This window comes from Salarias fasciatus, chromosome 7 (assembly GCF_902148845.1).
Source record: "Salarias fasciatus chromosome 7, fSalaFa1.1, whole genome shotgun sequence".
Taxonomy (NCBI): domain Eukaryota; kingdom Metazoa; phylum Chordata; class Actinopteri; order Blenniiformes; family Blenniidae; genus Salarias; species Salarias fasciatus.
The window spans coordinates 28,895,968-28,999,446 of NC_043751.1; the positions used below are offsets into that span (position 1 = coordinate 28,895,968).

At 43.9% G+C, this 103,479-nt stretch overlaps 4 protein-coding genes across 5 annotated transcripts; 2 read left to right on the plus strand and 2 right to left on the minus strand.

The window, feature by feature from the left end:
* Positions 1 to 6,067: 6,067 nt before the first annotated feature.
* Positions 6,068 to 56,495, minus strand: LOC115391771 (PQ-loop repeat-containing protein 1). Of its 2 annotated transcripts, none has more exons than XM_030096116.1 (5): positions 56,215 to 56,495; positions 52,418 to 52,672; positions 51,843 to 51,976; positions 25,376 to 25,592; positions 6,068 to 10,027 (listed from the first exon to the last, which is right to left on the minus strand). In XM_030096116.1, exons 2-5 carry the CDS (start codon positions 52,624 to 52,626, stop codon positions 9,853 to 9,855), a joined length of 735 nt encoding a protein of 244 aa, XP_029951976.1. In that variant the 5' UTR covers positions 52,627 to 52,672; positions 56,215 to 56,495; the 3' UTR covers positions 6,068 to 9,852. The 2 variants fall into 2 exon arrangements, with proteins under 2 accessions (XP_029951976.1, XP_029951978.1); XM_030096118.1 differs by lacking the exon at positions 56,215 to 56,495 and adding an exon at positions 55,777 to 55,856.
* A 53-nt stretch (positions 56,496 to 56,548) lies between these two features.
* hsbp1b (heat shock factor binding protein 1b) lies at positions 56,549 to 60,455 on the plus strand. Its single transcript, XM_030096119.1, has 4 exons — positions 56,549 to 56,770; positions 58,375 to 58,441; positions 59,022 to 59,148; positions 59,264 to 60,455. The coding sequence occupies exons 1-3, from the start codon at positions 56,726 to 56,728 to the stop codon at positions 59,141 to 59,143; spliced, it is 234 nt and encodes a 77-aa protein (XP_029951979.1). The 5' UTR covers positions 56,549 to 56,725; the 3' UTR covers positions 59,144 to 59,148; positions 59,264 to 60,455.
* Positions 60,164 to 86,075, minus strand: LOC115392358 (DNA topoisomerase I, mitochondrial). The gene is made up of 17 exons (XM_030096951.1): positions 85,966 to 86,075; positions 81,071 to 81,187; positions 80,901 to 80,985; positions 80,639 to 80,766; positions 80,345 to 80,460; positions 78,020 to 78,141; positions 75,661 to 75,783; positions 75,349 to 75,536; positions 74,683 to 74,827; positions 70,293 to 70,436; positions 69,623 to 69,808; positions 66,350 to 66,418; positions 63,277 to 63,391; positions 62,531 to 62,658; positions 62,307 to 62,407; positions 61,726 to 61,875; positions 60,164 to 60,282 (listed from the first exon to the last, which is right to left on the minus strand). The coding sequence occupies exons 1-17, from the start codon at positions 86,073 to 86,075 to the stop codon at positions 60,180 to 60,182; spliced, it is 2,130 nt and encodes a 709-aa protein (XP_029952811.1). The 3' UTR covers positions 60,164 to 60,179.
* Positions 86,076 to 90,760: 4,685 nt separating this feature from the next.
* LOC115392540 (malonyl-CoA decarboxylase, mitochondrial-like) lies at positions 90,761 to 102,571 on the plus strand. Its single transcript, XM_030097220.1, has 5 exons — positions 90,761 to 91,388; positions 95,960 to 96,072; positions 96,190 to 96,346; positions 96,846 to 96,998; positions 101,477 to 102,571. The coding sequence occupies exons 1-5, from the start codon at positions 90,843 to 90,845 to the stop codon at positions 102,020 to 102,022; spliced, it is 1,515 nt and encodes a 504-aa protein (XP_029953080.1). The 5' UTR covers positions 90,761 to 90,842; the 3' UTR covers positions 102,023 to 102,571.
* Positions 102,572 to 103,479: the final 908 nt, after the last annotated feature.

Sequence of the window (103,479 nt, forward strand, 5' to 3'; positions counted from 1 at the left end):
AACTATTTTCAAGTTGCATTTTCAGTGCCTCTAAGCAACGTTGCTGTGTCAACAGACACCCAAAATTCAACGGCAACTTTGTGTTTTCACTAGAAATCGTTGTGTAAACTTGACTTGGGCTTGGTTCAGGGTGTGAGCTGGCTGCTATCAGATCATGCCACAGGGAGTAATCAAACGTGTTTCAGTGGTTATTTCTCAGTGACTCACTGATAAATTGTGTGCAGCATTTACCCAATATTTCACATAGCTGTGGCTCAGAATAACATCAACAAAAAGCAGATTAGTAAACATGTCCAGCTGAAGATCTGGGTTAGTTTTTTGCAGGTTTTCTAAAAAGTGGTGCCACCTATAAGATGCAAAGACAGCAGGGTTTTCCTGCCAAGGTGTGAGAATGATTCTCCCATCATGCTTTTCAGTGCCTGATTCCATAAAATATAAGATTCATTTCTAATGCCTGATGAATGTACAAGTTTTCTACATTAAGTCAGTTCAGGGCTAGACATAAAATAAAGTATCACAGGGAAGAATTCATGTTATGCAGCATTGTTTTAAAGGCTGAATTGAGGCTCTCCCGGTCAGGTTTTGCTGTTGTTTTAAATTTTAAAACACATCTTTTTATTCAAACATATATTCCATAGCGTTCCTTAAACTTCATGCTTTGTCCTCTCCCGTCCCTTTTCTCCTGTGCAGTCTGACCTCTGAAAAAGCCCCTCATCCATCTTGAAGTTTGATCCTGCCCCGTTGTGCCAGGCTTGTCATTTCATGCCTGGGGGGACGACTGTCCTGGGCCGCGGGACCACGAGGCTGCTCTAAACCCGGAGCCATCTGGCTCTGCTACATTTCCCAAACGCATTCAGTGTGACTTGCATTTTGTCCTTTCCTCCAGTGCCTTTCATTCTGCACTAGTCCTCCATTTCTAGATATTTCTCTACCGTCATATGTGATCATTGCTTGTTTCTCACTTTGTTCTCTTACTTTGTCATAGGATGATTTATGCAAAACTTTAACTACAGATGATTTATGTCAAAATCAAAGTCTGGTCAAGACGACGTGGTTGTAGAAGCTTGTGATAGAGACCAGAACATGTTCTGAAACCGGTTGCTTTATATGTTTATTTCCACTCTGAAAATCGGCATTTTTTAATGGGTTCCAATGAAACACCAACATCATCGCCCCCTGCTGGAATTTCCCCGGAATTACAAGGTTCCTCCTTCCTGTGAGGCAACAGGAATATGAGAAAATCCACACATGCACAGGGAGAACATGCAATCTTAACATAGAAAAAACCAAAGATCACACTGTGGTATTCCAGCTACGAGACAAAAACCTGAACATCCACCACGACTCCCTGAACCAGGATGTCTCCCTCTTTGTTCGCCTCTCCGGCTCTCCTCAGAGCCTTTTTCTCTCTGAGCTGTCATCCACTTTTTCTGAAAGAATATATGTCAGAGGTCAATCTCTGAAGTGGTTTGTTCAAGAAATGCTCACTAAAATGCTTTTTATTGGTCTTGGCGACATGATAAAAGGCCAATTTTCCTCCTATCTTCCAGCTGAGGAGCTTTTCTGCTCACCTGGGTTCATTAGCAGACGACCATCTGCCTGCTTTTGGCCCCATTCCGAGGAGAAAAAATGAGTTTGAACTCTTTCATCAGCAATTGTTGTGGCTTTAATGAGGAAGACTACCAGAGAAACTGCGGCACATGAAAAGAAAAGGCAGGAGAAAAGCAGCTGGTTTGGATGCTGCTGGTTACAAACAGCACTGTTAAACAAATTAAAGAAGCTTTGACTTCAGGAACAAGTCTTTCACTGAAGGAGTTCAAAGCAGTTTGGAAGCAAATGGTAAATTTCATGAACTCGTTGGCCACTGTCGAGCAGGCAGCTAAGTGTTTTCATCAGCAGCTGAAGCAGTTTCATTATCAAACAATTCATCAGGAGAGTTTAGAGCTGCACAATAAGATATTAACAGACTGCTGGAGTCAAGAAGCTCAAACTGAACTGCTAATGAAATACAATACTCAACATTTACAGGCTTTTTATGCACACGTATATCTGAAACACATTATAAATTATGTTTTTAATAAAGATTTGGCTTCAAAGGATGACATGCAACACACGAGTTCCTGTAAATGGCAAGAGAAGCTGATCAAAAAACACAAAAAGAGGGGTGTTTGGTGTTTATTGATTTGCTTTACTGATATGTCTGAGTTAAGATCATATCTATAAACTGACCCTGCGTTTCACTCGAGAAGCACACTAAGAGGTGGTTTCTAAATTATAGCATCACAGCATTTTCAGTGAAAACACTCCATTTCCAGATTAGACTGACATTTTTAAATAGCCATGTGCCTCACATTTCTTATGCAACAGATTTTTAACATCCATATTTTTCTAACCAGCAAATAACTTTCATGTATTTAACTGCAGTAAACAGCAGGCTGTGCAGACGATTGTTTAGTTTTTTTAATTCTTTTTACCAACGTCCACATTTCAAAGCACGTCATGTGCGCTTTGTCATCTTGTGAGTGAAGATTTTATTTATTTATTTTTTTGCCTCCAGATTCAGATGCATATGTCATGGAGCACATACCAGTAAATAAATGGCACAGTATGGCCGACCTTGATCCTAGAAAATAGGTAAAGTCAGTAACATTAAATATTTGATGGGGAGTCCATGAACCACTCTTCTGTTCTGTCTCCCAACGTGAGATACAGCACCGTTACATCTTGTTTCTATATACGCTCATTAAAATTCAGAATTCCTGGTGTTCATGCGGTGGAACAATGTTTTCACACTAAAAAAAAAGTGATTTCAAGACGAGTAGTAAATATTGTACGTTTTATTCTACACTTATGTGTCATGTATTTTGTCAGTTTAAATGACTTTCACTGCAACATATTTCCAAACTGCGTGAAAATGTCTGATTATTTTTAGTTGGATTTTGTTGTTTACATCGACCTCCGTGCGTTTAGTCACAGTGGTGAGATGTGAACAAGCGCTGCCGTCGATTTGTTGTGTGTGTTCTTATTCTATGGATTGAGAGAAACCCGGAGAGTTCAAGAAGAGTCCTCTGAAATCAGAAAACACGTTTCAGGATGCAAAAATGACTGAAATCAAGATCAAGTGGCAACTGAAGAATAGCCTCCTAAATACAGAAAATAACAGTGAAATTTCTGTTCATGAGGAGTTTAACACAGCGGTTACAGTCTGATTCTACAGTCTGGTTCTTTCAATCCACTGAGAATTGGGAGGAAATGTCATAAATCCTATTTTTGTCTCCCTCGCTTTTAAAGATTTCAGTGAGTCAGCCGCTAATAGAGCACTACACCGTGTCCCAACCACTGAAATCCCAACGGGGGAGGCTCTGATTTGGCCCAGACGTTTAATAGTCAGTCACCTTGAGTTATTTCGATGGGGATTTACAGCATTTAAGCTTTACAAGCGGCGGTGAGTGATTGCCTCTCCTACCTCAGACAAGCTGCTGTGGAGTTTATTCCTGCTTGTGCCAAAACCACCAGACTCCACTGAGGGCCAAAAAAAACCCAGAGTTGTCCATGTCCTTTTGTTTCAGACTGAATTCCACCTCGACAGCCGGAAAGGGCACAAATGACACTGAACCAGGTTACTGCTGTAGGAAGATCATGAACTAAATGCATGACGAGTGGGCTTCCCTCAGATGATCTCTCATTAAAATGAAACAAATGCGATCATAACCTGTACAGAGATCATAACCTCCAGCTGGAAAATTCTAATCAGGCCTCCAATGTGTGAGCCACATTTAAACATATTCTTCACAGCTTTCTGGAGAAGTCGTGCTAATGAGACTGAACATATGGACCTGTGCAGGGTGTACCTTTCTCAGCTGGGATCTGAATGGGATGAATAGGAAGGATGTGATTTGCAGGCAGACGAGGTGATTTTCCCTCCATCCCGTTTGAATAGAAATATATTTCTTTATCACCAAAGTCATGATTATCATCTTAGCATAAAACACCTGGAAGCACGTTCAGTGAACTCCACCAGCGACACACACCCATACAAAGTAGATGTTTTTTGGTTGAGCATCAGACATCTCAGTGTTTTTTTCTCATGGAAACATTTCAGCTGCTGTTTCAGAGCGTCGGTACAGCAGACAGTGGCCACATGTGGCAGCCAAATTGCATAATTTCTTCAGTGTCACACATTATATAAACTGAAAAATACTATGATAGAGGCATGATGCACATACAAATACAAAAAAGTATTAAGTATAATATTAATAGTTATTCATAGTAATAATTATTTTATCTTTTAAAAATGCCTGTCTTACATAAAGTACATTTATTTGACTTACACATTCAACAGTTTGTTTGAATTTTCATTTTCAATGAAATTATTGCTTTTTAAATCAAATTTTCTCAAAAAATACAAGGCAGGAAAACGAACCATACTTCTTGATCTCTGTCAAGAAGTGAAGGAGACATTTTATCAAACACTCACATACCCGTGCTGTACTAACGCACCGAGATGTTTCATGAAAATACCTGAAGTTTGCAACATCAGATGGGAAAGAAAAGTGCACACTCCTGTTTTTCGCTGCATAACGACGCCGCTATCATTAATAAATGGAGTCCGGGGCAGAGTGGCACATCACACAGGCAGGGTGCGCAGGTGGACTTATTTTAGCTCGGCTCATTTATCATTAAAACAAGCCACTGTATAGCCAGGCATGTTGGACCACCTGCTGATGGATGAGTAGACACAAGTCAGGAGAGCCGGCGATGGCCGGCGGCCAGGACTCTCCATTAGGCAGAAGATATACTGGGAAATGTTTTAAATGCATCATAAGAGGGCGCCTATTTTTCATTTGCTGGGTGTATAAGTGATGCCAATCAAGCAGACTGTATAATAGAAAGAGCAGAGGCAGGTTTCGACTCCAGCTGCAGTCTATTTTCTCCATATTATGGTGGTGAGGCGCTGGAGTCCATCCAAGATGAGAACATGTACGGTGCAGGCCAGACAGGTCACCGGTCCATCAGATACTCCAAATTCACCTCATGTACAGCTTTTTTTTTTTTTTTTTTTTTACAGTGTGAGAAACCTTTAAGAAACCCACATGTGGACAGAAAGGCATTCAAACTCAGATTACGGAGTGTGTGCTTTACATCTGGACACAACCTCTTGTTGAGCTCAAAAAAGAAGAAAGAATGAAATATTAACAGAGCTGGAAGTGAAAAACAATAAAACATCAGTAATTTTGCAAACGAGACAGAATCAGTTAAATGGAAAAGGTGAATCCAGTTCCAGTAATGAAGGCATTTCTTCGTGGTTCATAAACTCCCAGTGAATCTGCTCCACTGCAACCAAAACACTGGAGTTACTGAAGCACAGCGAGCCGTTAAGAGATGGGATGCAGGAGGCGAGTGAGGAGAGGAGTCCAGTGAAGGAGCCGACAGGTCTGTCCTCGTCCGACTCATTCATAAACCATCGAGAGGCTCCCATTATCTGCTGGCTCCAGTTTAAATATTTTACCATGCAGACCGCAGTGCTGCCTCTCAGTGGCCGTACCTGCCGGAGCCGTGTGTGTCGGAGTGTGTGATGTTGCATTAGCAAGAGGGGATTAAAGCCTTCGAGCCATTCAGGTCTTAATTAACCCCCACTCATCACTCTCCCCTCGCCGTGGCCGGCAACAGAACAAGTCTCGATCTCGTCCTCCATCTTCTTCATGATTCATTTGTTGCCTTTTTATTTTTTCAGATGTAGCCGTTTCTGGTTTCCCCGTGTCGCTGCACTCTGCATAAAAGCAGCAGTGGGATTTTGGGATTTTCTCCATGGACTGGATTTATATGGAGGAATATAAAAGCACATATTTATCCATGTGCAGTTCAGGTCTGGCCCCCCTGGGTGGGCTGGTAGTCAGGTAAAAGGGTTCACATGAGGTATTCGGGCGGGAAGTAAGACCGTCCGTCTGGGGCCTGAGCGCCACACCGACTTTCTGTTTTGCTTTTTCGGCGCTAAAGTCAAACTCTTAACATGCTGGAGGACAACTCATCCATTTTACAGTGTGAATAACAACACGGTGCAACAGACTGCAATATAAATACTTTATATTTGAGATAACAACATGATGAAATATTTCACAGTGGCCATCAGACAGTAAAACGTATGTGGACAGTGAGATAATTCTCAGACAGTTAGTCTCTATGGTTTGCTACGCTTGTTTACATTTGCTTTTTTTTTTTTTTTTTTTTTACAAAACACCTGAAGAGAAGGAACATAAAACATCGACTGTAGTTCTCACATGCACTTTTTGGCTTCTGTTATCGCTGCAACTCTTTATTAAAAATGTACGTCAAAACAAGTGAAATACACAACCTGCGTTGCATCAGGGAGGAAGACGGAGGAGCCACCTTATCGGCGCCGCAGCAGCGAGGCGGCCAATGCGCTCGCCACGATGCGAATTTGAGAGATTATCACACTCGGGCCGTGCTGGCGTTAATCTGTTCCGCCGCCCTTGAGAAGCAGAGGCTACAGGGCGCCCAGCTGCTAAACTAAAGCCAGCGGAGGTGACGCTGCCAGGCTCAGCGGAGGGAAAACCATATACAGATACACATCTGGTGATAAGACCGAGTAATACAAAAATAATGCCACTGCGAAACAACCCGGGTATGCAGAGATGGCACAGATAAGACGCATCCAGCTCGCAATATGGCTCAGGGATGAAAAGATTTGAAGAATACACACATAAACCGGAGAGCAACACAGAAAAAAAAAACACATTAGCAATCATTAGCATTTTGACCTATCTTGTGGCTTCTGCATGCAGAGACTGTCTGAACGGCGAAGCTCCAAGCAAACCACCGCAGAGTGGACTGAACGCTGCGCTCACAGAGAAGGAAGGACAGGTAAGGAGTAACAGATGGACACAATCTGGCCGGTTGAAAAGGTGGCTGGAGGACTTAATAAGCACGTAGCTTTATTACTTAATTAAATCCTGCAGAGGGGAGTGAAAGGAAAGGTGCACTGACTGCTGATCAGCTGCTGCTGCTGCAGTGGTTTTGGAAGACGCAGCTAAGGAGACATAGGAGAAGGAACCGCAGCACACCTTCAGGCGACACAATTAAATTAGTGTTTCAATTATAAGGAAAGCCTTCATATAAAAAATGCATGAACATTTCTTTTTTTTTTTTTTGCACTTTTGGGAGGCTGGACAGGCTGAATCAAGTTTCGGTGTTTCCATAATGGCGGTGATTTCCCTTGCAGACCGATTAGACGGAGGCGGCGTCCATCAGCACTCTGGATGAGTGAGCTGAAACACGGCAGGCAGGGAAACGCAGCGGCAGGCGCGCTAATGAGACGTAAAGGACTTAATGCTGCCCACAACTTAGCCGCCACCGCAGGGAGAGCAGTGTGAGCAGAAAACATTCGTGCACTTCACGTGAACCATGCGCCGGCAAATGGAGCGCCACTGGCAGTGTTTTCTTACCGTTTCAATATTGCATTAGTTTCAACATTTCGTCACTCGGTATATTTTTTGTGCATGCGTACACACGTTTGTTTGTAGACGTGCCTGAAAGCAAATGTTTTTCACAGCTTTCTGTTGTTTTGAGTGTTCAGGGCATGGATTGGTCTCAACATTTAATTTCAATGCTCAGTATTTATGAAGGTGACAGTGTGTGTGTGTGTGTGTGTGTGTGTGTGTGTATGTGCATTTGCACAGACGGTTTTAAAGCAGCACTACACATCATACTGGCAGCTTGTTGTTATTGCAATGAAATCATGATTGACAGTAAATTATGTTTTAATACTTTTCAGTATTTTAAATGTTAAAATTCACAAATATTCAGTGACTTAATTCATAAACAGTAATGATCTCAGTTGATTTTTAATGCCAAAAATAAACATTCAAGTGTTCACCTGATATTGAGCAGCTGTTCTTTAACGCAAATATGGAGGACTTTAAGGTACATTTCACGCTCTCTGGACGTGTGATCATAGTGGGATATGCATTTACCTGCTATCATTTACGTGCTCGTGTCATCTTTATGAGGTGTGTGGTCGTATTTTTACAGGTTGTTCATGTAAATATTGCACCTTATGTGCACAAAGCGAGGTGATGCCTGTTCGCCTGGAGCAGTGCTCCTCCACATCTGGCTCTACTGTGGTTTGATTTACACATCAACGAAATCTGAACCAGCTGAAACCAGGACGGGGCAACAGTCAGAAATTTGTCGGCGTAACAAACGAATCAGAGCTGAATCTTATCAGTGAGTGCGAGCGTTTAGATGGCGATGCTGCCAAAATAATCACAGAAGTGCATTGAGCTCAGCACACTAAAAAGTTGTGAGCATTCTTCTCTATAATACACAAAACTAATCTATTCTCCAGCCATAGTCTTTCTTTTCATGATTTATACATTCAGATCCACAGACAGAACTATCTTTTTCTAAGTCGTTCATATGAGATTTCAGTTTTGCGAGGGATGATTCTCATGTTCTTGAAGCTAATCTCTTTGAGGTTTCACTTACTGAACTGAATGAATGACATCTGCAGTGAAATTGTTCACAGTATTTACTGGAATTCATCCATTTTTCTACCTGAAGAGCGTTTATGAATGCATTAAGCTGCCCGAAAAACTCATATCACTACATAATATAAGCTGGTATTCCAAGTCACTGTAACTGTTTTAGGCTAAATGCAATCAGCTCTAAGTCTGGACTCCAGGTTGTAACAAGTGAATAAATTCACTTCCAGACACTGCTGGCAGGTTCATCCTGAGTATTTTCTTTTCTTTGTGTTTGAAGAACAGGGGAACATATACCACAAAGCCAGGAGGCAATAAATAAAGGTACAAACGTATAAATGTTTTCATTAATACTGTCACGTTAAGATCATGTCAAGCTGACCTGGAGTTTGACGCGATTTTTTTAGGGTCTATAAAAACATTTTGGTTGCAGTGAAACACACCGCAGCATTCTAAAGATTCTGGTTTCCTATGTGAGAGAAATGCTTTGGTTGTCAATCAAACCAGAAAGCAACATGAACTCATCGTATGCAGACGGATGGCCTGTGTGTTTAACACCTCGAGTGTGTGTGTGTGTGTGTGTGTGTGTGTGTGTGTTGTGGTTTTGGCTTGGTGCGGTTTGCCAACAGCAAAAATCAATATCAGATCCAGAAACATTAACACGGACGCCAACACACCCATAGGCGCGCGCGCACACACACACACACACACACACACACACACACACACACACACACACACACACACACACACACACACACACACACACACACACACACACACACACACACACACACACACACACACACACACACACACACACACACACACACACACACACTCTCTACACACCATGAGAGCAGTCCAGTGAAGTGAGGAGTGCCAAACGGGGAAGTCATCACTCAGGCAGTGGATTCCAGCGCAGGGCCGCCGGGGCAGGACGGACGCGTACAGTTACCATTACAGCGGCAGAGGCGTGCTGTTAGCGAGCTGCCAGCGTGAGTGATGCTTCCCCCTCACGGCTTCCATGTTCACCGCACATCAGGAAGCCACATAATGAGGGAAATAAATAACACTAATAAAATATATAATAAAAAGCTTTGGAAAAAGCTGCCTTACCAGACTTACAGCATGTTGCCTTTAAAGCTTGATAGAAAATGTTGGTGAATTTGTTCAAGGCTGAGTTTGTTTCCTATTGGCACTTGGATGTAAACTTTTTCTTCTTTTTTTGACATTACTTGGAGTCAAGGCTGATCACTGAATGACATTCTAATGCAGACTTTGGTTTTCACTGAACATCTACCCGGGTTCTACTTGAGGGCTCCTGGACTTTCCTGCTTCTCAGCCGCCCTCAGCCCAGCTTGACTCGCGTGTCTTGGCTGTAAAGCAGCACCTGGAGCAGGATGGCCACGTCGATCAGGATCTGGACGGAACCGCAAGCCCAGAACTGAGCCGGGCTTTCGTTTATCACAAAGTAGGTGGTCTTGAAGACGTCGCCGGCCGTCCACAGCAGCACCATCTTCACACTGAAGACATACAGACACAAAGAGACACAGAGGCATTGAGATAACGTCGAAGTAAAACATCAAAGTTATGTAAGCATATTAACAGGCTGAAGCCATTTTTCTTTTTGCCTAAAAGTAAATTCAAAACAGGCAAATAGGGCCAGCTCGCCTGTCTGAATGCAAATGTACACGCCGTCTCATTTGTCTGATTTGTATTGATGAGTTTGCCAGGGTTCTGAATGAGATGTCAGTTTATTGGGATGGGTTACTCTCAGATGAAAAAGCTGAAAAGCATCCATTCATCTACCATCCATCCATCCATTAATGGGATATGTTGAGCCTGAATATAAAGTTCTATGTGCTAAATTCTAACGTCAGAAGCACTGCGGGGCACAGAAAGCACCTTGGGCTTCAGCAGCATTTTAAATCCGATATAGTTGTTGAAGTTTTAAGTTAAAAAGCTCCAAATACATAGAATAATTAAAAAAAAATGTACAAAATGTCTGGACACAAGACTCATCTTCATTTATAAATCTGATATGGAAATAGTTGATTTCTATCGTGCCAAATACAACACAGTCATTTAAAGGCACTTTTAAAGATAAAAAAATGACAATTTCACCTGAGCAAGCAGGAGAGAATGAAAATGAAAAACTCCCTTTTAAGAGGAGAACCAGAACCAGACTCTTTCAGCTGCTCTGGCTGGATTTAGAGTAAAGAAAGAAGGAACAGACAGAGTGTGTTACTGGGCTTCAAACCCTTTCAGCCCAGCAGAACACTTGGTTCTCTGCTTACTGGAGGCTCCCCGGTTTTCTAAAAGCAGAATGGGAGGCAGAGCTTTCAGCTCTCAACAATGTTTTCCTCCCCATTACAGGGTGATAATGTCAAGATTCCAGACTAAAAGGTTAGAGATGACGTCCTCGCAGTCACCCTACAGCAGGCGCTTTGAGGACAGACTGAGGAGAACACAAGTCGTCCACAACGCAGCGCTCTCCTCCACTCTTCATGATCTCTTCTCATACGGCATTGGCTTCTTTTTCCCGTCACCACACCACCGTTCTCTTCCTGCCCATCCTGCCATTCAGTCTCGACTCATTTACCACCCCGTTTCCTGAACTCGTACTCTTCCCACGTTGCCCTCCCTCCTCCCTGCTTTGTTCTCGCTCTGTGGACGGCAGAGTCCCACAGGCATGAATGTAATATGAGTTTCTTCTTTATATTAGAGCTGCCTGGGCTCGGGGACACCGCAGGACCATCCGTCATCAGAGGAACACACTGTAAGGGTGAGGCAGGGGTGAAGGGGGAAAGGAAAAGGAGAAAGACGGAGAGCCTGCAGAGGACAGCATTTATCTAGCATGCAGGGAGAGCGACAGGGCTGAGACATCACAGCCACCGTGGAGGAGGAGAGGGGCCTCTGTGGAGGAGGACGAGGGGGATGAGTGTGTGTTGGGGCAGAGGCAGCTTAATGACTGTAGGGACAGTCCCGCGCCATCCTTCAGCCGTCCTTGCAGTCCCACCAAACCCTCCCCCGGGCAGCCTTCAGGCCCTGATGAGGAACCCAAACATCAGTGGCAAAAACACTCCCGTCCCTCCACGGAGATGGAGGAGAAATGAGGACTACATTATTTAAAATGTCCTGAAATGTACCAAACGCATAAAGCATAGAAACATTATTTTCTACAGAGAAATGGAGCAACTGCAAAGTGTGATGAACTAAAGTCTTGTTCTTGAATAGATGGTATATGACTGGCAACAAAGAGAAAAACCATGTGTCAGCTGAATTAATCCGCAGAGTTGAGTTATCCTATAAAACTGGCCAAACAGCCTGAAAACACACTGCTTTTCCTCTAACGTCTTCTTAAGAAGGACCTCCCACTGTTCAGGCAGCAGGGCGGTTTTAAAGCGACGCGGTGGAAGAGTGAAAAGTTTAACTCTCAGCAGGACTTTAGCACGACTCCAATAAGCACGAAGGCTTCAATCAGTCGGCATCAAAAGAAGGAACGCAGGAGTGAAACCCAAACCACAAAGATATGAGGTGGAAAGACACACAAACACACACAACACATATAACGAACTGAAGGATACACACAAGGTACAATTAATCAACCATTTTTTTTAACTAAAGTAGAAAAAAAGTAGAGTTTCTCTGTTGTGGTGCAGAGTATACGAGATGAAAATGTCTACATGTTTACAAAAGCAAACAATTACAATGGAAAATGACTCTCCAGGTAAACTCTTTGCTTTTAACACAGTTTGGCTTCAGTTTAGTCAAGTTTGTTTTGATGAAAGTTTTTTTTTTTTTTTTTTTTTTTAATATAAAGCACATCACAAAAAGTGAAAATGTATTCAGCGCTTCTGATGTAGCAGCGAGAAGCAGAACCGGCTCTTTATGCATCAGGCTCTTTCCGTTCACTATGTATAGAAATGCCTGAGTCAGCTCCCAAACCAATCATCTGCATCCGAATGTCTGCAAACTGCTGAGAATATAGGACAGCTCTCGCGAAGAGGCAGACGTCTGCACTGGCAGTGGGATTGGCTGCCACAGAGAATATTATGTTCGCTCTCCACGGACAGTTTGTGTAGGATTAGAACCAATCTAAAGCACAAATCTTCAGTCGAATACACTGAGAAACACCGTCAAAATGATCCTATGTTTAAAAACATCTAACATCTCTAAAACGTTTGTCAGTGGATACAGGATCTGCTATCGTTACTCAGTGTTGCTTGAAATCGATGCAGCATTTCGATCTGAGGCAAAACACAGGTCCAAAAGATATCAGAGAAAAATCGAGCCAACAGCACAAAGGACAAAACACGGCTCCCCTGCTTCCTCCCACCTCCAATTTATCCCCCTCAGGCTCTGCTAATATTAATACCATTTCCATTCCTCCCAACGGAGGGTCAGGCCCCGCTGGTTTCCAGCGCGTCTCGTTTTCACCGAAGTGCTCGCTCCCACCAACCGGTTAAACTTTCGGGGTAAACACTCCAGGATTTGACTGAACTGCTCTAAAAATAAGTATGCTAAAGAATTTTGGAGTCGTCATGCTCGTGTTTCTCTCCCTCCTCGTGTCTCTAAGCTGCCAGCGCTCTGGAGGGAAAAATACTCTTTTTTTGTTCCACTGAAGTTTTTCTCTTCACAGAAGATGAGTTGAACTTCAGATTCCGCGTTTCATCTTCCCTCGCCTTTTCTTTTCTCCGTTGTCCCGCTCAACTGTCATCTTAACTTTTGGTTCCTCTGTCACTGCCTTTATTCTGCTCCTCTCTTCCACATAAAAGAGAGTTTTATATTATCATTTATTAAGACTTTTATCATTCTTGCAGCCGGGAACACTGATAAGCCACATATGAAAAACTGTATTTTGCAGTGACAGAAATCTTCATAAAACAGCATGTGTTCAGGTTTTTTTAAGAGGAAATATTGGAAATAACTAAAATTACAACAATTAAAACTAATAATAACTTTATCCTGCAACAGTAGAAGCGTTTCCACCTTCTACATGGAGCGTTTGCAACAGGTTTCATGTAAAGGAACACCCGAAACACTACGAAGGTTTCACATTTTGATTTTTTAAGCGTCATTAGTTGTTGCAGCTGCAGAGACTCACTATAACTTCTAACTATTTTCAGAAGATTTTGTTTCCATGTATTGTTTAGAGAAGGGTTTTAATCTGTTTGATGATCAGTCAACTCTGTAGTTACATTTTCAAGACATGTAGATAAATGGTGAATACTGCTGATAAACAATATAAAGTGGTGTGTGTTGTGCACGATGGAAGGAAAAGGTGATAGCTGACTTTGCTATAGGTGCACGACCACAATAATTCACGACCACGACAACTTCAATATTCATGGAAAATCCTCCTTGTCAAACGAAAACTGTGGAACTGCGATGATTGTAAATTCGCCACCAATTTAAGCTGAACATTCAGTTGCAGTTACCTTGTGTGCATATTTTACACCAAATACTTAAAAATGACTTTTATTTAAAATGCAAAAAAGATATTATGGTTATCAGTGAGTCAAATCTCACCGGTGATGTATTTATATTGATCGAAGCGCATCCAGATTCGACCTGCCATCTGTACTCTGGATGTGCTGCAGTGTGACAACAACACTTCACAGACCTCCACTGCCTCTTCAGCCCAGCAGCACCACCAGTTGTCATTATTCCTCTTCTAGAGGTATATGAAATCCGTTTTAGTTTTTCCCAAATTCCGTTTTTTCCGTTTTAATATTTCTGAATTTGGTATTTTGTTTTTTATGCTCATTTTTACCATAAAAAAAGGTGTCTGGTAAGTGGAAATGAATAAATGTCCACAATTTAAGAGGATATAACAGTCCATTTAATGTTTAAGGTCCTGCAACAAAGAAATACTTTTCAATTAGTCGCATGCGTCTTTGCGAGTCCAGTCCACGGTACGTTGACAGTATTTACAAAAAAGCTTTTCCCCTGAGGCATAAAAGTCCGTGTACTGTTCTGCTCTGTATTTAGCGCTTAGCGTGGAGTTTCATAACTTTTTCGAATGTGTGAGAGGGGAGGGAGCAACTCGCTTGGACATCGTGTTGTTGCGTCGCGTCTCGTCGCGGCTGGAATGCGAGTTCACATTTGTTTTCAATTGTATTTTGACGCAAAATCGCGGAAAGCATTTGGCGGTGTGAACGCAGCTTTAGCATGTTAGCAGCGCTGTGGAAGCGACGTACACGTTGCAGCAGCTCGGGCGGTCCCCCCGGCATGTTTGCTTTGCACTATAAGGTTCCATTTTCTCCAGAAAACTGAATTTCAGACCAGATTAGGACGAATTCCGCAATATTCCGCGTTTTATTCCAATTCCGTTTTTATTGGTCATTTCTGCGATTCCGTCCGCGATTCCGTTAACACGGATTTCATATGGCTCTACTCTTCTTTACTTTAAAAAACTGTGGATTAGATGCTGAATGATCATCAAGAATGACAGTATAACAGCAGGACCGTTGACTTGACTTCACGTGCATAAATAGAACACAAATGAACCATACGCTCGGTTTACACTTGCACGATTCTGTGGCACGCATTGCCGCGAATCGAGTCGCAAACCACTCGTAACGTGGCGTGACGTGGCGTGAAGTGTGCGTAAACCCGTCGTGACTGCGTGCCATGACGGGACGAGGATTTTGAAATGTTCAAAATTTTGGTCACGACAAAATATCGCGAACGGGCCGTGAACTATGCGCCAACTGTCCGTGAACTCCTCGTGAACGAGTCGGGACAATGAGGGAGGATGTGTGCCAGTCGTGGCCACCGGCGAGTAGCTACCCGGAAAAGGGCCCCATGTGGGGGGGTTTTCGACACACTGTCGTTGCAGCATCAAGTGTAGCGCCTTTAATTTGTCATTGAAATTGACTGATGTCAGCCGTCCGTCGGGGCCCCCTTCAGCTCGGGGCCCTCGGCAGCGCCTTCTCTGCTGCTCTTCAACACAGAGCAGCTGCAGGTACAGGCAAATTCTCTTCTCCGCAGTGATGGTGTCTCTGGCATTCGGCATGTTGTCTGTTCCACAGCAAATCCAAAAATGACCCGGGGTTGGGGAAGCCCCCTTTTTACTCGTATATGACGTGTGCAATTGCGCGCGCAACCACGTCGTGCCAATGCGGGAAGCTCGTAAACTATGCGCAAAGCATGCGTGAATGCGTCGTGCCAGTTCGCGACACTGACGGGCGCATTCGTGAACTGTCTGTGAACTGGTCGTGAAATGTCCGTGAACTGGTCGTGAACAGTGCGGGAGCCTGCCGGTTCGTGACTCCACATTGGCACGCCTTGCCACGACAACATCGTGGCAAAAAGTCGTGCAAGTGTAAACCTAGCATTGAATGCATAGTTTTTATGAATGCCTCAACTATTAAAATATTCATTTTTTTCATTACCATTATGTTTTTTGGGTATAAATTTATGATGCCAAATTCTTTTAAAAGACCAAAATCTGATTAGATGGAAAAAAATCAAGTACAGTTTAATTTCAGGTTCATCTGGAAAACATGTAATTGGAACAGAATTTGATACTAGGTCCCAAAAAGCCACACAGGAAGCTGATCTGCACCAGAGAATTATTGCTTTTTTACCATCTGATCTCAAACTTGTACGTATGATGTGAAGGTTCAATTATTGCTAATTAGACTGACACCAATGGAACTGGTATTTATTTTATCTTAACTCACCTGCAATAATGGGCAGATCTTGTTAGATAATTTAAGCGGATGTTCGCCATTGTGGCACAAAAAAAGATTAATTACAGCTGGGATTCTGTGTCAGTGCCCCTCATATTAAACCTAATGAGCTCGGCTTTACATCTGTGGTAGATTTATCCTGTGGAACCATTTAAAAGGAACATGCACACAAACTTCACAGTTTAATTGAACGAATACTACAGACAGAGATGAAGAAAACAAATAAAATAAAGGTTCAAACACTGCTTGTGGAAATGTTTTTAAAACAAATTCTGCATCTTCAACCGTTAAATCAACATTCTTCAAATGACTTATTTTCAAATTGTGCCTGTTTGTCCTTGGAACTATAAAACTTTGGTTATGTTTTGTTTTTACTGGGCTGGATCACTGGTGCTCAGTAATCTCCACTCCCTTCATTATCCTGCCCTCATCCTCCCGAGTTCAGAACTCCCCCCTTTGGCTCCGTTCTCCACTCAGGAGACAACAAACACCATTAACAAGGTTGAGTCATTAACGGTGTAATTAAGGACGATGGGTCATCCGCACACAGGAAGAGCAGCGGCGGCACGGTGGCCACACACCCCGTTCCAGGCTGGAATGTTCCCACATTCTACTGCCCGGAAGACCCAGGTTCATCTTCCAGAAATATTAACGATAACTGTCGAGCTTGGAGCTGAACAGCTGAAGAAAGACGAACTGGAGAAACAAGTGAGCTCAGTCCTGACTGAGGCAGAAACTGTACACACACACACACACACACACACAGAGCTGTAGCTGGGTTGGTCTCAGCCTGAGCACATCTCCCATTGATTACTCCTGACCTGACACCTTCATCTGAGCAGAGAGGCGAGGGCTGAGAGCCAGGGCGATACTTGGAGTGGGCGCTCCGGGAGACGTGAGGACGGCGGCGAAAAGGTAAACGATGAGAGCTGGATGACGGCGTCGACTGGGCGGCCGGGTGATGAATCTATAGTGGGCTGAGAAATGAAGCCAACCTGATAGCTGCAGAGTGACAGGACAGGCAGAGCGATAGGGAGAGTGGTGGGGGGTGGGGGGGTGGAGGGGGGTCTGATTGCACTGTGTAATGGCTGTGCAGTGTGTGAGCCTGGCAGTAATTGTGCTGTGTATTGAACGAGGGCTGTCAGGCCAGCTATTAGTTCTTCTAAGCGGCAGGACTGGACAAGTGGAACACCACTAACGGAAACAGGTCTGAGTGACATTTAGAAACAGAGACAAGATACAACGAGAGGCAGAGAGATTAAAAAAAAAAAAAAAGAAGAAGAAGAAGAAGAGGAGGGAAAGGGCGTGTGCTTTTGGTGCCATTTACTGATTTCACATCTCAATTATTTACCAAGCTGCCTGCTGCATCTTTAAATGTCACCTTGAAAAAGTGAATGTTGCAGTGATTCCTCAATGCTTCACAGCTGTCAGCGGCAGATATGCTTCATGTATGAGTTTATACTCTGCTCAGAGTTCTAGTGGTCAGCACTGTCACCGAACACCCAAACACTTTTTATATTCAGGGGTCACATGCAGTATGAATCGTAAAGTCAGGACATCATCAAACATCTGAAAAACCCCCAAATTTGACTTGTTTAGTAGAGGGAGTCGTTTGATATCACCATCATTGCAAAGTTGAATTGGAGTCACTCTCTTTGTGAATACTAATGTCACCAATGACATATCATCATGGTTTATTTTGTGCTTTCTGCTCTGCTATGAATGAAAAGTTCTGAAGCCCTAAACTCTTCTAGTCTTCATCTCTGACTGCTGTGATCTCCAGCAGTGCAACTGCAACCTTGATTCCAAAAAGAATTCTGCAATCTCTTTTTAAGTGTATTACATTTTACACATTTTTCAACCCGTTTTTGATTTAGGATTGTACAGAAAAACAGTCTGAAGCAGGATGCCAGCAGTGTTTGTTGCCGTTATGCTGAGAGTAAGCATCTACACATTTTTTAATCTTTGTCGACCAACGACAACATTTTGTATTGGAAATGAACTTCAGTTCTTTCATATGGAATTCCTCAGGATTTATCAACATGGTTTGGTATTTCATGAAGATTAATTGTTTAATTAGCTGATAAATAGAGCAACATCTTGCAACATCGCATCTTGCCAGACCCGATCTGGTTTATTCCAGCTTGTTTGTCTTTCTGCCGTCTCCCCTCACGCCTTCCACCACATCCCTGCTTCTAAATCCTTAAACCCCAAGCTCTTATGTCCTTATCCAACTTTACTCCTGTCAACAAGGGACTTATTTTCCCTTCCCAGCATCCTCTGCTGCCATTTCCTTTGCCCACTGCCCCGGAGACCACCAGATGGACAGACTGTGGTCTGGAGTACAGATGAGACGGTGAGAGCAATGTGCTGCACAACTTCATCTGAACGAATAGAAACTCAGAGTTAACTTAGAGAACCGATGCGCCGGTTTCTGGTAGGAACGTTTGAGTCTCAGAGTTACATGGAGACTGTCCTACGACCAAAAGTGAAAGCAGTGTTCTCAGAGTCCCTGTGGAGACAGCACATTTCCTACTGATCCTCCAAAATGATAAATCTGCCGATGAGCTCCGAAAAACCTCAGTGGAGGCTTTCATCTTCAGATGGGGAATCCCACTTTGTGAGTCTTAAACAGTCTCTGGGGGGAGAGGGGCAGATAGTCCACTTAATTAGTGGAGAATACTGATACAAAGCATTATGGTGAGAGACAGACTGGAGCAGCGGGGGCCGATGCTGAACGCTCCGAGGGGCTTCGGTAACCTCTTCCACTTCTTCTTCCATGCATGTTTCCATTGGGGCCATGTATTTTTCCAACGCATGCCGGCTCATGTGTGCGCCCACACACAAGGCGAGTTGGTTTAGCAGCGAGGGTGGGGGCACATCGAGAGACGGAAATCAAAGGGGCCCGACGAGAGAAGCCGAGCTGCTCTTAACCCACTAACTATGAATTATGCATGTTGATCGATCACACACAGGCAAACACGGAAAAGTTCCCAACCTGCCAGGAGAAGATGGATTCTGCCTCGCAAAACGAAGCGGACAGGAAGGAAGGAGCGCACAGAGGCGTTTGCTGCGGGATATTTCGGATGCTCCTTTGCAGCGTGCGAACAGTACAGCAGAAATTTAATAGGCATCGGCGATGACTATATCAGCTTTATTTAATTCATCTTACGTAAGGCTCGCTCAGAACTTTTCCCCTTTAGAAAGGCATGAGTTGGTGTTCATAGAAAGGCGAGTCCACACACACACACGGTATATAATGAACTCATGAAATACCTCAGTTAGTCACACAGTATAGACAAAAGGTGCTCGAATAGAGACACAGAACACCAACAGATGGAGGTAGGCGTAGATCTGCCATGTTATTAAATACAATTTTCAATAACAGTCACTATGAGGGGAAGGAAAAAAAACACAGCTGAGAGACAAAATAAAGAAGACACACAAGAGGTGTGAAGGCATACAGTCCAAGGTTCTTACCAGGGACGCTTCTGGTGACTAAATAATCAGACAACCTGTGACAACAGCAGCAGCTGTACAGCCAGCATCCCAAAAAGAAAGAAAAGATTCTGATTTTTCTCATATAAGACAGTGTTTGTCCTTGCTGCCGTCTTTCAGTTCTTCTCTCCTTTATATGACAAGTTTGATATGATGTGTTGCTTTTTTTTTAAACAGGAAAAAACCTCTGCAGGTCTGGAGAAGTCTTACTTTCTATAAGATGAAGTATAACGACCACTAACTCTTGTGCTGCTCTGGTTGTCAGAATTTTGACTTGTTTACAGAGCTGCAGGCCAAAATGATAGAACAACCCCCCACAACACCACCTCCACCTCCACCCCGGTCAGGTCGACCTCCAGAGGGTAAACCCGGGGCAGTTTCGAGGACCCCAGATTAACACGAGAGCAGCCCTACTGGATGGATCCTGTTATCTGACCTGCAACTGGAGCACAACAACTTGGTTTCCCAAGAAAGTGAAGTTATTCTGAGGTTGGTAATCCGAGCCCAGAGGCAAATGGAAAAACAGCATTACTTTCTGGACTTTTGTTGAGTTGATCGGTGTGTAAAACCTATTACTGAAAGCAAGAGGTAGTGGTGGCCTCGAGATTAGGGAAGCAAACCTATAATCACTAATTCCCTGCATGGTTCAAATCCCACCAACAATGGGTCGTTTCTCCAGGCCCCTGAGCAAGCCTTTAACCACCTCCACCTGGCAGGACATCCATATAAAATTTGCAGTAAATCAAACATGTGGACCAAAGATGGCTATACTCCTTTCACTGTAAAATTGAAATAAAGATGATACCAAATCCAACCTTCAAAAATAATACAGTGCAGAAAACCACTGTCTGGAATTAACAAGTTGTCATGTCTTATCTGATTTGATTTCTGCTCCACCAGGAAGTATGGATTTTCTATTCGTCTCCATCTGCGGGCTGTAGAGGATCCCACTGTTGATTTAACCTCGACGGTAAGTCTATTTTCTATTACTGTGACAACTGCTAGACTGCAGAAGAAAAGCTGCCACACGTGCTCTGCATACTTACACTGTGTGAGGACTGAGTTGCGAGCATGTATAAGATGCCGTCCCTCGACTACGCTTCTGTTCTGGGCTCCTGTAAAGACCGACTCCATAACCCTCATGAAAACACTTAACTACAACATTCATGAGCTGATACAGAGAACACACTCTGCTGTATAATCTTCATGCCGCGCGAGATCGGTCACTGGGTGCGGCGGCCGTCAGCCTCACACTCTGCGGGCTCTTCTGGGACGCGGCTCTAATGCACAGGTCACAAATTGCTTTGAGGTCATTCCAGTGTCTGAATCATATCCCCCAGAGTCACACTGCAAAGGTAAAGGTCCGGGCTGAAAAGGTCTCGCAGTAATGGGCACCTCAAGACAAACCCGAAACCACCATTAGGCTGCGATCATGGGGACAGAGTAATAGCAATGCTTGAAGGGTGTTACTCTGACCCAAAAGGAAGAGACGGAGTGCTGGATGTGAGGGTGTGGACCTGTGCCTGACAAAGTACAAAGCAGACACACTGAATCCACAGTGACAGACTATATTCTATACACTTCATTCCTTTGTGCGTCACTTCCTCCATGATGTGAAGGATCTGCCACTGCCGTTGTCACGATAATGAACGGCAAACTGAATTCACAGAGAAATGGAAAAGGTGGAAAAGGAAAAACAACAACACTGTATTTCTCTGCACACTTCGCTGTCAGTGGCGCCACGGGAAGCGTCTCCTCCGCCGCCGCCGAGTGACATTGTGAAGGTCGGCTCAGCTTTGGTGCCGAGCCGGGAGAGACGAGCGAGACGGGAAACAAAACAGATAAAGTTTAATGAGAGGGAAGAGAAAAACAGGAGGTGGGCTCCCCCAGGCAGCCGAGCGGAGGGCGGCGAGCAATCGCTCATTCAAACACACAGAAGCACACCGTTAATATAAACAAATCGCAACATTACCATTCGATTGCCGCCTCTACCTGAGCGATGACGGCCCCGGAATGCCATGCAGGTGACAGCTTCATTTAACAGCCAGAGTGTGTCAGATGTAATCCCAGCACACCCATAAAGTTACAGTTTAATGAATACGGAGAATAACTTTTTTCCCTGAAGTCTGGAGCTTGCGATAAAACCAATCCTTCTAACTATTTCCACAGATAACCAGCAGATATCAGTGCTCTATTAGACACTCACACCTGACTATTAACGCTACTGCTCACTCTGGTCGTTCGGTGAATGACTTTTATTTATTGTTTAACGAATTTAATTAAAGATCTGATAAATTGAAGGCAACGTTGTTGAAGACAATTCCAGAGGGTTTACTTACTTTTCCTGCTCAAAGTGAATTTCCTCATCACATTAGTCATGCTTTTCTGCCCCTCATCTCGTCCTCCACTCATTCACTGTATCCCTCCATCACCGGCCTGCTCCTTCCTCGATTTCCCTGGAGGAGTGGCGTTGAGTGCGAGTGTGGAAAAAATGTCAATAGTGGCCAGGCGGCATAATTACACAGAGTGTGATTGAACGTAGACGTCTTCAACAACCCCCCACCCCATCCTCCCATCCTCTGTCTGCACAGCTTTTTCACAGCACGCATCTTTGTGGAGCCGATCACTGGAATGAGCAGGGAAAGGTGAGCGGTCTGTGATGAAGCGATCCATACCGTCGGTGGAACGCCTCGGTAATGGGGCTCAGGGGGCCCCGACTGCACGGAAAACAGGAAACCGCTTCGCCTGAACAAGAGAGGAAGTGCTGACTGGGCGCCAAACCGTCATATCTGGGAAACAGCTTGCTCAGGCTGAACTGAACAAAGTGGGGCGTCCTTCAGCACATATGGTGGAGGTCATAACACCCGAAAAAAGTGCCGATTGGGCATTTTCCGCCCAGCAGGGTCAGCTGAGCAATTAGGCCTCTGAGATCGATGGCGAGGTTAAAAACTATCCTCTCATTTATCATCAAGATTCTCTACGAGATTTGTCACAGAGGGGCTCCGCGAAGAGGAAAGAGAGAACCCATGACTGCACAGGAGGGAGAACATGAAGACTCCACACAGAACGGTCCAGAGCCAAGAATGGAGACAGGAAAATCGATGTGAAAGACGGTCATTTTAGTTCAGCGGCCACATACGGCTCAATTTCATCTTGACTGGTCCAAACTGCTACATAGTGCCAGAATGACCTTTAGATTTAAACTTTAAAGTTTTTCTTTGTTGTTGTAGGAATTACTTGATTTGCTGAAGATATCGTTTGATATTATAGAGTTTATATATTTTCACTAAACTAAAAGGAACTATAAGGATGATTGTGTTCACGTTTTTATGTCAGGAAAATCTTTAAATTTGAATAATCGCCGTTACACAGCGTGATAGTCGCTGTGAGTGGAAAGGACAATCACTGAATGTTCAAACTCAGCAGTAAACCCCAGGGGCATGTTGAAAGCAAGAAATTACTTGGAGAGAGCACCGAAGAACAAAAATATTGTCAGAGCCATTGTTTTGTTTTTACTGAAGCTTGGTAGAAATTATGCAGGGGCCGCTGACTCACATTTCCATAGGGTGATACATGAAGTATGGGACAATATGTGGGGAATATATGTAGCTGACGTAGCCTCTGGCAAGTATCAGCAATGCAAATATGGAACAAGGCCCCTCTCACCTCATGGTTTTCTTTCAAAGGGCAGAGTAAAAAAAAAATACACACAGTTGCGCACTTGGACAACACAAAAGAGAATGGGGGAAAGAGGATAAATGAGGAATTCATTGTGAGTCACAAGCTGTTGCCATTACTGAGACCAGCATGCCCCCCCCCCCCCGCCTCAGCAGGGACTGTTTAACAGAGCCTCAAAATCCAGAAAACACATGACTTCTGATTCAAAACGACAAATATTCAAACATTATTTAGACAAGTGGCGGCTTGCTTTCAAACTATACACACTGACATTATTATTATTAAACTTTTTCACAGAGAAACTTTAGGATGACTTGAACATGTAGTCTTTTAAACAAGTCTTCACCGACAGGCTGACTGATCTTCCCTACAGGTGACACGAGTCCAGCGGAAACACGCAGCCTTCCTCCCACTGTGAGACAAGTTTTGAGTCAAATTCCAAAAACCAAACCGTCTCCAGAGAGAGTTGATACTCCAAACTTCGCTCACAGAAGCTTCCTAAATTTAGCCCTCCCTCTTTTCATTACATTCCCCTGGTATGCATGTAAAGTTGTTTCTGACTTCTCCATTTCCTGGAGCATCTACAAGAAACAAAAGATGGCAGATCATTCCTAGAGGGGAACAATGAATCATTTATGTTGTTTCTTGAGGCTTTTCTGGGGTAAATGTGACCAGCAGAGCATGTTATTACATAACGAACGCACAGAAAGCAGCGTCTCCTTGACTTAAGGGGACAATACATGCAGGAATATTTACTTTCTACTGACTTGTTCTCAGCTTAGTAAGAACTAACACATATCTCACCTCCAGCCATGCTGAAACTTCAAATGTAATGATCTGAGCTAAGATGACTTACTTTTTATTCCCCATCGGGAAAACAAGTCTGCGTCTGGACTGTGAGACTGTAAACACATTTCGATGCCCTCCATTACTTATAACTGACCACACACAGAGGCACACACACACATGCGCACAGCACATTTGTTGAAGCGATAACAGACAAGAGACACAATGAGAAAATAATGATCATAATTAGCTCGAGGCTCGGTGTTACTGGGGGACGGGGGGATGGGGGTGGGGGGGGGGGTCACCTCAGCCATCTACCTGCAGAGCTAATAAGAAAACCCACTGACCTTTAAACACTCACATTAGCTTAACGACAATTAAAAAAAAATGTTGAAATGCTACCTCAGGGTTTTCATGGGTATTAATCTTTTGCCCTCTACCTTCCTCTTTATTCAAAGTGACTGTGAATTTAAAGCAGGCACGTCCTGAACCACCTCTGCCTTCAGAGGGCTGAAGAATTAGATGAGGCGGATTTCTCGAAAGGATCTTTTGATTCTTTTAGCTGGTCTCATTTAATAAGATCTGTGACATTCACCTATTCATGCACATACTTGCAAACTGATGGTGATGAAAAACCACAGGAAGCAACTTGAATATCAGCATCTTGCTCAAGAAGAACACTTCGATGTACGATCAGAATGAGGTGAACTACTGAACTACTGCCGCCCAGCTGTCTGGGATTCAGGTTCTCTATTTTCAGATGTACACACACAACACTACAGGGTTTACTCAACCTCAACGCCGCCATAACCGGTGGGGGGGGGGGGGGGGGGCGGGCAACAGCAAGCTCAGTGCAGACGTTTGCATGTCTTCGTTTGACAAGCCTGGCCACTGCGCATGCGGCAGAAAACCTGCTGACTAAAAAGAGCGGCTGCACAGAGAGGCCCATGGCTCTCTCCGTCTTTGTGATGTATTATTAAAAGAGCACAGGGACAACCTAATGTGCAATAATTCTCTCAGAATTTCAGGATGGGGAAATAATCCTGAGACTTGGAAGCAGTGAGGACTCGGTAGAGGAGGGTTTACTGGACGTCTAACCGGATGTTTAATGACATTTAGCTCAACCAGAGCATAAGAAGGTGCTCCGGTCGGCCGAAGTGACTTTCATACTTCCTGAAAGGCTTTCTCTGACCTTGGAGCGTGCCGTACCTCATGCCTTTGGTGGAGTGGTTCTGGAAGTTTTGCAGGAGCTGCGGGAGACCCAGCATGGCTTCAAACATCACGGCCAGAGAGCCCAGAGTCTCCACGAACACGGCCGAGTCCAGCAGCAGCAGCGTGACCACTGCACACAGCACGGTGAGGCCGAAGCAGAAGAGCAGGTAGTCCTCGAACGCGCTCCATTTCCAGAAGTACTGCAAGTTCAAGTCTGAAGAAAGGCAGAGTCAAGCAAACACAATTAAATCAAATCACAATCACTGTCAACTCAACAGAAGAAGAAGAGCTAGAAAGCAAAGCGTTGGTGAGTTTAAAGGACAGGCAGCAGACAGAAGAACCTGAATACTTCATCACACAAAACAATATTGAAAATATGTCGGGCTTAAGGGTGAGGGGTGCTAATAATATGCACAGATGGAGAAAGAGAGAGAGGCAGGGCTGACAGGCGGAGATTAGAATCAGTAATGGCATTATGGGAAGAAAAAGAAGCCAGGAGGGAAAGTGTAGGAATGAGAGAGTTTCATTAAAGAATGCATAGAAATTCTGCAAAGACAGCACTCTTAAATCAATACTCCGCACACGCATAAGTGAAAGGAACAAAGACAAATGAGACACGTAATAGCTTTTACATTTCTATTCCTGTGGAATAACCCGGCCTTTAGGAATCCCGGCCTACACATTAAAGTTCATTACCTTTAGTTTGCAGCAATCCTTTCGCTAAATAACCCTATTCATCATGAGAAGCTTTCGCATGCGACTGTGAATAAAAATAAAACAAAAACACAGTAGCTACAGTCGTTTAGCTACACATTTCTGTTCTGCCACCTTCGATGGCCATGGACACACACACACACACACACACACACACACACACACACACACACACACACACACACACACACACACACACACACACACACACACACACACACACACACACACACACACACACACACACACAAGCATTGAAGATGCTTCAGACGACTTTATTAGCAGAATCATCAGAATGTCGTCACCATCCGCCATCTCCTCAATGGAGCATAATATGAGATGATCAACAGCCTCTCATTGCCTATGTATGACCATCGAGCTGCAGGGAAGCAGCTGACATCAGCTAAAGGGGATTGATGGCCGAATAAGAGCACGTTAGTTAGTGCGGTGGCTCGCTCATGACTCTGCATCATGCAGCGGAGCGTCTGTCTTCCTCTGTGCGTTGCTGCTGTTTCACCTTTTTGATTTACAGAAGTGTGTGTGGACATTTACATACAGTACGCGGCGCCTGTTCTTGCATTCATGCAGACGTAAGAGATGCGAAAATATCCGCAGCACGGAGAGGCAGTTCAGAGGGGAATCATTCAGATCACAATTCTGATTAAACGTCAATGCCGTCATGAAACTCTGTATTTTCAGTTTGTGTTTAGCTCAGTGCCACAAAATAACAAAGCTTGACAACATGCAAGGACCTTTTTTTTTTGTCAAAAAAGTCCTTGTCTCAGCTGTGAACTATTGAATAAACCAAAGACTGATTAAAAGCTACAATGGAGTGAAAAATCCTTCTCGCAATAATGGTGAAGTCAAGGAGAAGTCACCCTGCTTTTCTGTTCAACGAAGAAAAAGTCTCAAACACAGAGACCCTCCATATAAACTGCCAATAAAAGAGACAAAACATGCAGGCAAACTGTTGCATGGCTTTGTGTTCAGCAAGTAATTAAATATTGATTTTTTTTTTCTTCTTTCCAGTGTGAATTAAGATGGTTTTGAGGACAGCTGTTGTGAACAACTGGTCTTGATAAAAGACATACATGTAAAAAAAAAAAAAGAAAAAAGAGCGTGTTGCTTGTAGACTCAAGCTTCAAGATCCATTCCCATAAATTTATGTGCTTTTCCATCTACACAGGGGCTTTTAATTACAGTCACACAATTCATACAATACATGATGAATACGTGTTACACCACCAACCATGCTTGTGCACAGCCGCCCAGCACCAGGCGGAGAAGTTTTCACTCCAGCGGGCCGCATCCGCCGTTGCATCTCGGAACGAGACGTCTCGCTGCCGGCGCATTGTGGCGAACGTGATTAATGGGTTTATTAACGACGGTCACGAAAGACACGCCGCCCACTGCTGACAACAGGCGTGAGGTGGGAAGTAAAAGCACAACGCGACACACTTCTACACACCGTTCTTCTCACACAGGTCAACGTGCACGATGGCCAGAGAGCAGACAGACAGCCCGGCACACTCGCAGCTCTTCACACACCTCCTGATGCACTTTTTTCAAGGTGTCTGGCACAAGAAGGCCGACCGGCGAGTCAGGAGAGGCTGCTGAGGCTCCATTATCAGCCTGAAAGCCCTTTCATTTCCTTCTGAATGAAGCCAGGGCAGTGAAGTATAACCATGCTGACAACAGCAGCTGTGAGAGTATTGACATTTCAGGACCACTGTCAACTTTTCAGCATCACAAACCTCCGTCTGAGAGAGCAGCGTGTCCAGCCCTCCCTCAGCTGCATGCCCATACAGAGCAAACTTCTCAACTCCTCTTCCAATGCAGTCTAATGTATTTTCAAACACAAGACTTCCCGTCTTCTTTTCCCTGCTGTCTTTCCCGTGATCCCATTTCATCTCTCACTTATACAACATGATATGTTTACCTGCATAATCAAATTGCCCGGAAGAGCATAATGAAGAGAGAAAGCTCTGCATCATTCATGAAGTCATCTCTTTTATTTGTCCTTCTCTCATATATCATGCATCAGTTTCCTTTCCCTGACCAGCAGACTCCTTTCCCCTGCATGTTTCCATTATTTTTTTTCCCCACACACACTCCGCTTGCTGAAGGAAAACAAAACAATTATGCAGACATTTTCTGGATGCTTTACTGAATGAAACAGGTTACTTGGTCCTTTCCAAACAGCAGCCTCCCGGCTGATGCTTTCCAAGATCCCAGAGAAACCAGGAGAGACTCACTTCACACAGCCTTAGTCTGTAAATGAATGCGTATGAAGTTACTCTGGGGAGATGTGAAGTCGGTCATTTCATGTGTGTGTGTGTTTATGTCTGTGTGTCTTGCGAGCCACCGGTTGTCCATGTCCACTCTAAGCTGTGTTTTATCTCATGGGAATGTCATTCCGGCTGCACAGCAGGGGAGAGGACAGTCGAGGAGAGACTGGAGGACAGAAGGACGCATGGAGAGCGTGAGTGTGTCAGAGGGAGGGAAACACCGAGTCAGTCAAGGAGGCCGAAGCCAGGTAGCATCTCCCATCGAGGGGAACTGAGAGGAGCCTGAGACAGAAACGAGAATCGACAATGACAGCCCGTGAACAGTGAAGTGACTGACTCAGCTTTCGTCAGTCTGGTAGAACGACGACTCGGCTCTGCGTGGAGCGACTCTGCATTTCAAGATGTGTGACACTTTCACATCTACTGTAATCTGTCCGTCCACAGCTCAGCTCACTTTAGTCTGTAAGGAGGTGTGGTTTTGTCCCGCTGAGAGAGCCGTGAATACGATTTTAAAATGACACTGAGGTCTTTATTTTCCCCACATCAGTAAGTTTTTTTTTATATATATATATGTATATATAAAGATAGCACATGTTGTTTGCAACAATATAGGTAAAACTCTTTAGTTACTGAACCAAGCACTACTACTCGTATGAATAACGGTCGGTGTGAGAGTGTGAGGTTCGAGGTAATTGCAGTTTCACTGTGATGAGTTGGAGTTGGCAGCCTTGTTAGTGAAGTAGTTTTAATCACGCTGAGCGGAGACAGGCTTCACCCCCTGGATTTAAAAAGTAAATAAATAAATAAAATGGAATATGTAGACATTACCTCTGGCATATAGCGCTGTGCACACGCCAACTCCTGATCTGACCCTGTAAGTGTAGTCAATGGCCCGTTACCCAATCTATGAACCGATCCTGCATCAGGGCTTGTGGCTTGAGCTCCGTCGAGTATCGACAGCGCCGACATGTCAGGAAAATACCCCACTAATGCCCCTTTGACCAGCTCTAATAGGGACACGACAGGCGCTCTGCAATCATTCGGACAGACAGAAAATCAGTGAACCGTTCTGAACTATCATGTTGTCTCTCAACTGGCTGGAAACCAGGGAGAAGCTGCAGGAGGGGGTTCGAGGGGGGTTGCAGGCACAACTTGGTTCAGCAGTTTAACAGGTGCAAGTGAAGGCAGAGGAAAGGGTCCACCACACTCGGTCTACTTTTTGGCAGCTCCATGAATAATGCAACAACTGCTAAAATAATGTTCACTCATTAAGTTAGACTGGGAATGTAACACACACACGAGGAAATTGCCTTCCCACTGGATTTCCTTTTCGGAGGTAGTTCAGTTTGGATATGGGGTGTAATGGTGGCCCAGGGGTTAAGGAGGTAAACTTTCTGACAAGTTAGCTGCTTCCAATCCCAATGCTAATGAGTATGCGTCAGGAGGAGCATCAGAAATGAAACATGCAGCTCACATTATCCACTGTGGAAACACCAAGAGACCAAATAAAACTTATTAAATCTAGCAAATATTGATCAAATCTGAGCAGCCAACGTCACACAAGCTCACCCGAAAAACACAAACACGGACTGGTCAGGACAAATTTGCTTAAACCAGAAATAAAGTTTAATGTTGCCAAGCATTATCACACTTTATTTGAATCTCAACATGTACCTAATGATCCCATTTCCAGTCGTGAGGAATATGTTGTACAGATGTTTCACAATATAAGAGTGGAGAAATGAGAGCTGCCTGGATTGAAAAATTGAGCCCCCCCATAGCACCAACAACAAAAATCTGAATATGATACACTGTGATCCTACACCTTCAAAATAAAATGTAAAAAAAAAGAATTCTCAGTAGCTGAAAAGACATGGCTACAGCAGTGCAGTGTCTCAGTAGCAGGACAGCTGTGTGTGGATATTGTATTTACCCACAAGCATGTTTACCAATGTTACATTTTCCTGCTTGAGCCTTCAGGACTAATGCCAGTGCGAACTCTCTGCTTCACGTCTTTATTGGAAAGCGAAGCACGTCTGTGGATGCAGCTCTGCCACTTGAGATCTCTCCCAGCACTCTTCAATTTATCTGACCCCTGGTTATTCTCTATATTACGCCGCCCTGCACACGGTGTGCATACAGATGTTTACAGCAGGCCGGGTGTCGCTCCAGACTCTCCTTTCTACTTCTGATGCCTTCAGATTAACAATGACAGCCAGCAACAGTGGGTGAGCCTAATGAGGCTCCGTTTCTTCTCTTTCCAGGTAAGAACGAAGACTTTTGTTGCATTTTGTGAGTCTATTTACACAATACAAATTCTCACTATTGATAATGTTCATTACGTATCTGGCCAGTCAGGCTACAAACAGAACTTATCAACTTTTCTGCTTTTACATCATTAAACATTCTCCACATTTATTAATTTATATCTTGCAAGGAAATTTTGATTTAAAGCGTAAAAGTTCGTCTATCCAGGGTGACTATTAAATACAAATCTTACATGCTGGACAGAAAAAAATGAAGTTTTTGATAAAATATTCGTGATGTACGATGCAAAGGTCATCCTCAGCATCCAGTAGAATTTCCATAACCTTTTGAATTTCCTCTCGTATCTGTGTGCCTCCCCCCCGAGGGACTGAGCATGCTGTAGCACACTGCCCAGTGTGTTTGAATTTCATTTTCAGTTTCATTATCTTTTCGGCTTACATGTCTAATCCACTTTTGGATTTGTTGTTTCAGTGCCCAATTTGCCAACACTCCCCCTCCTATTTTAATCTTTTGTACAGAGTGCATTAACAAAATGAATTAAATTGTGACAGAAGGCCACATTTGTTCTGTAATTCCAGACGGCACTGCAGCGTTCTCGCCACCGTCTCCATTCAGTCACATCTGCCAAAACACAAGTGCCAGCCGGGGTCTTCTTCTGCATATCTTTTCTCAAGGACAACTAACATTTTCATTTGCATAATATTTTGTGTATTTCAAAACTCATTCATGCAGAAACGTCCCAGTAATGCATTCAGAAGTCGACAGATGACAGCGTCCTGCCTCGGCGCCTGCTGCTAAAGCATTGAGCGACTCTCAGTCAGCTCTCCGACGCGCAGCGTCAAGTAAAATGCTCGGCTATAAAGTGTGAGGTTGAAAAATTAGAAACGAATGTGGTACAAGTTGTTAATTAGGGCTGCACACTATCAGGTGACCGGGTGACGATGTCCAGATTTGCAGTTAGATGTAAGTGCCTTTTTGTGAAAAGGTTTATTCTGTGAAATAATAATGCTCTCTCTGCCCCCTAATTTATACCTCTCTAGTCTCATTAAAAAGGTCAAATCATACAAATCCGCTCCCATTTGTCACATCACATCACAAAGGGTGTTTAAAAAGACGTCAGCAGAACATGAAGGGTATTTCCTGACATCCAACACATTCCAGCAATTTTGCATTTTTTGGTCTCAAAGTTGCTGAAACATTCAGTAATCTTTCATTTGGTATGAATCCTACACACATTTCTAACAAACTTCGTTGATTATCTGGAGACACGTTGGTAAAGGCGATCGGCATTGATTAAACACCTAAACTAAAACACATTTGATTTTCAGACGGGTTTGGAGAAGTACTCAGAGACAAGCAACTTGCGCTGACTTAGTGGCCCATAACTGAACCCTCTTTTTCTTCTACACTAAAAAACCTGCTCTGAACAGCAGAGTCCACTTTAAAAAGAAGGGAGCTAAAAGATAGAAAAAAAAAATCAGCTATTCAGAGTCTGAAGCAAATATTCCATTATCAAAAAGCACTTTTCCCTCTGACGTTGTGGTGCAGTCGCTCCTCCAGAGCGGCTGTTTCGACCTTGCTGGTGAACCGTGGCTGTGTTTTTCCACCAGTGATTGCTTCCTCCCTCAGTTTACGCCGCGCTCGCTCTGGCATTTCGACCGAGACGAGGCTTAACTAATGAGCTCTATTGGCACCAACAACCCACAACAACAGTTCGCTGAACACTTGGCCTCTGCTTCATACTAATGGATTCCACATTTGGACCCATTTCATAAAATAATCATTCCAGGATACTTAAGGGCTCCATATCAAAGTCAGAGCAAAACTTCCTGCTTCTAGCAGACCAGACAACTTTAACACGATACATACAAATGGAGTCCTTAAGAGAGAAACTCCTGCTAATGGATGGCAGGAGAGGGAGAAAAGGTCCACCTGAACATTTCTGTTAACGTTCAGATGAAAACATTCAGCTTCACCACAGTGAGACCGACGCATCCTGCTGCTCTTGTTTTAGTGCATCCTGGCAGGACATCATATATCAGTGACACAAAGAGACGGCGTCTCTCAGCTGACAACATCTGTTCCAGTCTCAGGTCGGCCGGCGACTTCCCTCGTCCTCCACCACCGTCTGAGCTGCCTTCTAACATCCACTCTGGCTTCGGTGTCTCGGTCGGCCCATTTTAGGTCTGGAAAGTCGACTGGCACCTGAAAGTCTGGCAGAACTGACAGTGAACCGGGCAGCTCTGGTGTGTGACGACAGCAAAAAAAAAAATCCCATCAGGTCAGGTGTAAGTGTCTGATGTCCATAGTAAGACACTTGGATTGTGATTATGAGGACTCAACAAAAAAAAAACTGTTTTTAAAAGGCTGATCTTTCTAAATTTACACAGAGGTGTAGACAGATGATTTTTTTTAAAACGTTCCACCTTGGGAGCCACCATCAAAAAGTTGTGTTTCCAGGGGCTCTTAGCTCCATTGTCATGTAAACAAACACCCAAAATGCAACGTTCTGCGTTTCATTTGATAACGCTGTGTAAACGGAACCTTAGTTTCATTAAAATTTAACTGAATTTTGTTGTGAATTGTCAGACTCAATATATTTAAGAGCTGTAATCTGTATTATTTACCAGTTTTATCCTTTTCATGGTGTTTCGATGTTCTCAGAATAGTACGAAATACCATTTCCTGTCTGAAACGTGTTTGACCTGTGAGGTCAAAGCAAAGAAAGACCGTTTGAAACACTTATTCTGTCTAGTATAATACAGAAAGGGCTGTTATCTCTCACTTCCTGTCCCAGCCTAAGAAAATTAAAAATGAGACGTGTCCATTTGATGAGCCGCTGAAGGATTGAACGATAGCTTCACATTTTAAATTACATTATTGTGACACCTTCAAGGTGAGGAATATATCATTTATTCAGGCGTAAACTAATTCAGGTGGCTGTATTATGATGGAAAAATGAATTAAAAAAACAGACTGTTCTTTGACACGATGCTTTAGTGTCTACAGATTTGATCTTATTTCTCTGTCGAGTGCAGAAGTTTCATATTATAACTATGTGCTGTCTGTTTTCAAAGACTTGCCTTGCTTTATAAGTTTGGGAATGCCAAAGCAATTTTCTTGTCCTTTCGTGACTCAGTCATACAATGACAGTGAAGATGAAGTCTCTCGTGTCTTCATCAAGCACTTTAATTTCCCTCCCCCGCTCGAAACGGCCTGTGGCTCCGAGAAGATAAGTTTTACGTTTATTTTTAAAGCTTAGTAAACTCAGACGACATGCCACTTGGTATTTGCCCTCAGGCTTCACTGGGTAAACAGCTCGACGAACCAGAGTCTGCTACCAGTAAACCAACCCTGGGAGTGTCCTGCTCACTTTTAGGCTCTTTCAGGCTCAGGTATCGAGAGGCGGTCTTTCACCGACCATCAAGAGACGGACAGCAATGGACACGCATGGATCATTCCCAACAAAACCCAACCCTACCTTAACCCTTCAGTCTTTAGACTGTGGCGTGTAAGCAGGGGGGGACATGCAAACCACTATCCCATAATATACAGCAACACAAAGCAAATGGGATTCCTCAATAAATCACAGATAAGCAGAAGCAAACATGCAGTAATTAAACCAGATTCCAAACTGAACCACATGTCAAATCTTTAATGAACTTCATACTCAGCAGATGTTATTTTACCCCGAAAGCATTTTTTATAACACCAATATCTCAACACCGTGATCGAGTTTCCGATGTCAGCTCAGACATCAGACATGTCGACAACCCGAGACCACAACAAAACCAGGATCAGGAGTCTGCTCGCGGTTTGAAGGAGAGGATTCTGTTTCTCCCTCCTCTCATTTCGTTCCTCGGTTCCCTTTTTTTCTCTCTTCCTACCATGTGGATCACAGCTGCTCCTCCCTTCCACCCCACAGTCTTCTCCTGCATCTCTCCAGCACCGCATCTTTCATTAGGAGGGGAGAATCGGAGATAAAGAAGCCCTTGTGGGGCGTCGTCCTTCATTTGTCCCGATAGCTGTTGCGTAAGCCTTTATATCTCGCCTGGCATGTCAGTTAAATCCGGAAATGTCTCCAATCTTCTGAAGATCACAGGAGTTTGACGGCATCTGCAGGTGGTTTGGCCTGAAGAAACGTCAGTGCGCTTTCTTTGAAGAGCGCTGCTTGTTTAGGATGTGCTGTTTGCAGCAAAAATGAAAGTTTGACATGTAGTTTCAAGGAAAGTGTTGTTCTTCAGCAGTTTCAAGACTTTTTCAAAGGTGTTAAAAAACGACGAGTGAGCAGAAATGTTTGATTATTGATAGCGTGAGCTGAAGAGCAGTCGGTCAGAGCACATACCGACATTCATCATTTTTTAATCTATTTTGTTTTCATAAGTTTTTTAGACTGATCCAACTCTCTGTTTTCACTTGTAGCAGATTAATGACTCAGGCAACTTGGGGATTGTCACATTCCTGGCTTCACTTTTATTTCTTATTCTCTGCAGGCCTTTCGGCAGCGTTGCCAGATGACGATGAGCTTTGGTTTGTGAATGGCCGTTTGATAACATGAGATCAGAGCGCAGTGCTGACAGCAGGAAGAGAGTCCAGGAGAGTCGACTCTGCCGACGCCCAGAAACGAGGCTGCTGACGAAGCGATCCGTGTTTTATGTTGTTTAGACTCCATTTCAGCACATCTGATTAGAAATGAAACAGACCACGACATCTTATGGCTTTCAGCTTTAAAATGTCTGATGTTCCCTGACAATCTGAAAGTGAGGAACTCAGAGTTTCTGAGTACAACGCAGCGTCGTGATGAAATGTGTTTGTTCAGCTACACACACTCGCTCTTGTTCTGCAGATCTGCAGCACTGACTCAGGAGAAAGTGACATTGGTCACATTTATATAATCTTTCCTCCAGCTGTGATTGATCTTGAAATAATCCCCTCTTCATGTGCATTACTCCCAGAGGAACATTTCTTATTACATCTTAAACTTGTCCCATTCTCATTCACAAGCTTTGTTGTAATTAATTATTCAAGCTGAATGTCTTTCTTTTTCTCAAACGGGGAGGTTAATGAGATTAAAATTCCCACAATGTGTGGGAAGGTTTTAATTCACAGAGAGGATAAAAATGAGAAAGTCACACTGTGAAGCTTGTAGTCACACGCGTGATGATCAGCAGAGAAAAACTTAATAAATTTAGCTGCGTCGGAAACAGCACTGAGGAGGAACACATTTAGGGAAATATAAAGACAGGACCAACAACATGGAGGAAATTTGGAATCATGAAGATTGGTCTAGAATTAATTTGGTGGATATCTTTTCCAGTTTTCGTATTCCAGATTAATACAGAACTCTAATTTTTCTAATTTTTTGTGTTTTGGCTGTTCTTTCTGGGTGGACTACAAATCATTGCATCCACAAGTTTGATGTGATTCATGGCGGATGATCTTCTTGACATCCTGAGCTGCTCCAGATCTCAAAGTGGAGGCAAAAGAAAAGAGCAAGGAGAGAGAGCAAAGAAAAGGCAAAGAGCTTCGAAGCAAGGCCCCGCAAATATGTAAAATAAAATATAAAAACACTTCAGTAAAAGCTGCTTCACTTCGTCTCTCCAACTCTGAAACGTTCAGTAAACGTCTTCCCGAGGACCTCAGACAGATTATTTACTGACGCCTGTGAACACACTGTTACAATAATCCAGCATGAACAAGTTTCTCTGAATCCTGTTTGGTCGGCAAACTTTCTGTGTCGAGCTGGATTCTCTGAAATCTCAGCCTCCACTGAACAAAATATCCTCCAATTTAAGACAGGAAATACCTGAAAGTCCTGATTGTTCAGACCTTACCTAAAAAAAAGAAACTTAAATGACTTGAGCCAGCTACTTAGAGCCAATCTGTAAGAGTGGTTCTTCTGCTATTAAAAGAAGTCAGGCCTTCGTTCATCACCGCAGATTTGAAAGGGTTTTAAAAGACTGGATTGTTGAAAAGTACCACTTTAGTGAAGCGTGGCGCTCTGTGGCTGATGGCTGATAACGGCACAAAGTGCTGAGCGGCGGTGACCTTGGCGCTCGGGATGAAGGAGGGAGAGTAGATGAAAGTGAGGAAGTGAAGCGTTGCTGGAGCGCTCTCCCCGTCCTGACACATGCTGCGAGAATATTACAAAGACGGAGGAGTAGGAGATCAAATTAACTCCACTCTGGCTGGCTCACTGCGCCGCTCGTCCTTTCTCCTCTCATCCTGCCTTCCTCACACACACACACACACACACACACACACACACACACACACACACACACACACACACACACACACACACACACACACACACAGACACAAGGATGTGGGTGTACACACACTGAGCCGACCATCTGAACACTCCGGGACATACAAGGACAAGCCAAAACATTATGACCACTGCGAGGTGAGGCGGATATCACCTGTGATCACGGCTTTACGACGACTGCTGAGAAACATCCGGAATAAAAACACATCTGTGAGTGACAGACCTGCCTGTGCTGCCTCACCTATTCTTTTCACACTTCATTACGTTAATTTTCTAACACAATTCTAATACTGAACTTTTATCATTATTTCGTGATGAATAAAGGGATGAATAAAGTATTATAATTTATTCATCTATCTTCAACAAAACAAAGCAAAAGGTTCACACTACTAAAAGAAGAACAGCAGGCATCCAAACACACACTTGAATGAGTAATAGAGTAGTTTTGGTTTAAAACTTACTCAAGGAGTGAGTAACTGTTGAGTAAACTTCTTAACACTGTTAAATTGTGGTGTTTATAAGACCATCTGTTCACAATACTGAGAAGCTACAGGAAATCTCTGGAGCTGGAACAACCACTTCAATTGCTCTTCCCGATGACTTCCAATTATAAAACTACAGAGTTCCAGGGGAATATAAACGGGGAGTCATGACACCCTGGAGGAAAACGTTGTTATTGTCCATCAACATCCACACGAACAGAAGAGCTGTTCACTTCAGCTGGGGTGCACATCCCAGAAGAGGCATCTTGAAAATGTTACATCTTCCCTCGTTTCCATTGAGACGGGGGTCAGACAGTTTTCAAAAAGTTGTGTTTTTCCCATTTCGAATGTAACAGAGTGGCAGTGTTTTCAAAAAGTCCCATTTTCGGTGGCTCTGACCCAGTCGTCGTGGAAACAGACGCCCAAAACACTATGAATGTCTTACGCATGGGGAGTAACTTGGCCTCCATATCACCCAGATCTCCACTCAGCTGATCGTCTGTGGGATGTTCTGAAAGTCCATGAAAGCCCCACCGCTGAACGCACGGACATTTAAAGGTCCTCCACAGAATGGAGTGTATGCTTCTGAAGCAAAAGGTGCGCATAATGTTCTGACTGATCTTTGTACGCTGTTTGTAAACCTGTTTCTCTGGTTAACACAGACACACACACATACATACATGCAGTCAAAGTGAAGCGGGCCTGTGTTGAAGGTGATCTGGCCAGATAACAATCGGCTGCTGACCAGATGGAAGAGTCGGGAGGTCCAGATAAGAAAACAGTAACATGGTGGACCAAATGGGGGCCAGACTATTTATTAGGGTCAACCAGGGCAGACACATTATCAGAGACTGGCTTTCTTCCTTCGGCGATAAGCAGGTGTAAATTAAAGATAACGTGACCAGGAAACAACCTCAGCGGGAGCAATGGGACTATTATTCGCTGCAGAATTACTCTGTATTGTGTGAAAGGCTCTGCTGTTCCGACTGTTTGACATTCCTCACAGCGCTGACAGTGTGCAGCGCAGCGTGTCTCTGTATGAGGTAGAGGCTTTTGTTCACATCACTTCTCTTTGTGCGTTTATTTGTGTGAGTAAGTTGTAGCATTTTCAAAGCAATGGCTGCCCGGAGCGCCGCGGAAAGCATTATGGAATAACGCAGTTTAGACAATACTGCACCACACCTCAGGATTTCCTCACGTAATTAGACACTGCTGAACTGGCCCAAGACTGAAATGCATCTTACGTTGTACGACTTGACATGTTCACTCATGGGTTCTGTTGCAAAACATATGCTGCCAACTACTGTGGCTCCACTGAGTAAACAAGGTTAACCTTCAATCAACCGATCAATCTTCATTTCAATTTTCATCTTCCCCTTTGAGAAATTAGATGCTACTCAAATACTTCACAAACGGTTAAGAAAAACATCAAAAGGAAATACATTTGCATATGTACACATCTTCACATGCACTGTGTGCGTGTAAACGTAAAGCTGTATCTAATAAACATGCAGACACACATCCTGCTGATGACGTGAATCAACAGGCAGAAAATACACACTAAAACAACACAACCAGTACAGTGAGACAAAGATACAATAAGCCTATGAAGTGATACACTCTGTATCAGAAACAAAATCTACTATCATGCAAGTTATTAAAATAAACTAAACTAATAATAATTAAGAAAGAAAAGAGAATAAAAATTGAATGGACTCAAAAATTAAACCTTATGTCAGTTTGACGTTGAATACAGTGAGCAAGACAATCAGGTAATGTTATGTGACAAGTGAAAGTGATCCAGAAAGTCATAAGCATTTACATGTAACTGCAGGATACACAGGTTATCTGAATCCATTCCGATGTGCACAAACACTCCCCCAGAGCGCACAGCCACAGCCGCCTACCTCAAGCTACCATCAGCACGTCACCCAGCCTCGGTCCACAGTGATTAGCACAGCAGTGACTCATTAAAAGTCATTATTTAGAGAGAACGTCTATTGACCTTCCTCGCCGCATGATCAGCTGCATTGTTTTGTTTCTCTGTGTGTGGTCTCTGCCCACACATGATGTCTACGGCAATTTAACAGGAGCGCTTCTACTTTAGCCATTAATGCAGCGATGAAACAGTGTGGGTGTCAGTATAGGAAAATTATTTGACCATATATAGGAAAAAAATCTGAAAACTACGTCACGCCGAGCCTTAAATAGTCCAACGTGCTTTTAACATCATGCGTTTTTAGCAGTATGACTGGTGACCAGTCCAGGTTTTACCCGGTCACAGCTGATGATCTCCTGTGTCCTCCTCCCTCGCTGCATTCATTAACCTCATCGCTGGCTCTTTCTATTCTCTTCTAGCCTTGCAGCTCCATCCTCAAAGCTGTGATCTCTCAGACATGCATAACTAAACACACTCAAGCTCATCTCTCACTTCCCCACCCAACTGTCCGACGTGAGCCTGCTCAGCAATGTAGTCGTTTTTTAATCCTGTCTTTTCCCGTCACTCCCGAAGAAAACCCTCAACATATTCATCTCTACTGCTTCCAGTTGAGCTACTTTCTATTTCTTCAGTGCCATCGTCTCTATAGCATACCACAGAACTGGTCTCACTAACATGGTAGACCTCATCCTCCAACCTGGCTGAGGCCCTCCTCTCACAGATCACTGTCCTAAGTACAATGATGGAAGCCTCCAAAGTGTGTAAACGAGAAGCTTTTCGGAAACAAAACAACACATCTTCATTTGAAAAGCTGCGCCGTGCAGACCTGGCCCTCCAGGATGAACAGATGCCATCAGCAGCAGGCGGGACAGACATCAAAATCCCTGCAGATCAAACACTCCTTTCATGTCACGGATAATTACAAGACGGCGTGTTTAACAAAGCTCAGCGGTCATTAGTCGATGGTCCAAACATTAAAACTTCCCAGAAACATTCAACAAAAATGGCTACAGTCAACAAGAAAGTGAGTTTTTTGACTGATGATCTACGTCAATATCATCTAAATAAACACTGAACATGACAGGATTTGCTCACACACACCTTCGTAAGACCAGTCGCGTTCCTGACTCGTCACGGTTTCAACGCTTGTTTTATCATAAAATACATGAAAAAGCTGAGCGTCAGCAGTTGTGCTGTTGCTGTGAGGTTACGTCAGAAGCCGCTCGTTGAAACTGAAACAGGATCTCCTCGCTGGAAGCCCACAAACACAATCTTTTGGGTTTTTTTTTTTTTTTTTTTGTGGCCAGACGATTATGCGTCACAACAGCTGCCATCGCCATTTGTCGTTTGTCGACTAATTACCGGAGCTGCTTGTTGATCACTGTGATTTGGGAGACTATTTAATGTGTAAACAGTGGGAGCTCCAGCTGAGGAAAAGTTACAAAATTACTCATCAAAGACCGTCAACAAACAGCAAACTCATATCATCTGGCTGCCTGGGCGTCACAGTGAGGCTGCAGCTTTTTGGATCCAGTTTTGCCATGGTGTGACTGTACGGCGGTCCTGCAGGCGCTGGCGATCTCGAGAAGCGCAGTTTGACATGTTCGAGACAGAAGTCTGTGCGAGTCGTGGACATCAGGTCGCCGGGGGCACAACATCACCCTCCCTTCCAATTAATGGGGGAGAAAAGTCTGCTCACTGCTGCATCCTCCGCTGTGCACACCTCTTCTCCTAGAAAACTGGATTATCTATGAAATGATGCAGAGTTCAGCACGAGAAAACTTTAGATGCCTTTCACATGATGATAGACGCGAGCTGCAGATTGAACTTAAATGGTTCAGCGGCACATGGAAATTGAAAAGCAGGTATAATTTGCTGACAGAATCAAGCGAGCTTCGAACTTCCTGTCAGCCGACATATTGTGCTTTTGGCAAGCGATGTTCTCCGTATAGATACTTTATATAATACAGGGTTTTTTTTTTTGCTTCCAGTTCTACATAGGAGACGGAGTACGAGCCGTAAAGGTCATACTCTTAATGAGGAGGCCCGAGGGTTTTCAGAGTCCATCATATTCCCTCTGATCGGGTCTGATCACAGAACAACACGCTGAGAACGGACGCTGTGAGATCGCCGAGGCTGAGCGGCCGAGGCCGAGCTCATTTCACTTCAGCTCAACGAGGGAATAATGAGCTCAAACCTCGCAGCAATCACTGTTTATCATGTCGCCTCCTTGACATTGTGAAGTCAAGGACGACTGTGCATTAACCCTCAGACTGTGGCATGAGTCACCAGACCGCACTGCTCATCCTGATCACGGCGCTGCAGCAGGCCCAGTGGAATCATGGGAGCAAACTGTCCAAAATCAAAATAGTCTATAAGTGTATTCAGTATTTGAGCATCACACTGGGAATAACACCATAAAAGTGATATTTGGGAAGTGGTTTTCATTCCTCGTGTCTATTGCACTGGGCTTTAGGGATGCACCAGCACCAGTATCAGGTGTCGGGTTTGAAACTGCACAGCGCACTTGTGAGAGATCCTGAATACAGCCCGTTCACTATTACGTAACGTCATCCTCCAGTAACGTCAGCAGCGGTAAGACGAGAGCGGATGAGCCACGCCGGCAGCTTGGAGATTCTTTAATATTAATGAAAATGACCAAAGTAAGACAGGCTATTATGTTCTGCCAAAATATGAAGAGGAGAAAACTTGTTCATGCAACACCAGCAACTTCATCACCACAGACATTTACGGACGGAGGAACTTATTGGAGACTTCAGGACTGTTTCAGCTGAATGTAGAACATTTTGATTTGTTTTTTGTAACCAAATGCTTTGGCTTGTGGTGACAGTCATAAAGCCAGCCAGGTCACAGTGCAGCAGAGGCAGCCAAGACGCAGCGGCCATCGACGTGAGGACAAGTGGAGAGAAAACAACAAAGACAACAAAACATATCACAGCAATAGCAATTTCTTTCACCCTCTCCATGGAGCAGAATAATTAAAAAAAAAAAAAAAAAAAAGCATGCTGGCAAAGTAAGCTAAATAACGATAATGAGATAAAAATTGGAGTGGATGGTTCATTTGAAAACCGCCAGACTGTTGGACCAACTGTATACAACTGCAAATGATTTTCACCCAGAGAGAGGGCAAACCAGGACAGGGCCAATCTCATCCATCACATTTAAAGATGCATTTCCAATGAATGAACAGAGTGCATGAAATTACAGGCTCACCCGGGAGCTGGTGTGACCTTACGGATTGCTCAACATGCTCATATACTGCAGTTAAAGAGCGAAACTGGACCTGGAAAGCAATGAAGCAGATTCCGACTGACCATGGCAGCCTGAGAAACCGTGTTTTTCAAAGTTAATTGCAATTTTGGGCTCATTAATGCCACATAAGTTGATGTAAAAAAGTTATTATTTTGTTTTTGGATTTGGACAAAAGTAAAAATTACACACCAATTAAAAAATGCTCGTATTTATTAGGAAGAACTACAACCCATATGCTTATTTTTATAGAAATGTTTTCACAGTTAAATGTACTTAATTACGGATATCAACATTAAGGGAAACGATCAGATAATTTAACATTTCATTCAGTTATTCAGACAGCTTTATCGTATCGGGAAGGCTTATGCTGCTATTTGATTAAAAAAACAAGGTCTTAGGATGTACTGACTTCATGTTCAGTTAGCAGGCATCTGGCTGGCTTAATATATGCTGGGATATAGTGGCATAACGCACACGCGCACACACACACACACACACACACACACACACACACACACACACACACACACACACACACACACACACACACACACACACACACACAAAATCTGGTACCCAAACACTGAAACAGATGTGCAACATGCCCTGAGACTCTCCCTCTTCGTCACGCATAGTCATATATAGTGCACAGCACATAACAGATGGGTACACATAACGCCTGCTCTTTACACACACGCACACACACACACACAAACACACACACACACACACACACACCTGTCAGGTTATATGACGGAGATGGATGGTGATAGATGGTGTCCGTTTGTCAGGTCTTCTCTCAGGAGCTCTTCTAATGAGGTGACACACTGTCCTGGCTGACACAACCAGTTCAACGGGGTCAAAGACGAGTTCATGAATTACTAACCCACATCCATAAATAACCAGGAGGTATCGGGGCAGACCCTCAGAGAGCGGCGGAGAAAATTTGCTCAATATCAAATTTTCCATTAGAGAGCCAAGAGCGATTTTGCGTTCAGCTTGACGTGTCCTTTTCGGGATCAGGTGAGTCTGTCAGGAGTGAAATCAAGAGCTGGACGAGCCATTAAATGTTTAATGAGAGGTGTCCTCCTAAAACTGTATTTATCAAAGTGGAAAGAAGTCGATTCAGGTCAAGAAGAAAATAAAAACACCAAGCAGGACTTGCATGTTTTGGGTGTAAATAATCAATATTGTCGATTCTTTAAAAATACTGCTTCAGCCTTTGCTTCCTGCTCAGACAGGCGTTTCCACTTGTTGGGCAATTTGACCCGAGGCTCAGGTTGAACTCGGCTCGACCTGTTAGGTTCAGCACAGGTGACGGTGGACGGGGGGGGGCGGCTGTGTACCCCGAACACTGCCGAACTCGGGCTGAACACACACCTGTGCAGGAGTGTGTGACTGCTACAGACTTCACAAACTTTTTTGTCCAAAGTAACCAAAGCGATTTGGGGGCATGTCCAGCAGCTGAGAGGACTGGTGAGGTAGCGTTGAAGGGTTAGAATTACAGTTTTGGAGTGAAGAATGGATCTAAAGCCTTTCAGACTGTTTTTTCTTTTCTTTTCAATAATACATCTCACAGTACATGAGAACAATAAACAGCTTCTGAGGTCTGAAAAGTTCATCCATCCATCAACCTTCTATACCATTTTATCAATGTCAGGTCAGAGGGGAACGAAGGCTGGCGAACGAAAGTAGACTCCTCTAACGATTCTTCCCACCTGTACCGGCTTGTTTCAGCACTGCGCCGCATGACGCCACAGGCTGAGGCTCGATTCCACAGCATCAGGAAGCTTCATGAAGTAGAGGAAACTGCAGCTTTTTGGAAAAGTCCTCAGAGGTGGAGATTATTTTTTGCGCTTCACGAAATAGAAAATACACATTTAAAAATGACATGGACACAGGCCACCAATAAGAGACAAAAGAAAACACATTTACAGCTTTTAATGGTTAAAGAATTGGTTAAGAGGATTGATTGGTCCATTAAATCAGCAGATAATTCTCTACTGACTCCCCTTTAAAACAGTAAGGCTTCAGTAATCCATATGGAAACTGATGAAGAACCGGACTGATAAGCAGGATCAATAATGGAATATTCATATTTATTCATCTATTCCAGTGATTGAGAGATCACCTGTCGGTCACAGTGCAAACACAAAGAGACAGACAGCGGATGGATGGAGTGTGAAGAAACAAAATTTTGTTTACTCATGTGATGACTCCTGTTTCATCTATTTGATTGGTTTTATTGAACCGAAAAAAAGAAAAAAAAAACCCTCATCCTAACTCTTCTGGACACGTCAAAGCAACTTATTGAACAATGTTTCTCACTATCAACAAAATGTGGAGTCATCCATTTTCCAAACTAACTGCAAAAAGACCACTGCTTCTTCTGGAAATGTGTCATGTGAAAAAGACAAACTAAGCAAAACAGTAACAAACAACAACTCCCAAAGCTAATCCCAAAGTTAATTACCAAAAAAACAAACAAACAAAAAAAAAGAACATTGCCATTCTACTGTCAGCCCTTTTGAGCCGAATACTGATCTCCACAAACACCCTTGGGGCATTTCATTTGATTTCCATGTTTTAACTGTCCAGTCAAAGAAAGCCAGTTTGCTCAGCTGCTAATAAAGCACCGCTCACCTGCCTGCCTTCATTTGACTTGCTAATTAAACCCTGCACTTATCTGGGATTTAATTAAAAATACTTTAATGTAAGTAAGCACAGTACATTTATGAGTTGGAGCATAGCGTGTGAGTGTGTGTGTGTGCGATTCGTCCCACTACAGTGCCGTCTGAGTGCTGCTGAGATAAGTGTGACTGGCAGCGCCGTTGTACTGTACAGCTCTTTTCCTCCGGCTTACGTCTCCTCGTCTTCCTCATCTTCTTTCAATACTCTCTCTTCTGTATTCCTCACACCAAGCGCTTGTGTGTCCTCGTTCACTGTATCCATGAACCCTCTCAATGGGCTTCGCTTCTCTTTTACGGCTTCATCCTCAACATGCCTTTTCCCACACGAAGCTATCCTCTCTCCTGCAGACATGACCAGAGTGTCTCGGTGTCCCAGTCCAACACAAGCGGTCCCTCTCGTGTTCTCATGCTTGATGCTGCTTGTTCTGGTCTCTCCCAGTGAAACGCTCGACATCCTCAGGCAGCTCGGCCTCATTGTCAGTGTATTGTTTCACCCCTGCAGCTCCTTCCATCCTCTCATCTCCAATGCAAATCTCCACTCCTGCAGGTTCTCCTCCAGCTGCAGATCACTGCGTCGTCTGCAGACGGTGTGTGGAGGCTTCACCTGTTTGCCCGGCTCCACTCACTGCATGCACTAAAGGGCTCAGAAGCCGATCGTTGGTGTATTTCCACTTTGAAAGCTTTTGTCACGCCGACAGCACACCTCGCTGCTGTCAGACTTCCCTCATACTGAAACACTTCAGTTCACCACCGCACTTCAGCATCCAGAGTCCTGCTGCTGCGCCGGAAGGCGGTCAGACAATGGATACACAAAAACACACACTAATACAATCAGTTTGATAGCCGCTGCGGCATTAGACTGCAGCTGGAAGCTCAAACATAAAACATAAAACATAACGTAGGAAAGTCAGGTCGGGACGCGGTGTCTCTGGGCTGAACCATGGAACAGATGCCACCTTTGCCATGATAATTATGATGATACTGAAACGCTAAAGTTCCTGCCAGCCACAATTCTGACGTCCCGTGTGGGTGTCATGTGCAGACCACCTGTCTCGTCTCCTCCTCTTCCAATCAGAACAACTCCCGCTGCAAGACAACACACGGCTGTGGGTCTCCAATCACACGGAGCTCAATTCATTTCAACTGCACGGGCAATTCTTCTGCATCACCACTGAAAGTCAGATTTAACAACTGTTTCCTAATTATTATGATTCATTGCTGGATGCTGCATATTTCACACAGACCAGAACGGGGGACAGCAAAGAAGAAGACATGTAAATGGATTTCACCTACAGTATATAGTGCTTTTCTACAGTCCACAAAATGCTTCACTTCGCTCATTCAAACACTATTTAGGGTTCAGAGTCTTGCTCAAGGACGCTTTGGGTGATTCAACCAGCAACACGCTCTACCAGCTGACCCAGACCGGCCCCTAAGGCACAAAATCTGCTACCGATTGAAAGAACTCTATTCCATCTTACGAGACACAAATCGCACAAAAACACACGTTCTGCCCATATTTTGAATTCTACAGATGCTATAAAAATTAAGACGACGCAAATGCATTTAGCTTGGAGCCAGGACACGGAGTCAGGGCCACTCACACACACCGACAGACAATCGAAGCATCTTTAACATGCCGAGCAGTCAGTGGGTTTAACATGCAAACAGCCTGTTGAAGTGTCCTTCAACGGTCCTTCAGGCCGCAGCGCTGGTTTTCTCTATTGATCACTAAAACCTGATTAAATAAGATGATTTTATTTCCAGCTCCAGTTAGAAGGTCTGTGTATGAGGTGTGAATTTATGAAGCAATAAGTTTACTGACAGCAGCGTGCCGGCTCACTTACTCTTTCCTGAGCAAATAAGAGCAACATTACGGAGAATGAATGAGGAACCGAGCGAGCGCACGCTATTCACACAATCCGTCCTACGCTTTCTTAGTCTACTTTATCTAATGTCTTCCCAGGAGGGGACGGATTCAAGCAGGCATGTCAACATGAGGACCGTGGGCCAAAGCTGGCAGCAGGAGGCTTCAATCTGGTGCTACTGGTTTTAAGATGACCACAGAGGAAACACCTGCTTTCAAGAGATCCATCTTCTCATTTATCTACAGTCTGGGAAGCTCTAACGGGTTTTTTTTTTTCCCTAAAAGAGACTCACACAGGCTGAACAAAAGTGGAATATCTACAGTGCGTGTAGAGGTGACCAACCAGCCTGACACCTGTGCACAGCGCTTTACCCACTTCCACCAGTAGAGGAGGATGTTGCTTCGCCTAAAGATGAACTTGATGTTACTGATCAACTCATCACCTGAACTTAACTGTGATCACATTAACAAACAGGTTTAAATGCAATGGTTCCTCTTCTGGTTTCAGTGGGGCTGCGTCGTGTTTCCACAGGCAGAAAAATGCTGTTTTTCAAAGTAACTCCCTCATTAATCACACCCAACCTGGCGTCTACCTTGAGGTCACATTCGCCCTTTGAACATATTCTCTCCTTTAACCCCCCCCCATCAGAAGACCGATCTCTGCATCGTGCAGCCAGCACCGTTAATGCGGCGCCCCGGAGGCAAAACTGGAAGTCACTGCAAAGTCATGACTGTGCGTCAGTTCACTGAACACACCACTACAAAGAATAATTATCTGAAGGATCAAGAATCTGTGACAGGCTTTTAGCTCGGTTTAAGACATTTCAGCAGTTAATTCATTAAAAGAAAATAATATTCTGAGCACAGACCATGTCTAAATTTATGGAGTTTTGCCTCTATTAGTGACTACATGAAGGGACATAATGCTGTGAGCGCTGGAGTAATGCTGCTGTGAAAAGTTTTGTGCTTTTGCTGATCTTTCATTCTGTTGACATTCAATCAATGCATTTAAGTAAAAAGCAAGAGCAACGCCAGTGCACGTACGCATGCACATGCACACACAGGCCAAAAACCACCGCTCAGCTTGTGAAGGTGACCAGACAAGAAAATGTAATTTTGAACTAATTGAATTGATTCGCTCCTAACTTTCATTTTAAAGAGGAGAACAGACTTCAAGAAAATGCTTTGTCAGTAAACTTGTCTCATGGATGGTTTGAGTGCACGCTTCATAGAGGCAGGGAAACACCAAGACAAAAGTAAAATGATGGGAAACACCATTAAAGAGACATGCCAACTATCCATTGATTCTTCTAAGTTAAGAATAAATAAAGAACCTACAGACAATCAGGAGTAAGGTTGTCAAACATGCAGTCCACGGACCAAATCTGGCCGACCAGGGGTTTCCAATCTGGCCACCGAGAGAGGCACCGGCCTGGATCGAAGCGCTCAGAATGAACGCACACATCAGAAAAAACATGCAGTCAAACCGGGGTTTCCTGGATGAGTGGCAAGAGTGAAAACCACTTCGCCATCATGCCCTGGTCCCTTTCTAAAAATATTATCTAAAAACAGGAAATTATGGATTACTTTGAGGTTCTCAGGTGTAAATTGGAAACCTCAAGCGAGTTTGACACCAGTGTGTGTGTCTGTGTGTGTGTGTGTGTGTGTGTGTGTGTGTGTGTGTGTGTGTGTGTGTGTGTGTGTGTGTGTGTAGTCTGAATACAATACTAAATTGTGGACATGGTAAAAATATAATCACTGTAATTACATCTTTTCTCACACACTCTGAGCCCCACAGCGCTGCACTGAGGTGTGAGCACATGAAAAGCTCCGCAGGCCGAACCTGGTGCTGCGCAGGGATTCTTCCCTTCAGGAAGAACAGAAAAGAAGCAGCTCATTGTTTCCTTCTTCGACTCCCGCCTCCTCTTTATCGGCGCCGGCATGGCGCCACCTTTACACGGTTTCTTGTTTTGTCGGGACACAACAGAAACGGAAGCTGGCATTGTTTCCCGCCAACACCGGCTAACACCCACAGTTCGTTAAAGAAGTACTACGCAAACATCCCAACGGTGGAAACAATGGCTTCAAGGACCAGCAGGTTTGTGAGAGAGAGGAAAATCACATTTAGACTCAGACAATTCAGCCCAACAGTCCCGACTGTGACTTTCATCACCCCATTCAATTTAAGACATTTTTGAAAGCTGCAATAATGCACAGTCAGCTCCACGGTGCAGGAAAGCTCTTTATGTGGGGCTGAACCATAAATGAACCAAAGCGGCACGCCAGATTCCATCAGTAACACTCCGCACTCCCCTTAGGCAATACACAAAATGGAACGCAATTGAAAAATGGTTATTAAACTTGGAGTGGGTCTGACGCAGACAGCAAGAGATGACTTCTGGAGTATTAAAAAAGAAAAGCGGAACAGGTGGAGGAGAGGGGGAGTTCGCTGCGAGCAGCGTACAACAGGTTCAAATCAGCGGAAGCTGCATGTTGCACAAACAAGTGAACAATCTGAGTGTGTGTTTGGCTTTAGGATGACAAAACTGACTGTGTAGAGTAGAGGACGGGCGGAGGAAGGACCTCAGAGTTGGAGGACTTCATCAGCCTCTCGTGTCAGTTCACAAAAATAAAAGCTCCAGGATGCGAGAGAAGGAAGAAAAAAAAAGAGGTGAGAGTCATTAAAATATAACAGAAGGACCAGCAGAAGGAAGGGAGGACAGAAGAAGAGTGGAGGAAGGTGGGAAAAAAGTGAGGTGAAAGGAGAGAAAAATAAAGAGCAGGGAGGCTGAGAAACGACAGGAAATACACGGTCTTCAAGAAGCTGCTCATTTACAAAGCGGTGACCCTGACCTGGTAGAAAGGCTTAACGATGGAGGGAGGGAGGGAGGGAGGAGTGGACAGTTTGGACCCAGAGACGGTCTGATCTATTCCGGTCCTGACCCACCCTGCCGTGAAACCAGACCTCTGGGCTGCCGTCCAGGAGGAAGACGGGGGCTCGGCGTGCGTCCGCAGCCGACGTCACCGAGCGCAAACGTCTTTATGGAGATTTGATCACTTTCAATCAATCATCCCTCTGCTTTCTTTCTTTCTTTCTTTCAGAACAGTGGAGGCAGGCAGACTTCCCGCCAACTGACTTTCTCACAAATAACTTAGCGCAGACGGATATGAAGCTGATGGAATCCACCCTCAGAAAAAAAACTGAAAATCCATCACCGCTTGTCATAAATTATTTTACTCACCAAGAATAATGCTGAGCGTGGGCCGCGGTTTATAAAGGAGGAGAGTTGGTGATGAGTAATACAGCAGCTCCTCAGCTCAGAGGAACGCAGATGCTTAACCACTGATAGGATCTGATCCGTCCAAACGCCATCTCCAGTTTCCTCATCGAAGCTCATATCATTTGCTTTACCGCTACCAGTACGACAGATGCACTTTGCTCCAGACATGATGAGAGTTTATTTCTTGCATACATATACACACAAAACAGCTAATCCATGTGTTCAATAAAGCACCGCGCTCGGTGTTATCAGGGTATTACACCGCTCCCTCCTTCAATTTAACTCCGCAGGCTGTTATCTAATAAAACAAAAAAAAAAAGCTGTACTTAGATTGAATTTCTGTCAGCCAATTTGCAAAAGCAATCAACTTCAGCGTCTGAAAAAAAAAAACACACACACACACACACACACACACACACACACACACACACACACACACACACACACACACACACACACACACACACACACACACACACACAAACAAACAAAACAAAACAGAATTACCCATGAAACACAGCAACTTATAAATAGAGGCCCTGAAGTTAATCTTGCAAGTGCCACGCACGCACGCACGCACGCACGCACGCACACAGTAGATATTGATATCGGCCAGGTTATTCTTCACTTGCCTTGTTCCCCCTCATCCCACACTGCAGGCCCATTCATTTCCCTTCACAAAACACACACGGCACTCACAACACACACATACACAAGTGTGTGGTAGAGATCAGATTATAGGGTTAGAGGGTATTCGATCGACTTACGTTAATTTCTGGGCAAATCAACCTAAAATATTATCACCAACCCTAAAAAATCAGGTCTTCAGCCTCATTTCCTGTATCAATTCTACCTTTGTGGAATCTGAGGACTAATTCATAACGAACCATGATTATATAAGGCAGAAATGGAGAAGCAGGCAGGCCACAGGCCCATAGTTTGACAAATAATACAATATTGGTTTCACAATTAATTAAAGGATGATCACATTTGATTTGCCATAGTTGCTGCAAATCAATGGGACAGATATGCTGGATGCAATCCTTGTTCTAAGATCTCACAGGTGGAGCTCCAGCAGTCCCAACAGGCTTCACACACTTCACTCCGCATTACTCGTAAATAGAATTATACGACATTGCTGTAATGTCATGACACACGAAGGCCAAAGTAACCTCTGTTAGTCTGGTCATGAGAACGAGGGAATGGAAGGACGACAAAGGAAGCGTCCTCTGTTTGCTATTCCAATGGCTCCCTCTTTTGGCAAGCGCCAGGACTCGAGGGACTCCACAAATAAACTGCTGACACAGAGAAGTCGTGCTGAATGTGCCGCTCGCTGCCTGGAACTGGGTTGTGATGAAAGTGACTGTGGAGCTGAATAGCGGTGTCGTTACCTGCGAGCCGGTGCTGCTTGGTGCTCACTCGGTTGGTGTTCTGGACGGCGCAGCAGAGGTGGAGCATGGCAAACATGGTGAGGATCATCACCACACTCTGAAGCAGCAGCGTCAGCTCAAACTGCTTCCCGATCCTGTGAAGGCCAGGCCCGAACAGCCAATTATACCGGAGAAAACAGCAACAAAGAACCGATACAGCTCTTCCAGTAAAAGTTTAATAATATCACTAAAAACCAATACTGTTAAATTTAATTTTCTGAGTTACACAAGGCTCTCACAAGGTTATAAAACTTCCTTTCCTGTGTTACGATTCGCAAACAAAAATTTGCCGAGTGTAACAAACAACATTTCAGAGGGAAGGGAAACTCGTGAAAGTCCAAAAAGCCTGGGACAGTGTGTAGAATTGAATGAGCCGCAAATAATTTCAGCCCTTTTTCCACTTCTCTAACATCTGTTGACACTATGAAATTCCAATAACAGATGGCAAAACATCTAATCTAAAGAAGAAAACAGCAATCAAACGACGCTGTCTGTGTCTGTGCAGACAGATCCAACCCCTGCTGGACATTGCTCACCAGAAGAAGATTCGCAGGATGTTGGCGACGAGCAGCACCAGGCACACTCGGGTGGAGAAGCCCTCGGTGTTTCCGCTTCTCTGGATCTCCTGGAACTGCGGCACGTAGGGCAGAGCTCCTCCGAACACCATGACCAGGGACGCCAGCCAGGACAGCAGCGTCCACGAGCCCTCCAGGTCCTCCTCCTGCAGGACCACCTCTGCATCCATCACGGCGGCTGTAGCTCAGGGGGTCCCGGCGGTGCTGTGGCGGCACCTGGAAGGACCGAGGTCACCGTGCCGATGATTATATTCTGCTGCCTCGATTACATAAAGGTCAATCTGCAATCCTGTTTGATTTCAAGGAAAACACCCCCTTTGAATGCTAAAATACTCTCGTTCTGTCAGAGTGAGTTTGCATTAAAAAAAAGAAACATAAAAAAGGCTGCAAAATGCAATAGGTACGGGAGTTTGAAGAACATTTCACTGTATTTTGCACCAGAAACTGTCCTTAAAATTGCCTTCATGTTGATATTGTGGTCAAATCAGAAGGTTACTGTGGCACTATTTTAAGATTCATACCCACTTAGGATGACACTAGGCTATAAGTTGACCCCCCGCGCACGAAAATGTGTTTGAAACCGCTGTTTGACGGGTTTATGGCTCCGGCTTAAATTGAATTTATATCAAATAATTACAATGAGGAGCCACAATAACAGGTTTGACACTGATGATATCTAATAACTGATAAGAACAACACTTTAACGGTTTCTATACACATCTGAGGGTTAGGTCAAGATGTACTCAGTCTGACAAATAGGACGCTCAAAGATTCTCTTTCTTTTAAAGTGGGGCAGTCGAACAACATTTTAGGACTCACTGGTTCAGGTCAAATCAATCCATCAAAGACTTTACAGAGTCTAAACTCAGAGATAAAGTGCTTCGGGAGTAACAGACTCAAATACATCTCTGTTAATTCAAACTCAAGAGTTAAACTAATGTTAAGGACTGTGATGGAGCACGCCACCCTCAGAACACCATAATGTTGCGTGTTCATGTGACTCTGTCCACATGTCCAAGACGCTGAACCCTAAAATGCTCCTAATGAAGGTCGAGCAGCGTGTGTGAGTGGGCGAAAGTGCTTTCAGACTGCTGAAGCAGTGAAAATGTACAAGTGAAGCCTGTTTTACCATTTAAGGACAAAGTCGGACACTTTATTCTCCCTCTGTGAACTTGGTGGCAAACTCATTCAGAATATCTGCTGTTTCTACAGCAGCAGTGCAGACAGACTGGAACGTTTCCCATCTTTCCTGGCAAAACCTCCGAAATCTCAGCTCTGGTCTCAGTGTTGTGTCTCCTCAGAAATCTGATTAAAAAAAATAATTTTAATAGCCCAAGTTAATCTGCCCCTGTGTGGGTTTCAGAGAGTCTAACACTGTTCATCAATCACTGTAGATTAAAGCTTATCAATCTGTTCTGGTTCAACTCAACTGTAAAAGTTTAATTTATCACTTCAAGCAAATCATCCCCTTCTAAGTTTATATCCCACATATCACGTAGTTACTCCCTGAAAGAGAATTCCCAGCCGATGTCAGAAACCCTGTGAACAGAATTAATAGTGAAATGATCATAATGACATGCTATAAAGCTCACTTCTATCTTACCATAGTTTAATTCTATTCTAATTATTACTGCCATAGTCAGACAGCGCGGTATTAAGATGAAGTGAATAAACACAATGGTTATTTAATTCAATTAAGTTTCATGTAATAATAACAATAATAATAATAATAATCATGTCATTTAATTAGCAGGTCATTAGTCTCAAAATATCACAACTGTGCAGAATAGATGAGAGTGAAAACATGACTAAATGGATTCATAAACACTAATCATAGCTACATGCAGGCTCACAAAACTGTTTGTTATTGCTCTGCAGCCACATATGGTGATGGCAAGTGGAAAACTAAAGTCAAGGTTGGGTCAAAAGAGAGCGGGGAGTGCTGGGAAAGTGTCGGCAGGCGGGTATGAGGGGTATGACCGGGGTCACTCGGGTGGGAGGTGTCAGTTTTAGCTGCCACAGTGTCCAGATAAGAGGCTAAAATGCAAGCCTGTATTTCCTGTTGCTAACTGACGGTTGTCAGAATGTAACAAGGCTCAGGCTTCAGTGGAAGTGTGTTATCATGCCTGCAATACACAACTCTAACAATCGCTTCTTTTTCAAACTGGAAATACCAGGAAAAATTCTTGAGTCTTTATCCAGAGTATTCATTGTGATCTTCAGCGGAAAAGCAATGTGAATGTTCAGACTCGTGAGAGAAGCAGTTAGTCGCTGTGCACACGGCAGCAGTGCAGAGCACAGGGAGCTCCTGACTCCTGTGTGACTGCTTGTTTTCATCAGCTTGCTGAGGTTACACGAGCGTGCCGTTTACTACCGAATCCAGGAAAAAGAGGGCCGGCGTGTTTATGCATTCCTCCCATAGCTATAGAGGAATCCCCGGTCAGCTGACTGATCACTGCGTAGAGCTTAGAGAGCCACTGAACGAGATGTTCAACACAAACACTTCAGGCATGACCAAAGAAAAATAAACCCTCAGAAACCAGTTTTCTGACCTGAGACAACAAGATTAAACGAGTCGAGTTCCAAATGACACATCTTAAAACTCAGCCGCAAGAAAGGTCAAAACTATAACGATATCTCAGTTAATGCTCATGCCCTGAAGATCATGTCAAAGGTTAATAGTACTGCCATTAAAAAACTGTGTAAATCTTAAAGCAGCCGTGTAAATAAATGCAACCATGTCCTTTGTAGACTGTAAAGCAATGCCCTCTAGATAATAATAATAATATTCTGGTTTAAAGGTGATTGCAATAGCAACAATATTCTTTAAAACATATGTAAGGATTTGACACGCAGTGTGTACAGCTCTGCCTCATAGATCATTTTGAAGGATATGTTTGCAACTATCAATTTGCACCTATGTTCTGTAGATCACATACCCCTGTCCCAAACAGTTTCTGCAACTATGTAAATAACTCAAAAGATGAATAATATCCATCGGAAAGCATATGTGTTCCTTCAACAACACCTGCACCATGCAGTGTGTGCAACTACCTCCTGTAGATCATTCATACCAATAAAAAGTGCAGGTAACCCTCCAGCAGGCTTCTGTCCAATGCAGTTTTTCTGCACCTATGTAACCCACTTCAAAGCAGAATACTACAAATAGTAATGCTTGTAGATCTATGCCTGCCCCCTAACAACATCATGTAGAGTTAATTTTGTTGCACAGATTTCTTTTCTCCAAGTTAATAAAAAAGAAAACATCAATGAAGATTGCATGTAGACCACGTGAGCTCTAAAAAGAGTTTAAACTTTACCAGTCCAGGACCACTTCAGGCATTTCTTTACCAAGTCTGGTGCAAAGAGTAAACCGGCCGGCAGCTTCAACGCACCGGAGCAGCCCTCATAACAGAGCAGGCTGTGTTATGTAAGCAAAGCATAGCTTCATGGGGTTGGGCCAACATGCCTCAACTTCCACACATCAATTTTGGGATACTGGGTCTAGCTTTACAGCAACTACAGTCTGATCACACAAAGGGACAGCTTATAAACGGACACAATGCTATTTTAATAACATGAGATTCAACACAGGAAGGGGAAAAATAATTAATGAATCAAGGAGTGCATGTATCTAGTTCAAAATGCAATAACACTTGCATTACATATGCAAAGTATCTTTTATCTCAGGAAGAGTGCAATTTAAATAAAAACACACATTTTCTGTGAGAATTAAATAACATTTCAGTATTACTTACCAGAAGATTTCCTTAGGTTTATTTAAAAACAACCGAGTCTACGCACGACAGAAGCACGCCGGGTTCCCACTTTCAAATCCCGTTCCCCACAATCACAGGAGGAGACACGGGCGCGTGCACGTCCACGCGCGCGAATACACGGTTCTCTCAGCGTTTCTGTCGCAAACTTTTTAAACGTCTTATTCAGTCGGAGTGCCTCTCCTGACGAGATGCCGCAGTCCTCGGCGAAGACGTGCCTAAATACGGGGGTCTCCTTGAGGCCATGTTGGAGGGTAAACAAAACTTAATACTGCTCCGTTTGCGCGTCTTTCATAAACTACATTTCCCAACATGTTTAGCGGCTCCTCTCGCGGAATCTCGCGAGACTTCCCGTGTTGTGGGAACAGCTGACTGCGCGGTGGGTGGTGCCATTAAACTGCTTATTTGGAACAGCGTGTTACCACAACAATTCGAGGGTTAACCTTTAATATTTCAGTTCTGTTCAGGCACTGATAATCATTTACATCCCAGCATGGCCGAGACGGATCCCAAGTCGGTGCAGGACCTCACCAACGTGGTGAGTCGTGATGGCGAGCCCAGCAGCTAGCTTTAGCTACGTTAGCTCTGCGGCTAAACATGCTAACGATGGGGAAGCGAGCGGTAGCCACCGGGCGAGCAAAGTTTTGTTCGGGAAGAAGTGGGGCGGACCAGCAGCGTTTTCGCGATGTCCGTTTGATGCACGGTGCCGCAGAATTTACAGGTCCCCGCGGTGTTTGGAATCCAAACACTTTTGTTTTAGCTCCATCACGTTATGTAATGTCCAGTGGGTCATGTAAATTACATCACCGAATCACAACCGAACACACTACACTTCGTTTGTCACAATAACCGCGTGTTATTGATATATACAACCTATTCCATTCAGTGTTCATCTCGGTGCATGATCTAGAGTTCCATTCTTAAAATTTGCGTCACCTGTTGTGAAGAAGGTATTTATTGTAACATTGTGTTACACTGCAGTGAAGTTTTTGTGTTGCCATGGAGATGGAAGTGGAAAGAGGCGCCTCGAGTACTAACCTTCAATAACACACATTGTTGTATTTTCCTCTGATGTTTTCCATAATTTTAAATTCATGTCAACACAGCTGCCTTTAAATATAACATTTGGAGCATTTGTGGCCTTGTTGGTGGTCGTCTTTTAATTGGATGGTTGCCGGTTCGATTCCCACTTTTCTACCTGTCAACTTGTCAAAGTGTCCTTCAGCAAAACTGAACCCCAGACTGCTCCCATTAGATCAAGAGTTTACCTTAAATGTGGCACTATCGGTCATTGGTATGGATTCAAACAGAAACAAAACTCCCGATTGGAACTTACTGGTTCGATTCCACAGCACAGATCACAGTCATGGCTCGCCTGAGCAAGACACTTGACCCCCATCAGCTCCCATCAGCTGACACAGGAAGGAAACATCTTCATAGACGTCACTTTAAAGGTGCATTAAGGAGTTTTTCAACTTTAAAAATACTTATTTTCCACCATAAATATGTTACACATTTTTAATGATGTGTACAATGTGCCCTGACATATTCATTGCAAGTACCTCTAACAGCGCTAAATCGTCACTTGAAAGTTGCAGTGCCGGTCCGGCACCAGAATTTTTTTGGGGAGAATTTGAAAGGAATGACGTAATGCGCGCTCCGGCTGACCTGATTTAGTTAGGTTTCGTTTTGTCCGCCACTACTCCGCCAGATGCTTAATGAGCAACAACTGAGCAGGATCTTCCAGTAAGTAAGAAAAAACTGGCTTCTAGCACTGCCACAGCTCCACACAGACTCCACCAGGTAAAAGAAATGTAAATTTTACTCGAGCGCTACTAAAAGAGCGAGGAAGGAGATCCCCTCTTCCGTGCACGCAAGCCACAGGCACGAGTGTTTCACTAAGCTGCAAGGCCTGTTTCGCATAAAACGTGCAAACTCCTTATTGCACGTATAAAAACCACAGCATCTTATTTTAGGGAGGATTACAGTACTCTCAGTAAAGTGACTCAGACGCATGTACACACTGCAGGCTTTTGAGGACTAGATGTATCTTTCTAACAGTGTTGCCGTCAGATGCCGTTCATCTTTAGTAAACCACTTCTTTTAGTGGACATATCACTTCTATTTTTCTTGTCTCCACAGGTCCAGACTCTGCTGCAACAGATGCAGGACAAGTTCCAGACCATGTCGGACCAGATTATTGGAAGGAATATCCTTTCTGATTGAACCAAGACTCAGAGAAGCTTGTTCGTGCATTTATTTTCAGCAGGCTGGGATATTGTAACAGTGTGTTGACGGGTCTCTGTAAATAATCTGTTACGGTTGCAGCTTGTCCAGAGTTGTCGCCTCTACACACAGGGTGGAGCACAAAGTATCAGAGCCTCTGCTCTGGCTGCCCGTGTCATGACCCACTTCAAAATCGTACATCTCTAAAGTTTGAATGGTCTGACTTAAAAAATGGCAGATGTACTCCTGTAATATGAATTTTTCTTTTCAATTAATGACTTTTATCCTATTCTCTTTATCTCAATCTCTATCTCCTCAATCACTTTGTTTTAATCTCTTCAATTGTAATGCTTTAACGCTTTTCATTTAAATAAAGATTTGCCTCAAGTACCAACAGTTATTCCCTAATTGTAAATAATTGGATGCTATGGCTAATTCAATGAGGGCATAGTTATTATTTTTTTTTTTTTTTGTTGCCATAGTAATGACTTTCAGGCTGAATGGGGTGAAAGGAATAACACTGAGCTCCCGATTTTAATTATTTACCTTAATGAGTTCTTCACTTGATGAGATGAGCACACGGATTGATGATTTGGAGAAAAACATTGCAGACCTGATGACCCAGGCTGGAGTTGAGGAGATTGAAGCGCCACCGGAGAAGGCTAAAGAGGGTCAAGGATCATAATGACGGTAAGAAACTCATCTAGAAATGATCATCCAGGGATTTTTATATTCAGATTTGTTGGGACTGTGCTCAATGTTTTCTGAATCACCTCACTGTAATTGTTCTTTTTTTATACCACAGGTTTCTAAACCAGGCGTGAAGTCGGTCCCTTATTCGGGAGCAGCGGACTTTCCCCCCCATTCTGAAAAATGACTTCTTTTGATTTGGTGTGTCGTGTGAAATGCTTTTTTACATATTGAGTATTGTGAAACGGTTACAGTTATGTAATGACTTGAACAGTTGAGCGTTCTTCGTGAGCTAGGCTAGTGTGACGTGCAGGAGTGCAGCCCGTGGACTCGATGCACCAACCAGGAAGTTGTTTTCGCTGCCATCGCACACACGTTTCACAGAAATTAGACCCTGACGAGGACAGTGTCGCCCTGGAACCTCTGAAGCTTGCAGTGTGTTTGGCAAACAGCACTGTCACTAACAAGGTGTGGGATGCATTCCAATTCTGATTTTTCTTCTATTAAAGATATTTAATACTCTGCTGTTTGTCTCGTATGACACAATAACTATTTGGCCAGGTGCTAAGTAAATTTTTAATCTATACGATTTCAACTCTGCGGTGCTCCGTGTTTTTCTGTATTTATTTTTTCAAGCCAGACTCGTATTTTTCAATGCAGATTATCTGGAGCGTCTCAATGTTGCATGTTTTTTTTGTCTAGGCTGTTTATTAGATAGCGTATTGAAACTGCATTAGTTAGAAGTTCCCCAAGCCGAGAGAAATGACGGTCCGAGAGGGTGAAATGTATCGTACAAAAGTAAAACTTTAATGAGATCAAGTCAGATTTATCACTTTAGAGCCTTTTATTCAAACGAACGCAAACAGAAAGTGCCAAAAAAAAAATCAAATTAAAATGAACAACATCAAATAAAGGAACATAAGAATGGTTAGATTACATCAGAATCTTTAGGAATCCTGTTACCAAACTGTGACTGTGATTGAAGTACTGTAGTTGGTGTGAAGTTTATTAATCGGTTTTGAAATGTGGAGTTAGAACTCAAAGTCTGCCTCGGTCATGTCGATGGCCCAGGCGAACTTATCCCGCTGGGTCTTATTGTAGATTTTTTCCACAGGTACCTCCATGTTCTTACACCTGAATGAAAAAGGAGAGCGTTTCGTTTAGTTCACTAGCAAAGTCTTTAAATCATAATTCGGCATCTTGATACAGACGTAGAGATTTATAGCAACACTAGACGATACCAGCTGAAGATTTTTAGACATTTACCCCTCGTGTTCTGTATTACTGACACCAACTGTCCACTAGCTTGTTATCTTGAAGAATATATGTTATTATAGTTATGCAAACATTTCTGAGATCTGTGATAAACCACTCTTTAAAAAAAAAGAAAACAGTAACCTGTAAAAAAGGTGCCTTGTCTTTTGTTCTTGCTCTATACGCTTTATCCATTTCATCAATGGGTTCAATAATTGAGGCTGTTGTCTGATCAACATGAACTCAAATCAGAAGAGAGTGCGAGCTTTTGGTACAGTGATCAGAGGCACATAGGTTGACTTATTTATTTTTTTTAATCTCTCAATGATTCAGAGTTAAAGTGAGCCTGTTTCCATGGACACGAAAAATCCAATCCTGCAGTTTTCAGGTTAACAAAGTGATCATTTGTCAGCATAAAGAGATATATGTTGAGGTGATTATGAGAAATGGCTCGACCCATCGGGATTTCACCAATACTCCCTGATATTCATGTACGTCTACCTTTTAAACTGATTTAAATGACTTTTAATCTGTATGTAAAAAACAAACGTGACACTGTCATATTATTAGAGAAAGAAAAGAACAGAACATGCAGCATTAGGACGTTGACCGAGAGCCACTGCTGGAGGGAAAGGAACAAAATGAGAAGTTTTGTTTACAAACCAGTAAATGGTCTGAAACACATAAACCAGGGTTGTTTTTTTGATTTGTTCTTAAATGCATGTGACTGTCAGAATCACTCTGATCACTCCTAGAAGTTATGTTTAGGAAAAACAGAAGTTTAAAGATGGACTGTGTCACTATCATTTAACATTTGTATCAAAGCTCAAACTGGATTAGAATAATCCGTGTGAACGTGTACACGCAACAAACCATCAGAAACAGCTTCAAGATGCAGCATATATCGATCAGTTTTGAATTTAATTTTTACTTCTAATAAGGTGAAACAGTGTCTTCTTGCCTCTATTTGAGTGAAGAATGTCAGTAGATCTGGAAATTCTGGTCGCTGGTGTTCGTCCTTTAAAACACCCGGTTGGTTTGAAGCAGGGATGTCAACATAAGACCCATGGGCCGAAAGGAGCGCTTCAGCAGAAGGCATCATTAAGTTTAGCTTTATGTTGGTTGTATTCGACATTTAGCTTTGTGAAAATGCAGATATTTTCATCACGTACATTCTGCAACACACAGGAAAAACTTTAGTCTAAATTTAAAGGTTATGATAAGCAGCACTCTTAACTGGCCCCGCCCACTACAGATGAAACGGGGCTGTTTGCGGCCCCTGAACTCCCTGGACTGGGGCCTCTGGCGTTAACATTCACTCACCAGGCCACGCTGATGCGCGGGTCCAAGTAGTTGAGTTTGGAGGTTCCCAGAGCGATCTGCTTGTTCTCCTCTCGGTCTGTGGCCTGGACCTCCATCTTCAGCAGCTGCTCCTTGCAGCGAGCCACAGCCGCCTGCTTCCGCTCCACCAGGCTGCCAGACCATACGGAGAGAGAGCGTGGCAGAAAAGGAATCCTGAAGAGTGATAATCACTGCAGCACAGGCCGCATGTGCCACATGGGGTCTCGCTCGTCTGTCAAAATATCTCCTCAGAATAAACTTCAGTCATGGATTAAATGTCACGGCCGCACGGGCGCAGTGATCCACATGTTGACGCCTCGCTGCACGGGCAAAATGTTAATTATTCTAAATTACCAGCACGGCTTCTACACAACAGAAAACTAAATATCTGCTCTTTTAATCGAGAGTTGGCAGTTACTGTCATCCAGAGGCAATTAAACCTGCAGGGGATCCTGTTTCGACAAAGGTCTGCAGTTTATAGGAAACGTTTGCTATTTCAGCTATCAAACTAGAACTCCTGGTTCCAGTTGTCTGGACTCTGTGTGTGCGTCACTGTGACTCACGCTTGCAGCTTTGCGTCCGCCTCTCCTTTGCTCTTGGCCTCCTTCTTGGCCTCCTTCAGCTCCTCCTTGGCAGCGGAGAGCTGATCCTTCCGAGCGTCGATCTGGGCGGATGGCACAGAGACACACTTCTCAAACACCGTGCACGTCAAAGATGTCACAGAGCGGCCCGTGTTCTGCGGATGGTGACTGGCTGAAAAGCGCAGTGCGGTCGGTATTGCCCTCACCTTGGCCTGAAGGTTCGCCATGGACTGTTCAAAGGTCTTTGGCGGCGCCCGCTGGTGGTTACAGAGAACAGCAACGGCTCTGTTGGCCCTGTTGTAGGACAGCAGCTTCTCTGCCTCGTTATCGGACTCTGAAGGGTGACAGTAATTGATGTTTAAACAAGTAAACTCAACTAAGAACACATCAGTCAATATTCATCCAGGCTTATTTTATGTCCCTCGTGTCATCATACACACACACAATTATATTTTTCCATTTCATTCAATTAGTTGTGATCCCCATCGGTTTAATATCTTCCTTGTGGGGTTCAACACACTGCAGCCACACGTCAGGCCGCACACTGGCTCTCAGCAGCAATGAGGAGCGTGACACTTCCATCTCTGAATGAGAAGCGGCGGCAGAGGCAGCCAATGGGACGCTGATAAGAGCGAGGCAGAGATGCTCGACGCTGGGCACGGTGATAATGTACCCCTGCCACGGCCGAAAAAGTCGACTGACGTCAGGCTATCTCGGATCACGCGAGCTAAAAATAAATTAAAAAAAAAGAAAAGTCACAGGAGTGGCAGTTTCAGCGACTCGAGCAGCTGGAATTATAATAAGCTGCAGTTTTTAAGAGCCTCTGGTAGCTGTCCAGCCTTTAAGATGCCTGTGTGTGTGTGCGTGCGTGCATGCGTGTGTGTGTGTGTGGCATATGGCATTATAGATGAAGCGAGACCCTTTTATAGTGCGGTGGCGGAGTCCAGCTTACTGTTGGTGAGCTCTCGGAGCTGCTGCTGCAGGGTGATGGAGGCGTTATACGTCCTGAAGACCTTTGCAGTCAGACCAGGCATCAGAGAACTCAGGTGTTTGTTCAGACGGCCGGTCTGCAGTCAGAAAGAGCACACACACACACACACACACTTCCAGCAACAAAAAATACACAGCCTACCACTAGATGGCACTGTGGCATTAAGCCACCTCAGTGCTGAAAGTCTCTCTGCCCTCAATATAGTAATCATCTATTAGAAATGAGATTGAAACAGATCACAGTACTTTTCCTCCGCTGACATTTCTGTAGGTATTACCAGTTAGTTGATATAACCAGTAGTTAGAATAGCCATGAGCTCATGTCAAACAACAGTAGTTTAAACAAAGGCGCACGTGTGCTGTGAAAGCACAGCGAACACACTCGCCACACACTGCCTGCCCTCACGTGCAAACACGTGAACTTGGAACGACAGGCCGACACATGTATTTCTAAATGTGGACGAAGGCCCACAGCTGTGCACGGCAGACACGTGGCCTCCGAAGAGCGCACGCATCTGACACAAGAAAAAGAAGAAATGATTGTGATGCAGACTCCAATAATGATGTGGCTGGTTTAATCAGAGCGGGGTCAGGACCCGGCTGTCTGGAGCCACGGGCCTGAACCGGCGCGTGTGCACGTCACTGCAGGAGCCGATCGAGGTGTTGGAATGCATGCATGCTGAGTGTGTGTGTGTGTGTTTACACAAAGCTGGAAAGGACGCAGGTATACAATTTGTGAAATAGGCGCCGTTGTGCTCTGCGTTACCTGCTAATGAGCTGCTGAGCTCTGCCCTTGCAATGCTAACGAAGGACTCTGCAAGTGAGAGGAGCAAGTGCAACAGCCCGACACCTCCAGCTCACTTAGCGTGGTGTGTGTGTGTGTGGCTTTTTGCCATGCTATTTGGGCGAACAGCATCCCCCCCCAATTAAGCTCATGCTGTAAGATTTTCCCAAATTTAAATGCTTACCGATGCCATTTGTGCGTTACTTTGATCAGATATTTTTATATCTACCTGTAAAGTAGCTTTATGGTAAATAAAATGACCCTGTTGATCTCCTGGACGTCCTCTTTAAACGTGATCGACTGGCAACACTGCAGAGTTCACCCGTCATGTCAAAACCAATCCAGTCAGCAGTGACAGGCCAGCAAAGACGTCTGTGGTAAAAATAGTCGTCGCTTTGTTTTAAACGATCTTGTATGCTGTCGACAGGAACGCCGCCTGAAACAAACCGAAACCTTTAAAATCGTCATGATGCCGTTATGTGGACTGTTACACGGAGCAGTTAGTCGCTCTACATGAGGCGTAAACTGGACAACAGGAACCTCCTCGGCGCCGAACAGCCACTGTGAAAACACTGATGAATCATTCAATCAAATACGATAAGAGTGAGCTGGAATATCACTTATTTCTCCTGAAACAGAGAGTGAAATGTTTTATGAGTGTCAGAAATCATCAGCTCAGTCCGCGACGAGCCAAGAAGCAACATCTTTTCGCAGCCTCAAGGATTTTCAGAAAGGAATCTGCCGGAAAACGCTCAACAGAACGAGGTGAAAATCTTTTTTCACCTTTTGACGCAGCGTCTGGGAGTTAGAGAGTGGCTGGTCTCCGTGTCGTTATGGAGGAGCAGAAATGTTCCCGAGAGTTTTGTACTGGAGTCTGGATCTCAGCCAGCTTTGGTTTTCCACCTCGAGAAAACAAGCACATTCCTCCTGAATCCACCTGAGCGCCGAGCAGACGGGATCGGTTCACAGATGAACACTGGAAATCAGTATTTGGGCCAGTTCGTCTGAGGCTCTTAACCACGATGCTCCAGCTTGCTTTCTGTCTCTTTCCAGCTCTTTACGCTCCTCTTCACATAAGGCCAGCTAAGGGTATGAACAAACTCGACATTTCCACTTCTTTTCCATCTTCTTCCGCCCCCTCAGGTCAGCTGGCTGCCTGTCACGTCTCCCCCTTGCCTCCTCGCCCTCCCTCCATCTTTCCCACCTCCTACCTTCTTCTTCTGGTCCTCGTCTGCCTCCTCCATCTTAACTACCGCTCACCTGGACCAGCTGTCACTTTCCCCGCCGCTCCGTCTCCCTCCCGGCGCCCCTCCTCCGCCCGCTTTCTCGGTGTCCTGGCCTTTCTGGGTGTCAATCAGGTCTGCCCTCGGCAGCCATTACCATTCCACCTCCAACACACACTGACATTTCCCGACACGCGGCAGGGCAGAGAGCAGGGGCGCCACGCTCCCGCCGTCAAGTGCTCCGTCTCTTCGTCTCAGGCTCATATCCCCGCCGCGGGTCCTGTTGTCTTTTTCCTAAAGCGCCGATCTTAATACGCCGACACGCGGTCGGCCCTCTCATCTTCCACGTGATTGGTCGTCGGCGTCGACTCTCAGAAACGAACGAAGCAGTTTTAACAGGACTGACTCTCCTGAGTTGGAGAGGACGCCAGATTTTTTCCGTGTGTGGAAATTCATACGCCCGGCATGTTCGCTCTCAATTTTGACTCAGTGCAGTTTCATTTTTTATCTGCCAGAGTCCACCCCCCCCCCCCCCCCTCTTTTGAAACTCCTCTTCTGCTCTCAGTCCTCCCGCTTCCAATATTCCGTCCTCTTCTCCTCACCTGCCGTCTCCTCACGTAACTCCTTTCATCTCGCCACACCAACGGCTCATCCTCATTCAATCTCATCTCTGTTACACCTCACAATTTGGTCCCAGGCTTTTCCTTTACTGCAGCTTTCAGTCCACAGAAAATACACACACAAAAAAAAGAATTCTGTTTTGCTTTCACCACCTTCTCAACATTTCCCTCAAGCATTACATGCCTCAGGGGAGTCTCTCTCTCTTTTTTTTTTTTTTAATTTCTTTTTTGTACACCTATTTAGTAATTATTCAAAACACTTGTGAGCAGTTTTCACCAAGACTCGGGCTTCTTTAACCAATCCAGGCTCAAAATGTCAAGTTTGACAACTCAACATCTCGAGCAATTACAATCAAATCACTGTACAAACACCAGAAAGGAGGTAACGAAGCCGTTCGAGACACTCACGTTGAGCCGGTCGAAGAGTTCATCTCCGGTTTCTTTATTCTCCATGAAAAGTTTGAGATTTTTAAAAACCTGAAAGCAGAAGCAGAGAGATTGAAGGACTTTCACAGACAGCAGATGTCAAAAATTCACATTTAGCAATCCGATCTATTTCACCATAATCCAAGCTTACTTAATTTAATAACCAGAAAATAAAACTGTTCTACAGATGAATTACTTGAGGACTTTGGGATATTTTGGCTTGAAAAGCAACCCTGAATTTGAGATATTCTACCGCAGAAGCAAAGCCCTCTGCAGAGAATCAGAGCTGAATGCGTCTTTTACGTGAAAAACTGGTGAAATAAAGTTTGAAAGCGGAAGCTAAAGCGGCGCCAGATACAGTAGTATTTTTCTTTAGGTGTTTGCAGCCATCACATTTTGAAACTCCATTCATAAATCAAAACTAAGGAATCCAGAGAAACTCTGCAAAGCGCTCTCCGATGCACAGCCCCACTTTGAGGCGCGTGCGGTTTAAGGTTGGTTTCATTTGTCCACCTGAGCTCACCGCCAAAGCGGCAAAACCGGCACAATTACACCTGACGTTTGGGGACCACATAAGCTCCTATTCTCCAAATAAACAGCAAAACATTTGAGACACCAATTAATAGCAGCAGATGTGTCGCTTTTTTTGACACATGCTGAATTTCTAAGTCGTTCTCACTCGCTTTGGAAAAAAACGACGGCGGGAATATTAAAAGCAGAGTGCAAATTTTGGGTGGCTGAAAATGTAAATCAGAGTCTGTGGAAAAGTCTCAGAGCAGCAGAGACACCAGTCGGCACACGTAATTGGTTTTTTGTAATGTGTGTGAGTGGTTTTGTGTCAAAAAAAAAAAAAAAAAAAAAAAGCAAATCATTTAGAAATGAATGCCCAGCAGGCAGACTGGAGGAAGCACAATGCGACTGTTCACTTCTCCAACTTATGCCTCAATTGAGAAACAAGTGCAACAAAGTAGATTGATACACTTTGTGTATTGATTTAGGTGGAAATCAACCAGCTGTTCAACAGCGGCACGTTCACAGAAGCGGTGATTAGATTATTGGACGTTGACCAAAATCATTTCAAATAAAATTAGGGCATAAATGCAAAGGAGAGACAACTTTTTCTTTAACGAATGACAGACGACATGCTGATTCTCCACTGTCGCGCTGCGTCACACGTACAGTAGAACTCATGTAGCGAGTGTGTCATGAAAAAGCTGATCTTATATCCAAAGTAACAAACAAATATCTTGGCAAAGCCCGGAAAGTGAAAATGTTCTCCCTTCCATTTTATTCCAAGTGACATTTAGCAGCAATCTCACTCATTTGCCAGGGAATTGATGATGCTAAAATATGCGAGGACTAATTAATTCTCGCTAATGTGATGCTTTTGAATGCACTCATTTGAATAATTATATGTTCTGCCAAGAAAGAAAACACATTGGCTGTCAGGTGCTAACATTTCTTTTTCCATCTCTGGTGGAGAAGATAGCCTGGGCTGACACAAGAGGAGGGGCTGCAAATTTACATATGCATACATGCGCACACGCGCACGCACACACACACACGCACAGGAATGACAGCTGTTTGACAGACTGCAGACGACCAAACATGATTATAAAGAACAACAAGTTTTCCTTTTGACTGCGGCGCTGGCTAACCTGCGCGCCGCAGTCTGGATTGTCATTTACAGCCCTCGATAGCGACTGAGAAGTGTTGCTGGGTGTTCTTATGTAAACATTAGTCCAGGCTGCGCAAAACACTTGACATTAAGAAGCTTTTGGACAAAACAACGCCGCAACAAAGCCAAATGACGAAGATGGACCCTTGTTATTATTATTATTATTATTATTTGGCCTGGTTAGTGGCCAAAGAATGTGAAAAGTAATTACAACACGGATTAGTCCTCACGCCTGTGTGCTAATAGTGTGCCCAAGAGGCAGAATGGCTTAATATAAACATGGAAAGTAGCCATGAACCTCAGCAACAAGCTATTAAGTTGTACCGTGAACTGTGAAAAATCTGAAGCACCGGGGAAATTCTGAGTAGGCTTCAGCCTGCTTCCTGTCATTACAGTGGCTACACTGTGAAAACAAGCCTTAAATGGCTTTCAGAGCCTATTTAACTTGTCAGGAGGAGCACATGCGGCTCCGCCTGGCGCTCCAATAGGAACACCGTCAGTCAGGAGAATGTGGCACTGAGTGGCGGTGCTGCAGTCGACTCGGACGCCACCGAGCTGCACCACAGGCCAGGCTAAAGCTAAGGTTTGGGAAATTGTGATACGTTCAGGACAATAATCAAATCAAAGGAGTTTAGCTCAGGGATCACAAACGGCTAACTTTCATCTGACAAGTAAAATCGTGCCATGATGACTTCGAAAACTTGAACTTCAAAGGTTTTCTTTCTTGTGGAGAAGAGTATCGTAATGTGAAATATCTCTATTTTCATGAAAAACATTTACGACAAAAAAAAATCAATATAATCTCGACATAAAGCCAACTCTAATGAAGCCTGCTGTGAAATACAGCGAAATGTGAAAAAACAAAAAAACTCCTAAAACTGTTGTTTTGGCCCACGGACCTTAGCTTTGACACCCCAACTTTACGTTTCCAGGCCGGCTTCATTTGAAAAGCTGTACTGCTCCTCAGTCTATCATTACAGCCATCCAGAGCACTCAAGACGCTGCATTTTATAGCTTTTTTTCCCTCCTACTGCTGCTTTGGTCATTCGGCATTCTTACACGGGAAATAAACCGAGTGCCATTGTGCAGTATAATAACCCACAGTGTGACACTTGGCGGCATTGACCATCTCTGAGTGGACTCAGCATGTGTACTTTAACGGAAAAAAAAAAAGAAAAGAAAAGAAACGGGCCTCCGAGCGGAGGGACAGTTGAACTATTCGAACAGAGAGAAATTAAGCCACTGCACCCACGGGAATCCGATACACAGCCGAGTCCCGAGGACAATTCCGAGTTCCCTCAGTCAACGTCGATATGCAAGAAAGTGACCTTCTCTGCGGGGCCTTATGCCAAAATCCACAGGGAAAACTTTTACTCTTATGACAAAATATTGAGTTTGCATCACGGCCAACTTCCCAAACGCTCTGCTGATGTTTTCTCCCGCCGAGAGCAGGCTCACACGCTTTGTGTCGACGATATTGCTAAATCTGTACGAAGCCGTTTATTCAAGACACCTGCTCAGGTCTAAACATCTGACAAATCAGTGTCAACGAGGAAGTGTGTCATTCCCTCCGTTACCTTCTTGATTACTGGGACTTTGTTGTAGTAGCGGATGGAGTCTTTGCCCAAGAAGTCAAATTCCACCACGAACTCCTTGTCGTCGAGTTGCTTGTGCAGCGTGATGTGCTCGATGCGGAGCGAGCAGCAGCCCACCGTGTCCGCCGTCTCCCCCTCCTCCTTCTCGTTACCTGCTCTCAGCGCCAGCTTTTTTTTTTTTTTTTTTTTGGGATATGGGGGGGGGGGTGTCAGAGGATACAGAGATTAAAACACCAAATCTGCAAATGCACGCTTTCCCCACATTCCGGCGAGAAAACCGACCGCACGTCAATCAGGCGGCCATTAAATAGACAGACACGCACACAAAGCTGGATTCAAATCGTGAAAGGTTTTCGGCACGAGTCACAACCAATCACACACTCCATCTATCATTTCATTCCACACAGACTGAGAAAATTAGCCTGGGGTCATGAGAAGAAACTGCTACATCTGAATCCATTTTTTCTCTTTGGGAAAACGAAAGTATTTTATCCAGCGGTGTGACAGAGAGAAAGAAAAAGAAAAAAAGAAAAACAAATCAAGACACAGTGCATTGATTTTCAATATGTCCACATGGCTCTTTGTACCAACAGCAGTTTATTCCAACTGCTGGTGTTTTTCTGATGGAATTACTTTAAAAAAAAAAGCAGACCTTGTCTATAAAGTAAAGGGCCACCGCTCGCTGTCGCTTCTCCATCTCTCTCGAGTGAAGATCCTTCATGTACTGGTTCCGGATGTCGTCCACACACGACTTCAGTTTCCGAGCAACCTCATATTTCTCCCAGTCTTTCTCTCCCTGCAGTGATGGAAGGAAAACGATGAGGGCACAGTTACAAAACGCCGGGAAGTGAACATGTAAAAACAAAAGCGCTACAACAGCAGCAACATGATAACAAAAAAGCTATTTTCTCTGTGAAAAGCCTCATATCTGCACACTGTAATCAGGGGATCAACACAAGGTTTTTGTAATGCAACACAAATACTCCAAACTTTGATGAAACAAAGTGCTTGTCCGCCGTTTAGCCGCTGGTTATGTGCTGCACCAGAGACAATTAAAGCCACCATCAGTCAACAGGCAGGCATATTGTCATGGAGACTAACAGTGGAATAACTTGACCTTTCCACATGAAAGACGGTGAGACAGAAGAGGAGTGAGAGGAGGGAAGAGAATAACAAGACGTTATGCAGAAAGCTCACTGCCAATTTAATCAGAAATGTTTCCCAAACCTCATTTCCGATCAACTGGAAGCAAATTCAAACTTTCTCATTCATGTTTCGAGATATAAATGGTTCAGTAAACCTGATCTGTGTGTATCAAGCAAGAGACCGACAGGAAAAAAACATCAATCTGACGTCTAAAAGCAACTCTAACCTGCAGCTGGATGACCTATAGTCGATGAAATGAGATCCAGTTCAACAGGTCTACTTTACATTCTGTCATTACAACAGTTTGGGTTGAGATGTAAAGAGGTTTTAGTTTAATTATATGTTAAATGGTGTTGAACTCCCTGCCTTATATCTGTGGCACTTAAGGTTCAAGATTTCTTAAAGGAAGTAATTAAAGGTTGCTTTTCCTGCAGAAGACATTAACATCCTTACATTTAACTATACAGCTGTATGTTATTTAACCTATGTGAGTTTAGTCAAAAGGGAGGGGACTGATGAAGCCACTCGGAAAAGGTTTAAAACATTTTTCAAGACATGTTAACCCGACCTGCTTCGACTGTTTTTAGATGCATCTTTCTAGAAAAGTTTCTAATAATCAGAAACACAGAAAACAATGTGGGTTTCCTTGAAAAGTCATGTAAACAGAACATAAACTGCACACCGTCACCACCTGACAGGGCATTTAGGCCCAGTCTAGCTGTTAAAGAAGATATAAAAATATCAGAAACACATTTCAGAACAGCAGAAGTTCAGACTTTCCATAAAGTAAATTGAAGACATCTGTGACGAGTGTAGTCCAGAGATAAACCGATCAAACGCTTTCAACGGCGTTTAGAGTGGAGCACCAGATCAACTCCTGAACTTTATGAAAGTCAGTAAAGCAGAGAGAAATCAATAAGCAGCATGGGAGAACGGTCTCTCTTAACTCCATCCACTCCTCAAAACCTTGAGAAACTGTCAGGTTGCAGCTTCAAGCATGTTTTCTGCTCTGCTGGTTAATGTGACCATGACCCCCACAAGCACAGACGATTCACAACAAGCACCACACACCAGAGTTTTGATCCAATCTGATTTCTGCTGTGTAGTTGATACCAAACTGATCAGACTCCGATCAATTCCTGCCCAAGTCACAACGAGGCTTTAAAGCAGAACTTTGCAACTTTTTTACCTCAATAAATGTGTTTCAGAATTCCTGTGGGGGTAAACAAAGACTTGTCACGGTGATTCGCCGGTCCCCTCACTCCCCCCGGGGTCTGGGTCCTGAAAACAGCGCTTGCAATTTCAGAGGAGCGGACCCGACTACATCTCGCGAGAACAAACCTGCTTTACGGCGCTCATACGGGATTACAAGTATAAAAGCTGTTGGAGTGCGAGATCTGTCATTGTGTTGCAATAGACGATCTTTGCATGATGTGTTGATTGGTTCTAATTTCTGTTTGGTAAATGAAAAATAAAGAGGAGTGGCACCTCCTCTCGTAGAAGTGAGCGCGAGACCGCGAGTGAGTTCGCTGCACTGAGCTGAAAGCGGTAGCTCTCCGAGTGTGTTTGCTTTCCAATAAGTTTGATTGTGCGAAGCAGGCATGTCTACGACAGAGGGAGCAACCGGAGGAAGTTCCCGGGCAGCGCGAGGAACCGTCGCTGCAGAAGATTTAACAAAAGCGCGTAAAACAAACATGAAACCCTTGCTAGCGTTAGCAACACCACCCTTAAGTGCTCACGGATGACAGAACCAAAAAGACAGAAAAAAAACTTTGTCTAACGAGCAGAAAAAAGGAAACGGGAGCGGGACGCTCTCTGCACGCAGGGGCGGGGGCGGGGGTGGGGGTGGGGGGGGCTGATGCGGAGGACGTTTACGACAGTGAGCTTTCACAGGAGACCAATAGGGGGAGCGCTACAGCAAATCTTGCATTGTTCTGCTTTAAACGCCTTTTCTCACAAATACGTGCTCCATGAGGAGGGAGGAGAGAAAAAAAAACACACACACATTCCAGTCTGCTTTGTGCCGCTGATAGAAAACTAGCGACGCCCTCGACGCACCGTGATCCGACGTTCAAGTTGCAATTAGCTCCATAATCGCCTTGCTTCTCACGAGTGGCGACAGTTTGAGGTGTTTTGCTGGGGGCGGAACAGCCGAAAGCCTTGAAGGGAAATATGGAAGTGAACCCGTGGGAACCACCTGAATATATGAATGAATTTAATCTTAATGAAAATCAGAGCGAATTTTAGAGCCATTAATTAACTAAAGCAATCGATTTGAACCAAGTACACAAAAACGAGAGTCTCAAGTGAACGTACCCTTTAAAACTTTAAGTCTAGGTTGGAAAACTGTTCTGTTAACTGAAGGAAGTAGAGATGAATTAATTTATAAGAATAATTAAGAAAAGGCTGTAATAATAGAGGTAGGTTCAGTGCTGTATGGAGCGATCTTTAAACAAGTGACAGTGACACTGCAAGAAGAGATCCTCAATATGATCCTCAATCAAAGGATCAAGCAGAGGCCAAGCAGATGCTGCAGAATGGCTTTACGGTAACTAAAGTACAGGGCAGTTCCACAGGGCAGAGGAGTCCTGAGGCTCAAGTGTCAAGTCCATTTTCAGATGTCGCAGAAACCCAACACCACACACTTTCTAGGACAGGGGTGTCAAACATAAGGCGTGAGGGCAAAGATCGGCCCTCAAGAGGCTCTAATCCGGTCTGTCAAACTGACAAGAAAACTGGCAGAATTTCAAAGAACACATAGAATTTAAAAAATAATAATAATTCTCAAGAGTAACGGACACAACACAGCACTGAGACCTGAGCCGAGATATGAACCTCACTGCCATGAAAGACAGCCATCTTGTTACTGTCAAACTCGCCTTAAACTTTGTAAACAACGTCTTAATGTCCAATTTTAAAGTATCACTGTTAAGATTCTTTTACTTTACACTGTGCAATATTGCCACGCTGCACATTCTGCTGTTTTAATCGGGAATACATTTAGCTTTAAAGCCTTGCTGTCAGGGTGAGTTTGAAAAACATGCATAATGCAACAGTCACACAGCAAGTCTTTGTCTTTCCACATTTCATTTATTCTGCACCAGGAACTTTCATTAAAATTGGCTTTACGTTGAGATCATCGTTTGTTTTTGTGAAAATCTGGACATTTTCATCATGTATCGTCTGCTCCACAATTATATCATTAATGCATTGTTTTACCAGGATGAAATTAGGCTGCAGGTGACCCTTGAACTAAGATGAGTTTGACACCCCGGTTCTAGAATCTAGAGCAGCCCAGACCGTCCAATACTTCCATTGCATTATTTCTATATTATAAATATTACGTTAAATTTTTTTGTTCCTGTGGGGCCGACCATCCATTCCGAAAATAAGAATGTTAATGTTGCACTCTAAATATAAACTACACTGACCCCTCTCTTCCAGGCAGGAACAGGTGCGGACTGGATGGAGGAATGTTTTATTTTTACCTGCCAGGCGTTTGTGACCGGTCTCCATTAAACAAAACAAAACCAAAAAGTTAAATGGCTTCTGCCGTTCTTGTCAGATATGTTTTGGCGGAGTGGCAGGCGCTTGAGTGGACAGGCTGCTATGGCAACCGCAACCTTAACTTAATGGTGCATTCAAGTGCTTGTGGGAAGGTCGTATAAATTTAGAGACTGAAAAAGTGAACTAAAAACCTGAAATTCTGTTTGTGTGAAAGTGCTGCATTAAACTCAATACCGCACCTGGAAACCCGAAAACTGAAGCAAGAACAGAAAAGCTTCCTTTTACTGTGACAAGTGGATGAAAAAAAGGTTGAAAGACTTAATCCTCCTGAAATCGATGGCATTTTTAGACAATTTCTTCCAGCGCCAACGACTTGCAGGACCGCTTACCTTGAGTTTGGAGTTGGCGTTGAGCATGATGTACTTAATGGCGCCCTGAATGTTTTCTGTCCAGCTGGCCAGCCAAGTCACAGAGTTGTCATGTCGAACTTCCTTCCACCGATGTCCAGCAGGCGGTTCAGGGATGCGGGACTCCCTGACGGAGAGAAGGGAAATTACGAATAACCACACACACCTGATGATATCAAGATGGCATCAGAGGGCGTGGATATTTATTATGAATTTATTCAAGAAGAGAAGCAAAGATAGAGACATAATTCAAATTCAGGCCGAACTTAAACAACAACATTTCAAGTGAAAATGCATTTTCAAATGTCTGTTCACACAGAAATGGCAGAAAACAATTAATAAGTACACTAATGGTTGCTGTTTTTGTAATGAAATAATACACACATACAAACAGACAACATTACGCTACAGAAGCTAACAACAGCGAGAACACAGACATTCAAAAAGGCATTTTTTTTTTTTTTAATTCATAAGCCAACAATTCCACTATTCTTCTGGCTCTCTGTGCATCCAAACCTTGTTGTTTATACCGGTGGATGCTCCTCTGGCCTCTTTCAAACTACAAGGTCACAGAAAGAAACCCGTGTTGAGCTGCCGCGGTGACGGAGCTTCAGTAAACAACCCTTCGCCACAGTATCACACACTCACTTGCTGCAGTTGATGATGACGTCCTCGGGCTGGATCCTCTTCTTCAGCATGCCCTGTTTGGGATGCTCGCCGCGACCTCGGAAAAGCCCCGGCGGCTCGATCTTGAAGTTGCCGATGCGTTCTCGGTGGTGGTCCAGCAGGCAGTATCCGTATTCATCCACGATCTTCTGGTTGGCCTCTTTCAGCGCCTGCCACACACAGCAAAGACAAATCAACTGCCGTCTTGGATTTCAAACAAATATGTATTATCTCACTGGATCCCAAATTAGAGAAGTATGTGCAATATAATATGAAAACAAGCTGAAGATGTACCTGTTTCTCCTCCTTGGTCATGTTTTTCCTGGCCTCCACCTTGGCTTTATGCATGGCATGCAACTCTCCAAAGTCACACTTACCAAGATCTTTAATCAGCAACCTTTCTTCATGAGTCATCTCCTAAACAGAGAAAGTTACCAAACTCAACATTTTCATCAGCTGCATTAAAAAAAAAAAAAAAAAAAAAAAAAGGGGCAAAATAAGACTTTTTTGTGCCTTATAAATCCAGCGGCAGCCAATAGCCTCATTTTGGGATGTCTCATGAGACCACATTAAAAGTAATCAGGTAATTTAAAGTGGCCTTGGGATGCAGCCTTAACAGGAGGTTTATTTATTTATTGAACGGCGAGTTTGAATGTCACTACCTACTGAACTCCAGCTGACAAATGACCACATTATAGAAGAACAACATCTGCAAGTTAGCCATCAGGAATTAAATTAAGCTAATTAAGAACCCGTTTACGTGACATTTTCAAGTGAAGACACTGAACTTGCATTTTGGGTATTGTTTCCATTTTCTGTGGTGCCAAAACTGGTTGGAGCCACTCAAAATGGAAGTTTTTTAAAATAGTCAAATAGTCAATAATTGGATGTGAGCAGCTGTAGCTCAGAGCAGAAGTCATCAGTGGTCCAGGAGCTTGAGCTTGTTTAACGGTCGGTCTCACATAGGAGCACAAATCATCACCAGAAATACTTCAAACGGCTATTTTTAGTTTGGTATAATGAAGGATCAACTTTCTTTAAACTGCATTGGTCATGACTGAAACAAGATAAAGTGCAACATTTCTTAAAAGTTTTCAGTCAAAGCTGAGAAACACTGATGAAACCCAACTAAAACCGTCTGAAAGACATCAGAACTGAAAACCCTGTTTAGATGTATGAACACAGAGGTGCCTTATTAAATTTACCGAGAGCCTTTCAGCATTCACAAAAACACATTAGAGCAATAATGTTTTATAGAAACAACCCAAATGAGGGAAACCTGATCAAAACAGGGCAGTGACCTCTACCCATCCTTATGACGGCAAAGTGGACCAACAGGGGAAAAAACAAACAAAAACAAAGCAGCGTCGTTAATTAAAGTCAAAGTTCAGACTGCTTTTTCTCTTCCCCGCCTAACAAGCCATTCACACATGCTAATTCCAAAGTATCACCAGGAAAAAGCAGCTAATAATTGTTAATCTGTTAATGAGGCCCGGCTTTGAAGCTCGGCGCACCCCGAGCTGTCAGCTCAATTCTCTACGACTTGTCAAGTACTGTAAAGAAAACGGTCTGCAGCTGTACGTCGACACACTCGCCCCACACATCTCCACACACCCATGAGCTCAAAGCATCGGCAGCTCAAACAAAATCTGAAAAACAGGCCAACATTTCTGACATTCATCTGACCACGTAGATTTTTTTTTTTTTTTTTTTTTTAATGTGCTTTTGAGTAGCGGAATAGCATCCCGTAAACAATGCTTCTGAGGTTGGGATTTCATTCTTTCATCCATCACTCATAACAACGGTGCTCAACGGAAACGAGGCAACAAAAAAAAAAGCAAAAATGGTTAAGTATCTGACAAACAAAAGAGCATCCATCCTGAACAAACACATTAGGAATGAAGAATATAAGCCTCATCTGTCAAGCTTTTTATGGCAGGGCTGATTCAGCCTTGTTTTGTCATCAGATAACAGATACATCTCAACACACACACACTTCCCTCTCTAGAAACACTGACAGTATGGACACACATCCAGCCGACGTGTCTGAGCATGAATGACATCCGCCGGTGGGCGGGCACCGAGGGCAGTGGAGCGAGCAGAGTTTTTTTCCGGCTATAATAAAACAGTTAATTGGATTTGTTCGTATGCAGGGGAGCTAGTTGTCTGGATTAGCATATCAATGCCTTCACATAAATCGTATTTTCAAGAGCATTGAGCACTAAGCAGCGCAAAATTAATTCTGCATGATATGCCTAGGGGCTTGGCACGGTGTTTCCCCCCCACCCATACGGAGGACACCCTGACAGACACCAGCAGCCACCACACACACACACACAAAGCTATTTACCACACACACTCTCCAACACAGAGAGGGAACACAGATGACTGATTTGGAATTACTAGTGTGCAAAATAGTTTTCAAAGTTATTGATTGAAAGGGGGGGTGAGCTGGTGGTAACCAATCAGGTTCCATCTGGGACAGGGCGCCATTCAGCTACCAGGTGGACACACTGAACCAGGGGAGTCAAACACAAGGCCGCAGCACCGGACCACCAGTTTCCATCCGTATTTTACCAGTCCGGCCCACTCGACGTGTTTGACAGCCCTGCAGGAAACCATTCACCCTGACCACCGTTTCAGCTGGACCCACCTCCCTCCAGTCCTTGAAGAAATTGTCCCGGAACACTTTCTTGGTGGTGTATTCATGGTCCAACATTTGTGCGAAGAACACCGCCACCTCCTCCGCTGCTGGGCTCAGCTTCACCTCCTTACCTGCACACACCCAAAAAACAACAACATCAGTGATAAACAAACGTGCACATCGTGTTTCACTGTGGAAGTCTTTTAGAATAACAGCTTGGATTAAAGCTCGGGTTGGCAATCTGAATGAGATACATTTTTTTAAATACTGGTTAAAATGATCTTTATGACCCGATGGGAAGCGAATCATGGCGAGTTTTTAAAGTAGAGCGGAAAATATCCGCTGTCTACAGCAGGAGTAAAACGGGAAAAACAGCAACCAATAGTCTTGCCGGGACACCTTTTTTTAAACCAATCAAATCCCTTCACTGTTCGACCTGCCCCCTGCGCGTACATGTCAGTGGCGTGCACTGACCCTGGTTCAGTGCGCGCTTTGCCAAGCTGAGAAGGACGGAGCGTCCCAACGGGAGCTCCTCCAATGGGGTGGGAGCTGGGCGGAGCCTTGGGGAGATGCTACATGCTAACGCTAGTTTTCCAAGATCGCCAACCCTAGCTTTAATACACTTGTTGGTCAAAACAGATCTAGACTACTGCTACAGCTGAATTTGGGGTAAAACAATACTTTTCAGCTTTACCTGCAAGTAGTAAATATCAATAAATGACAGTACTAGCAGATTTCTACCTCATTTTTAAGATTCAATATTCAAGAAAATAAATTAAACATCAAGCGGCTGTATTACATTGATAGTCTATGCTGTAACCAATGTGAAAAGAGTACCGAATTAAAGGTTAGAGTTTGTAAAAAGACATTTCTGTCACTGTTTTGATTCTCGCTAACCTCTGTTTTTCATTCACGTCCGCTAAAAAGGTCAGAGGAAGGTCTGAGTTTCCTCACAAACTGAAATGCAACACCTACTCCAGAGCGGCGTCACACTAATCCATCAATTTATTGAATAGGTTTCAGGTACAAGGACACAGATCCACATTCAAGCCCACCGGCCGGGGGTTAGCAACCAAAACAAAAGCGTGCGTGCACAAGAATTAAGGGATCAGACCAACTCCCTGCAGGACAGCACTGGGGCCGCGCCGCTCATCAGAGCAGAAACAATTACAGGCATCAATCAGTGTTTGATCCACACACACGTCTGGCATCCCAAAGATGCACCTGTGCATCGGTACGTCTTGTGAGTACAATCGCTCCAGAGGGCTTCGTCTTCACTGCTCTCTCCAAAACGTGGTTTCAATTTAAAAAGGTGAAAGGAGTGCATGACCAGCCGGCGTGTTGGAGGGGAAAGAAGCTGTGTACACTCCGAGGGATTTCCTGGAGAACAAAAACCGGCCTGCCGGCGCTTCGGAGCATCGTTAAAGCTAACTATACTGTTAGAACCCGACACCTTCACAGAAGGCCAGAGGAGACTGCATGTTCCTAAAGCACTGAGAGACACAGAGTCATAAAGTCAAGAGGGTCACAGCTCAGGAATGAGGAGCAGGAACTCACACTTGAGGAGTCAGTATTATCTGAAGGTAACTAATGGTCTATTTTACTTGTGGAGTTAATAACAAAAATACACACAGGGTATTGAAGAGTGACTAATCTTTTACTTTCAAATCATCTTTGGCTGCAGACCGCACAGACACCCCACCCCACAGCAAAGCTAGCCAGCCATCAAGCCATTCCTGGCATTATCAATTAGTGATGGCTGATATGATCTGTCGCTGGCAACATTTGTCATTTTAGCCGCCGGCGGTGACAGCTTCGGAGGTGGAGCTTCAAGTTTTAATGCTTTAAACTCATCGGTGCCCAGAAGACAGCTGCACCTCTGTCTTGTGGTCGTGTTTGCATAGTTTTTGGAACTGCAACATCAAAAATATCTTCTCTTGGTGCAAAATATAATCTTTCCGTGTACGTGGTTCCATCGTGATGTTAGATGACACCTACCCCTCAGATCTGATCAAAATGTCAATTGCATGGTGCAAATATGACCAGATGTAAGTCCTTGTTTGTTGCAAATTTAATCGTATTAATTTGGGTCTATGTAACTACATTAGAAAAAGACTGGAAAAATATAATGTAAAGTAAGCAAACAGGAAAAAGTAAAACTCTCTGTAGTCTGTAAGACTTCGGTGTGTCAGCAAGAGGCCACGCTTGAAATTACTGTGATAAAAAGAAAATATGTAGCGGCGGTACAGAGAAGCTTGTGCAATAAAAAAAAAAAAAAAAAAAAAAAAAACTCTTCAATCTTTTCAACAGATTCCACTCTGGACCTCGACTGACCGTTGTAGTAGAAGTGAACGTCGTCGGGGAGCGGCTGGTACTCAGGAGGAAAGTAGGGTCCATTATGTTCCAAGAACTTCCATTTCACCCCATCTTCATACTTCTCCTCCTCCCACCTGGCAAGAAGCACCATGATGATAAAAAAAAAAGACATTAGCCTCTCCCCTGATTCGCCATGAAGTGTATGAGTGTATGAGTAAGAGTGTGTGTGTGTGTGTGTGTGTGTGTGTGTGTGTGTGTGTTCTGGGCTGAGTGGGCCCAGGCCAGTACGAGATAAAATGAACATTTCTCCACCATCTCCAGCGGCTCTGCTCCTCTTCCTCCTTCTGTTTGATCTTCAAAAGTTTCGCTTCAGCAATCTCTGCCTTCGTCTTCTTGGGTTTTTTTGCCACCGGATGCTCCTCTTCTTCCTTCTTGACCGTCTGGGTTAAAAGGGGGGGGGCAAAGAAAAAAAACCTCAAGACGAGGATTCAAACACGTTGACTGAACTCCAGCTGACCGCATGAATCAGAGGTGTTTTTACAGGATACAAACAACTGCTAGAAAGCGATTTCACCTTATCTGTTCTCTTTAACTTCTTTTTCTCAGGCTTCTTGTCACCTTCTTCACTGTGGGGACGTTTCTTCTTCGTTTTCTTTGAACTGGAAAAGGAAAAAGAAAACACCAAATACATGTGTACCAATGTTTTAAACGTCAGATGTGTGTCTCACGTCTGGACTGACTTACGGAGGTGAGTCGTTGGATTGTGAAGTCCCTTCCAGGGGCTCCTCTTTAACTCGCTTCCTTTTCAACTTCTTCTCCTCGGCAAAGTCGTCGTCCTGTGGTTCTTCCTTCACGGGCCGACTGAGGAGGAGGACAGAGGACAGTGGCAGGCCGATTCTCGCTGCTTCTTAAAATCCTCCCACCCTTCTTGAAATCCAATTTATCCAAGGTGAACGACGTTTTCAATTTCACTTCATTTGACGCAAGCGGGAACCCATTTCATTATTATAAAGACTTGAACAAAACGTTATCAAGTGTTTGGTATTTTTCTCATTTCTAATCAGATTTGACTGCGAAATAACCATTAAAAAAAAAACCTAAATAAAGCCTAATGACCCCTTTTTCCACTGTTGGCTTCAGACAGAATAAAATTGTACCTCAATGGGGGGAAAAAAAAAAAAGCGCACAATGACTCAATGACCACAAGAAATCACATAATTGTGGTGATTATTGAAACAGTAATGAGAACGACATAATTACAGCAGTCAGAAACAAAAAAATAATAATTACACAACTGCAAGCTTGGATTCTCTATCAGAGTGAAAAATTGATGGGTGGCTAAACGGCCTAAATTAAGAAATCAACAAATTAGAGTCACCACTGCTAATAAATGGCAGCGCTCCTCATTTCTTTCACATAACATTTAGTTGGGTGGAAATGGGAGGAAATGCAAAGCGCTGTAGACTATAATTGTTAAATTGGCTAACTGGCTGGCAATTAAAAGCCACTATAGCAGCAACTGCCCGGCGCGTCTTTAGAGGAATAATGTTCCTTGTGTGCCCTCGTACAGTCCGACTCCTCGCGGCTTCAGAGCGGAGGTAATGAGCCGGCGGCGCCGTTCTCGGCTCCGTGACTCCATCTGGTCTCTGTGGCTAATGCTGCATGAGCTTAGGAGTAAAATAAACCTGGAACCTTTAAGGAGAAAAAAACTAAATAAATAAAAAAAGGTTTTTGAAAGGCTTTGATAAATTTAAAAGAAAACGCTCAATGAAAAGTCTGTATTTCACATTTATGTCTGAAAATAGTGTTTTTTCAGGAACACTTCCTGCAGTGAAACAGGCGGTTCATGATCTGTACTCAGTGGCTTAGCTTTCGGTTCAATCTTAACTTGCTTAGTGCTCTTCATTTCTGTCATATCCTTTTTTTATTTCGCGATCCCTGAACTCAGGAGTCTCAGACATATTTTAGTTGATTGGCCACATTTCACCTCGAGCGGGCCGGACTGATAAAACGGCGGCAGAATAAACTTTAAATTTATACTTTAATGTTTTTCATGTGCCATGTGTCTGAGTATGCATTTTGAAAATGTAATATACACTATATTTCCACAAAACTAAACAATGAATACCGAAAATTCTGACAATGTCAAACTAAAGCCAATTTTACAGATAGCAGAAAACGGCCACCACGGAGGGTCGACCTGCAGAAATCTCTTGATTGACACTTGGTTGTTTGGGTTGGTTTGGTAAAAGTGGAATGCTACAGCTGGTGGCTAATAAGGTAAACTGAGGTGAATAAAAAGGAAGCCCAGTATCAGAAGCAAAGCTGGTGAAGTGTTCCTTGAACTTCTGACAGGATCACTCTGCTGTCGGCGCACACGCCATGTTAGTTAGTAGAAAACAAGACAAGGTGGCTGCTGGATGTCATCACTGACCTTTGAAAGATTATTTCCATAACCAAACATCACGTTGTCATTTTAATTAGTTTTTGACCTTTTGCCAATTTATCACGTCTAAATATTTTGCAACGCAAACAATAAAAATGGCCTTCGCGCATTTCACTGACAACATGCACAAGTAATAAAGCAAAGTACCAACAGACTGAAGAAGCCACAGCATGATCCCTTTGCATGTTTTGTTTGTCAACTGTCAACCGACGGGGAGGCTTTTAATGTGACAAGCAAATACAGGAACCCCAAAACCAACCTGCGGGCGCTGCAGTGTGTCGTTCCTCAAGGAATTACTGACACGGCAGAGTTTGCAGGAGGGAAACTGTTTGAACACCAGGTTTTTTTTTTTTCCATCCACCAAAAAGCTGAACACTTTGGAGGCGCCTTTGTCTAACAGTGTCCTGTTCTCTCAATTTTTTTTTTTTTTTGTAAACCCTGCAAAACTAAAGGTGCACAGAAGCCAGGCCGCTCAGTTCAAATGCCCCATGAAAACAGAAGTTCTTTTTTTTTTCCTTTCTAAAGATATGGCACCACTGAGCAAAATCCATAAAAAGCAATGGAAAAGGGGGGCGGGTCACTGCGTCCATTGACATTTACGGTTCGTGGCTGTAATGGCCTTATGTTTCCTCAGTAACCCTGCTATCTTTATTGTGGGGCTCAAACTGCCCCCCTCCCCCACCCCCCCACCCACACCCACACCCACACAAAAATGATCAAAAGTCAAATTATCTTTTTTCTGAATGACATCTCTTCTGAAATGTCACTCGTTACATTGGCTAGGGTCAAATCAACATCTCAGAAACAATCCACTGACGGCTGTATGGAAGCGCTGCTGTGAGGCAGATTCAACGCAGCGGGCCTTTGGCCACAGTCTTCCATCCTGACAATATCCTGCTGAGCGCCCGGCCACTCAAACCGCACATTCTCATTTATTACTTTCCTGACACGCCGGAGATATTTGTCTTGGGCGCAGAGTAAAATTAATTTTCTGTGAGACAGCTTAACATATTGTGGGAAATGGAAATGCTTCTGTCCGGGGCTCTTGAACATCACAACACCAGAATTAATTTCCATTACCTCAGGAGGGAGGAAGAAAGAAGAAGAAAAAATAGATTTCTGACACCGCTGTGCTGGAGCAGCTTATTATCTCAGTGTTTTATAGCATACAGCTGGATTGCCATAAGGATTTTCATGCCTACCTCTCACTGATGGCTGATTCCACGCTCTCTTTCTTGGGCTTCTTGACCTAAAAGGAAAATATGAATTCAGGAATTCAGCATAAAATATGCTATGTATCATTTTCAAGATCCCAACATTATAAAGTCTTCCCAAATCAACAGGGAAAATGTGAAATCACAGCATCTAAAGTGGCTCTCAAAGAGGGGACGTCAATAAAGTTCTAATTAGTTAATTTACTGGGAGTGTAAAAGCTGCAGGGTCACGAAAGGAAGCAGCTCAACACTGACGATTAGCAGTTTGTCCCACAGTCTGACATCACGGTGATTTTTACTGCAAAAAATTTGATCCTAAAAATTATTTTTAATAGATCCATTAACAAAATTTTAGCCTTGTCGCCATTTCCAGCTTTGAACAAACTTGTCACATAGATTTAAAAGCACAACCATTCAGGTGCTCCAATACACATGAACATACTTGGCTTAAGTTGTGGGAATAAATAGCATTGAGGTTACCGACTGGGAAAAGAACATACTGTAGCTGCGGCAGCCTGAGGCGGGGGTCAGTGAGCAACACAGGCTGAAGTTTCCGTCCTGGTATTTGACGAACGAAGTCCAGGCAGGGAAGAGTTACTGACAGACTCACATGACTGCTGCAATCTCTTTGCTGGCCACGATAATACTGGATTACCACTGAGGTGTCCCAACATTGGGTCACACTAATAAGAATATCTGATTAAACTCTGGCTTTGCAGTTTTGTTTTGTTTTTTTGCAAAGAGAATGAAAATTGTCCAATTTACCTTCTTGTGAGATTTCCCATTATGAGTCGTCTCTGTAGATATAGTTGGCTTTGTGCTGCTTGTCAGGCTGTTAAGATAAGGACAGGGATGACCATGAAGGAAAACAAAAGGGTTTGTAAAAATTCTGTATTTTTGTAACACACACAGAGTTGGGAAAATACAGAGAAACTGAACAGAAAGAGGCATTTTTCCTTCGTCATTTTAGAAATGAATAAAAGAGCCGCTAACAGACAGGTTGAGCTGCACTGTTATTAAGGGATGGCTTAAAGGCACGATGTTCGACTCATGCCCCTGTCTGGTTCGGGTTTCAAATCAGACAACACAGTAAAAATGCCACCAATCCGACAAGCAACATCCCTACAACTCTGAACATTTTTTTTTCCTCTCAACATGACCTTTCCTACCTTTGGGGCTGGTTGTGACATAAAAGTGAGTAGCAATTACTTCCTGGCTATGTCACTTTTTAAAAATTCATAAATCCAGGTTTTGAACATCCGACTGAGGCAGCACGACACTGAAAGGACGATCCAGTTTCTCTGGAAAATTAGGTCCACGAGTCTCCTAGCTGAGGAGGACAAGCTGATCCTTAATCAGTGATTCAGTGAGTGTGCCATGAAATAACATGAGGCTAGCTGTCACAGAAACTGCCTGCTCTGCTGCCAGTGGTGCTTACAGGTGTCTATTCATCTCGCTGCTCTCATCAATTACACAAGCCAGTGACAGATCACTCTGCATTCATTTGTCTGCTCACATATGCATGGTAATAAACGCATCAGATATCAAAGTAAATTAATTTATTCATATGAAGATGGAGTACCCACTGTACTCACTGAAATGAATGCATGCGCTCCATGCCAGCGGACAGCTCAGCCAGCGTGGCTTTCTGTCGCTTACTACCTCACACCTACCACCGTATGGTTTATTAACAAACATATATGTTGGCATATTTCTGATTAATTTGTCTCCACAATATAAAATAAACACAGGTTCATGCACAAATCACAAGCTTGATATATTCTACTCTGGATCTGTTGAGCAGATGTTGCTGCACTCTGGTCACATGTATATATATTTTTTATCATCACCGATCTGAAACCGACTTCACAATGACATATGTGTTTCTCATGATGAAGTGATAGTTAAACCGTACATGTTAGCTGCTTTTCTCCACCGCTTCGTTATTCATTTTTCGTCCCCCATCTCTCAGCACTCACCTGCTCTTGACAAAATCTCCAGCAGCTGCACTGTCACCATCACTCAGCTTCTTCAGTTTTGTGACTTTCTTGGCCTTCTTATCTCCCTTCGGGTCCTTCACTGTACCCATGTCTCACCAATATTTAAGCTATAAAAAAAAAATCAAACGAAAAAACACGGATTGGAAGAGTCGGGTCAAGTTGCATTAGCCAGTTTACGAACCACAAGTCCTCAGCGTGCGGAGTTAGTCAATTAGCTAGCAACGCTTTAGCCACTAAAATCACATTGACTGCAACCGCAACCAATGCAGACCACAAAAGTAATAAATACCTGGCGAGCATAAATGCCTAAGGATTTTCTTACCGCGTATTCTCGACAGATATCAGGTGAAAAGCAAACTTCGTGTGGTTCCGAGGGTTTAACGAGCGGCGAACAAGCGTCTGCGTAAGCGCGATTCTGATTGGATGAGCTTGACGTATCGACGTGATTCCGTCATCTGTTTGCGGGCGCGCGGGACGTTCACCCCGCCAAATGATTTCCGCGTTTTTGCGTCCAAATTGACTGTTATTTCTGCATTTTTAGGGCATTCTTCTGGACTAAAATTCACAAAATTTGGCGGAAAATCAGGACTAATTATATTCTATGAAAAGAATGAAAAAGTCGCCACCTCATAGAAATCATTGAGAAATCTTATTCACTTATAATTTACATAGTGTTTCACGTATTTGTGTCTTATAAACAGTTTGTGTAACAAGTTCGTGATTAACAGCCACATTAGCACTAGGCTGCCATTGTGAGGTTTTTCATAATTCAGCTCATTAATGTTTTTTTTTTATTTGTTTATCTTGTGGAGCAGTAGATAAAGTAGTCGTCTTATAACCGGAAGGTTGGCGGTTCGATCCCCGCTCCCGCAGGCGTAAAACTCTCGTTGTGTCCTTGGGCAAGACACTTCACCCACCTTGCCTAGCATGAAAGTTGTGAGAGTGAATGGTTGGTGGTGGTCGGAGGGGCCGATGGCGCAGATTGGCAGCCTCGCTTCCGTCAGTCTGCCCCAGGGCAGCTGTGGCTACAGTAGTAGCTTACCACCACCCAGTATGGAGAGAATGAATAATGCAATGTAAAGTGTCTTTGAGTGTCCTGAAAAGCGCTATATAAAACCAATGCATTATTATTATTACTTTTTTAAACCACCAAATTTCTTCAATCATTTTTTTTTTGTTAAGATTTTTTGTTAAGACACTATAGATCAGAATAAAAACATGTTTAGATCACCATGAGATAAATGCTTCTGAGACACACATATGGGGCCTATCCCATAGTGAGACATAAAAGCAACCGCATCCATCTGGATCTGAGGTCCGACCATTGGTCAAATCCTCACCCTGGAAAAGACTTTCCCAGGGAGGCTGAGGACTGTGATCCCCCTACAGTTGGAGCTCACCCTCTGGTCCCCCGTTTTAAAGAGGGGAAACACCACCCTGGTCTGCCAATCCATTGGCACTGTCCCTGACCGCCACGCGATGTTGCAGACATGTCAGCCAAGACAGTCCCTGCATATCCAGAGACTTTAGGTATTCGCAAACAGTGATGAACAGTTACGTGTTACTGTAATCCCATTACTCTTTTCAAGTAACGAATACAGTAAGGGATTACAATTGCAAATAGAGTAATTAAATTACCATTACTTTCCTCAAAGTAGGCTGCGTTACTAAACCGTGATTTTGTTTTGGGGGACTGTCATGTGGAATGTTGTATTAGCGGCGCAACATCAGTAGTTGACAATCATATGATATACACATGTACTTATAGACATATAATCCACATTTCCACTGCGCAGCTGGTGCCAGTAAACAACAGACATGTGTAGTGATGAACAGACATCGTGGAGTGGGAGAGAGCAGGAGAGAGCAGGGCTACTTTGATGTTTAGAAGTACCGACATTACTTTGCGTTTGACTCAGTAAAAGGTGGGGAGAAAAACACTGCATCCACTGCACGGAGCATGCACAGCACAAGAAAAGAATGCTTTCATCAACAGTGAAAAATTCCACCTCGAACCTGAGCGTGCACTTTGCAAATTTGCAAACGAAACTCAGTGAGGAACCCACGTGTAAAACCACTGACATACCAGACCACACCCCGACTAGGAGAACCTTCAGTTTTATGATCATGATTTCATATGATGGAATATGCAAAGAATAGAATCAGGCAGAAAGCTCTATTGCTTCAAAGTGTATTCAAGTTGTACATTATGTTTTTGAAAAGTAAAGTAGTAACATAACTAATAACTTCTGACAAAAACTGCTGGTGAATCTCATCTACCCCTTTGCCACCGAGGAGCTCACCAACCACTTGGGTGACTTCAGTAGTCTTCCTTCCAGGTCGCTCCAAACTCCTCCCAGACTCCAGGTTTTGGCAGTTCAGGGTGGAGTATGTTTTTTTTCCCCCATTTGATTATTAATACTCAAATGAAATCTACATTGTGATCCAACAGCAAGTCTATTTTCAGTGCACTGATACGACTGATGGGAATTTAAAATTTTTTTACGGCATCCAGTCGTTCAGTATAATGCCACCATAGATCTTATTGTTGCAAACTTCATGTTTTTGCTATTGACAACAGAAGTGACTGGTCCCACAGCAGCTTCTGACTGACCAACGGCACACTTCTTCGTTCAGTGGAACAACCTGTGCCAGAAACCCTTGGGCCTGTTGTCCTTGTGGCCCCTCTGGTTGTGCTGTATTTTTACCAGTGTCTCCAATTCTTTGTGCTCTTTCTTTTCTTTGAGCACTATGGTCTGTGCAGCTGCGATTGTACTCTCAGTTGCTGTCAAATCATTAATTCCAGCAGTATTTTTCACATGTGCTAATACAGCCGTTTTGCCACACAAATCCTTTGTCTCTTCTGAGACATTCTTTTTCACCACATGCTCTGCTTTCTTCTCTCTCTTGTGTGTTTTTTTTTTTTTTTTTTTTTTTTTGCCTAAATGCCTCCAGAAGCCTCTTTTTTTTCTTTTTCTCGGCCTGGACTGTCTCGAATAAAATTCTGTTGGCTTCGTCTAATCTGATCTTCTCAGCCCGGAGGGAGTTCTGGAAGGACTCCTTCTCAGTCTGGATGGACTCCATCTTATTCTGGAGGGACTTCTTCTCTGTCTGGAGGGACTCCATCTCAGTTTGGATGGACTCCATGTTATTCTGGAGGGACTTCATCTTAGCCCGGAGGGAGTCCCTCTCGTTCTGGAAGGACTCCTTCTCAGTCTGGATGGACTCCATCTTATTCTGGAGGGACTTCTTCTCTGTTTGGAGGGACTCCAGATGGACATAGTCTCTTCTTAATTGCCTTTGAGTTAAAAATATTAAATCATTGATGTCTAAAAAAAAAATTCCATTGGGTTGTTTGGGTAAAATAATTCTGCAAATGCAATACAAAAACATATTTTACCTCAAAACTGAACACAACAGGTGTCAGGTGACATGGATTGCCAAAAATTAAAACCAGATTCAGAGAATGTACAAAACTGACATTATATTATCTTAATGTTCAGTCGTTGTCAAGGTTTGAAAAATGTAATAAATAAATGGCATCTGGTTAAAAAAATTACAAACCTTATACATGCTAAGATATGTGCCTGTATAGCTGCCTCCTACATCTGTTTAATCAAATACAGGTGAAATAAATGGTCATACATTTTTGATCTAATTTTTCACTTTGATTTTATTCATTAATCTCATGAATGAGATTCAGCATATGCATAATAATGAGTTCCATTAAATGTTGAATCCCTGTGACTCAGACGTTAGACAACAAAATGAACAACATTAATGTGTGAAATGGGATTGACCACCTTTTAATGAATATAAATTTAAATGAAAGAGGGGGCTGATTATTGCCTGATATGATTTTGTTATGTTGGTGCCAATAACCTTGGTGTTATTATATTAAATAGAATAGAAGCATTTTGCTGCACAGATGTGTACACTTTCAAATCTAGTCTGATGTCCTGGGTAATGTATGAGTAGCTGAGCACAGTAACAGATCTGCCTCCATTCCATCCACCATTGTTTCTGCATCATGCTCCCTCCTTTATCCCTCTAATCCATAATATCACTATTTTTCTTTTTTCAAATGATCCCTTCTCTTCTTCATGTGGCTCACATACCTTCTTCAGCATTATTGCAGTCAATCAATCATGCAACCAATTAGTTTCTTTCAGTCTAGTACACCCGTTGAAAGCCATTTGTTGACATATTTTATTTTTGTTTACTAATGATGTGTCATTTTGAAATGAAAAACTGGAGCTGAAGACAATTTTTGCATCACTTTTTTTTTTTTTACATGTAGGTACAACGGTTAGTGCTCCTGCCTCACAGTTAGAGTGTCTTGGGTTTAAATACTGGCTGGGGTTTTCTGTGGAGAGTTTGCATGTTCTCCTCGTGTGTGCGTGTGCGTGTGTGTGTGTTTCGTCTGGGTACTCTGGTTTTCTCCCACAGTCCAAAACCATGCATGTGAGGTTATTTGCCCTAAACTGGCCCTGAGAGTGAATGTGAGTGTCTGTGTGGTTGAGTTTCTGTGATGGACAGGTGACCTGTGGAGTGTGTACACTGGCTTCAATGCCTCGCATGGTGTTTTTATGTGATTTCGTAGATTTCTGGATGCAGGCTGCTTTACAATTTTTTATCCTGAAGCTTTTCTGCTGTTTGGCTGTAAGTAAACATTTACAATGGGCATGCAATCAGATTGCATCTTTGTGCCAACGTGAGGCGGATCTATGCAGTGCTGCAGGCTTCCAGAGTGATCTTTGCTCTGGGTTCTGTCTCTTTAAGACACCCGGAAGTGCTCCTTCCTGTGTGTTCACTGGTCGCGGGGTCCAAACAGACAGCTGAGCTCCCCCCCGGCCATGATATCCCACCCTGTGATCCGGGCTTTCCGCAGCACTGTGAGCTGCTCCTGGAGACGCCGGGCTGCCCTCCAAGTGGCCCTGAAGGCCTCGGACGTCCGCAGGCGCTGCTACTCCGCCCCGGTCCGCGGCGCCGTCTCGGGCATGGAGGAGATCCTGTCCAGGGTCGTTGCACCTGTGCCTTCATACGAAACGAGAGACAAGAGCCCCCCTCCTCCGGAGTCCAACAGCGTGGAGTTCATGCAGTTTTACAGAACTCTGGACAAGGAGGACAAGCAGGATTTCCTGGGGAAGCTGTCGCACGACTTCGGGGTGGACCATAAAAACGTGTCGGAGCTCGCAGTCAAGCTCCTGGACACGCAGCTCCGAGACTTGGCGACCATTTTGCAGGTGGAGGACCGGCTGCGGTACAGTTTGACTCCGCGGTACAAGCAGCTCTTCAGTCATATAAGCCGGGTGGAAGGTGGAGTGAAGTTTTTGGTGGATCTGCGAGCGGACGTGCTGGAAATAATCTCCTTCAAGGCTAGCGAAACCCCGCACATCAGGGTAATAATGCTTTGTTTACATTTTCTACGGGTGCCCGCTTGACTCAAAGTAGTGCCATTCGCGTTTTTGTGAACCTGATCTGTGTGGATACATCGAATTTACATTACAGCACTCGATTATAACCATCTACGCGACTTACGAAACGACACAGGGCGATATAAACAGAGCCCCTCGCTCTGGCCCCAGGCCCAACACCACGTGGTTTACATTACACTGCTTCAGTGCCTAAGACCTTTACCCCAGTTTGCCTCCCTTTCCTGAATGACATAAATGATACCTCTATATTTATTTCCTCTTATGAAACAGCCTGGGAGGAGCCTGTTTGGCACAGAAGTGTCAAACTCGGTTCTCTTAACATGTTCTGCATATCTTAGTTGGAGAGATCACCTTGAAAAGCTCATCACAGCTGTTCATGGAAAACTGTAATGCAAAAAAAGGACCCCTTAGTGATGATCCATCCTATATAAAGAGGCAAGAACTCCTATGCTGCAGCTACAAAGAGAACAGGATGAATATAAATCAGGCATGTAATAAATGTTTCTGAATGAATTTGACAAAGTTACAATAAAACTTAAAGAAAGAACAGTAAAAGAGTGTGTGTGGGGGGCGGAGGACCTTCCATCACACATGCATGGCTCACATGGTCTTTACGCTCTTAATATCACATTGTGGGCAACTTATCTTTCAGAAGCCAGCCTTATATACCCCACTGTTCAGTCAAATATAATTACAGTTTTCCATTCAGTTCTCCTCTGCTGTGCGGCAGTGTTCATGCATACCACTGAGTAAGTGTGAAATGTCTTTTTCAGTTTCGAGGCCCACTCATGTTTATTTCTTCCGCTTTGTTTGAGAATACAAATGAACTCGGTGAGGTATTTTAATCCATGACCCTTGCTGAAACTCCATGTGTGGTTCACAGTGAAGTTCGAAGAAGCTTTATTCACGACAAAATCTCAACATTTTAGTGTTTTTCTTTCTTTTTCTTTAAAACAAGTTCTTAGTTTAAGGAATCAGTATATTTATTCAAGATACCACTATGCCATTTTCCACTTTATCCAATTAAGGGTTGCAGGGCAATGCAATTTATCCAGCTAACTCTGAATGAATGCAGGTCCCACCCTGGACAGGCTAGCAGTCCATCACAGAACAAGGACAAAGACAACAGACCACCACACACAATTTCACAGTCACTAAATAATCTTAAATGTGTTTGGACCGTGGCAGCAAACAGCCGTGTCCTGAGAGAACCTGCATGCACACATGGTGAACATGCAAACTGCACAGACAAGATAAATGATGATCGCCTGTTTCATTTGTGCACTGAAACTGCTTGCATGCGAGCAGAAGCCCTCACAGTGTGCATGGAGGTTGAGTTTTCTCTGGGCTTCACGCCCGCTGCCAGCTGGATCTGCATTCCTTTATGTTTGGTATTGAACTCTCGCTGATTTGGTGGTAAACTGGATTTATGAATCGACCCTGGGCTTCAGAGAAAGACTTGTGTTCTGGAGAAAAGCCGTTTGTGCGTCACAGGCCACCAGCTGCTCTTTTATTGATGCTGTGAGGGGAAAAGACTGCGGCGTGCGATGATGTTGATACAAAGCATTGAGAAAAGGCTGTAATTGCTTAACTGTTTGTAAGTCCGATCCAGATAAACTGTAATTTCCCATCAGATATAAATTAATCTGTTAATCAATTACTGTGTAACTCACCAATCTGGTTAACAAAGATCATATTTCTGCCATCCAGTCTTGTGATGCTGGTGAGAAGAATACTTTTTAAAATCATCTTTAGAGTCACTTCTTCTACATTTAGTTTCACTCCAGGGGAGAGCAAAGTGTGTGTGTGTGTCTTTAACCTCACAGTCCCACGTTATCAAATTGTAACCACTCTTACTAAATATGGGTTTTTGACCCTGACTGCACTTTCAGCGAAGGGCTTCTTGTTTCTCTTTTGCTGCTCGATACCTTTTTTTCTTTTTCGTTTTTACATGCTGCGAGGTAGTTCAGTTGCATTTAATCTCAATAACCCAGGCCCGCAGAGAGCTTTTGTAGCTTCAAAAGGTCTAAGCTACCCACGGAGCTCTAACTTCTGCTCAGTGTTAGCAGAACTTGGTCTTGGTGTTGTCTGGCGATGTTTGTCTGTTGTTATTGGCAGAATTGATTGAGCTGAAGGTGAGAAAAGGTCTGGGTAAATACAAAGCTTTTAGTGCTTTTATTAACGGTGTGCGTCTTTTCCTGTGGGCGGAACAAGCGAGCAGTCGTGAGACGATGATTATAATTAACTGAAACCTCTTCACACAAGGATAACCAAGCTATTTTTATATTTGCTGAAGTTTGAAATTCACAAGGTCACTATCGCTGTGTTTCTTTCCACAATAGATTAGTTACTCTTGATTGGGTGATTCATTCTTGATTTTACTTTTCTCCTCTTCCACCTCCAGGCTTCACACTCATGTTGCCCACAAACTGAGCAGATGAAAGATGTCGAGCAGAGTCCTGCATGTCATTTTAGTCGGCAATGCATCCGCGAGGCTATTTTTTCCCTCAGACGTCTAGGCTTACGAGTGGCATGCGGCCCACTGGAGTAAAGGTACTGGCACACTCTGCGTGAACCTGCACACACACTGGAGCGGGTTCGACCCTGCGTTGACAGGCCGAGACTGTCCAGGCGCTGCGGCCCCAATCTGTCTGTTTAATCACTGAAAACCTCCAGCTCAAGGTGGCCGAGGCCGTATCGGCTCTCGGCATCAGCGGCTGCAGCGCCGCTCGGCTGGAGTGCCAGAAAGTACCGGTTTATTTTCCTCCGAATGGAGGGCAGGATTTTCTTCTTTACCACTTCCATCCTTTCCTCCGTCCCTTTCTTCACCCGGGCCCTTCCATTTCTAAAGACTTCATCTTCTGCTCGGTCAATGGAAAACACCCCTCAGTTTGACCTCCCTTTTGTGTGGGTGAGAATTGGCTGCAGCTGCCGCGTCCTCAAAGCTGCTGCTGATGCACTTGGTTATTTATTTATTTTCAGAAATGGGGAATTGTAATTCTTTTTTTTTTTTTGGACATTGTAGGTTATTTCACCTCAGGGCATCTATGAAGTCCTGGAAATACAAAATACACACTCATACACTGTGCTTTCCAAATATTCACTCCCGCAGTGCAGACTGGCGAAAACACTCGTGTGCAGGTAGAGGGACAATAAGAATGTTTGTCTCCAGGATGTCATGACTCCCAGTCCAGATTCTCCTGAGTTGAAAGTCACCCGGAATAGCAATCCAGCTTATGTTTTCTCTTGAAAAATCGTCATGTAAACGGAGACGAAGATGTTAACTGGACGGAGACGGTCCTCACTGTCCTCAGTCTGTTCCTCAGATCCTGTGCTTCACTGCTAAAGCTGCCATCGCCCTCATGCCTCTCCAGTAAAACACACAGCCCGTTTTACATTCAGACCAATACGGTGTAACTTCAAGGAGTGATTTAGATTTTTGCTGAACTCGCTCTCACTGTGTTTTTTCTGGTTTGATTTTTTTTTTTTTTTTTTTACTCAAGAGGATTTCTGAGTAGTAAAACCTAAACCTCAGAGCTGAATAATGCAGGATCTGATTCATACAGGAGGAGAGGAATTTCCAATTTGCTTAGTTGTGAATTTGATGACTCCTCACTGAGGATTTCAGCCTGTGGCTTTCACACCACCACTGTAGTTGTGTTTGTTTGTATTAGTTATTATTATGATTGACAAGGTGGCATTAAAGTGGAGCCCGAAGAGAAGTCATCCTATGGAACAGCCAATATAAGCTGTATTTATGTGCCTCGGTGTGTGCACCACTTGCTCCTGTTTGTGTGTTTGCAAGAGATTTGCTTTAAATGAAGTCTGACCTTTGCTGGAGGACGGGCCTGCTTTGAAATGGCAAGTTGTTTATTGAAGTGCCCCTTCTACGCCCATTGCAAGCTCCGACAAATCACTATTCATAATGTGAAAACATTCAAACAGACACCCAGGAGAGCGCAGCCGGCACGCTGTGGAAGATGGCCACGGAGAGTTGTTCTTTTTGCCTACAGCCAAAACTCAGTAACTTCAGCGTCACTCAGTAAGACAGAGTTTATGAGTTCTCTCAGTCGAAGAGGGCGGGAGGCTTTGCAGTGTCCGTTCATCCATTTCTTAAAAGGAGTATAAAAGCTATGATTTCTACAGAAAATTGAAATTGTGTTGTTCTTTGAACCCCTCCAAACATTATTACACTGAAATAACATTCCTTACAGTGCTTTCATAACAGAAGATAGTGAATTCTATGAACTTCATTTGTTTTTTCTTTTTTTTTTAATCTAACCTTTTATTGGTATTTTCTATTAGATTAAAAAAAAAATCTCTTCTTGTCGTGACATTACAGTAACACATCCTTCAATCAGGATCTCACAAATCAGAATGATTGAAACATATACAGCTGTTGTAACCTTTTCCTGTTAATCAGATTTTCTTACTCTAACATGGCCCCAAAAACAAATGAAAGCAAGAGCTGGGATTTTGCTATCCGGCTTGAGGTAGACTGTAACATCTAAGGACTCAGCTTTTTCCTCCCACAGGATCTGAACGCCACGCTGAAGAGTTTGCTTTCGGAGTGGTTCTCCGTTGGTCTGCTGCGACTCGAGAGGATCACCTGGCAGTCGCCCTGTGAGATCCTGCAGAAGATCAGCCAGTAAGGCTCCTCCGTGCGACCGTCCGCCTCACTCATCCGTCAATTAGAAGTATTTATAGTTTTGTTGTGAATGACACATGAACACAGTGAGCGTACTGACCGTGGCCCGTCCTCCAGGTACGAAGCGGTGCACCCTGTGAGGAACTGGACCGACCTGAAGCGCAGAGTGGGCCCGTACCGACGCTGCTATGCGTTCACGCACGCCGCCATGCCGGGGGAGCCGCTGGTCGTGCTGCACGTGGCCCTGACCGAAGACATCTCCGACAACATCCAGGTGAGGAGCCGCCTTTGTTTCACTTAAACCACACCTTCCAGCTTATTCACACATCTGGGATTTGCAGCTGGGCTCCTCCGGCCCGGCTGACAAATGGATCATTTCGATGTGAAAACAACACCCAGACCTTTAAACCCGGCGTCGCTGTGGGAGAGGTCTCCGAGGGGCTCACTTCTCTTTCTGCTTGTGCTTCGCGAGAGGAAACGGCGCCTTTGACAACACCTCCATTCGAGAATATTTCATGGTGTAAAATTGCGAAATGATTTCCACAGCTTTGCTTCAGCAGTTTTCAAATAGTACACGAATCCTGCCTCGGCTTCAGCTGTGCAACTAAGAAGGTACAGAATGACTTTCTACATGGATGAGCGATGCACAAATTCTCTTGTGTGTGTGTGTGTGTGTGTGTGTGTGTGTGTGTGTGTGTGTGTGTGTGTGTGTGTGTGTGTGTGTGTGTGTGTGTGTGTGTGTGTGTGTGTGTGTGTGTTTTTTCTCCACCCAGAGCATCGTGCGTGAGTTCGCTACCCTCGACTCGGAGGAGGACGTGAATAAGATAAATTCAGCCATTTTCTACTCCATCTCCTCAACCCAGGCCGGCCTGCAAGGGGTGGACCTGGGAAACTACCTCATCAAAAGAGTAGTGCGGGAACTGCAGGTGGGGACAAGAGGGATTACAGTATTTTGGGAGGCAGATGTGACAACTAGCAATTTCTTTTGAGAAAGACTATTTCATTTAAATAAACGAAAAAAAAAATCATCACTACACATTTTAAAAATACCAAAATTCCAGTACCTTCCAGTTCATAAGTGTGTAAATGGCAGCTGTTCGGACTCTTAAATACACATTTTTACAAATTTCTCAGATTTTACCCGGACTTGGTTTGCATTTGCATACATTCTGGTATAACTTAACCCTTTATAGGACTGATGGCGAAATACTTCTACTGTAAGATGTTATTAAAAGATAGAAACAAGAATGTAAAACTACATGATTCTATACACATAAACCTGGTGAAGTTTAAAACTTCACCAAATCATATGTTTTCCAGCTATTGTTAATTTAAAATTTGATCACAGATTTTCTGTCCCACTATTGTGTTATTAGTTATAAACAGTACCCGGAATATAAAACTACAGTGCTGTATTCTCAATAAGCGTTACGATTAGTGAGTCAGTATTTCTAGTTAATTGATTAATTGATGAAATAGTGACCCAGCAAACTAATTTATCTCATTTCACTTGAGTTTTGACTAAAAGCAAGCACAGGACTACCACACTGAAAGGAACAATTCTAGTAAATCTCAGCACAAGTCACACATTTTAACTGTACACATTAGCCACATAACTCGGAGATTCTTGGTACAAGCAAAGGACGGACATGAAAATTGCATAAGGAAACAACAACGCTGATCACAACTACAGCTTTACAAACACAATACTCACATAAAACTTCCAAATAATGAGCCTAAGAAATAACGTAAACTCATTAAATCCTTTCACTTTATCTTATAGGCTTCATACATGCAAAATATTTAATTTTCTCATTTAATCTGCTGAAGCTTTGAAGAAAATATAAGTAACCCTTTGAGGTCCTACAGAAATGTTCAGGTGAGATAAAGCCAACAAGGATGATCTGATCACAGGAATCTATGAAGCACTCAGTGTGCAGAGAGGTGTTTGAAAACCGTCTCATCCCTGTATAATGATATAATCAGTTCTTATCGTGCCGGCGCACGTGACTCATGCAGAGATACGGAGCTTCTTCAGATCTCCTCTTTGTGGATGACGCAGTGCTTTGTGTTCTCAGGTGTTAACTTTCAACAGAGTGTTTATGCACTTAGAAATGTAAGAATCTCTGTCTTTTTTCACGAAGCGTTTTCACTTCTGTTTTATTCTCGGGGTGGAATCATAAATCTCCTCCTTGTTTTGAGGCGCATGGATGCATATCCACATAAACAGAGCGGCGCTGGCTGGATAGGCGGTAATGAAATCCCATCCATCCCTCTCAATAAGCAGAGAAGAGCTCTTCATGTGAGGCCTCTCCAGCTAGCACTTGGTAAATGATTGGAACAGTGAATGGAACATCAAAAGCCTCTCTACCCAGCAGATGGGAAATAGCCCTTTATAGTATTTCTCGTAAAAAATCAGGTTTAAGCTGCTTCCACTTTATTTGGTCGTATAGCAGGACTGCTTCGATTGCCACCAATAATTTACTTATTGGCATGTTTGTTAATGGAAGCATGGCTGAAATATAGTTTCTGCTTGTGTTGGACAGTATTGTGTCGCTTAAGCCATAAAGATTAAGATTTTGTCTTTTGGTAATTTTTCTAATTCAACCATAAGAGGTGAGATAAGTTCTTAACATTCCCTCCTACAAAATTAGTGATGCTGAAAAATGAGTTTAGGTGCATAATAACATTTTATGTAGACACACTCAGGCGTAAGGACTGGCATCCTTACCAAAATAAACAGCACCCACTAGTGGCCCAACATGAAACTGCATGATTTTCAGCATATTCTGCTGTTTCCGAGTAAACGGACATCTTTCTCAAAATGTTGCTGTCCTTTAAGTGCGAAACGTTTCTGAAACTGAAACAAGCGTTACGTCACGCCAATGAGGCCTCAGACTCTTCATTTTCATTCAAATCGCCTGACTTGAAAATAAGAGTCCTGCGGTCACGATGGAGCAAAATGAAATAAATAGAGTCGGAACAAATATGATAAATTGGAATAACTAAGCTAAAGAATAAACAGAATAAGCCACGATAAAATCTGTAACGGCTCCAGTATGGGGCAGTAGACAGCAGCATATAGTGACGGCCAGCGAAACAGCAGCAGTTCACAGGTTGTTACTGTGATTAAACGTTGTTTAGCTCCCTGAACGCCGCTGAGCTGTGCTTCATTGCTGTTTTACTGGCAGTGGTCGTGCCAGTGATGCTGCCTTCACCAAGAGCTGGAGAAGCCGCTGCACTGCCGCCGTCCCGATCCACACCGCCTGAACCATGAATCATTAGCTTCCCGTCCCCACAGTCACAAAAATCAACTTGCAGGCATTTTGTATTGTTTCTAATACTTCAGCAGAGCTGCTTTAACAACCGTCCCCTCATCATTCAGAGCATTTTCCCCATAAAATGTATCCGGAACTTACTTCATCTATCCTTCAGTTTCCTATAGCACCTTTATTTAGTGTTTAATTCAAGGCTGCAGGCACCTGGCACAAGTCCCAGGTTTCCAGTGCCAGACAATGTCCCATAAACCACCTGGGCAATTTGGAGTTAACAATTAATCAAGGCAGTTCCTTATCAACCCTTTTGCAACCTTAATCCTGTTTCCCATGCACGCTTTGGTTACATGAAAGAGTTGTTTATCGCTGAACATTTCTAATTTTTTCACTCAATAATTAAAACCCTATTATTTAGTTTCTGTCGTTTGCAGCAGCGTTCAAAACAACCGGCCTGCCCTGACTATATTTCTACATTTCTGTACGATTTGGGAAAAGTTAACTTCTGTGTGACTTTCCAACCTTTTCTATCCGGAGCAGCTTGTGTGTGTGTGTGTGTGCGCGCCGTGCATACATCTTTTATGGGCCGAGCAGGAGCCATCCCCCGACCCTGAGAGTGTAAATGCGATGCTCTCCCTCCGAGGCTACACAAAAGCACACTTGTATTCCGCAGAGACCCCGGGTTTCTGACAGGACTTTACCTTTACGTAAAAGGTGAGCGGAGGAATAGCGCGGCCACGCAGGGACTGCTGCCATGATGGATAGATGATAGAGCGGAAAGGAAAAGGTCAGAGCCGTGAGTGAAGGTGAAGGGAGGACTTGTGGCTTGTCTTTGTAGATTGGGCCCCGGAGCACAGTTCTGGCCGAATCCCTTCCTCCCTGTTCTTTCCTGTCACTTTCCCGACTGCTTTCATCCTCGTTTCCCGTCGTTAAAAGCGGAGGTTAGAGAGAGGAAAGGCAGCATCATGACATCGTCGAGTGAGAAGAAACACACACGGCGAGTGTGAGGCTGGATTTCCGTGTGAAGAGAGCGTAAAATGAAGGAGAAAGAAAGGAAAACGATGTTTCAGCGCGAGGCAGACAGACGGCGGCGCGCCCCTCCGGGGGTCGTCTGACACTTCCACTCTCATCTGCAGCCTCTCTCTTGTTTGACTGCCACATCGCTCCGTCACTTATCAACTTAGACACCGCAGCGCCGAGATGGGCTGGGGAGAGGAGGGACTGGATGGGTTTTTTTTTTTTTTTTTTTTAAATAAAAGCAGAGGGGCAGCGGGGTGGAAGAGAACCCCTCAGTCGGGTCGGCCGGCTGGGTGGGCGAGCGGTCAAAGACGAGACAGAGACATGGGCAGGACGCAATTCACAGAGAGGACAGGTATTAAAGGTGAGAGTGCAAGAAAGTGAGGAGGAGGAGGAGGAGGAGGAGGCAGAGGAGCTCATCCATCTCTATCACAGAGACAGATCGCGGAGCGCTGGAGTTGATTTGTAATGCCGTGTCTGTCTGGAGAGCTGAGGGCCTGAGCAGCTGCCGCAGCACTAAGGAGAACACTTCGTTTGGGCTTTGATGCCGAGGCTGAGCGTTGCTCTTAAGTGTTTGCGCTCTTTTTTTTTTCCCTTTACATTTCTGGAGATATCAGACGTGTGAAGCTTCTCATCTCTTCTCCTGATGTTTTCATCCACAGTTTTTTGGAAATTGTGCGTCTGTCCGGAAATTCATTTTTATGAAATAATCCATGTTTCTGTTGCCTTTGCTATGGTTGTTTTGTTTGCCTCATTCTTGTCAAAGGCGATGCTTTCCAGACACCTCACAAGATTTCTTTAAAAAAAAAAAAGTATGACTCATTAACTTAAAGATAAACTGATCACAGCTTATTGATCAAAGGTCGAGGCCACCATGATTATATGACTTCTTACTGGCACAATATCAGACACATTTACTCCTACAGAAAAAGGTCACATTAGGTGTTAATAGCCTGAAGAAGAAGGCAGTCATAGTGGTGGTGGAGCTGATGTGTGTTGCAAGGAGCAAACCCGTACCCAAGCCCAGACTCAAACCGGGGATCTTCTCTCTGTGACTGAAAGTGCTAACCACTACAACACTGCAAAGTCTGAACATTCCTCCTCCTGTCCTCCAGAGCGAGTTCCCTCACATGGCCCAGTTCTCCAGCCTGTCGCCCATCCCGGGGTTCTCCTCCTGGCTGCAGGGCCTGCTCAGCCAGTACAGGAAGGAGGGCCGGGGCTCCGACCTGCTCTCCGAGCAGGAGTGGAAGGAGGTGGAACAGGCCACCGACTCGGCGCCGGGGACGCCGGCCGTCGACGCCTTACGGAAGCTGATCTTCACCAGCGAGTGGACACGCTCGGAGAGACTGTCCAGCATCCTGGAGCCCGTCCTGATGCGCCTCTGCGCCTGGTACCTCTACGGCGAGAAGCGGCGAGGCTACGCCCTCAACCCGGTGGCCAACTTCCACTTGCAGAACGGCGCCACCATGTGGCGGCTGAACTGGCACGGCGACACCAGCCCCAGGGGAGTGGCCAACTCCTGCGGCATCATGGTGAACTATCGCTATTTCCTGAGCGAGACGTCCAAAAACAGCGCGCTGTACCTGCAGAACAAGGTCATCCCTGCGTCGGAGCAGGTGATCGGACTCGTGTCCCAGTTTCAGAAGAACAGCAAGTTATGAGAAAGTGATGCACTGACTCCATTCTTTTTTGTTTCTGCAGGTTTGTTTGCACATGTGTATTAATTTTTCAGTCAACATTAAAAGTTTAACATTAAATCCAAAAGGAAACCTCAGAGATCCTGCCGAATAGATGTCAGTTGATATTATTGACATTCAGATCCGACGGGTTCTCAGGTGACGTAACTCACCCCATCTGCTGTTTGCCTCATTAGATTTCTCGCCGAAGCCGTTTGATTTTGTGTGAGTGATTCCCGGGACAGACGGAGGCTAATGAAGCACGAGGCCTCTGTCAACGCCGTAGCATGTTCTCCTGTTACAGCGGGAGCGATGAGGGAGTTCTGCCACTGCAATAAATGATGTTCAGATTCTTCTGCTTTGCTCAACTGCTGCAATTGTGAAGAGTGGATTTTATCTTGCTTTTTTTCTTTGTTGTTGTTGCTTTGTTTGGTTTTTATCTGCACCTGCTGTTACTCTTCTTATTCCCTCCGAATCTCGATACACAGAGGCATGAAATCACCAACTGTAAATATTATTTCGTATTAAATAACTCTGAACAAAATTGGATTTCTATCCGCATGTATGACTGCCCGTCTTTTACAGCTGACTGTGCTCGCTCCCGCCCGGCGGCTGGAGCCTCCGTTCAGGTTATTTTGCTGATAATTTGGCCTCACGTGCAAACACATCCAGAAGCGACGAGCCTCTCCGGGGGCCCGTCGCTGATGTTCTAAGTGCTCCGAACGGGGCGCCAAGCAGGGCTCATATCAGCCTACATCCCATTGTTGTGAAATAATGTATCACAGCAAGTTGACTGTGAAATTACATTTTATCTCTCCAAGGAGCCAAACTTTCTTTCCATTTTTTTTTTTTTGCACCCTCTATCTCCAACGCGGCCCCCCCTTTTCTCGTTTTGCGCCGCTCTGTGTCCTAGAAACTAATGGAGTGAGAAATAATGTTAAAGTAAATGGCGAGATTGATGGTGTTCAGTTGTGAAGAAGGGGGAGGAGAATAAAGAAGCATAAAAAGGACAGTTGTTTAAAGGATGTCCTTGAGAGACACTTTGAGAGTCTCTGGAGATACTGGTGACAAGGCGAGACCCATACATCTCCAGGCTCGGGGGTGTGTGTGAATGGGGACACAGACAGGAGGGCGGATGGACACTGTGGCACGGGTTGCAATAGAAACCTCTTCACCTGCGGTTGGCGGGTGAGCCGGGGGCTCGCACTGCGTCACCTCTGCTCCGGAGTGACCGGCGGCGGCGACCATGAAGCAGGCGGGGTCAAAAGTCCACTGGCATTTAATCATCAACTCCTTCCTAAATTATGTCCTATAGTGAAAGTAATGACTTTTTTAAAGTAGTAAGTCAGGTATTTCCCCTTGGACTGAGAAGACAAATTGCTCACAAGGCGAGCAGTTACAGCTCTGAAATCTGATTTAAGGATACGTGGAGTTGAGCTAAA

Excerpts from the sequence above, each read along its gene's own strand:
- LOC115391771 (XM_030096116.1), bottom strand. The coding sequence starts at position 52,626 with ATGGATGCAGAGGTGGTCCTGCAGGAGGAGGACCTGGAGGGCTCGTGG. Across the intron at positions 25,593-51,842 it reads CAAGCAGCACCGGCTCGCAG|ACTTGAACTTGCAGTACTTC; the intron begins GTAACGACACCG and ends GCCTTTCTTCAG. Across the intron at positions 10,028-25,375 it reads CACTCCACCAAAGGCATGAG|TGTGAAGATGGTGCTGCTGT; the intron begins GTACGGCACGCT and ends GTATGTCTTCAG.
- hsbp1b (XM_030096119.1), top strand. The coding sequence starts at position 56,726 with ATGGCCGAGACGGATCCCAAGTCGGTGCAGGACCTCACCAACGTG. Across the intron at positions 56,771-58,374 it reads TGCAGGACCTCACCAACGTG|GTCCAGACTCTGCTGCAACA; the intron begins GTGAGTCGTGAT and ends TTGTCTCCACAG. Across the intron at positions 58,442-59,021 it reads GGACCAGATTATTGGAAGGA|TTGATGAGATGAGCACACGG; the intron begins ATATCCTTTCTG and ends TGAGTTCTTCAC.
- LOC115392358 (XM_030096951.1), bottom strand. The coding sequence starts at position 86,075 with ATGGGTACAGTGAAGGACCCGAAGGGAGATAAGAAGGCCAAGAAAGTC. Across the intron at positions 80,986-81,070 it reads CAATCCAACGACTCACCTCC|TTCAAAGAAAACGAAGAAGA; the intron begins GTAAGTCAGTCC and ends TTCCTTTTCCAG. Across the intron at positions 61,876-62,306 it reads GCGGACGCAAAGCTGCAAGC|CCTGGTGGAGCGGAAGCAGG; the intron begins GTGAGTCACAGT and ends ATGGTCTGGCAG.
- LOC115392540 (XM_030097220.1), top strand. The coding sequence starts at position 90,843 with ATGATATCCCACCCTGTGATCCGGGCTTTCCGCAGCACTGTGAGCTGC. Across the intron at positions 96,073-96,189 it reads ATCCTGCAGAAGATCAGCCA|GTACGAAGCGGTGCACCCTG; the intron begins GTAAGGCTCCTC and ends CCCGTCCTCCAG. Across the intron at positions 96,347-96,845 it reads ACATCTCCGACAACATCCAG|AGCATCGTGCGTGAGTTCGC; the intron begins GTGAGGAGCCGC and ends TTCTCCACCCAG.